The sequence below is a fragment of the Episyrphus balteatus genome, chromosome 1 (genome assembly GCF_945859705.1).
Source record: "Episyrphus balteatus chromosome 1, idEpiBalt1.1, whole genome shotgun sequence".
Taxonomy (NCBI): domain Eukaryota; kingdom Metazoa; phylum Arthropoda; class Insecta; order Diptera; family Syrphidae; genus Episyrphus; species Episyrphus balteatus.
This window is the reverse complement of record NC_079134.1, coordinates 52,457,979-52,585,400: the sequence shown is the minus strand read 5'-3', so window position 1 is coordinate 52,585,400 and position 127,422 is coordinate 52,457,979. Positions and strand designations below refer to the sequence as shown.

Sequence of the window (127,422 nt, the reverse complement as noted above, 5' to 3'; positions counted from 1 at the left end):
ATAAAATATTTATCAATTCGCGCCCTCCAGGAAAAGCAGGTTTAGAGGACAACATCAAAGAATCGATCGGAAACCTGGTGCAGGGGAGGAGTGAGGCGAAAAATGTTACCGAAGCTTAATTAGATAATTATTGCAAATAAAATAAATACTAATCTAAACAGCTACCGGCGAAGAATTGAAAGAGTAAGATGATGAGAGGATTCCCCTAAAAAAAGTAAGAAGTTATTTTATTTTATTTTATTTTATTTTATTTTATTTTATTTTATTTTATTTTATTTTATTTTATTTTATTTTATTTTATTTTATTTTATTTTATTTTATTTTATTTTATTTTATTTTATTTTATTTTATTTTATTTTATTTTATTTTATTTTATTTTATTTTATTTTATTTTATTTTATTTTATTTTATTTTATTTTATTTTATTTTATTTTATTTTATTTTATTTTATTTTATTTTATTTTATTTTATTTTATTTTATTTTATTTTATTTTATTTTATTTTATTTTATTTTATTTTATTTTATTTTATTTTATTTTATTTTATTTTATTTTATTTTATTTTATTTTATTTTATTTTATTTTATTTTATTTTATTTATTTTATTATATTTTATTTTATTTTATTTTATTTTATTTTATTTTATTTTATTTTATTTTATTTTATTTTATTTTATTTTATTTTATTTTATTTTATTTTATTTTAATTTATTTTAGTTATATTTTATTTTTTGAGTCTAAAGAACATTCGGCCGCAACTTCTCCGATAGAAATTGCTTTCAAGCTAGACCTCAGAAATTTTTCTTATGTTTGGTCCGGCATTTTTCAAGCTGGCTTATATTTTAATTGTATTTATTTTATTTTATTCACTGTTTGTTTTTTTCCCTAGAAAGACCATTGTGTCGTAACTTTTTCGGTACAAATTTCGGGCATTTTGTCGAACAGGCTTGTACGTCCGATCATTGTATAATGATTAATTTTGTTCTATGTTATTGTTGTTTGCATAGTCAGGTTTTTTGTGAGCATGAAATGATCCAATAACAAACACTTTTTTTCACCAATAATATTGAAAAGAACTGGCCACAGTTGGCTATTGGAGCTGTTAGCAACTGGTACACCATCTATTCCAACATCCATTGTTATGAATGGGTAATCTGGTTGAAAATGCTCTATGTATTTAACAACATTTTTTCCATTCCTAAATGGCAATACTCTCCACTATCGATTTGGACAACTTTCTTTTGATTTTTAACACCCTTAACTGACCTTATATCGACAGGAAGGTTTGGATGGTACCTACATTATTTTATTTTAAGTTTTTTAAGGGAAGTGGAAGCTTCATTTGTTATATTGGGCTCCACTGACCACTTTCCTATTTCACTTCCCATTATGAAAGATACATCTTTGCAAACAAGTTCGTTTAGGTTATTTCCACTATTTTCAACGTCAACAAAAGAAACATCTTTTGGTTCAAGACCAAAACAAGAAGTTAAGTCATCACTTGAAGAGACTTCAACCTCTGTTTCTCATCTTTCAAATCCGGAAAGAGAAGCAAACTCGTGCTTAACTTCGTAGTATCCTCTTGAATCCATGTTTATTTACCTTTGCTCTTTTAAAAGAATAAATTGAGAACAAAAACATGAAGTTTTCCAATAACAAACACTTTTTTTTCACCAATAATATTGCCAAGAATGAGCCACAGTTGGCGTTTGGAACTTTTAGCAACTGGAACTCCATCTATTTGAACATCCATTGTTATTAATGGGTAATCTGGTTGAAAGTCCATTCCTTCACTGCAATACACTCCACTATCCATTTGAACGACTTTTTTTTATTTTTAACACCCTTAACTGATTGTATATCAACAGGAAGGTTTGGATGGTATTATAAGGGTATTGGAGCTTCATATTTAGATCCACTGACCACTTTCCTGTTTCACTTCCCGGTATCGAAGATACATCTTTGCAAACAAGAACATTTTTTGAACAACTATGTAGGTTCACAAACTAAAGGTTCGTTTTGGTTATTTCCACTATTGTCAACGTCAACAAAAGAAACATCTTTTGGTTCAAGACCAAAGCAAGATGTTGAGTCATCACTTGAAGAGACTTAAACTCCTGTTTCTCTTCTTTCAAATTCGGAAAGAGAAGTAAATTCGCGCTATTGTGACACCATCCCAGTGTTATTTTTTTCTTAAATATCATCCCCGGTCTTCCCTCCCTTTAAAAGTTCTGTCCGTGCGTAAGTCAAACAGTCTTTGTGGAGCTGATATACGCTTTTATAATGCATTTATTCGAACTATTGTAACCAGAATGAGATTTACTTCTGCACTGAAGGAAAATAAAAAATTTAATTTTTAACTATTCCAAATTGAAAAACAAAATGGCTGATTGCAGAAAATCATATCTTGCATTAAAAAATTTTAAATTTTTAACGTTTGTCCTTTTAAAAGAGTAAATTGATACAAAAAATAGCCCATACCAAGGCTCGAGCTGGTGCACCACACATAAATGAGCGTATTTTCAGCTCGTACTTCGGATCATTGTGTTGTGTTGTTCGCATAGTCAGGTTTTTTGTGCGTATGCAATCCTCCAATAACAAACACTTTCTTATCATCAATAATATTTCCAAGAATTGGCCACAGTTGGCTATTTGAACTCTTATCAACTGGTACACCATCTATTCCAACATCCATTGCTATTAATGGGCGATATGGTTGAAAGTGCTCTATGTATTTAACCACATTTTTTTCCATTCCTAAATGGCAATACTCTCCACTATCGATTTGGACAAATTTCTTTTGATTTTTAACACCCTTAACTGACCTTATATCGACAGGAAGGTTTGGATGGTACCTACATTATTTTACTTTAAGTTTTATAAGGATAATGGAAGCTTCATTTGTTATACGAGTATTGGGCTTGACTGACCACTTTCCTATTTCACTTCCCATTATCAAAGATACATCTTTGCAAACAGGTTCGTCAACAAAAGAAACATCTTCTGGTTCAAGACCAAAGCAAGAAGTTGATTCATCACTTGAAGAGACTTCAAACTCTGTTTCTCTTTTTTCAAATTCGGAATGAGAAGAAAATTCGTGCTTGACTTCGTAGTATCCTCTTGAATCCATGTTTATTTACCTTTGCCCTTTTAAAAGAATAAATTGAGAACAAAAACATACACAATATAAGGTCTTGAGTTGGTGCATTTTGTTGTATGTTGTTGTTGTTTGCACAGTCAGTTTTTGTGGGCGCATGAAATACAAATACTTTTTTCACCAATAATATTCCCAAGAATTTGCCACAGTTGGCTATTGGAACTGTTAGCAACTGGTACACCATCTATTCCAACATCTATTGTTATTTATTGGTAATCTAGTTAAAAGTGCTCTATGTATTTAACTACGTTTTTTTCACTCTCCACTATCCATTTGGACGACTTTATTTTGATTTTTAAGACCCTAAACTGACCTTATATCAACAGGAAGGTTTGGATGATATTTTTAATTTAAGTTTTATAGTCTTATGTATGTCTCATACATACAAAAAACGCACAAAAAACGGATAAACCACGCACACAAGTAGGAATAGGTGTACTTGAGACCAACCGACCGTTAAACGTTTGAATACATGCTAACTTACTTATTTGAGCTGATGTTATAGATAACGTAAAATCATCCGTGCTTAGGCCATCAGAATCCACTACGTCACTCATGAGCAAAACTTTTCCAAGAAAACGTTATCCCCACCTTGTCGGATTCATTCAGACCTTTCACAGCCAATCGTACCATATCTTCAATCGCCTTTCTTATCCATGAAGTTGGTTCTTCATGATTTGGAATAGGGTTGATTTTAAAAGAAATTTTCCGCCCATTTAGATTAACCGCTTAATTTTGGTACTAAAATCAGTCAAAATTTGAATTCGTTGAAATCAAAAATAAAAACACAGGAAAAAATTATTTTTTTTTAAATTTTTATTTTATTTAAAAAAGTTTATTTGCGAATTAAGTAATTCGTTTTGTGAATTTAAGAAGAGTGTAAGCAAAATATGTTCCACCTCTTCAATAATAACATCATTCTTTTGTTTCCTCGCTGTTTCTGTGGGTGTTGTTGCTGTTCTTGTTGATGTTGTTATTCCTGCTGTTGGTGTTGCTCCTGCTCCTGCTGTTGGTGTTGTTGGTGTTGTTGTTGTTGATGTAACTGATGTTGTTGTTGTTGATAAGCTGATGATTTTGCAACTGTCCTGAGTGCTCTTTATCGTGGAAATCAATCACGAAGGAGCGATCTAAAGGCTCCACGACCTCCAGGCAGAGCGTGTGTAGCTCCGCGATGTCCTCCTCATCCATTTGGTTATTACACGTTGTTGGTAGAAATACCTAAAAATAAAAAGTTTATTATAATTTTTTAATTGAAAATGCGGAATATAGTAAAAAATTTAGACATACCACATAGTCGTCAAGCTCTACTAAAATTTGCTGGCCGTATTTGGTAGGTATCCTTTTCGCTGAAGTTATTGGAAACTTCCTCTTCTGGACCATTTTTGATAAGCTCAGGAGTGGTTTCCGGGTTGAAACTGACGGCTCCTCCCTGCGTACACTCACTGCAGACTTCATTTTCTTTAAAAAATTTGACATGTTGTAGGTATTCACTGAAGAACTAAAACTGAATCAAAAACTCAGGCACCTAATGCTTTTATAGTATGGACTAACGAATATTTTGGTCATTTCCCCTAATATGAATTTAAAATAAAATGCACGACTGGGTCGCACGAACTTGCTCTTAGAGTTCAAGTTGCTTAAATTTTTAAGACTTTTGATATAGAAATTTAGAAAATGTAGGTACCTTCTATATGGGTACAGAAAAAAAAATAAAAAAAAAAATTAAATTGGTTTTTAAAAAAAATAATATAAAATCTGAAATCAAATTGCCCCCCAAAACAAGTATGCAGTTTTGATTGATATATTAAGATGCATTTTTAGAAAAAAAATTTTCAAAATCGTTAGAGCCGTTTTTTAAAAAACTAATTTTTTATAAATAATTTTTTGGAAAAAAAGTTTTAAAATAAAACTGGTATGCCATTTTGTAGAAATCACTGATCAACATCTTAATACAAAATTTAAAAAAAATTCAATGTCCCGTTTTCGAAAATTTGATTTTTCAAAAAAAAATTTTCAAAATTTTTTTAAAAATCCAAAAATTATTTTTTTCAAAATTTTATTTTTGGCTTATATTTAAATTATATAAATGCTTCTTAACAAAAAGTTTCGTTGAAATCGAATAAGAGGTTTCGAAGATAATCGGATTTGAAAAAAACGGTTCTATGGCAGGTACCGTTAATAATGATTCTCAAAAAAAAATTTTTTCATTGAAAGATAGAACTTAGCTTTAAACTAACATTTGAATTTTTTAAACAAAATCGTTGGAGCCGTTTTCGAGATATTTCAATTTTACTAAAATCGGTATATGACAAGTACAGTTATTTTTGGTCCAAAAAAATTAATTCCAAAAACCCCTCTGGAGAGTCGCCAAATAACGCTACATACCAAGTTTGACATTAATCGGTCCATCCGTTTAGGCCGTAGCTCCTTATACAGACAGACAGACAGACAGACAGACAGACAGACGGATTTCCGGGACCCACTTTTTTGGCATTGTCTACCATCGTAATGTCATGGAAAAATGTTATCTCAACTTTTTTTTTTTGTACGAATGCATAACTTGATATATAGTACCTATATCGCAAGTAAAAAATCGAAGAATTACCACTCCTGACATTTAGTGCATTATTTGACCTGTCTTTCCTCTTACCAGTTTTATATTCAGAATTCCCTGTTGATTTATACATCAGTAAGAATATTCTTATTTCAGTACATAAATTCAATACCTATCAAAAGACGACACCATGTGTCGCATCGATCCTTTACAAACAACCATAAACAACATCGTACGCTGAGTTTTGTGACTTACTAATAAAAAATCATTTACATTGACCTTTTTTTAAATTTCAAATATTCAAATATGTATTCAACCGTTTAACTAAAATTATGAACCGTTTAACGGTCGGTTGATCCATAGAGCAGAGTCATAAACAACATCGTACATTAAGTACTTTTGTACTCACCCCGAACGTTTCGCATGAAATTTCATTGAGCGTGGTCACCGGGAAACTGCCATAAAATGTTAAAGTTGGTTAGATCGGCTCCGCAAGTTGTATTTGTGCGTAGGCCGTTCTAACTCTGGTTGTTGTTGTTGTTGTTGTTGGGGTTCTTCTTGAATTTGAATTTGTTGGGAGCAAACAATGCTCACTACATCACAGGGTGTTATCACTTCAACTTGGGATGACCGTGAGGTGTTGATGACGGTATCCCATGAACGCGAAAGTTTAAAACTATCGTCACGATTGAAGTTTTTGTGGTGTTTTATTTCAATCGCCTCGCGTACCAGCCGTGGAATGTAGTGCGACTCTTGAGCTAACACCTTCGCTTGGTCGAAGTGTATCCAGTGGTGTTCGTCTGGATCAGGCATGTCAAACTTGCGGCCCGCGGGCCGCATGCGTCCCACAACAAATAACTTTGCGGCCCTGTCCACATTTTTATTAATTTTGAGTTTTATATTATAATTTAGATTTTATGTTAACAGCTTTCGACACACATGCATCATTTTTTTCCTAATCAACAAAAAAATATGGGACAAAACCAAACAAAATAAGATCTCATGGTTTAAATCAGGGTAAGTTATGTGATTCTGAGTTAACCTACCAACGATTCTGGGGCTTGGGAGTTAGTTTTGGTTTTTAATAATAAAATTCTTTAAACCAACATGTTTTGCTATCTAAAATGGTTGCAGAGTTTATAATTCATGATACCTACCTAAATGTAGGTTAAACTTAAAACTTTGAGGAAAATTCATAATATAACGAACATGTGAACGTATGCAACATTCAAATGCAACCTAGCTCTTTTGTAACATCAGAAGATAAACCAGGATTTGACTCACTTTCCTACTTGCAATATATCAAACTTAGTTAAACTAGCATCATCAGTCGGCCGTATCAAAAATACTGCGCTAAAAATCTAAACTTAATTGAATACGAAAAAGGCGTGCAGAATATTTCTTAAAAGACAAGTTCTCTTGATTTTCTTCGATTCATAAACATAGATTTAATGCCTAATCAAGTGAAAATGGAGGAAAACGATTTCTAGTGTGACTCCGAAGTAAGTTCCAAATTCGTTGAAATGCCCGATTTTATAAGTATTTTTGTGCACTTGAAAACTGCCATATAAAATCGTTTGCAAATTTCAAAGTAGGTACCTGTCGATGCGAGCAGTTATTTCAGCCATTAAGAGGAATGAGTTATTTATAAAATCCTGAATAACGAACTTTGGGGTGAGAAAAAAATGGTAAATGAAACAAAATAGTTTTATCATTCCTGCTGTTTTTTTTTACAAAATTGTTTTACCTATAAAAATTTTACAATTTTAAAGTTCAAGTGACCTCAATTTTTATAATTTTTATAATTATAATATATTATAAAAATTGTAGCTTTACATGTTGTGCGGCCCACAAAAATTTGTATCTCGCTGTTTTGGCCCTTTGTAATCATTGAGTTTGACATGCCTGGTCTGGATTGTCCAATAAGTGCTCATTGCCGATTTTTCCCGTTGGCTTTTGCTAACCGCACTTACATATGTGCTCTTTTAAGCGAGTGGCAATGCTTCTTTGTGTTTGTCCAACGTAACACGACCAACAGCTACAAGGAACAGCATACACGCCTGGTGTTTGCAAAGGAAATTGGTCACGGTCATCCCAAGTTGAAAAAAAAACGCGGCTAATCCGAGAATTTAAAAATTATGTCTGTAAGAAACCGTGAAAGCCTTAAAAGTTATATATAATATTTGACCATTTTCCGATATTTTCCAATTTTCCTATAATTTTTTTAAACTTGATTTTATAAATTTAAACAAAAACAAATTTCTTGTTTACTGGGATTCAAATATAAAAATTAAAGGCTGACCTGACAGACAGGTCTCCGTTTTTGACAACATTTTGACAACGTTCGGAAGATATGACCTTATTATGTGTACTGTGGATTTCTCCAAACTTCAAAACATCACCCGGTTTGGAGCAAAGTATGAACATTCGAACCATATTATCTACAAATAAGTTTTAGGAATGAATTGGAAGCTTCGTTTGTTATATCGTGCTCTACTGGCCAATTTGCTGTTTGAGTAATCGAGATTAATCTTTCCCAACAAGAATATTCTGTGAACAATGTTTATTAATTTAGTTTATGTATTTCCATTTCCACTATCGTCAAAAACAGTTATCTTCTAGTTCTGGTTCAAAACCAAAGGAAGAAGTTGAGTCATCGCTTGAAGACATTTCAACCTCTGTTGCTCTTGCTTATTTGCAAATAGAAGCAAATTCACGCTTAACTTCATAATATCCTTTTGCATCCATGTGTCTTTACAAATTTTTAGAAAATTCGGTCGACCTTTGAGAAATTACTTCAAAGTCAGATAAAACACTAGCTCCAACGGATATTAAAGAGTGTCTCACAACTCCAGTAAAGCTTTTTCCATTTTCCACGATTTCCACTCAAACAATTTTTCCTCCAAAAACACAATATAATTGTTTGGGTATGGGTTTGATAATATATGTAACTATATAAATAATTTTGAACGAAAAACGTTTTGCTTGTGAAATACTTTTTTCCCGACTCATCCTCACAAACTTCAAAGTATTTCTTATAGTTTTCAGATAGTTGCCTCAATTTTAATTTATATTTTTTTTTTTTCACTAAAACTGATTAACTTGTTTTTAAAGGCACAGAGTTTACTGATTGTCAACATTTTTTTTAAATCTTATTTACCTGTAGGATAAGTTGTAAAAACATACATACTAATAGGTTGAAATACAAAGCGTAATAATTTTTTTTTTTTGCAATTGTAAAATAATATACGCATCCATTCCGAAATCAGGTAGCTTGGAAACGCTTTTCAATAATCCAATTATCTACCGCACAATTAAAAACTACCTGTTTTCAGAAACCACAAAATCTATTTGTTTATGATATAATAAATAAGATAATTTTTTATGATTTCAACCCCTATAAAAATGAGCTGAGCTATGGATAGTACGCATTGGATTGACTGTGGTTCGAGATATATGAAAAAAAATTAAGGCTATTGTGGAGCATTTCCACAGAAGTTCTGTAGCGACTAAGAAACTATTTAAAATACAAGAGCAATTAAGGCCTGGTCAAAAGCCACTAAAATCTATATTAGATGCAATAACGCGTTGGAACAGCACGTTGGATATGATAGCGAGGGTAAATATCCTTCAAGAAGCTCTCGGAGCTGCAATTGGGCTACTCCACAATTCAGTCCCCAATCCACAGTGGGTCCCGCCATAGGTCAAAAATAAAAAAAGTAAATGTCAGTTTTTTTAAATCCAATGATTAAACAACGTTCTACAATCTCCCATCGAACCAAAACCAAAAAAAGTTTGACGGTTACCCCTTTTTTCATTTCTTAATAGCCATTCAAAGTCGGTATATAAAAAAAGGTACAGTTTTCTTATCGCTGCAGTTATAAGGTGTGAACTTGCGATAGTGATAGCGGGTGTTAAAAAATTGTGAACAGTATTAAATTGTTATGGATATTAAACGAGAAGGTTAATACTTCCTAAAAACATAGATTATATTGTTAAATAACATTAAGGCTAATTGTAATGGGGCTCGTTAACGAAGCAATTTTAATCATTTTTATTTAGCTTAGTTTTCATTAAATTGGAGATTTAGTTGGTTTGCCTTCGAGTGCGCTCTAAAATTTTAGTTCTCAAATGAAGAATACTGTCCTACCTTTCGAAATAATAGCTCCGTTTTTTCCCCTTTTTTCCCCTTTTCGAGTAATACAAGTTTAAATGACGTTACACGGAGAAAAAAAAATTTCAACGTAAAACTTAAAAAATTCCTTTTGCACTATTATTTTTATAAAAGACTGAACTAGAGGGTAAGGGTAAGGTGCTCGACTGACAGTCAGGTTCCTTTTCCGGCATTAACAATTTTATTTTTAATTTAAAAAAAAAAAAAAAATTTTTAATTTTTTTTATTTTTCTTCAAAATAACGAAAAAATTTAAAAACTGACTTGATGCATTTTTTTGCAATAATAAATCATATAAAACGATAATACAGGCGTTTCATTATAAAAAAAAAGTTCATTATATTTTTGACCGCACTTTGTATGGGAGGGTTCCCACTGTGCAATCTTACGGAGGAAGAATGGATTTTGCTTCCAGAACTAATACAAATTTTAAAGCCCTTTAAGGAGTTAACGGAAGAAGTTTCGTCGCAGAAAGAAATTTGTATTTCTAAAATTTTGGTGGCTACAAAAAATAGTGTCAAAAGAATTTTGAATGCCTTGGACCAAACACCAATGGAAAATTTGTCAAAGGATTTGGTAGAAACCTTGATACGAGAGTACAATAAACGCTTTCAAAATTCTTCCTTTCACCCAATACTTTCAAAAGCTGCACTTTTGGATCCAAGATTAAAAAAAGCATCGTTCGAGTGTGATTTGTCATATGAGTCTGGAGAACAAGCGTTGCAGCTGGAACTTGAACAAAACCCAACAGTCGCCTCCATAGAATTAAATACAGAAGTCAGCTCTAATCCACCAACATTTCTCACAGATGAACCCGATTCACTTTGGGCCGACTTTGACACAATGACAGCAGCATGTTCGTCAAATACAGCAGTGTTGTGTCAATTCGTCAGTATATGGATGAAAAAAAAAAATTAATAGGAAGGAAAATCTTCTTCTATGGTGGAAGAACAGGAAATTCTTGTATCCAGAACTGTCGGATTTGGCACTCAAATATTTTTGTTTCCCGGCATCATCAGTGCCCTCAGAAAGATTTTTTTTTCTAAATCCGGACAGATATTGTCGAAGAAGCGGGCGTCATTAAAACCCAAGAGGATGGAAAAGATTTTATTTTTAAATGTTAATCAGCATCTTATGAATTAAATTTTTAGTTGTTTATGTCAAATTCATTATTTTTATTAACATTGTTTTTTTACATAAGTTCGTTTTGTAGTTCAAAACACTTAAGTTCCACTTTTTATTATAATTGCATTTAAAAATGCAGTTTGCAAAGCAACAAGACCCTTAAAAAAACTACTCTGTCAAATTTTTTTTTTTATTATTGAAAACCACTTTCTCAAAAATAAAATTCCACTTTTATTCAAAACTTCTTAATCTGGTTTTCATATCATTAAGTTTTCATCCAATTTAATTCTTCTCAAATCAACCTTCAGTTGGCCATGGTAAGGTCATAATATTGTCTTCTTCGACACCCTCCCCCACTTCCTGAAATTTCATGCATGCTCAGCTGATTCCGTTGGAATTTGACGCTCAAAATGATCCATCTGGTTGTGCAGAAAATCAACTTTTAAAGACATGTTGACCCCAATATTTTCAAAAGATTTTAACATTTGTTTTTTTTTCTCACTTACTTTTAGAAATATTATTTTCAAATATTTATAACCATAGCAGTCCGATCTAAGACATTGATAAAGTTTTTGACAGTTTGATATGAAGTGATGGCAAGAATATTTTTGGCAATCCCGTTTTTGGTACTAGTTTGAAATAGCATGTCTGTAGGCCAGAAAATAATGCCCTTCAAATCTGCACAAATTTTCCATAAATGTTTAACGCTTTATCTATGTATGTATAGTATTATCTAGACTCTAGAGTAAAACCGCTTTCAAACTGCTTTTTTTTATGAATCAATAATCAACCGCCATTCACAACATGTACAATTTCTCATTTTAAAAAAATATTTAGCACTGAAATCAAATGAACACTGTTTGGAATACAAATTGAATTTTCATTTGACACAGTACCAATTTAAAAAAAACAGTATTGTAGGTTGCGTACTTCATGCGGCTCTGGATTTAAACTCCCTTTTTGGAGCCAGTCCCGCTGATCAATGCAGTTAGAGCTAGGATTGCCATTTGCTAAAAGAGCAAAAAAACTCAAAAAATCGATTTTTCCATATTTTTTTATGATTGTTTCGACTATTTTGGTATAGAAATTTTTTTTTTAATTTTTAAAAAACATTATTCCAATAGGAAATTTAATTCTCTACAAAAAGTGTTGAGTGCAATATATCAAAATTTTGCTTGGTTTAAGAGGTATATTGAAAAAACCAAAAAGGGGGCTTTTGCACCTTTTTTCTAAATTTTTTGTGACTAAGTATCGAGCTACAAAATTAACACTGAAAGAAAACGATTGTAATGGTTCTGGAATTTATAAAATAGGTATTTAAACATGTGATTCGGGTCTTTGTCCGACAGCCACATTATCCTAACCTAACCTAACATATTAAATATCATATAGTCATATATATATTTTTCTTTGTTTGTGCTGACTTATTTAAATCAAATGAACATTTCGCTATAAAAATACTGAGCAGATGAACAAATTTATACGACAATTGAAATATCATCAAATAAATCAAAAACTGAACCACCGACCGTGATATATATTATTTTGTAAAAATAAAAGAAATTTCCCTCAAAAAAAAAAAAAAAAAATAAATTAAATAGTTGTCTATTTATATTTTCATTAAACTGGCATTGTTTCATAAAACAATTGCGTTTTTGTTATGAACAATCAAATTGAGTTGAGGAATCTATTTTGACATGCAAAAATACATAGTGTGAAATTAAGATAAAAACGGAAATCGATCTTGAACTACATTTGAAATGAACACGCTAATGTCTTAAGGTATGCGTTTTGTTAATGAAGATGGCTTTGCATATTTTGGTTATAACAGACATCATGCATCTATGTTTTCTTTTACCAGTTGCAGCTTTGCACTGTCCACTTCCAGACATAGTTGTTTATATTTACATACAAGTATGTCTTTGGCATTGGACGACAAAACTCGTAATGAGATTTGCATTTGTCCCCAGCTTGGCGTATGGAGGAATGCTCAAGTTTTCGTCTATGTTTTTATGCTTTTCCTACTGATTTTAAATGTAAGGCATCATCTCTGATACTCGTAACATTGTAATTTTTTGTTATTCTCAATCAGGAAAGGAAACGCTTATCTCATCTGCTTTATCGATTATTTTCCGCCATTAGATCCTACGATTTAAAAAAAGTCAAGATACAAAATTGTGAAGAAGGGATAATTTCAAATAAAAAAATACGCTAAATTAAATTATTTAAAACAGACCTTCTACAAAAACTATATGTTCTTAAAATTTTTTTTACCCACCAAATCTTTTTATAAACTGCTGATATCTTTCACACAATCAAGTGACTAGTGGCATTACATAGTTGTAGTTCTTCCTTTGTCAATCATTTCAATAAAATCAACCCCAGAAATTTCAATTCGGATTCAACGGATTCAAGGGAGAACTTATGAGTAGTGTCAACAGCCGAATTGACTAGGTTTATGCTTGATGCGCTTTTGGTGCAATTTTAAATCTGCATATGAAGGATATTAATAGAATGAAAAAATACCATCTTTTTTTTCTCTCAAAATAATGCTATACAATTCGAAATCACACTCAAAATGAAAAACTCAGCCAAACTATTGTTGTCGACTCCCCCAGCTATAGTAGATGGCAGCTGGTGATGATGCATCTCCGAAATTTTGCATTTTCATTCATTTTTATTTTATATAAATTTATGTATGATTTGTATTTGGGAATGGGAATAGAAGTTCTAGGATTTTAAGTTTGATCGGTTTCAGTGTCAACCCAAAGAAATAGATGGTCACAATTTATAACAAAACAATATGAATGTGAATGTTTAGTTTGGGTTACACTTGCACAGTATGTGTTGTGTACGTACAACAATTTTATTGTTTTTTTATTGTTTAGAACAGAATAAAATATTTTTGTACCAGTACCTACAGAGAAAACACAAACGTATACCTTCGAATATCCCAAGTTTTGGGGTTGGGAGTTGATTCCTGATATAAGAATAACTTTCACTCTATATTATCTTTCCTTTCTTCAAAAAAAATGTTCTATTTTTTTATATTATCTTTCTTTTCTTCAAAAAAAAATGTTCTATGTTTTCGAATCACTTACAACGACCTTTTAATTATAATTTTTGTTTTTTACTATTTGTCTTTCAAGGATCGTGTAGGGTTGCCTTATATAACCCAGTGATTCCACGAGTAGGGGCGCTCCAGTGGATGGAATATGAAATTCGATTTCACAATTGGAATAAAGTAAAAATAAAAAAGACGATATGCTTTACTTTTCAAAAAATAGCCCAAAATGACAAATAAAAATAAAAGCTCCCAATAACTCAACAATAATAATTAACTATATAAGAAAATCGCTAACTGCTGAGGTAGGATAGTGAAAATTTCACTTTGACAGTTAAAATACCAATGTTGACTAGATTTTACGTCTTAGTTTATTATAATGAAACCTATTTCTTTCTTTTTCTTTTTTATTATTTTTAGTATTTTAAGTATTTTCTTTCTTTTTCCAAAACATTACTGAAAGTGAATATTCTTTGCAAAATAGTGGTGATATTATTTTTTCTATTATAGGTGACATAATTGTTTTTTTATTTTCTCCCAAACAATGTGAGGTAAAATCTTATTGCCAATCAAATTTTCTCAGTAAGTCATGCATTTTACTTCGAAAAAACACAAAGCCCTTTTAAATTAGTACACATCAAGAATTTTTTATTTATTATTTTTCAATAATTTGGAATGAGGAATTTATATGAAAAAATGATAACAAAATATCAAAAAAAAATTTCCAAAATGTGACATTCAAATATCATCCTGATAATAAAAAATGTTGTTTTAACATTTTAAATATCATAAAACACATTTTATAGATATTTAAAAAATGTTAATTTGATATTTAAAAAATAGCCCAGGGTCGATAATTTTTGAAACCAAAAAAAATCATAGTAGGATGAAACCCATTGGAAAAGGAGGTAAATATGATATAAATGAAGGGAAAAATAAATTACTTGCGAGCCGAGGTCGGGAAGTGGTAGGGTTGAGTTTTTAATGGTAAAAAATGGTATATCTCGATTTCCGGCAAAACAACAAGTCCTATGGAAAAAAGTTGTATGGCAAGGTTGTAAATAGTAAAAAGATCTACAGCTTAAGTATCAACAATTTTTCGACATAACCTCAAAATTTATGTGAAAAATTCAAAAAACCGAGTTTTTGGTTTTTTATTTTTATCTTTTTAAAAAAAATGTTTTTTTACTATGAAATTTGGTGAAAACTTACCTTATTATGTCCCGAATACACAGTAATTTATTTGATTTAAAATTTATATTTTTTAACCATTTTTTGACTTAATACCAAAAAAACACCCTAATTTTCAATCGAAAATTCACGTGTCAAAATATCAGCTTTTAACAAAAAATCGGTGGGAATTTTGGTCGTTAAAATCTCTACTGTCCAATAGCGTAAACAAAAATTTACATTTGTAGGTATACCATAGAACATGTTCTCGGTAAATGCAAAAAGCTTGAATCGAAAATGTTTGTATCAGTATTTAAAATTTTGGCCTATTTATTAAAATTGACACTTTAATTACTCAAAAACCGTAACATTAATCAATGTAACATAAAATCTTACGGTTTTTGAGTAATTAAAGTGTAAATTTTAATAAAAAGCGGTCTGGTTTTATCCAACTATGATTTTTTCTTACTTTTCAATGTATTGGAGGCTTCGGCACTGATCTAAAATGTTAAATTGATATTGGTTTATTTTTCGGTGTACTTTGAACAAAATAAGACAAGTAGCTGGATTAAATGTCAGCAGAATGACCATACAACATGTTATTAAAAAGACCGAACATTTGAGGCGTCTAAAATTGCAAAAAAAACCGCCACTTAGCAGTGTGCATAACAGAGATACCCAAAGGAGATGGGAAACTTTCGAACGTTTTACCCCCCAAAACTCATTTGTTTATTTCGTGTTGTTGTAATCTCTTTTTTATTAGTGAATAAATGTGAAAAACACACATAGGTAGCCACGGTGTTTTTACGCACACCTAGCCAAAAATTTAAAATTTTTCATGCATACTTAGCCAAAAATGTCCGAATGAGCTTCAGTTTTCTGAATGCCACATGGCATGGAATACCGAAGGAAGCAACCCATTAAACGACTGGAGAAAAATGACATTTGTGTGATTTGCGGCGAAAAATATAAGAAGGATGCATTTCTTCTTCAGAAAAATGCTTTACGAATTTTGGTTGCCTCAAGTTAACTGCGATTTGACACAAAAACACAAGAACTGGGAAAAACTGACATCAACATTTCTGCAAAACTATTGTAGAAAATTATACAAAAGACGAATTTCTATCGAAACGGCTCGTCAAAAAAAAGTAAGAAATGTGAAGGCTTAAACTTTTAATAAATAAAGCAAAAGTTTTTTGTTTTTCGCATATGTTGTTTTTTCTGTGGTATTGTTTACTCTCATAAAACAAATGCAACACAAGAACAAAATTTACTAGTCTAAGCAAAGAAAAGAAAATATCGAATTCGTATGCAAAAACAATTTTGACACCATTGAATAAATCAGGATAAATTTAGATATCCGTTTGAAAATGTATGATAAGAAAAATTATGAATTAGCTGCTCTTAATTAAAACCTTTACAAGGATGTACTTCGAAAACTTTTCTTGATACTGAAGTAAAATCTTATAATATCAATATTACTGTCATTTATTATTTAGAACTGGCCAAAGCCATTTTGTTATTTACGGAAAAATCGATCTTGAAAAATAATTTTTTTGAAGTTATATTTTGCGGCGTTGGGGTATGAAAATTGACTTTTGAAAAGAAATGTCAGAGTGATAAGCAAGTAGCACCATCTAGTGCTCATAATTGAAAAACATTTTTGTTATGGTGGTCCTAGATGAATTTCTATCTACATCTTCAATCGCGTGTATATTAGACTGGGCCAAAAAAATAAAATATTTTTTTTTTTGAAAGTTACTTCGAAAATCTTGTTCAGGATGATGAAAAAAAAATTTGGTGAAAATTTGAGCCGTTAAAAAAAATTTTAAGAGGTCTATCATCGGTGGTTTTTATTTTTATACATGATATGATGTTTTACAACAGAACTGCTAGACGATCAAAGTAAAAAAAATTTCTGTTCATTTTTTCTTATATAGAATTAAATTTCCTACAAAAAAGATCTAATTGAAAATTTTCGTCAGACGAGCCGTATTCGAGTAATTAAGCTTTTTAAATCGAAGTGTTTTTTCAATTTGCCTGTTTCACTTTGGAATTTTGTGATGAGCAAATAAGTGAATAGAAAAATAAAATCTCGACAGATTCTTATAGGAAATTTAATTCTCTACAAAAAAGGTCTCATAGTAATTTTCCCTAAATTGAGTTTTGATGAAGTTATTCACGATTTAAATCGAGAAAAAAATTAAAAAATCAATTTTCAATTTCAAAATTTTCTAATTCACTGAAAATTCAATATTTTCAAATTAGCAAGATGTTTTCTTGTAGGGAATTAAACGTTCTATAAAAAGTTCCTTGGCAGCAAATTAATTGCTTTAACCGTTAAGAAGATATTCGTATCAAAACCAATGCCCACTGATTTCAATAATTTTCTTATGACAAGTATGCATTTGCGATTTGAATACGATTATCTTCTAAACGGTTAAAGCAATTAATTTGCTGCGAAGGAACTTTTTATAGAACGTTTAATTCCCTACAAGAAAACATCTTGCTAATTTGAAAATATTGAATTTTCAGTGAATTAGAAAATTTTGAAATTGAAAATTGATTTTTTAATTTTTTTCTCGATTTAAATCGTGAATAACTTCTTCAAAACTCAATTTAGGGAAAATTACTATGAGACCTTTTTTGTAGAGAATTAAATTTCCTATAAGAATCTGTCGAGGTTTTATTTTTCTATTCACTTATTTGCTCATCACAAAATTCCAAAGTGAAACAGGCAAATTGAAAAAACACTTCGATTTAAAAAGCTTAATTACTCGAATACGGCTCGTCTGACGAAAATTTTCAATTAGATCTTTTTTGTAGGAAATTTAATTCTATATAAGAAAAAATGAACAGAAATTTTTTTTACTTTGATCGTCTAGCAGTTCTGTTGTAAAACATCATATCATGTATAAAAATAAAAAACACCGATGATAGACCTCTTAAAATTTTTTTTAACGGCTCAAATTTTCACCAAATTTTTTTTCTTCATCCTGAACAAGATTTTCGAAGTAACTTTCAAAAAAAAAAATATTTTATTTTTTTGGCCCAGTCTAGTGTATATATTAACACACTTTTTTTGTTTTTTTTTTTTCAATTTTTTCCTAATATTTGAAGTTCGGCATCAAATTGTTTTATTCGTTTTGTAGTCAAATATGTGCGTATAGCATTCTTTTCAAGTTTCAAAATAGTCCTTTTTGTCGGCCGCTACTGTTTTAAAAATACAAAACAAACCAACACTAAACCACGCATATACCTCAGCAATAAGTTCACTGTGACGTATACTTGTTCATTTTTCCTAAAATGAATACACCAACCGTACACACAAATCCATCTGTTGGATTTCTGTTGACAACAAGACAATAACAAAATAGAGAACAGAACACATTATGTTTGGGCCAAGGTAAGACCAAAGTAATAGAGACACAAAAGTTGCTTGCACGAATATAATGCGTTTGCGCTGTTCTTCACCAACAAGTGTACAAGTAAATTTTTTGCTCTGCTACCGGTTCGACATCTTTGTATCCCTGGCACATTTTGTTTCTATCTTTCAGATAATCCAGCCACCGAAAAAGACATTTAAGTTGTATCTAACAGAATAAAATTGTTTAGATACTTTTCAGGCTCTGTTGTTTATCGTCTAGAATTCAGTTTGCCAGTAGTGTATGAATCCTCAGGTAGTTTGCGGCCCAGATACCATTTTTGTCCTTAGTATAGTTTCAGTTTTCAAACTGGTGTCGTCCGTTAACCGTCGAATGCTCTTTAATATTTTGTATTAAAATTATCTGTAATTTAAACTCTTATGCATTTTAAAGAACAAAATTCCGAAGTGAATACAGTGTTACTATAGTGAAAAAGAAAAATTTACAGTTTTATTAATATAAAAAAGTTTATTTAAAAAAAATATATTTAAGTGATTTTATAGAATAAAATTAAAAATAAAAACTAAAAATGGCTTACACTTGGGAAAATCGTGTTGACTTTGTTGTTCGATACATGTATGGTAAGTCAAATTAAATGTAATTGAGACCTGATAAAAACTATTAAAAGACTTTTAGCAATTTTTTTTTTTAATAATATTAAAACGGAATATTTTCGTTCAATTAAATTTGAATTAAAACTATATGTATTTATATATAAAAAAACGTACAATTGAAGAGAATTATTTACAAGCCTTAATTGAAATTTGAATTTAACTGGCTCTGATGCATACAAAAATATATAAATAAAATATTTATGCTACGGAGCACCAAACATTTGCGAAATTCTTTTTCAACACAATTCAACAATAATAATTTTTTGCTGACTCTGGCAGGGTTCCGCTTATGGCCTTTTAGACTTTTAAAGTCAAATAAGTTTGTGAATTTGTAATTTTTTTGTTTGCATACATATATGAGTTCCTATAAATTTATTGTATATGTATGCATATTTCTACCTTCATACATATTATCGAACACGCAACACAAAAATAAGGTGAATTCTTTGACATATTTTATTCTATATTTTTTTTTGTATTACAATAACAATGCAGTGCTTGTTTGTGACAGATTAGGATAAAAGTTTTTTGACTAAGGAAATTTAAAAACAATTTTCAAAGTTGGGGGAATTTAAAAATTAAATTTTTTTCAAGTATAATTGGAAATTTTGTAACAATAGGGGGCCAGAAACATAATTTTCATTTTTTTGTAAATTTAAAAAGAAAACTTTTCCCTTTAGAAATTTTGTATAAGGTTATGATTGGCACTTGATGTACATAACATAAGTGAGTTTATAAAATATAAATCTTTACCAACATTTCTTTTGATACAAAAATTAGCTTTAACTTAAAATTTTCAAGTAGTATTAGATAGAATAATACGCAACAAGATCTCAATATCTTTTGTAAAAATCTTACACAAGTAATTTGAATTTTATATTTAATTTGAATTTTATATTTAAGTAAAACCCGGATAAATACCTCACCTTAAATGTCCCGTTCTGATAGGCACTAAAGCGAGTTAGGTACTTACAAGAACCCGCTTAAGTGCTCATAGGCATAGGCACTTATCTCTCTATTCAATAATACAAAATAACATGTTTGATAACTAAAAAAATAATCTTCACAAAAAATATTTACTTTGAAAGTTTAAAATAGCTAACAAGTTAGTTTCTACCTTAAGTAAATTTTTTGAATTTTAAAGCGCTATAGCAAACGAAGTTTTTCTTATAGTTGAAACTTGTTTCAAATGTGAACTTAAAAGAAATTTCTGCAAGTAAATTCAATTATAAGTATTTGAAATAGCAGGTAATTAAGCGGGGAAAGTAGTTAAGCGAAAGGTACTTAAGAGATGAGTTGCATATGAAAAAGAAACTTAAAATTTTTGTTCTGCGAGAGGCACTTATCCGGGTTTTACTGTACATATTTATAAAAGTTATAATATGATCTATACATGCTTTTATTTGTGAAAAGTTTTCAACATGTAAAATGTTCAAAATGTAAGATATATTTTTGGACTAAAATTATTTAGGGTGGTGGATTACTAACGCTGTATTAAAAAACTCAAATTCCTTTTTTTATAGATCATATTCAATACTTTATACTTTATTTAGAAGATAATTCAGTTTTATTATTAATTTAATAATTAATAATAATAATTAATTTCTTTAATGATTTTTTTAATTTATGGAGTTTAAATACTCTGCACGGCACGCTGACGCTAATGCATATGCACTATGCAGTATCTGAACAAAATAATACTAAAGACTATAGAAAAATTTAAATAGGAATCAATTCAATTATATTGGTTGAATGGATTGTCTTAAACCATTCAAATTTGTTGGCCAAGTTTGATAAGAATCAGATGGTAAGGGTTGGATTCTGGAAACCTGCGAGCCAGCGAAAAAAATGTGATATGGGTTAAAACGCATACTGTTACGTTACATTCAAACGCATCTTTCAATACAAATTTATCTGAAAATGTATGAAACTGTAAACTTTTTCAAAATATGATTGTTAACTAACGTTTCATATTAATGAAAAAATCTATGAGGCCTATCATTCAAAAAATAAAATTGTTTCTAATAGACCAGGGATGCAAACCTTTTTAAAGCTTCGTGCCATTTAAAAAAAATATTTATTTGTGGTGCCTTTGGCGTGCCATACAGTTTTGATCTAGTTTTTTTTTGTGACCACTAGAAACAAAAATATAATTAATTTTAAACTACGCAGCGTTTTATTTGTAAGCACATCTATATTGAAAATAACAGATTTATTCGTGTAGTTCGTTTTAATAAAAAAAAATTCAGATTAAAGGTATAACTAAAAGGCCACTTTTTTGGGAGATTTACAAAATTATTATTTCCTTATATCGCTATTTGTTTTTGAAAAAAAAAAACTACAAAAATTGTTTTTGGAACAAAAAAATAAGCTTTCTGCATCATTGTTTCAAATTTTACGTTCGGAAAAACTAAGTTTGAACAAAATGAACTTGAAATTTTTCACTTTTCAATTTTTAGATGTACCTCAACAAAATAAAACAAAGAAACAAAAAATAAAAAGTGAAAGAAAGATTGTAGTATGACTTCTCTTGTTGTGAACTCAATGCCAAGTAGTTTATATCAGGGCTACGTTTCGTCACTTTAAGCAAAATGCAGGCTGAACTAAAAGATAAATTTGGAATCATCTAACAATCTGCTTCTAAGCGAATCTTTAATGTTATTCATTTGGACAAATTATGACTCACAGGCGTAAGTAGGTGAAAATATTAGGGGTATTCACGATCTGGTGCAACAGGTCTAGTAAAAGTGTAAAATTTTATTTTTTTACAATAGATCCTGAACGCACCTCTTCTTATCTATAGTAAATATTGAATGGAATCCATGATATGAATTATATCAGCTTCACGGAGCTTTTACGGAGTTGTCTTTCCACCGATGCTTCTTCTTTTTTTTCAGTTTTTTTATAATTTCATTCTTTGTTGTGTTCAGGTTAATTTATTTTCACAAATTACATCAAAAGAAACAAAATAAAAAAGAATAAGAATAAAAAAGATAAACTGTTCATCATGGGCGACACGCGACGGCGAGCTGCCATCTGTCAAAAAAATTTTACACCATTGTATTTTTATTTTGCAATAGGGTTAGGGTATAGCAAAAGTCAAGACCATTGTAAAATTTCAATCCATATATTTTGTTGTTGTAGTGTTGCAAGATTTTACACTTTTGCACTTTTGCAATGATACAAGACCAGTTGCATCGGATCGTGAATACCCCTATTGTCAAGATCTCCAACTTTTCCAATTTCATGTTTCCATTGATTTGGAATTGTTCGTCGTATTGCCCTCCACCCTCTCTAGTTCGATTGATTCCAACTCTTTCCTCGTTTCGACTAATTTTTGACTCGATATCGGACAAGCTTGAAATTCGTTCAGCTACATTTCAATTTCTTTAATTTCCAACCAGTAAAATGTAGACATGTTAAGTTTATCAAAGGATGTCGTATCAGGATCCATAATAGACCTAGCATTTCCGATAATTCTTTAATTTGTGAAAACCTAATTACCTACCGATAAAAACTGTTAATTTTATTCCGTCTGGTTTTTCATGTAAAGAGATTTTTACAGTTTTACAAAATCTCAAGAAAAATTTTACAGGAGAAATCGTTGAATGTCGCTCAAATGGCAATTCGATTACTTCATTGGTGGCGTGCCGGAAATATTTTATGGCGTGTCACCAATGGCACGCGTGCCATTGGTTCGCCATCCCTGTAATAGACTGTTACATGGATTTGGAAGTAGATTTTGGGGCTGCTTTACATCATGGGTAAGCCTGTTCTTTTAGGGTAATATTTTAAACATGATGTACCCGGTCTCTGAAATTAATAAAGGATGTACACGGAGAAAACATAACGCCAGGGATAACTTTACTTCTAGTATATTTAATCAGAATAAAGTTGAATATACCAGAAATAAAGTTAAATATACCTGAAGCATAGTCATCCCTGCCTTATTTTTTCTCTGTGTAGAAAATAGGTGTGTTTTTATGGCATTGCTATATCCGTATCCGCAGTTGGCGCTTACATGCACTACAAAAACAACACGCAGCTGCCAATAGGAATACAAGGTAAACCAAGCTGCGGATAGAATTTTGACGAAGTGTATAAGTTTATGTTTTCCTTTCTCTTGGTTGTTGCATATACATTTTTCATCAATGTTGATATTTGGGAAATCCTACTGCGGATAGCTTTGCCAAAAAAACACGCATAATGAAATATTAATTAGGTACACTAAATACAGTATTTTTTATATTCCATGGATAAAAAAATGTTCTGACTGTTACGTTTCCTGAAAAGACTGTTAAGTTACGCATGCGAGGTGCGATCTTGGTACTTTTCAGTAGTGAGCCATTATTGATGCTAACTTTAAAACTGTAAAGTGCGGATGTGTTCAGAATAGAGTTTATATAGTTAAAATCATCGTCAACAACTTTCTTGATCCCAATTTTGGATTCACTTCAAATACCTAAGTATTTCAGAAATGTCTCAAGTACTTACGACATAAAAAATGCCTTCTGAAGATCATATTGGCTTGGCAGTTGCGCCAATGCTATCGACACATCCCTCCCCGTGAGAAGTTGCAAAATAATTTCAATATATTCTTTTAACGAATTTATTTTCAAATACTGGAATTATTGAAGCTTTAAACTTATTTTTGAATTGAGATGCAGACCCGTCGTCGGTAGTCGCTCCATACCATATTTTCAAAACTTTTACCGATTTTGACAGTCATGTTCCTGTCAGCAGTACCTATATACAAATACGGAATAAATTTTCCTTTGTATGCTTTAGGTTGTTGGACACGATGTTTGGTTATCGTAAAGCAAACAAGATTTGCTGTTTTTGATTTCAGTGAGCATCTGCACTTCAACTTTTACTTCAAAGACGAAATGTAACGCAAAATCAATTTGTTGCATACCTTCCCTATAAAACTGATTTGAAACTCTAGGTCGATCGTATTTGTTGAAAGTATCTATGTCTCGAAAATAGTGGTGATAACTCTTTTCTGTTAAGAAGTAAGCTTTGCGATGTTCCAGATTCTTTAAACTGTATTCGATTCATTTTGAAAACTTCACTTTTACGTAAAAAAGTTCATGTCACGGGATTATTAAGTGCTACTCCACCAATTGTTTCTTTAAGTCGTTTAATGGGTTTTTGATCACATTTATCGAAATTAAGAAACCAACAATCTTTGTTGGTAGTCTTACACAAAAATTGTTTAGCTAATGTTGACGGCACAAATTTATAAAGAGTAGGTACGACACACCTTCAATGAAATTAGCATGATAAGAACACATGCAAATTTGCGAACTCCCTAAAAAAAATAAAACTTATTTTGTAATTAAAAAAAACACCATTTTGTTTCTATTTTGTATTTGTACCTTTTATTTAATTAAGAGGTATCAAAGAAAAATGTGGAGGAAATAATGAAATTTTTGTGATCCGTTACTTCGAGATATTTAAAAAATTAAAAATGGTGAAAAGCCCGCCAAATTTGAAATACAATTTTGTTTCTTCATGGTTTCGTTTTTCTGTTCCAATTCATAGATAATAGGCATAGTGAATTTGCCTTATCTTCTTGAAACCACATTGAGTTGGTAGAATTCTCATCCCGTGTAATTTTGGGGAAAATTTGCTGGCAAATTGCCTTCTTGGCAAAAGTAATCATTCCTTTGATTTTAGCGCTGGTCTCTTTGTTTGTATTTATAGCGGAGTCTAGGTAGACGGAGTCCTTTTCTACCTTGAACTTATAACTGCCCATGGTGACTTTTTGTCCAGTACGTTGTTTTTGGGTGTCTTTTTGGAGTTAATTAAGTACTTCTGAAAAGGTATTTCAGTTCTTTTTTGTAGCTTTTGCATTCGTTAAATTTGCCACTCACTGTCAACCTGCTACGAGCCAAAAATTTCAAAGTTAACTTTATAAAAGTCGACGTTTGTAACAATCGTCTTTTCGAAACATAAGGATAAAAAACTCAGCATCAGGGAAGCTGCAGACAAGTATGGTATGAGCTATGTCAATCAACTTTACGAGATTGATTAAGAGGGAAAATATTGATCGGAGAAAAAAGAGCAAAGATAGGTCCAGAAAAATAAATGGTGCGCCGACCTATGCAAATTTGAATAAGGTTCAAAAAATTATAAAGAACACTAACAAAAAAACAGCTTTCAAAAATGAACGAACAGGCAAAACATGGATAAGAGCATTTATAAAAAGAAATCCATTTTTGACATTGCAAAAACCAGAGACCCTTAGCAAAGGAAGAGCAGTAGTAGGGTGGGTCAAAAAAATCGAAATTCGTTTTTTTCAATTTTGTACTCCGAAAAACCGATTGCTAGTCACCTCTGGAATATACACACCAAATATGAGCTCTTTATATTAATAAAAAATCTGCCCACTGATTTCAATAGTTTTCTTATGACCCATATGCATTGCGATTTGGATACGAATATCTTCTAAACGGTTAAAGCAATCAATTTGATGCCAGAGAATTTTTTGTAGAACGTTTAAGCCCCTACAAGAATACATCTTGACTGTAAACTCCGCCGCGAATGAAGAGATCCGTGAAAGATTGGGGCAGTGGGACCCTAGAAAACGAAGTTCTACAGGTAAATATAGACTAGAAAAAGCGGAATTATACCCATTTTCCAGGAATTTGAAATCAAATTCTTTAATCTGATCTGTATCTGAGTATGAGTAGGTAAGGCAATAAATTTGCTTCTGACCAAACATTTCTTTTTTAACAATTTTTGTTTGTACTATGTAGAAAACAAAATAAATACAAACAGCTATTAGTTGAACCGAATATAAACTGAATTAATGTTTTGCAGATTGTTTTGGTCGTATTTCTTTCTCAACTTACACCATTGATATCTAAACAAACTAAAAAACAAATAGACCTGCTACATACGTACATTTCCGATCGAAAATTAAATTTAAAATAAAACAGCAATCTATACCAGTATACCGTTGGTACATTTATCTGTCATACCATATCGTTCAACATACTTTTCAGTTTGTGTATCTTTGCTCCAAACAAAATATATACAATTATTTGCTTTGGCAAACTTTATGCTTTAGATGCTTTGCACATATTTATAAAACCATTAGTTTTTGTTTTAATTGAAATTGAACTTTTAATTCCCTGTTGATGTTGCAAACTTTTTTTTTTTTTACTTCGGAGAACTATGATGTCCATCATGATGGTGAATCCAATTTTTCCCTTGTTAAAAGTATATTGGTTTCGTGTTGAAAAGTTAAAGGTTTAATTGAACATCTATCACTATCTCACTGAGATGTGGTAGAATGAAGAAGCCAAACAAATAATTTAATAAACGAAAGCTAAACAGCCCTGGGGATTGTAGTAGTGTACAGTGTACAAGAATTCATTGATTCAACATTCATAGTCAAAATATTTGAATATTAAAGAATTCGCATACGAGCTCAATGCATTCATTGAAGTTATATCTGTGCTTTTGTTTTATATTTGTGGTTTTATTTTTATCGAATTGTTTAAGTAACAACAATTGATCTGTGATAAGAAGTGATATTAGGCTTAAGTTTTGTTGTCCAATGAATGTTAAATTATTAATGTGTTGTTTATTAAATGTTAATTTATTTAAAATAATGTAAATCTCAAAATTCATTAAAAAAAATAATAAATATTAACCCCTGAAGAAGCTGGAAATTACTAGCGAAACGTTGGGTAAAATATGAATTAATTTTTTTATTTAATTAATTGCATCTATAAAACGGATCATTTAAGCCCAAACATCAATAAATTTTTGATTTCATTGAAAGTTGAAAATGCAAAATGTTCCAGATAAGGCATGTCTATCCAAATTAGGAAGAATGATTTAAATTTGAAAATTATAATTTCTTGAGGCAAAGTAAAAAATAAAACTTGTTATAAAAAAAGGTTGCACAAAATTTAGAGCTGAAAGTTATATTTTTCTCTAAAGGTTAATTAATATTAAAAAAGTAACAGAATATAATCTTAGCTGCTAGTCCAGTCAAAATATCCAAAAAGTGTATTAACATAGAAAAAAACTCGTATAAAGCTCGAGATAAGTACAGATGTTTCACAGTGGTGCGTTTTGCTCGAGACATACATATATTTTTTAGTTTTCACTACAAATCTTCCTAAAATTGTTCCTATTTCACGACAAATATACTTATTTAGTTTATAAATTTAACAATTAATTTAATTTTACAAAATTTACAAACGAATCGAGATGAAATTCACAAATGGAACTGTTAACAAGATTGTTTACCAATTGAATTTGTAGAATGGCAGAAAAGTGACGGTTCCTCCCTTTTGAGCTGAGATTGTGTAGTTGTGGTGGTGATAGTCATGGTGGTGCAACAACAGGAAGATGGCCATACAACCCATTTGTCCAACCTTCCACTTCTTCTATCTGAAAGATTTTAAAATCATCATAACTTTATCACTGGCGATAAACGTTTTTCAACGTCTCTAAAATCTATTTTCTTCCATAAAAAAAGCAAATTTGTTTCCAGGTTCCAGGATTTGAATCTGTCCTTTTTTCTTTTTCGAGTGCCTGAATTTTAAGACGAACGCCATCTTTTCAGACACTTATTACACTTGCATAGTTTCGGGCTTTTGCACCAGTTGTCGTTTTGTCAAAGTAAACTTTATGGTTCATATGTCTTGGCACCGTCCGTCGGCGTCGATACCAACCTGGAAACAAGATTTCCACTAACACCTAAATCTAGAAAATCGTCCTGAATAACGTTGCTCTGCTCTCCTGAGAATATGTCCAAATCATAGCACTTAAAACAAGGTTTTTGTAACCCCACTTATGAGATTTTTTAATGTTATACTGCTTTAGGTGATGTCGACACTTAGTAGGGATTATTTGTTCGTCCACAACTGCAGGGTGTTCTTCATGTTTTTTAGTATGAGGAGAAGTCATTCCCTAATACTATTTAGGAGTGGTCGATTTTTGAAAAGCTTGTCTCACAAATTTATCGTTATCAACGAAATGGAGACATCGTTTTATTTCTTCCCACCACCACCGCATACATGCCATGGTCCCATACACAAAAGGCTGTCCTAATTGAGAGTTCCAATAGTGTCTAGTAGAAGGTAACGTGATGAGCAGCGATGCCAACTGAGGCATAATTATGCCTTTTAGGCATAATTTTATTAGCTTAGCCATTGAGACTTATTTTTTGACAAAAAGGCATAATTTTTTCATTCCACTCTTGATTTGAGTTTTAAAAATTTCTTATAATTTTTTGAATATTTTGATAAAAAAAAAACTTAAAATTAATATATAACATATATATTTTAAATACAAGTTGTTGGAAATTTTATTTACAGAATTCGTTTTTACCATTTAACTCTTGGTAGTGTTTAATTTTTCGAAGAATTTTGCGCACACTTATCAATTTTACTAGAAAAGAATATGGAAAAAGCGATTTTGTTGCTATTAAAAGTTCTAAAACGCTTGCAAATATGCTATTATTTCTTATTGGTGAAAAAAAACTGGTCGCTTAATTCTAAATTCTAAGAAAATTTTTAAGAAATCTAAATTGAGGCATAATTTATTTGAAAAGGCATAATTTTTTTTCAAGTGAGGCATAATTTTGAGTGAATAGGTTGGCAACGCTGGTGATGAGGGATGAAATAAGCATATATACCGACAATAAGTTCTATTTTACTTCGAGTAATGTTGGCTGGTTTATTTATATTATCTTGCAATGCTTTTCTATTGGATTCCTCAACATGTCAATCAGTTCTTCCGTGAAAGAAAGGAACAAAAGTCAGCTGGGATTTCTTGGTAGGACATTTCATCTGGGAGGATAATCGATATCCACGAATGATGCACGAGACTTGCTCCTACTTCTCCTTTTTATCTCAGAGTGGACAATGGTTTTTCATCATCCGAATCATACTCACTTTCATCGGTTTCAGGGTCCAGATACCAGATGTTCTTTAGAGACCATCTCAACATCCTGCTAATACTCCGATTCGAGAATTTCATCCTCACCAGGAACAGCACAAAATCTTTTTCCGTAAAAAGAGTTAGACGAGATCATTGTTTTCTGAAATACACAATTAACATATAAACAAAGAACTTTTCTAAATTTAGGAAACGGTACCTTTTCAGTAACAAATGCGCAATCAGAGTAGTCGGCGTTAGACGATCAAGAGGACGAGGCAGTCGATCGGCTGGAAGCTGTAGAAGCATCATGCATCACATTGACACTGCCAGTTGGAACTAGATTTCCAGCCAAACGCAAAGCCAAGTACTTAGGAATCAACTTTAACGAGCTCCTCAGATTCAACAATCACTGCTCAAAAAAGACAACTTTGCCTTCCATCGCTTTCACCCTCTGGTGAAAAGAAGGATTAAGTCAACTAACGAAAGTTTTGATCTAGAAGCAGCTTCTGCTACCAGTCATTGCCTACAGCTTTCCGGTATGGTACACCATCTCCAAGACAGCCATGAAGGAACTACAAATGTTCGAGAGAAAATTACTCAGGATGTGCACCGGACTTATCTTCGACCGACCGACAGCGGCAGAAATACTATAGCAACAAGCGACTCTAGGAGGAAGCAAAAATCATACCACTGGACAAGTATCTTCGCCGATTGCCAATCACTAATCACCCCAATCAGCTGATGAGAAGAATGACAGCCCAACAACGACATCCCGAACCTAGGTACCTTTGCGCTTTGGATATACCGGATGAGCACATAATTTCAATGGACAACGAAGAAGCAGTTAACTTTCACGCCGACCGACACCCAGTCGGCATATAGTCCAGTCATTATATACATTTGGAAATCCAAAATGACCGAGAGAGCTAAATTTTGGATATGTTGTAAGGGATGTTTTCGACCAAGGTTTCCTATGATTTTACAATAACTCGGCTAACCGTCGAGATACGAAATTTTACAACAAGCTTTTACCATGTTCTACAACTCATGAATACACATTGTTTGCGTATCATGAACCGTTTACGAGATATCGATAAAAAAAAGTCAAAAATTTAGGACATGCCATTTGTTTTTTGAAATTATCTATTTTTTGGTGATGAATATCGAAAAAATTTCGTATTATTTATTTATTTGGACAAAAATGACGACCTTATTCAAGACTTCTATTATTGGGTTTTAAGATATTTTAAAATAAAAAAAAAGACAAGCTGATTCAATGATTGTTAAGAGACTTTAAGAGGTTAAGAAATTTTATTTATAGAGTCCTGTGAAGATGTTAGTAAACATTTTTGAAAAGTTTTCTTAATTTTAAAATTAGGTTTAGATACTATCACGTTTGCGTACAAAATTTTCGTTGAAACCGTTCTATGGCAGATACAGTAGTTTATAACAGTTTCAAATATTTTTTTATTTAAAAATTAGGACATGATTTGCCTAACTACACATATCATTTTTCCATTTTGTTCACATGGCAAGTACCATTAGCTTTGGTCCTAAAATAAATCAAAACAAAAATTCTGCAAAAAGATATAACATTTCTTTTGTAGTAGTAGCCTGTAGTACGATTCATCAGCCACTTGTAGAATGTAAAATCTCATGAAGAAAGCCGTGGCCATCTATCAGTGACCCAGAATAGTCCTACAAAATAATTTAATTCATAAGAAAAGCGTCGCCAATGCCACCTAGTAGAGTGGTAACTCAGGGTCAGGATCTTAAAAAACCACCATGATTATACTATTAATTCTATATACAATGCTTAAAAACTACAATCCAGGGTGGAAGTTATAGGTACACCTACTTTAAAAAGAATATTGCCAAAGCGAAAATAATTTTGTTTTTTTTTTCTAAAAAACAAGGAAACATTTTTAATTGAAGGTCAAACATCTACCTTTAATATTGTAAATAATATAAAAATAAAATTAATTGACCGCCGCCAGGGGTTAAAAATGTATTTCAGGTAATTAAGGGTTTTATTTTTTCATAGATTTTTTTTTTTACAATATTATAGGTAGATGGTAGATAGCTATAGGTATTTCAACGAAAAAAACAAAAAAGAAAAAAGTTATTTCATTCTTCAGTTCACAGATACAAAAAAAATACATAAGTATCTTGAAGGAAAAACAGAGCACCCAGCGAAATATAAAAGAAATAATCGACCTGATTTGTGAAGATATTTTATTTGACAGTATCCATCACCGTTTGTCAGTCAGATAAATGTGTTGTATATAGATACGATATGGATCTTCGATACGAAAGTAACAAAAAAAATAAATGCAAGTGATTTGATGGAACATGATTTTTGTGATAGGAATTCCTTGCACAAGTTCGCATATAAAGGCATGTTGTACCTAACTCACGTAATGTTAGATATCCAGGTATACAAATGGTTTATTGTGTAACGAAGCATAAGAGTTGTGGATGGAATGGGGTAGTGGGCGGTATGGGATTTGTTGATAGAATTCGTGTCTGATGGCGTGGTTTTGCGGCTTATTACCTACCTATAGTAAAAAAAAAAAGAAGATGTGCTTACTGATTTAAAAGGATAACAGAAAGAAAACTAAAAACTCAACATCTGGCTGATATTGTTTGCCCGTGCTCCTTGCTCCATCTAACTTCTAAGACCTAGGATATATATTTTTTTAAGTTTCGATTTTTATCTTGGAAACTTTGAAAATATATACTGACAAAAGTTATTTAAAATAAAGGGCAAATCTATAAGAAAAAAACAAAACGTGTAAAACTATGAAGAAATTCGTAGCAACTTTTATTTAAGAGAAAAGGTAAAAAAAAGTTGAAAGGAGAATGCCTTGCTTACCTTTTTATTATATTAAGTTGACAACCCTTTACATTTGAAATACACATTTATTCATTAGTGACTTTGATGATTTGTCCCTTTTACAAACTTCTGTCAAATGCCATAATATTTAAATATAGGTAGGTACAAATAAGGAAAACAGAAAGGTGGATAACGTATGAAAAGGGTTAAATTTTGTATCTTTAATATATTATATTTATATGTAGTTTTAAATGAAAGAAAAACTTTTTTTTTATCTTAAACTAGCCTATAATGTCATTCAATTAAATGAAAACGAACAGGTATGTACTTTTATAAGTACATTTATTCATGAAGTTAATTCATTAAAAATTTCTGATGTTGTTTACTATTAGTATATTTGTTTTTTTCAAAATTTAGTTTATCCTTTTGGACATTGAATCCACTTAAGTTACATTTTTCTTGCGTGTCGGACAAAAGACTTTTTGGACTATTTTCGATAGGTTTCAAGTCCGGCAACATCGACTTTACTACGCACAAACCAAAAATTAGTTAGTTCCGCCGAATGTTTTGGGTCATTGTCGTGCTGGAAACGCAATTTTAAAGGCATATTTTCTTCGACCCACCGTAGCATAATATCTCTTACTCTTATCATAATATCGTCAATTAAGAAAATTGAGCTCATATCCAACTAACAAAAACTTGACTCTTAGGACGCCGAACAAGCCATTTTCCATCCATTCCAAATTAATTTATCTTTGTTTCGTCGCAACATATTTGATTTGATGGAACTTGGCAAAATAAATCCGCTTTTGCCCAAGTACTTTTTTGAGCAGCTTTACTTTTCTTGCTGATCGCGAAGGTAGATTTGCATTAGAAATGGATATCCGGTTTAGATTTCCCAATTAAAGATAATCTGTCTCTTGTAGTGTCATTTGATGTTTTTTTTTTGTGCTTGATGCATTAAAAATCATTCTATTAGAGCGTCCGACAGGTTTCTCGACTTTATGACTTACTTCGTAAAGTTTTGAAAAAGTTGAAGAATTTTCTCGATATTTTGACTTGAAGAAAGAGACGTTTGAAAGACTGGAGGAAAATCTATATTTGGTAATGATTCCTCGGAATTTCTGAGATTTATTACTTTCTTTTTAATTAATTGTTTTAATCTCCAAATATTGACAGATACTCTCTAAAAACTTCTATTTTAAAAGACAATATAGCCTTACCAACCCCAAAGTTAAGTACGTTAAGTTTTTAATCTCTTCTTAAAAGAAAACACAAAATTCGACAACAAAACAAGTAAAAAAAAATTACATTACAGACATGACAGATTTCATTTGAACAAACAGACCAATTAAAAAAACTCACATCCTTAACAATCTAATCGCCAACATACATTGATGGTTGCTATCAAAATGAATAGTATTGAAACAGCCAACTAACATAAAAATATAAAAAAACAGCCGACTACTCACTCTGAATAATTTGTTTTTGCAAAACGAAAACAAACAGGACATACTGCAACTCATTTTAATTTCCTAAAACTTATCTATCAACTGACCCAAGCTATCCTATAGAGTTAGCCAAATATGTATAATCAACCATCAAAACATATCTATCACGATTCGTACTTTTGGCTTTAGCCAATTAGAGGTATTATTTGGACTTCCAAATAATTATCACAAATTGGTAACATTAAACCTATCTAATGGTGACTTCATTTATAGTGAATGAAATAAAATGGACGATTGGGTCAAACGAACATGCTCTCATAAATTAAAGAGGCTTATAAAGTACTGTTAAATTGGATGAACAATCAGAAAAACTTTTAAAAAATAAATAAGAAAAAGAATTTTCCTTACATTTCATTGTTCGCTGTCGCTTAATATAAAATAAAAATTTAAGTTGGTTAAGGTAGTTTAATTCCTTTTGATCGAAAAGAAAAGTTTTTGAGTGTCTATATTAGGGTGGTCCATTTTTTTAATTTTTATATTTTCGCTGTTCCCCACCTGAATATTTGTTGCATATGTTTTTTGTATTAAGCATGTGAAATTTCAGCTTATTAGCTCAATTGCAACTGGGCGCTCAACGAGCTTAAAGATTATGCCTTGCCTTGATACCCTTCTTACTAGACAGGAAACTAACATCTCTAACGGCTCGCGTACACCAAATCCGTCATCGGCCGAATTATGCTCGGGCGTTGTCGGCCGAACTCGGCCGATAGAACCAAACACATAGAAAGAAAAGAGAGTGCGTACACCACTGAAAGTGACATCGTCCGTTGTAGTACGTTGACGCACGATAATAACCGATCAAACGGCATAATCCCAACTTGTTTGGATTTTTCGTCCGTTGTCGGGTTGATTTATACATAGATATTGCTAAAAGCCTTTTCTTTCCTAAAATTGGCGGTATGAACTTTCAAAAATATAAATTTCTTCAAAATATTCAATTGAAAACAATTATTATATGCACTTCAAGTTTCACAAAGTCTGACTACAGACCGGCAGCGACGTTCTAGATCAGAAACAGTGTATGCACACGATCGTCCGAGTAGTTCCGACCCGATGTCGGGCGATAATTCGCTTTTAGTGTACGCGAACGGTAAATGTTTTTTTTTTTTGCAATATATCAAGTGAAGTTGGGTATGATATATTATTTTTTTATACCTACATAATATGCTTTTGCATATATGCCTTTCTCTTTTTATAACATTTTATGAACAACCGTTACTTATGTAAGTTTAATTTTTGGTTAAATTCGTGTGCCAGTGATTTTTGCTAAGTTGTTGTTTATTTCAAATAAAAAGTAAAGTATAATATAAATCAGTGAAAATGAGCTATATAACAAGAAAAAATATGCCATTTTTTTAATAGGGCATCGAGATGTTGAGCCTTTATCACGGATTAATCAGCTTCTAACTATAAGGCAAGTCCTATTAAGATTTCATCAAAAGTTGAGCGAAACAAAATGTATGAGAAATGCTGCCCTTCTAACTATCGACGAAATAACAGAGGTATGGAACAAATCTTGCATTTCATAACTAGAAAACCCCAACATTGCCAAAGATTCCTTGAAAAAATCCATAAAAAATGGATTCTTTTAACCAAAAATAAATTAAGGGATTCTCTGGTACAAAGGCTAGACAAACTTTTTGATATTTCGCTTGAGAATGCTTTAAAACTTATGAAACGTGCTGAAGATAGGGACTTCCTTATTGACCAAAGAGGCGCACGCCAAATTATGCTGGGTGCCGTGTTAGGTGAAATGAGATTTCAAAAAAATAGAGCACGCCTACAAAAACAAAATAAAAGATTGAAAGAATTAAGACAGGAGGAAGCCGAGAATATAGCTTTATCTTCAGCAGTAGAATTACATAACTCTAGTGTCCAGATGCAGATAAAAATTATGTTCCATAATTACAAAAAGAAAAATAAAAAATTTAAAGGTTACTGATGTGATGTTGCAAATGACGACAGTTTACCATCAACTATAGTAGTAGGTGTGGTATATTTATAAAGCACGTAACCGGTCTCACAAAAGGGACATGTGCTCTACTAGAAGCAAATATAGGGCGTGATATGGCTAGCTTGTCGTCATCACATATTTGAAATTATGTTATCAAATGTTTTTTCATTGTGTTTTGGCCCATCAAGTTCTCCAGAGATTCCGATTTTTAAAAGATTCCGAGATGTCTGCGACAAATATTCTTGGGAAAACTATGAATGCCTGGATGCAATTTCTTGCACGGGACCATTAGCAAAGGAAACTCTAGACAGCCTTGTCAAAAGCTTAGAAAGAGATAAAAAAAATCCGGGACGACTACAAAGAGCTCATAGAACTCACTATGATTGTTTTGAATAAAACACCATCGACAATAGACAATACACTGGCGTTCTCCGGGATCTATTCATCACGCTCGATGGATGGTTTTAGTTTTTATTTTTAATTTTACTATATAAAATCACTTAAATATATTTTTTTTTAAATAAACTTTCTTCTTTATAATAAAAATCTTTTCAAGAAGTGTTCAATATATCGAAAATAGAAGAACTCCAAATTAGTCGATTTGTTACTTTTGGTGCTCTAATTTATGTAAAATATTGGATTGAAGCTCCTTTGGCAGCAGAGGCACCAGACGGAGATTTGAAATTGTGGATGAATCTTAAGGCTTACCAAGCCATAGATCAAGATATAGGTAAAACTGCAAGGCAAGTTTTAGAGCGACATTTGTGGTATCTATCGGACGAGCTCGTAGGACTTGCCTTGTTTTCAGATAAAACAAGTTTCACCGAAAAATGGGCCATCGTCGAAGGCATGATGAATGAAGAAAGTTCTCTTTTGGTACGAAAGACTACTATTGTCAAAGGAGGTATCTTTAGGAGCCTTTGCTTCAAAAAGAACCTTAAAAACCATTGAAAGATTAAATATAAAAGCTTCTTCATTCTTACATCTATCTCCTGAAATTTGGAACGATAATATTGATTACCAAGAAGGAAAAAATCGAGTGACAAAGAGAAGCAATTTATTCTTTCTTCATGTCGTGGAACAAAATAGGAAAGTTGTATACACTCATCCAACCAAGAAATCTCTTACAAATATAGTATTAAACAAGTAAATTTAGCCTTCAATGGTGAAATATTATTATTTTTTTTTAAACAATTTTGGATTCTGTTGTACCTATTTATTTCGCTGATCGGTTAGATCTCTAGAATCCCGGTAAGGCGTTTGATAGAGATAACTTCATCGATAACTCCAAGTTTAAAAAAGTTAAAATCCAAAGTTTCTCCAAGTTTTAATTTAACAGCGAAAATATTTAAAGTTTCCACAGTTCAAATACAAACCTGCATATTGAAATGTCGTCAAGTTGATGAGATTCTCAAGAGAAGAAAAACTAAAGTGAATTCACTTCTGCTCTACATAACCTTAAAAAATACATAAATCACTCAGAAGGCAACCTTGCACATTCAGCTTTTTCTGAAATGACTAATTAAGGAAGGTAATCTGGGTAGTATCTACCATTGGCAGGCAGTGAAGCAGTGACTGTAATTTAAAACTAAACACTAATTCCTTAAAAATAACCACCACGTTGTATCTACGCCAACTCTCGACGAATAGCTTTCGCTAACTATGTTGTATTGTAACTGTTTCTCTGGAAGCCTGTTTGCCAAAGTGATTTATTTTAATTAAAAGTGAAAGCTTTCCATTGTGACTCTAGTCTCGGGTTTTAACCCTTAATTCAGATTGCAGTTTATGTACACAATAATTTGAAAAATCCCGTTTGTGTTTTACTATACCTATCTTCCATATCAGTGTATTTAAATTTGTAGCTCGTCAGTTGAATGAAAAACCTTCTGTCTACCTTGAAACGTTTTATTTTTCTTACCAGCAATTTAGTCGTCACTTTTTATTTTCTCTTTATTTTGCGAAACATATTGGAGATTTTAATGCAAGCCTTCCTGCTTCCTGTTAGATAAGATTTAAGGACAGAAACAGGGAAGAGATAATATGCACGATTGGTTAAGTGAGTGTGTTTAACGTTCCAAGTGAGAAAGGTATTCTGTTTTTAACGGACTTGGAGGAAATACCTTACCCCAACGAATAGATGAAAAGTGTATAATGTATATGTGTCCTTTGTTTAATGTTTGGAATAAAAAGGTTTCTCCTTTGGGATAGGAATGCGACACGACATGAATTGAGACATCAGTTTCAGATCGGGGATCTAAGTTCACATTGTTTGCTTTAAAATTTATAGATTATTTGAATTTTTATATAAAGGAAGGGTTCACATACTGGGTAGATAATATTATTGCACCATTGAGATCTTAAAAAAAGAAATGTAAAAGTACTAAATTCTTCTTACTTAAATTTTAACAAAAACCTTAAGAAGCGAATGGATTTTAGCCATGGAGAAGAAGATTCAACATCGAACTGTACAACCCAGAGGGACGGCGAAGGTGCAGTAGAGGAAGACCTCTTCTTAGTGGCGCAAGCAATTGGAAAGAAACCTCAATCAACTTGGCATGTTAAACTGGAAGCAGCTGGCTGAGGATAGAGCTGGCTTGAAAAGCTTGTTGGTTGAGGCCCGAATCCACAATGGTTTGTAACTCTGCATTTAGGTTTTGGTCATTGATCACCCTCAGTAAGTGAGTTAATTCATTTTTCTAGGGAAAGATAAAAATAAATTCTTCTAATAAATAGGCTAACTAAAAAGCCGGTGAACACATCAAAAAGCTGACTTTGTTATTATTGTCAACTTGGTGAATTTAATGCGAGTCCATGGTAAAATCGTAACTATGAACCTTCTCCCAATAAATTATACAAAATGCAAAATGGTTTACATTTACATCACATATTATTGCAATGACGAACTAGTTTTGCGTTTCATTCAAAACGTCCATCGTCAAAATTGCATACCGAAATTATTATTCGTGCATTGTATATCACACCTATTATACAAAAAATAAACCTGCCACTTTCCTGATTGGTCTAAGAAATAACTCTTCTTTCACAGAATCTTGAACAACTCATGTACCAATAAACTTATGGATACAGTAGGTACTCTATTCGTGTTCTTTATACGAGTATTCTCTGAAAACAACCTCATTTATTATTGAAATTCATAATAAAAGAAACTCCTGTAAGTAGCTATGTACCTTTTTCAGTTGTACTTTGTGGACTGATAAAGTACTTATATAATGCATGTCTATCATTTGGATATGAACTTACATGTCTGGACAACTTATATCAAATTCACCATCTTCATTCAGTTTTTATTCATGTTTATTAATTTTTTGTTGAGAAAATTGATATCAACCAACATCCCAGCATCTTTTGTCAGCAGACATTCCTCCCAAAATAAAAAGGACCAAAACTAAACAATTAACTGTCAAAAGTTACATCTTATCAAATTCCATAGGTTCTTGGCGATGACAGACCGAATTTTTACTATATGTAAGATTTGTTAGAAAATAATGTAGGGACATTGATACTTTTTTAACCTTTGTCCTTTAAAAAATAAACAAGAGTCATGTACAGGTTTTACATTGCTGCTTTTGAAAGGACCTAAAATTAGCATAAAGAACTTTATCTTAAAGTCACTGGGTTGTTTTAAGATAGAACTATTTAATAAATCCTTTATGTCTGCATTACTTGGTCTTTAAAGTATTTTTGTCACAAGTAACAACAAAAGTGGAAAATTATCCAAACCAACTCACCCATCAGCATCAACAAGCATTGTCAGTTTCAGGGATACCTACATTAAACTTGCTCCACACAACTTGTTGCTTCTTCATCTTGAAAACTTCTAAACGAAAATAAAAACGTAGCGCAGCACCACCGGATTCAACGAGTATATTGGTTGTGGTCGAGGATGTTGTTTAAATATTCATGTAACCTGTCTCATTTTGATGGGTATGGCGGGGCATGTTATTTTTTCCCGCCCTAGAACTTTATGAACTTGTGAGGATAATTGTAATGCCAAAGGTAGGTACAATGGATTTAATATACAACTCTTGCATTTTGTTTTTGTTCTGTTGTTTTTCCCCAATGAATGACGAGGCATTTTACTTGTCAGTCGGTGTATTTTATATCCACGTGTCCTGTTCTCCTGTTGTCTGTCTGTTAACAATAACTTTTTTTGTTGATATAGCTGGGTCGTATTATGATGAATATGTAGAACTAAGGCGCCTCGTGGAATTTATTGAAGTGTAATAGAAACATTTCAACACTTGAGTAAGGGCTTTCCACAATTGTGGGTGTGACGCCTATCATTCTAAGTTCAGCCATTATTCAACATTTACAGAATTCAACTTTAGTAAAGAGTTGAATAAATTAATGCTGTTCTTTACAATAACATACACCTTATTAATTTCGAATGTTATACAAACTTGATTTAATTTCAGTATCTAATCAAGTTGCGTTACGGGTGTGACGTTAAAACCTTAAATATTTTCCATATCCATATTCCGTATCCTCTTCACAATGAACTCATGAAAAACTAATAAAATATTTGTCTAACCCATGTGCATATTTCCAAGGACTTTAAGTCAAAGGAACGTTTGCTCATGTTTGCTTCTAAGATAATGGGTGAATAAAAATGTAGTACTTACTTAAAGTAAAAGTGAAAGTAAATACTATAAATTCTAGTAAAAGGTGATATTCATAGTATTTACTTAATTTCGTATGCATAAAAAAAGTACCTGCTAACATTCAAATACTTTTAGTAGATACTTAATTCGTCCAAGTAAATATTGGAATTCACCCAAAATTGAAAATTTTTTTCAGCTTGGCCAACGAAATTCTTACCTATGGCCGATCATTTAGATAAAATTAAAATCATTCATCACTAGCATTTAATTGTCCAGGTCATTTTACATACTAAAAAAGAGTTTTTTTTGACTTTGGAGAGCTAGACAAATTTTCGTTTAGCTTTAGTATCGTACTAGGCCTTACAAATAAATTGTTTTGAAAGTTTTACCGTGTAATCTAATACAAATTTTTTCTTTTTCTTAAAGTTGAGTTTGTGATATCTGTTCGTGCTATTAAGTGAGTCAAAAGTAAACTTTACAGCAGCTTAAAAAAAATCGAACTCGAGACAAATTGGAAAATTTGAACCGTAATTAACTGTATTTTTCTTAGAACCGTTTTCTTGTAAACGACACCACCAATTTCAATAAAAAAAATTTGAACAAAAACGTTTTAGTGGCTTTAATATTAATATAAAGCAAAAATTTCATTAAAATCATTTTTGGATTAAAAAAAAAGTTTGAAATTTTGTATGAAAAATCTATTCAAAACGGCTAAGTGAATTTTATTGAAACCTTGTCTTTATTTATCAATTAATATCTTCTTTTTAATGCTATACCATTTTTTTTTTTTTTTTTTGAAAAAGTTGTGAACATTTTTATAAAAAAAAATTCTTTTTAAAAAGGCGGCTCTAGATTTCCAATTTTTTTTTCTAAATATTCTTTGTGATGCATTTAAAGAAAACGTTTTTAATTTTTAAACCAAATTTTATAGGTATTATTTTTAAGTTTTTTTTTTTTAATTTTTTAAAAATAATCTTTTATGAGTTTTAAAAAGCTTTAATATTTTAAGCAACTTTTGACAAAAGGGCAAGTACGTGAACGTGCGACCCAGTTTTGCATTTCTTTTTTCATTTCGAATTCCTTAAAATATAATTCATGGCTAATAAAGTTAATATACTGTTGGACATTCAAATATGATTCAAAATTGAAATTATCTCAACTGTTTTGAAACTGGACATTACTTAAAAACAAACTTATTGTACAAAATTTACTATTCATTTACAATAATGTCCTACCAATAAATTGTTTACCCAACCAATCCGCATTTTCCATTTCCCTTTATTGATTAAGTTGTTTAAAATTTAACTCTGAGCCCAATAATCGATCTTAATAAACTTTTTGGTAATTGATACATACAAATTCTGCCATTTCGACAAATATTAACAACCACCCATTTTTAAGAAATACCATGAACCGATTGCGTCAATATATTACTAAAGACTGCTATTCATAAGTTTCATGGCTTCAAAGTTGCGGTTTTAAAACAAAAAAACTTCTTTTAGAATCGCCAGCGCAGCACCACAATCTATTATGGATTTGAGCCTCAATCAACAAGCTTCTCCAGTCAGGTTTATCCTAGTTCTGCACCCCAAGTTGATAATTAGATTTATTCTTAGCTAGCTTCAAACTTATCTTATCTAAAACATTTTTTGACGGAGCAGCGTGCATTCTCCATCGTTTTCCGTACGTTTTAATATCTCAATTAATGTTTTCTGCTTTTATAGACCGAGAGCCCACAGCAAATTTTGGGAGTGGAGGTATAACCAAAATATGAGTATGCAGTTTTATACCCTTATGCGTTCTAATAACGAATTCGAACGTCTGGCAGCCTTAAATCACGGCTTTATATGGTTTTCGGGGGGTTAAAAAACGCGAGTTTTCCAATTGATGTGAGTAGGCTAAGTAAGCAAAAATTCACATTCTGATAATAAGGAATGATGCTCTGTCATTTCCCCTAAGTCTCAATACTTCAATCTCGGTGATACGACAAATAGTAATCAAGATATAAGCTTTTTTAACTAATTATGTCAGCTCTCTTCTTGGAGAGTTTTGAATTCAAAATTACAAACAAAATATTTAACAGAAAAGTCTCCAAAGCAAAGCCGCTTAAAAAGCTTACATCTTGAGTTCTATTAATCGCATCGCCAAGATCGATGACTTCAGGCTTAGGGGAAATGACAAAGCATCAGTTGCTGTATAAAGAATATGAAATAGTTTAAATTTAGCCTACTAATATGAATTGGAAAACTCACATTTTTCAACCCCCTAAAAAAAATATAAAGCCGCGATTTAAAGCTGCCAGACTTTTGAATTCGTTATTAGAACGCATAAGGCTATAAAACTGCATACTGGCATTTTGGTTATACCCAAACTCCCAAAATTTGCTGTGGGCTCTTAGACTATTACCCACACTCTCGCAAATCGGTTTAAGTTTTTTTAAGTTTTTATAAAAATGTCGAACGGCTTTACTTTGTTCTTTGTTTGCAATAGTAATTTTGGTTGAAATAAACCTGGATATACCAAAAGTAATTAAGAGCCACCAGTGATAAAATGCTAAAAGATAATGCATGAAATTAGAATGTCACATTTATAACCCCGAACATTTTCGCGCTTGAGGCAATTGAATATAATGCAGCCCTGTTTTTCATCACCATGATATATCGAAGTTTAATTTCGGTTAACGCTCTTATGTTTTATAATGTCAAATTCCGTGTTTTACAAGGTATAATATAGTAACATATATGTATATTCCGTATAAGCTTGGAATAATTTAACAGTGGAGGTATTTTGTCTGTAAGCATCGACCCCTGGAGTCTTTGACCATAATAATAAACCCCTGTAATGCGCTAATGAGAGGTTCTCTTTAGCTTAGCTTAGGGACATGTAAATGTTAAAACATGCCAACATTTTTGAATTTTAGTGAGCTCATTTTTGTTAGTGGATACAAAGAAAGGTATTTTGTACCTGTTCGCTCAATGGAAGAAAACAATGGCATACATTTATTCATGCTCTTTACTGCGGCGGGCGGAGGGGTAAAAAGGTTAGATATAAACTTTATGCACTTGGACTTTGTGCGCAGTTGTGAAACAACATGTATTTCTTTTGGGGATAAAATTTAGAATTATCAGGTATTCAGATAAAAGTATAAGAAGAATGCATTGGCATTTGGCATAAATAATTGATAAATAAAAAAAAAATAAACTAAGTTAGTTATTCAAGGAACTGTATTCATTCAGTTTGTTATCAGTTGTATCAAAAAATCAACTCAATGTTTCCGGCATCCTCTGCAGCATCGTAAACCTGGAGCACTCTGGAAAATTTTTATAATCTTATGAGCTCAAGTTTTAAAATTGTGTACCACTAACCACTGCCGAGAGATACCAAGCTGTTGTTGTTGCAACTGAGGCAACAGATCTTTAAAAAACAAAGAATAAGATAATAACTAAATCCGAGACGTCTAAGCTGATCCTAGCTCAAAAATGCAGTTCTGTAAATTTGACGTAAGTGGAGGTTTAGTAAAAATATGCATCAAATAAATATATGCTTCGTTGAAAATTCTCGCTAGCGACAATACCATTGAAAAGATGTCTATGTCTATTTCTGATTTTGTCTTTCTATTGTTTGACAGGTTATAAGAATATCAGATTAACCGACTTCAACTTTCAAAAACATGACATTATAATAATTTCTTAAGTACTTTGCCTTCATACACAGAGAAAAATAGACCACATAAAATAGAACTAAAACAATAAGATTTCTTTATGGTTTTCATCCAAGAAGAAAACCTTATTAAAACAATCGGGTTTTCCTTGTTGTTTTAAAATCTGCACTTGTAGGGTTTTGAAAAGAAAAAAAAAAAAAAACGACGACCAGACCGGGATTCGAACTGGAGACTTCAAATCATTAGTCGCCCACCTTACCACCTGAACCAACCTGCCATGAAAATAATGATCGCGATTTTTGTTCTAGTGCTAAGTTGCAACTTTTCAGTAAAATTTTAATAAGATTTTCTCTATAAAAATAATAAGAAATCTCCTTAAAAAAACCTTATTAATCGTTGATTTTAATAAGATTTCCTTATGAAATATATGGACGGTAAAACAATATGGCAACATATTTTTTTCTGTGTACATGATACATATGCCTGAATGTTTTATTAAACTTACTATGTCTACTCTAACAAAGTATATCAGATGTATTTGTTCTGTTAAATTTAATGAGTTCAACATAGCAGAAACATACATTTATAATAAGAATACCCGCATCCTTTTGTGTACATAACATGAATGGTTTATCATTTTATCTCATACCTACTTATCATTAATGGTCAACAAACAAGCAAAATACTGTGCGTTGTTTTCAAATCAAGCTGACCATAATAATCACTGTCAAAAGCATATTAACTTAAAGTCTTATAGAATTAAAGAAAACGTAACTATTCAGTTTAATCTTCAAGTTGTGATACTGTTAATAAAAATGAAAACAAAAAATTGATTTAATTACGCAATAATTTGTCGCATGTCTAAATGAGGCATCCAGCGTATATAGCCCGAGTCCCGAAAGGCAGCGTTAGTTCTTAGAAGCATCTTTGGAAAATTATGACGTAAACCTTGTTCAACAACAAACACTCACTCCAACTTTAGAAATACTTTGAAAACACCGATGGAATAAATTGTAAAACTTATGAATATTATTCCTGATAAGTTTTAAAACCCTTATTCAAAAAAAAAAAAAATTATTGTACAAAATTTTACTCCTAGCCTCAAGTCTGTCTAATATAAAAGCCTCTAGAAACCAAACAGATAGAATTCAACACGTTTGTTATCCTTAATCAGTTAGAAAATAATGGAAATTTGGGAGGTAGAGCTTATCCAAAAAGAAACCACAATTCTAACTTAAGAATGGTAAAAAGAAACTGGAGACATAGAACGTGTTTACTTAATTCTTGACAAGGTACATACACAAAACTTAATTATTTTTCTTAAACCATCTCAAGTAATACAAATATTTAAATTCGGTAGCCAATAAAGTCGCTTCAGAAAAATATCTTCGGTATTTGGATCCAAGTCTATAAACTTTTTTTGGTTTAAAGATATGAGTCCAATAGCAGAGCTATCCATTAAGTAAAAAAAAGCCTTAAAAAAGGCATTTTATAAAATTTCCTCCCAACCTATGGAGTGAGGCATCAGAAGAAAGTCTCTTTTATAAAACCCAAAAGTTCATTCCTGATCTGGTTGCTGAGTTATTGCAATTGAAATTATGTATTTTTTCTAACAAAGAAAAATTGTTTAAAAAGCATCTAGTTGAATGAGAATCAGAAATTTCTTGCAATTCTGTAGTATTTCTTTTAGTTTTACAAAGAGTAGGAAATTGTCGTTAGAATAATAACATTTAACGAACGCGACTGGCACCAGGAAAAAGAAACTCATTTACAAATTCATGAAAATGAAAAATTATAAATCGATTTGAAGCAAGATTTTGAACTCTTCTCATGTTAATCTTTCACGTAAGTTTAAAAAATCCAATAAATAAATAAAAACAAAAAAGAGCACGTATACGCCACAGTGCACGCGGAGAAAGTGCAAATAATATGAATTACAACATTGGCCTGGGTGTCAACACACCTAAATTGATATTAGAAATTATTTACACTTATTAAATTAACAAAATCTTCATCCCCTTTGTAGTTAGTGTAAATAAATAAACCGGAAAACAAAATCCTTTCAAATAAGAATCAAAAAAATCAAAACAAAACATATACCGACAAACAATAATCATTTTTATTAAAAAACAAAACCGACTTCCATGGATCAAAATTGGGTTTTATGGTTTTTCTAATAGTTCCTATGGCTAGAACTGAACGAAGTTGAAGTAGCATCACATTATGCAGCCAACAGCTTTCCAATACAAAAAGAATTATCAAAATTAGTTCACTCAGTCTAAAGTTATGAGGTAACAAACACAAAATTTCCCGAAGGTCTTTTAAACATTTAACAGGCTTTTAAACCATAAAATGGAATTTTTTGGCTTCACCAAGCCAAAAAGCTTTTCAACACCCTTGTAAACATTAATGTCCATTTTTGGCTCATTAAATTTTAAAAGTTTCATTGGAAGGAAGTGATTATGATACTCTCGTTTTGTAACATTTTGATTTTTAATTTTTGAAGATAAAAAATAAAACAAACAAATTTCGATTTTGCGTCACATGATTTTAATAATATTTTAATGGTTTGCTTTTAATTTAAAATACGACAAAGTAAGTTGCCGTGAAAGTGTATTCCGACTTTATATGAATCCATTCTGCTTATGTGAAGATGTTGCTACAAAAAATTATGTTCCGACTTTCCAAAAGCATGTGTGGATCAGTTGTTGAGTTTTTGTTTGGCCATTTAATTTCTTTTTTTTTTTTGTTTTGACAATTCATTATTAAATTAAGGAAATGAAAAACCTACTATGTTAAATTTTTTTTGTTTTGTTTTCTTGTTATTTGCATTTCTTGTCATTTTTTAATTACATAATGCTTTCTGTTTTTTTCTCACACATTTGGCTTATAAGAAAGAAAAAAACAATTTATTTTTCAAGGGATATGAGGAGAACTCAATTTTAACAAAAATTTCCCTAAAATTTCCCCTTTAAAGATTGGTGAAACCAAAAAGATTTCGATAAAATTAAAAGAGGTTTTAGATAAAAATGCTTTGTGTTTGTTTATGAAATTGGACATTAGTGGATTCTTTTTTCGGGAATGACTACTACATATTTATATACATACCTAATATTTCAATGCAATAACTATAAACTTTTATCAATGATAATAATATGCATAACTCGTTTTGCTCACAAAATCTTAAGCTTGTTTTTATTAAGTGCTTATAATGTACCAATCTCAAATAAAGAAGAACACAATACATGACTGATAGGTTTATATAAATTAATTTTTAAAGCTGTTCATTTGATTCCATGAAAAGAGCTATTGTTTGCTTTAATAATAGACAATTTGTATTCAAATTCAAACTCCAGTGCTTTCAATAGGTATCGTATACATATGTATGCATGTACATTATGTAGGTATCAATGTTATTATTATTGTATCAATTATTAAGAACTAAAGGATTCTGAATTCTGTCTTTTATTTTCGTTTTATTTTTTTTTCTTGTCCTTTTTTACTTTTTCATTCTATTTATCCTTAACATGAGCTAGAAAATACCTTTGAAATTTAAAGGTCTTCTTTTGAGGAAGAATCCTAAAAGGTGCCATTTCGCTCCTATTGTTACTAATAAAACACAATATTCATTTAAAATAGATTCAAACATATTATGGGTTACTTTTGCAGATGACCTTTTTTATGTTGTATTTTTTTTTTTTAGTGTGCCACGTGCTTCCGTCGGTACGGTACTACAAACATGAAGTTTTTTTTTTTTAATATTTTAAATATTTTTTTAAACCTTTCCCCAATAATCGATTTTCAAACAAAATGTTGTTTCTAGCTACAATGAAGAAAATTAAAATAAAATCATATCAAGTGAATAAAATAGGCACTTTCAAAATAAAGACAAGAATCTATACCTACAAAAAAAAAAAAGTGTGTGTACAAATGTACACGCGATTGAAGTTATACTTCTCACTCATGGGGTTTTTGTTTGGTAGCCATCAATTTCTTTTATATAGTTCCGTCAAAAAACTGACTTTGACTCCGATTGGCAAAAAAAAAATGAGAGAATTTTTTTGCATACATTTTGTTTTAAGTTTTTTTAAGTTATTCTTCCGGAAAAACTTTACAAAAATGCTTTAGAAAATTTTCACTCTTGTCCTTTTTCACTTTTTGAGCCAATGTAGTATTCAAAACAGCAAGATTTTTACTGGGGAATATCACTGATAGCTAACTGAGCCTTACTTTAGTCAATGTGAATCCTCTAATCCCTTGGCTAGAAATTCTCTTTCATCAAAACTTTTTTCGTCCTAGTGTGAACATGCCTCAACATGTCGGTAAGGAAGTGTAGCTTCATAAAAAGCTCTGTTCGTAAGTCAGCTGATCAGTGCTGACGTCTATGACAAACGTCAGTTTAGTGAAAACAAAGAAATGTGGCTGCGGTTTGCTACATTCGGGAAAAATATTTTTAATCGTCTGTGAACTGTGAAATAAGATTTATAGTAGTTTTAATCTTCAGTGATTTTTTATTTCTTATTATATTTTTATTGTTTTCTTAATTATTACGAATTATAAAGTGTTTTTTCATCCAAAACTATTTTCAGCGAAGTGATATTTTCTTGGTTTCCCTGAGATCTAGCCTAAAAAAAGCCAACAACGCATCGGTAAAAAAAAAAACAATGTAATCTTATGACACATGATCTTAGGGAATTTCTCAAAGCTGGATTTCATGGAGTTTAAATCAAAATAACCGCATTTCTCGGTTTTGTTCGCATTTTTAGTTTTGCATGAAAAAACACTTAATTCTTTTTAATCAAGAAAAACATAAAAAGAAAAACAACAAACAGTCACTAAAATTAAAAAAAAAATATTTCACAAACGATTTCAATTATTTTTTTTTTAATGTAGCAAACCGCAACCATATTTTTTTTTTTTTCCAAAACTGAGGTGCCTTCTTTTTGATGCTATACTTCCTTACCGGCGCTGGGTTAAAAACAAACAGAAATGTTTCGATAGGGGGCGCTACTTGCTAATCCCTTTGACAGTTCTTGTCAAAACTTAAATTTTTACCCCAACGCCGCAAAAGAAGTATAACTTCAAAAAATATAGCAAATTTTTATTAAGGCGTAGTGACTAAACCGTCATCATTAGAACTACAGATGATGTTACCAAAATTAAGGAAAATAAATACGAAAAAAAGCATTATTTGTATTGTTGACACAACATTTAATGAAATTTCTCTTCTTTAGGATGGAGGAATAAGTCAACTTAACGACACGAAAACAAATGCAAACACTTTAATGGGTGACCAGTAAGCCAATGAAGAAAAATCCTAATTACAAAGGGAATATTTACCATTTCGCCATCAAAGGCGACAAGGGACATAGGTTGAAGAGAACAAGCTTCTTAGTACTCTTTCCGCTTGGAAATATGGACGGTGGATCAGATATTTGCGCTCACAAATTTAGTCAGAATATTCAAGGAAAAAGGAAAAATTGGAGTGTTTTATATCGATTTTAGAGATGCATTTGACACTGTCAACAGGGCCTATCTATCGATCGACAAAGTTTCTTAACTAGCATAAGCTCCTTATTACTGATATAACATTTGCTGTTGTATGGAATAGAGCCTCAATACCAGATTTTTTGAAATTATACTTTTTTCCGGTGTTAGGGTATCAAAATTTACGTTTTGAAACTAAATGTCAAAGGGATTAGCAAGCAATAAGGATTAGTAGTTGTTTTATAAAAATTAGGATTTGTATGCTCCCAAAGGCTTATATGTTTACAAATAAACACAAAAAATACTTTTCCCGAAATTTTAAGTATTAAGCTTAATTCTAACCCGTCCTTCCAAGAGGTTGAAGTTTCTTATCGGAATCACATGGGGTCTCGGACCTTGTCCGCTCAATTTTAAATTGCAACCAAACCAAAAATGTACTAACTTAAGCCTTGGAGTTGTAGTATCATCTGTGTTTTTTTTTTCAGATTTTTAACTGTTATAGTTTCGGAGATTCAGCAATTTTTTAAACTTTTCAAAATTTCGCTTTTAAAAAGGCTATTGAAAAATTTAAAAATAAACATTAAATTCATAAATAAGCATAATATTTATATTTGAAACAATAAAGAATTTACATTTAAATCGTAGATTTATGATTAATTAATTCTGTATTTATTAACTATTGTACTTTTTCATCCATCGTCGATATTTCTCGCTTATAACTTATAAAGCAAAACGGACTTTTGTGATCCTGCTGTTTTCATAGTAATATATTTGTATATACCGCACCCTCAGTGGAAAAGAGCAAGAACTCAAAAAACTCCATTTCGAGAAAACGCTTCTGCAAAATACTGATTTTTAACTTTCTCCTATAACTTTCCATGTGACAGCAATTTTTAAAGTTCAAATAATAAATCTTTTTTTCAATTATTTATCGCTCTTTTGCATGGAAACATTCAGGAAAGAATGATTTTTTTTGTTTTCTATTTGTTTTGCATTGGAACCAAGAATTGTTTGAAGTGGAATTTTTTGGAGTGTCTCTGTCTTGCATAAATTTTTTTTTTTCAAAATAAAAAAATCAGTGACTGTTTTGGATAAACTCTTTCTTCATTGATATTGCTAAAGAACGTCAGGTTAGGTTAACGTGGCTATCAGCAGGAGAGCTGATACACTTAGACCATGATTGGTCCGTTGTGATAATTACTAAAGAAAAAAGGTGAGCATTTTGTGTTAGCTCTGTTTTGCACTGAACAAATTTTTTGTTCATGTAAACAACAAGCCCTTCAAAAGAAAGATGATTTAAAAAGCAACATTTCCTCATCATTATCTCAAAAATTTCATTTTTTGACTTATCGCTCTTATTAGTGATGGGAACTATTGAATAAAACTATCAAACTATCGATAGTTGTAAAATATTCATTCATTCGATAGCTTTAAATCATTCATTCATTTAGTTACTATTTTTATACGAATATTTTTTTTTATACAATAGTTTTTTCATTCCAATAGTTTTTTTATACGATAGTTTTTTCATTCAAATAGTTTTCTAAACGTTAGTTTTTTCATTCAAATAGTTTTCTTAAACGATAGTTTTTTCATTTGAATAGTTTTTTTATACGATAGTTTTTATTCGATAGTTTTCATTCGATAGTTTTTATTCGAATGAATAAATGAATGAATGAACTATTCGATAGTTCAAATCATTCAGTTACTAACTATCGATAGTTCCCATCACTAGCTCTCATGCACTGAGGGTGCGATATGTATTTAAAAAAGTTTTGACCATTTATTAGGATTTAGTTCAAACATTAAAGTTATGATACATTTTTTGTGGGAACATTAGGAAAGTAAGAAAACTACAGATATTAAGCGGTCAGCCATCTTCCCTGTAAATAAAAAAGTCGACCCAGAAATTACTTCGAATTTTGCATAATCGTTATAAAAATTTTATTATAGTAAACATTAATTAATTAATAACAATACCCTTGCTCTACAGAGCAACAAAATACATATAACGCATTAAAAATATACGATGGCAAAGTATTTTATGTTTTTGTTCAAACACATAATTATGTATTTTTATGATATCTAATAATGTGTTTTTCGCTAAATATTATTTCATATTCAAAGCAGATATTTGATGATGATATACATAATTTATTATATAGTTTGAAAAGAAAAAAACCTATGCCATCATAATATTATTGAGACTGAGGACTTGCTATCACCGATTGAGTCATTCCACAATAACTATTTATTAGGACAAAACAGTCATCCGTGCCTTCAGATATGATGTTACAAAAATGTATATGCTTGAATTATTTCCTCATAGTTTCCTTACGTCAGATCAACATTTTATTTTATAGCCAGATTCTAGATATTCAAATGAGACCCCAGAGAAATTAATCAACTTAATATAACGAACAGAATGAAAAGTTCTGTTGAACGCATTTTTTCATAGACACGACTTATGCAATGCATTAAACTATCCCTTAAACTAAGATAATGCGGAGACTTAAAGTTAAAACGGTGGGTGGTGGAGGAAATAATATCTATTCAAATTTTATTCATCTATGTGGTCTAGCTCGTTATTTTTTTTATTTCTTGCCATAAATTAACTGCCTCAGGACTGTCTCTGAGAAATCACTGGACATTTTATGCATCCCTCCGCGGAGGGACCGGAGCTCCGGTTGCATTACATTAAATTGTGCAAAATTATTGTCAATTAGTAAGATAGTCACTAAGTTTTATTTGACAGTTTGGTTAAATTTGTTGGCGATGTAATAGATAACATCCGCACTGCTGCCGTCTAAATTTCTTCCTTTTCTTTGATGAGAAAAAGAGGTAAAATCCTGTCTTTCATTCCCAGAAGGCGAATCAAAGAGAGTATTAAAAATGCAAGGCAATTTGTTGCTGATAAAGAAGATTATGCACAGACAACAGATATTGCTTTGTTTTATTAATGGACAAGTTGGTTCGGTCGGTGGTGTAGTTGGTTTGATCTCGGGAATCCTTTGACTTTGGTTATAGTTATTGGAATTTCGAATACATTTTTTTTAAAAGATGATGCTTGAGATTTGATAAGGAAAATTGATAGTAAATTGTTATACTCTTGCATAGGTATATGTGTATAACCGAAGTCAACTTTGAGCTACTTTTTCACAGAATTAAGGATTGAGTTTGGTCTTGGTATCGATTTTTTATTTTCTGGTTGTTTTATAATTATGAAGTGAAGTAATGCTAGATTTCTATTTGACTTGGTTTATAGTTTATACCTAAAGTTTGAGATTTTAATAATTAAATTTAGTAAATATAATTGTACCAAATAATTGATGCACATTTAGGGTGTATCAATAAAATGTTGATTGTTTACTTGTAAAATTTTTCTTTTAATAACCAATTTTTAAAGTTGTTAGATTTTAATAGCATGGCATTTGAAGAATTTCATGAAATTGTTAATTTTGCAAAAAGTTTTTTTTATATCCCACAAAAGAAATGGTAACGGAGTTATGAATACCAGAGTAATGCGCGACAGAGTTATGCGCGTCAAAGTTATGGAAAACCGAAGTTATGAAAGACCGAAGTTATGAAGAACCAGAGCTATCAATACCAAAGCTATGAAACAATGGGGTGTCTATTCCCCCACGTTTGGCCGGAAGGGGCAATTTTATAAAAAAAATGACTTAATTTAAAAAAAAAAATTATAAAAAATCAATGGTTTTATCAACAATAACGTACTGTAGCTTTTTGTAGGGCCAAAGACTAGTTCTTGTACTTTGTTTTTAAATAAAGCTGTTTAATATACCAGTTTAAGAAAAATTAATTTAAAAAAAAAATTGTTTTTTTTATTTCATTTATTTTTTTTTATTCATCGAAAAGAACAAGACATTTTTGGAAATAAATAAATAAATATGAGTATTGAATCATAGCCGTATTTAGGGGGGGGGGTTTTGGGTGTTTAACCCCCCCCGAAATTTTTTTTCAGAAAATCAAAAGATACCTATATTATAAACATATACAAGTCTAATATGTGCAGCACTAAATGATTTGTTTTTGTATTTTAGTGATTTGATTACCTATATGAAAATCTCCCTTAAAATCACTACCAATTTTGCATCGTTGCAAAAGCTGTCGATGAAGTTTGTATAAAGGAAAACAAAAAATGTTTGGTTCATTACAAAGAGTTTTTATCTATTTGACCATTTCCTTAAGCACTATGTTAACACCTTAAAATGCTCTTTTAAGAACCCTTTAAATACCACAAGTACTTATGCAGGGTTTTTGGTGCCGAGGCTAAACTATGCTTTTTCAAAGGGTTTCGGTGGCCGAACTCGAATCCAAAGACGGACTTATTCGATCACATCTCGTTCTTGAAATATTACCCTTAAATCTATTTAAATCTTTCAGACATCTTTTCTACTGTCCGAGATATCTTCAGTTGCTTATTATCCACTTTTGTTCTATATGTTAACCTTAAATCCAGTATGTAAGCGAAAATAAATGTATCGATTTATTCAGAGACTGTAGTACCTACAACGCTAGGAAATAACCTCGAAAACTGGTAAAAAGCGGGATTTTCGATTTTCTAACTTCGGATTCGAGCTCAGCCTATAGAAAAGTATACCCTGGTTTCTGTAACAAAAACCTTGTTGACCAGTGTAATTAGCTCATGTCAAACAACTTGGATTATTTAAAATTTTGGTTTTTTAGTATTGCTAATTTCATTTAGAACTCAATAGATAGAATGTACCTGTCAATTTTCTGCTACAAAATTTCAGTGCAAGATTTTTCAATGTTTTATATACGAAATAATTTTTTTATAAAGCCTTAGAATGGTTAAAATTTGTTTCTTAAAAAAAAATTTCTTGCTCGCTAACGCTCGCAATTTATATTCCTCTCCTAAAAAATACTTTAAAAGGATATTGGCAAATTTTTCGCTTCTACACAATTCAAATGACTATTTGATTTAGCGGGATTTAGAATCGACTGCAGTTACATATAGTTGATACAAAGTATTGTGATTTCTAAAAAAAATTTTGTTTGGTCTGAGCTAACCCCCCCCGAAATGAAATCCTAGCTACGGCTATGTATTGAATTTCGAAAACTAAAGTAGTACTTAATTTCATAAAATTTTGAAAAAAATTAGCTCGAAATATTTTTTTTTCACTTTTTAAAAACATATTTTGGCTTTACAATAAAATACAGCACGTTATTGTTGTGCTGATTTTATATAATTTGTTTTCCAAATTAAGTCTTTTGTTTAGAAAATTGCCCCTCCCGGTTGAATGGGGGGAATAGACACCCCCGTCCCATACAATTTATTTTTTTTTTGTCTTGACTCAACCTACATGGTCTAGTTTTTTGGTATACTCCTCCCGTTTATCGTTCCATTCAATGTTTGCCAACCCAAAAACCTCGTTTCATAGCTCTGGTTTTTCATAACTTCGGTTTTTCATAACTTTGACACGTATAATTCTCATAACTCCGTCGTGCGTCGGTTTCCCCCCACAAAGCTATAAATTTGGACTTGCTTCCCTTTTGATAAAAGGTCCTAAATATGCATATTTATTTAAATAAATGCCTTAACTATCTTATACTTGACCAATGCAATTATGAGCAAATGCGAGTTAGTCGTACATTTTCCTTTAGTAAAATCTCTTCAACATCTAACTGCTAATAGGTATAGAATTATAATAAAAGCTTTATTGTCTTTAATTTCCTCGTATTTAATTTATATCTATAAACTAACTTGAATGAATATATGTAAGTTATCTTTGAATAAGTTCTCAATCGATAAATATATCTAAAATTCATATACATATTTCCATATACATGTTCATTAAATGAGATAAGTTGAAAGTTTTCTGTGATAATTGGTAAGGTAGAACACTTATAAGTAGGTACCTACCTTTATAACTACCTAAAGGATTTTGCTGGCCGATAAATCCTTAATAACTCTTTTTAATTGATTCGAACGCATTATTAACAAGAATTTTGAATACGTGTTTTTCTATAATAACATATTGATTTTCTAATAAATAGTAGAGTCGTTCGTGGTAAGTGTGCGCAGCCGGTAAGTGTGCGCATTACTATTTTCTCGAAACTAGTGTAAAAATTTAAATATCTGCTGATGCACAATTAATTAGATATCTGATCTTTGTCGAAGTCCATTATATTTATGCTTCTGTTGTTTTTAATGTTTCGAGAAAAAGCAAAAGAAAAAAAGCTAACTTTCCTTAAAATTTTTCACACTTTTCAAACTCTGACAGTGACCTGTCTTTGACTTAAAGTGAAATCAATTGATTTTTTTTATTGAGCTTACTATTTAAACTTTATGTTCCAATAAAAATGTTATTGTTTTTAGTATATATTTATTAATATTTTATCAAAAACAATAAAAAACTGCATTTGGGGTAAGTGTACGCAAAAATTTGGGGGCAAGTGTGCGCATCCAAATGCATGGGATTCCACTGAAAATATATATATTTGCATAAAATGCTTCAAAATGCATCAAAATTTCACAGTGTACAGAATGGATCAAAATAATGAGAAAATCGTATGGGAGCGGGAGTCTTAGACCCATCGTTTGGTTTTTATATGTCTTTAAAAAATGAAAAAAAGAACAATAGATAGGTATTCATTTAGATAACTAAGCAAAAGTACCTGCGCACACTGGTTTTGGTTTTCTTAGAAAAACATAAATAATCTTATAAATATTAGTTATATTTTAATTGAATTTAAGAAGTCAAAACATGTATCTGTAATAATCAATTTACTTTTTTTATGTACATACATCCTATATTATGCTTGTAATACTTATTCAAAGTCAAAAGTGCGCACACTTACCACAAACGACTCTAATTACAAAATACTACTATAAAATTCCAGTTGAATTTTTGAAGTATATGATGAATTTAATTTTTTAGAGCTTTTGTGGTTGTTTTTGTTAAAATATAATAATGGATAATAATTTCGGATTAGGCGCGTTCAAAATTGAAGGGGAGAGTGTAGATGTTCTTGTTACCTATCACTCTAGTTCAGGTCAACTTAAGCTGATCAGCTCTCTTGACAGGGCGTACATACCATTGGGGTAGCCGAAGCAATGCTCCAGGGCGCCAATGGAGGTTGAACAGACCTTTTTTTCATATTTAATTGGATGAATTTGGAGGAAATTTTTTAAAATGCATTGAAATGAATGTAAAAAATAAATGTTTGGATGCAAATAACCCAACAACCTTCAAGAAACTTTTGTTTTTCAGTTATAACTAGACCTTAAAGAGAACTTTTGCTTGATGTCTCACTTGATTAAGAGACAAAAATTGCTTGACTCGGGGCCCCGTTAGCTCAACGACATAAACCTATCCGGACACCTTTGGATTGGTCACCGAACGCAACCGATCATATCATGCATCTTTTGATGTTGGAGTCTAGGAAAAGGCAGAAGTCTAGGTGAATTTTTGTCCCCTTTGAATGAATTTATTCGATTTATTCATTATTCAATACGAAAAATTGTATCAATGAACAGTGTTCAATTTTTCCAAATTTAAAAGAAATATCAATTTGTAACTTGTCATACATAAATAGCACATCAGCCTTGAAATGATTTCTCAATTTTCATAACAAGGATTTAAGATAAATATTCAACATATGTAGAATATTATGTGCTTTATGTGTTCCTTTTTCAGTTTCCCTCATTCAAACATTTTTATTTTTTAACTTTATCAAAATATGAGAAATTTGAAATTCACCTTTCAAAAATACCATAATTTGAATTCTTCATACATCATACCTCAACGATATCCCATCAACATTCATGTGTGCAGGTGCGGTCATACATTGAACTAGCACAACATAAACTTCAAGGGCTCTAATTTGATACTTTCAAAACCATGCGTTACACATATGTAAATGTTTGTTTTTGAAAACCACTTTATACTCTTGTGATGTGTTCACAAATTTATTCAAGTACTTTCTCAGGTGTCTCAATTTAAGAATTATTCTCAAAATATAGGGAAAAAAATGTAACAAAATTCATTTGTTTTTCCGGCGTTGTGCCAATGTCTGATTCATGGGCGTATATGCGGGAAGGTAGTGGAGAGGGAGGCAAAGCATTGTTCGGATTCTTTGGCAACCGAATAAGGATTAAGTGCAGACAAGCGAAACGACAACACGACCAACTAGAATGTGGCATATTATTTGAAAACTTCAACGTTGACATATCATTTCTGAGGTTTGTATGTTGAGCTCATAGACTTGCATAGTAATTGTATTTTTTTGTAAAAAAAAAAAAATAGAAAACAAAAAAATTACCAACAAACGTTTTGTCTTTCGTGCCAGACACTGATTAATGCTTGCATTTTGTTAGATAAAGTAAAATTAATTATAGTGTTGGGCTAATAATAGCATTCACTGGGGCTATTCACGGTTTCTTCTATTTTTTTTTACATTTCTGGTGGAATTTTAAATTGAAAATGTATCAGGGGTTGAATCTGGGGTGAATTACAATATATCTATCAAATACAAGGCTAGGGTAATGCATACAAAATTGTTTAATTCAATAAAAAGGGAATTGCATAACATAGGAAATGGGGACTTTAATAGGCCTGATAAGTAAATTATATGACAGGGAGAAATAATGTTGGGAACCTTGTCCCCCTGGGGGCTTTTTTTGTGTTCTGTGAAAAAAGCGACTCGATTAAAAGATTTTTATATTCGCTGGCAAAAATTGCTTTCACTCTTTCGATTCATTTGGTCTTAAACAAGCGATTCTCGTTCTGTTAAGAATTTTTGTTTTTAAATTTTTCATCGATCGAAACCGCCTTACCAATTATCATTCAATTGCTGAGCAAACACTGACACTATCGGTACAATTAATTTCAAGTATATTTTTTTTTACGTATTTTTAAACAAATATCGGCATAAAATCAAACTATTCAGAATAAACGTTTTAGACTTTTTTTTCGAAAAACGGGAATCGTATTAAAGCGGAAGAGTGGAAATCGTTTGGACTCACTTATTCACAGAAAAGAAGTACGTACGTACATTTACATAGATAATGGCGTTCAAAGCTCGGTCGAAGTACTCCTCTAATGATACAGACCAAAAGTCACACCTCGACGTTGAATATAGAATATACCCAAATTCAAACAAAGAATACGGGAGACCTGTACTGAGAGCTGGATGAAAATTTATCGCGACTGCTGGTGCTATTCAGGAGTTACAACAACGCAAGAATAAGGGTGCTGAAAGAAGATGAAGTGCTCAGGAGATTTAATCGCCAATGCTTAAGGCCAACTACTTGTAGACGATGACGCACGACAACGACGATATTCTTCACATGTAGCGAGCGACAGTATACTGACGGATTTCTTTATGAACAATTTCGAAGGCTGTACTTTAACAAAGCTCCACCTTGCATAGTCGAAGAATTTATAGAGGCGGTAAAATACTCCAAAATAGGAAAAGTTGTTGGGCCAAATGGAATACCCTCAGAGCTTTTTGGAAAAAGATGGGAGACATCGAGCTTAAATGGCCCATGACACGCCAATGTACACAAGGGATGGGTGATACGTGAAGTTATGATCAATTACAGTTCGATGTAGCTGATCTCACACACCATGAAAATCGTTTGTCGAGTATTGGGTTAGCCAACTGCGAAAAATAGTTAGGCTATCTATCTGATGACCAATGCGGGTTTTTCGCGGGTTAGTGAACCACAGATACAATCCGATTATCAGAATCACGGATCCAGTAGAAACTTAAGTCAGATATGCAGCTGGAATCAATATCATAACACCAAACAGCACCAAATAAATGGAAAAATAAGAAGAAAAGGACACAGTTTAAGGTCAGACAATGACCAAGCCCTAGATTCTGATTCTCTTATGAGAAAATATTAATTATTTTTTTAAAACAACTGTTTTACTTCTCAACAAACTTTCTGGGGTATAGGTACATATCGATATCGAACTACTGACTTTAAGAATGACAAGATATTTAAAATTTCGTTGTCTCATCATTACTTGCTTATTAATCAGCATAGAGTCGTTTGTGGTCAGTGTGCGCACTTTTGACTTTGAAGAAGTATTACAAGAAAAATATAGGATGTACATAAAAAAAGTAAATTGATTATTAGAGATACATGTTTTGACTTCTTAAATTCAATTAAAATATAACTAATATTTATAAAATTAATTATGTTTTTCTAAGAAAACCAAAACTGGCCATATTGAGCACACTTGCCCCTTCGAAGTTGTAAGTGTGCGCAGTTACTTTTGCTTAGTAATTAAGATGAATATCTATTGTTTTTTTTTTCAATTTTTAAAGACATTTAAAACCCAAACGAGGGGTGTAAGACCCCCGCTCCCATACGATTTTCTCATTATTTTGACCCATTTTGTACACTGTGAAATTTTGATGCATTTTGAAGCATATTATGCAAATATATATATTTTCAGTGGAACCCCATGCATTTGCATGCGCACACTTGCCCCCAAATTTTTGAGTACCCTTAACAATGCAGTTTTTTATTGTTTTTGATAAAATATTAATAAATTAATACTAAAAACAATAACATTTTAATTGGAACATAAAGTTTAAATAGTAAGCTCAAAAAAAAATCAATTGCCTTCACTTTAAGTCAAAGACAGATCACTGTCAGAGTTTGAAAATTGTGTAAAATTTTAAGGAAAAAAGAAAGAGTACCCGAATATTCGGTGTATTGGTTTTCGGTATCCATTTTCTCTAATTTCAAACCCTCCACTCTTTCTGAAAATGTGTTTAGTTCTTGCACGTTGCGAAATTAATTTAATTTTGTATGAAATTATTGCTTATTTTCACTCAAGGTGGTTAATAGGGTTCATAAGCTCAACAAAAACCCACAGAGTAAAAAGGATATTATGCCGGCTATAATTTTTTGTTGATGGAAATGCCATGGTCATTTTATTTTAATGAAGATCACAACTGACAGAATAATGGTGTCTGGTTTTTCTATCAGCGTATTGTCAAATTCGATTACCTATTATCTCAAGTTCGTTTTTGTACGAATGAATTATGTAGGTATACTTGACATAAAGTTTATTTTTTACTGCAAGTTCAAGCTACAAGGCAGTGTTTTTATCATTACAACACGCATGTGGAAAATGAAATAAAATATATTCTACATACATATAACAACTGGCTCCATAATAATATCGTGGCATACGAAATTAACCTCACTTCCAATCTGACAATGTATAAAAATAATTGATAGGTATGTATAGATTTACTTCTATGTTCAGGTATAAATATCTCAAATTTCCAACCTGAAATAAACAGTAATCGTATCGTTCCAATACGTTTCTATTTTTGTTATCCTTATTGCATTGATGAAAAATAATATTGAATGACAGAACATTATGATTTACGATTTAATTACACGAATATAACATTGGGAAGTCGAATAACCCTCAACATAATCACAGTCACATGCCTATAGAAAATTGCATGGCAACAGTTTATTTATTTTTTGGCAAATAGTTGGAAGTAAATTGAATTTGTTTTTGCATGTGAGTTTTTGAAAAACTATTGTTATCTTTTTCGATTTTGTTTTGTTAGTTTTATTATCATATAAAAGAAATAAATGCAAAATAGCATCTTGACATGTTTTTTACCCAAAACTATAGTTGCCGTAACTACCTATTGAGCAAATAAAAAGGAAATTCTTTGTTAATGTATTTAAATGCTTTTTAAGTTTATTCTTCGATTCAATATATAAATACAATAATTTAAAATTTTTATTCGTCGATGCACATAGGGGTATTTAGTCAATTTAAGCGAACAAAACACGAAATTTTACTGATCCAAACGTAAAAATTCAACATTCTACTGAAATAAGGGACAGTTGTACTAATATTCAATCCGTGGTTCAACAACTTTTATCTTCTGAATGCGGTTGTAAAATTGATTTTCAGCACCGGTTCTAGATCCATATAGGTTAAAATAGCCAAATCCATAATTGAACCAAAGTTGATCCACTGCTAATCCGCCGAAATCGGCGAGTTAAATTCCTGATCCGAGGCTGAACCGAGTTTGTGCAACTGGCCCTAAGATAACTTACTTAGCATTGCAATGCATTGTCTAAAAGTTTTTAAATTGATTTCCACTCCAGGTGACTAACAGCAGCGCTCTACAGTTCAGAGTTTTCAGCCCAAAGATTAAATTAAATTTTATTATAATTTAGCGATACTGCTTAAGTAAGTCCTTTTTTTGAAGTGGCTATAGAAAAAAGTTGTAGTGGAATATTGATATTGAGATACGAAACTTATAAATAAAAAAGTGTTTTGTTGAACCTAAATATAAATTAAATGTAAAAATAATTTTCTTTCTGTGTTGGTAAGGAGATAAGTTATACTATTTAACAGTATTTTGTGATAACATTAAATTTTTTCTAAATGTTAAACTAATTGAATCTGTAAAAAAAATTGCAACTAAGTGAAACTTCGACACATTTGCCCCTTTTTAACATGTTAGTGCTTACCTTGTTTAATGCATATTTTAAGTTTTTTTTTATTCAACTTCTTGAATTACAAAACGTTATAATTTTTAAACCTTTATCTTGGTTATGCCATTAATAAAACTCCATTTATAAGCGTTTTAACAAACCATTTGGGTCCATGATTGAGACTTTTTGTATGGCCAAAAATTGGGTTTGGAAGAAAAATGTTTTCATTGAAATTAACAGTTAAAATACTTAATTCCAGTATTAATTACCTTGTCAATGAAGGAAACTGAAAAAATAATTTTGTCCGCGTTAAACTGGCAAATAGGTACCAACCCATTTGTGCGATGGTTCTAAAAAGTCAAATAAATTTTTGCTAAGTACTCCTACTACGTCAGCTACCCCCAACGATCTATAAGTTCAAATGGATCTTTTTACCTCAATTCGATTGAGTTTTTGCATTGATAAAGTTTTATCTTAATTTGTTATTTGTATGAATGTCATCTTGCCGAATATTTGTAGTTCTATAACGACTGTTTGATTAGGTTAATCTTTCCAGGCTTGTGGAAGCTGACTAAATATCCTTTCAAAAGGTTTGCAAAAACTAATGTGTAATCAGTTAATTGCTAACCTTCAGTCCTTCAACTTACTATCTCAATTAAACTCAGGAATTCATAAGAAAAATGGCTTTGTGTCAGCAGTATTAAAGTTGCTGATGGTATTTTTTCGATAACATATCTATATTGATCAAGACATAGTAACAATTTTAAATTTACTAGATTTTTCAAATGGTTTTCGTTCAGTTGATCACATTATACATATCACTTTGATAAATTAAAATTGATTATTGATTATTTGATTTTTCGCAAGCTGTCTTTACAATCTAATCTTGTTGAACGCCACAATTGTCACTTTTGTACCAGTTTTTGTTCAGAATGTTCATAAATGGAATTATTGATTTAATTAAATTTAGTTCATGTCATCTTTACAAGACAAATTTATTTGCTTGGGACTGCTTGAAGATGGTGTTTGAAGTATTAATTTTTCAGTATTCAAATACAAAATTATTCACTCTTAAGAAAACAAACCTATTATTACATATCATGTTTTATGCCTACGCTTGAAATCGCTCTATTCCGAAAACGGTTGATTTCACAGAAAAATGCATTGGGCAAAATTTGTAGATAATTGTATGACGAACAATTTTTCTATAGACCCTTATTGACCTCCGAGCAACAGGTCGCGAGATATATGCGAAAAACTGATTTTCGTGACCTTTCGACCTCTATAACTTCTAACGCGGACGCGATATCAATGTCGATTTTTCACATCTTAATAACAACGCCATAACGAAGGTCTATACCAAAATCGAGCCCAGTAGGAATTTTTCCGCAGATGAAACCTAAAATTACTGGACTATTAATTAATTATAATTTATTTGCGATGTTTGTTTTCTTGGATTGAAACCAATGCGAAACTTTTTCATGGATCTTATGTAAGGAATACACTCTTTTCGTCGATGTGGCTTTCCTCGCCAATATTCGCCGAGTCATTACATATAGTTGTGTCAACAAGCATTTGCATTTCATCTTCTCCCTTCATGTTACCATTGTTTGAAATGATTAAACTAAAACGACTTTTAACGGTATTTAAATTCCCAGGCATCTTATAGGCACTAGGATGATGGTCGTATAGATCTCTTTTAGCACGAGTAATTCGCAAGAACATTTCAACAAATTTTGGTTCACGCGATAAGTAAGAAGTCTTATTTACAGATTCAACTACTTACTTTATAATTAAGAAAACAGTCATATTCGGCAACAAAAAAATAAATTTACGCTCATTTTCTCTCAGAGAAAATTGCTTCTAAATCCAGACCCATCACTTTTTCTATAAAAAACAGAGTTTGATGTTATGAACACTTATGTCGTTTTCGATTGGACGTCCAGAAGCGTCCGGAAGCGTTTGGAAGTCTTCTGAAACCGTTTTATTGAATTAAAAATGACAGCAAGAACGCTTCTCAGAAGAGAAATTCTCTTCTCGATTTAAAATCAGAATCAAGTCCAGAAGCACTAATACATGAATATTTAAAAGTCAAAATAATCACTCAATCACTATTTTTTTTGGTTTTTCATTCAAAATGTTATTTTTTTCTGTAATTAAACAAATAAACGCATTATATACTCACTTAAAATATTCTGCAAACCAACTGTCCCATTTATTAGCCGAATATTACCGTTTTTGAAAATTAATTTGTAATATTTCATTTGAAGGAAAAAAAATTAATTTATATTTGACATTCAAAATTTCACAGAATAACTAACACAAACACAAAAAAAAACAGAATTGAGTAGAAGTGATTCAAACTGTTTTATTGGATTTCAGAATGAGTGAATCCTTGAGTGATTCCAATCGAAAACGACATTAATTTAATTAAATTTTAATTGAAAATCAGACACTTTTGTAAAATGAGTCCTTTTTTCAAATTACTATAGTGGAATGAAAGGAAATTGTCTACTTTGAACAGAGTGAATTTAGAAATAAACTACTGTGATTCCTTGATTATCTACAATTTTGGGATACAAATTTTTACTTGAAATTATTTTTTTTCAATATTTCGAATCACTGTTGTCCTTTTTGCTTTTTCTAAACACAACCCTTATACACAATTCGCCAGCCAAATACCTTAATGTTTTCAATCATTGCCAAGTTGACCTCATACCGTCAATATGCGTGGTATAATTTCACTATATTTGATGACATCCCATTTCCCATAGCAAGAAGGTATTTACGGTTTTTGGTGGCCAAATAATAACACATTTCTGCTGCTTCATCAAGGGAGAAGGGTTAAAAGATTATACCCCTGTGTGAGTTTTCTTTGAAGGTTCATTAGATGAAAAGGAAATAATATTATTTGGTAGATAATAGAGTTCCGAAAGTAACAACTTTGTATATTGAATGCTTATACACATATCTCTTTTAATTCAGGTTGTGTACCTACTTAATTAATTTGTTTCATAAGCTCTCACAAAGGGAGAGTTATGCTATGGATGTTCCTTTTCTTGGACTTTGGACAATAACAAAAAGCATAACAAAAACCTAATTGATAAATTTTGCTCATCAAATTAATAATAATATTTCATAAGAGCTCAGGGGATTATCATATAATTGAAACTTGGATAAAAGTTCAATTACACAAGTAGTGGTAGTGGTATAGTGTACAAAATGAATACATTTATAATTGAATCCAAATATTGTTCATTCAACACCAGTGGAGAGTATATTCAATGGGTGTGTTCTTTCTACACTTTGAATCATTTAAATCGATGAATCCAATGAATTTAGGATTTAATTAAGGAGCAAAAATTTAAAAATAAGGTCGAGAAATTAAAAATAGACGCGAATGGTTATTTAAACCGCTAAATTGCACACGCGTTGTGCGACTGTGCGTGTCAACAATTATAATTGGATAGTTATTATTTAGAATAATAATAATTATTATTATTTAGAAGATACTTTTTCCTATGATTCTGAGTCTTTAACAAGCAACATTTCATCCTAAAATTTATCCATAACATATTTTTTCATTTAACATGCATGTTATTATGTTGTCCCACAAATATTTATTTTATCATAAGATACACCTTATCAACTAAAGTCTATAAGGAATATACATAGCAACTATTCATACGAACCCCAGGAATTGCCTGTATGTTTAAGTTTTCAAAGCAAAGTAGACTTGCCTTTGGGATATTATTTAGGCCTACCGACAAAAGTTTCCATAAAGAAACTTTGATTTCTAACCCAGAATAAAAGAAGTCTATGTTTGTGTTAATGAAAGGTCAGTGCCATGGGCAATATAATTTTGTGAATACCCATAGAATGATCTCTTCATGAAAAAGAAAGTTTTATAACGAAATACGAGTATATTTGATATCATTTCACATGGGAAACCTTCTTTTGGATTGGTTCATCCTGTTTCGTATATGTATTTGTATATCTTCCAGGATATCACAGATTTTAACCGATTTTATTTTTATTTGCTATTGCTTTCAAATGATATAGGCTTGCTATGAAGTGTATATCGTTAACATTTTTTTTTTAAGTATTAGAAATGGATGCTGACAAATGAAGAACAGGTTACCATTTGAAATGAAGGATGACACATAAACCAACCCTAAAATTCGGTTTATTTAATGAGTCTGTCACGTTTCGAATAAGACCTATGAAAAGTATGTTATAAAATGAAAAAGGTTAGATTTTCCTAAAAGGTTTATATGAATATGTTTTGAGGTCACATAGAATTCCAAATATTTATTGTTTCACATAGACATAACAATGTACCCTAAGGATAAAAATTATCGAAAAATTTAAGCCGAGCTAAAATGAATCCCATACAAATTATCGATAACTTGTATAGAAATTTTATCTTGGCTAAAATTTAGCGCGAGCAGCGTACCAGGCTTTAAGGGACAATCGCAGGCGCTTGTTAACTGAAAATTTTAAAAAACTCATGATTGTTCAAAATTACTGCAATTAATTTTTATATTTCATTCTTTTCTCAATAAATGCCTTTTTTGGGAGTTTTATTTTGCCTTTTTTTAAGTTTTTAGGTCCACAAGATCCTCTCCCTGGTCTTCCGTATTAAAGATAGGATAGTGTTCAGTTAATCGACAACGAGTATTTCACGCGATTTCAGGCACAAATCCGTTTTCTGTCAAGAATCAGGGACAGTATCGTATACAGATTTGATTTGTTTTAATTTTTTACTTTCCCAATGCGCGTGAGAGTTTCTCGGTCAAGGCGAACAAAAAAAATCATCGAAAAATCGAATTCGTTTTCAAGACATCATGAAAAATCCGTTCTACTTAAAATGTATGAGAAAATAAATAAATGGTTCATTCATTTTTCTGTTCATAAAAATCGGTCTAGCCGTTCTTGAGATATGAATGGTGTAATTTACCAGATATTGTTTCATATATCAAATTTTAACATTTATTTTGTTTATACTTTAGTTCATTTAAAATATTTATGTAAACGTAAACTGTATTACACAAATCATTATATTTGTCATATTAATCATACTGTAATGTAGTCTAATTCTTCTACTACGAGTATTTACCCAGTTCTGTTTGTTATTTTATTTACTACAATTGAATATTCTATTACATTATAAATAACTGTACTCTGTTCCTGAAATGACTTCAATTCTTTCTTATGAATTAAAATCATTTTTAAACAACAGAGAACATTTAACAATAAACTTAAACTATAATTTGTCAAATTCACGTACATAAAAATAATAATCATTTTGAATTCCCTCTGCATCTACATAATATCAGATCAACATTCTATTATACAAATATTTACACAACACAAATGCATCTTGGAAGCAAAAATGTATTCCCACAGACTAAATTTAAGATTAATTTTCCATTATTATTCGCATTAAAATATTTTCGTAGAATTAAATTCCATGCACACGAGCGAACGACTTTTTTTTTTTGTTACTCATACGCCCCGTATGACGACAAAAGGTAAATATTGTTCTCGTTTTCCTTGAACATCGTTTGTACAAGTCGAAAATTTATAACTCTACATGCTGGCAGTGCTTGGCATTGTGAACCAAAGTTCCAATATTAACTTACAATTCGTTTACATAATGGACTAAATAAACAGCAAAATGAATGAAAGGGGACGTTAAAACACCAGAAAACATAATAAAAAAGTGAAAACTTGCGTTTATTTCCGCTGCGTACTATTTTCCACCACCCCCACAACCCTACACCTCCTCCAACATCTTCTCAACTTTCGCTCTGATTAACTTATTGAAATTGTCGGTTGGACGGGGAATTAAAATTGTTGCTTCGAAAAACGTAAAACGACTAAAAGAATGAATCGCTTCGTTGGTGTGTGAAAAAAATTTATTGTTGCCAATAGTTGCTGTGTACAAAAATGTACTAGGGTGTCTGGTTATTGTCCTTTGAGATGGTCAGGTCGCTTCGACTTTGATCTGGGCGTTTGGTGTTTTGTTTTTTTTTTTTGTCTATTTATTTTTTTTTTATTTTTGTTTACACTCAGGCTACACCTTACTCAGTATAATATTTTATCAGAATAGTGAAATCGCAAAGTACACACTAAAAAATGAGTGTTTTTTCACCTTTATTGTTAGAGGCGAAAAAAAAAAATAATAAATGAAAGAATGAAACACTAACTAAGTACACACATTCATTGATATTTATCGTTTCCGCTTAAGTTCTGTTTTAAGTGTTTCCTTTGAAAAATTTGTTTGTTTAGGCTTCGTTTGTCATTTATGAGTAAATAAAAATTATTGGCTCCCATAATGACCGGTAAAATAAATTATTAATTGGTTTGGAGTGTATATAAGTCGTTAGTTATAATAATTTTTACCTCTGAAAAGATTCTTGTGTGCATATTTTTATAACAATTTTAATGAGTTTAGTACCATTCAAAAAATTATTCAAAGGCATAGTAATTAAGAGTTTTACTAAAGAGGCACATGGGTAATTTAATTGATCGGCTTTTCTCTATATGAGTATTGGCTAAGTATAAGTTTAATAATGCAGGAAACTTCATTACGTAAGGCCACTACAGTTTTAAAATATTTCTCATCACCCCGCGGCTCGGGGGTTATTAACATTCCGTAACTGAGGAAATAATGACACGAAAACGGATTATATTCTTAAACTGTGTGGGCCCAGATTATGGTGTTTGGATTTCTGTTGTCCCAATATAGAAATAGAATCTAAGGGGACAGTATTAATTCCATTGTTTTCATAGGAAAGTATTACTTCTTAAACGGATATGAAGAAAAGTACTTTTAACATCGAAATTTTTGTGGTTCATAATATGTACCTATATTTAAGATTTACATTTGAAATTAAAGCTTTTGGTTAAGTTATCAGAACAAAAACATAAAAAAAAAAAACAAAGATAGAAAAATCGTATTTTTGAAAAATTGAATATAATATCATCACCTCAATGGAAGGAGCAGCTAACTTGATTTTCGTTGTTTTGAGAAAACCTGCAAAAAACGTATTCACCTGATGGTCAAACTCTTATTTTCTCCCTCAAAATACTGTAAAAATAACACTTTAACAAATTTAGGTCCGAAAAATTAGTTATCTGCTTATTGCAGTTAAAACAAATCGATTCAACGAAGAAGAAAACCCAGATAACTCAAAGACGAAAATATAGAGTTACCTGGTTTTTGCATTCAGATGACAATATATTCCTTAAAAATGTTAAGAAATATCTGTCCGTAAATTGTGTATCAAGTTTGTTCAATCTATGTCGAATTATACGAGAACAACTTAAAATATATTAGAATTTTTTGATAAATAAAAAAAAAGGAATTCTTATAGTAGTGATCCGACTTCTTTGGACATCTACACTATCGTAATGTTGGTTTGGATCAATTTTTTGACCCAGTAAAAATTAATAATTAATTAATAGTGGTAGGTTGAAAATGGGTGAGATAGTGCAACGGGGCAAATGGCGTTCTTTAAATATTTTTTGTATATACATATACTACTCCAAAAATGAATACAGATTATTTTTATCTCTGTTTAAGCCCGAAAACATGAAAATGATTCTACAATAGGTAGGGTAAAAGCGGGTGAAATGGTATAGGTACCTGTTTTGTTTTTCCCAAATAAACCAAATTTCATATTTCTTACGACGCAACTACTGAATCTTAAAAAATATAAATTTTAAAAATTTGGTTTAAGGTCACAAAGGTTTTGACCTCTGAACGAAGTATGCAATTTAATTTTTTGTATCAAAAAGAATTCAAAAATTTTTTCAAAATCGTTGGAGCCGTTTTTTTAAATAGTTTTTTTGTTCATATAAAAATTTTCAAAAAAAGGAAATATATGTAAATAGACACATAAAAACAAAGTTTCCGAGCAATTTATCATCCTTTTTCAAAAAATTGTTTTTGAAAAAAAATTATGAACTCTTCTTTAATTCAAAATTTTTTTTTTTAATTTTCTCCTAATTTTAAGATAAGAGTTACTCAAACGTTTTGTACAAATATTTTCATTGGAAAAGTCAGATATCAAGAAAACGGTTCTATGGCAAGTAGGTACCTACCGTTAATTAATAACGACAATTTTAAAATCAGGTTCCTCTTTCAAAACGTAACATAAAAAAAAAAATATAATGCAAACAACCGTGATTTGAACCTTCATTATTTCACCCTTAACCATCATGCTAAGATACTGTGGAATACAGCAAGTTTAACTAAGCATAGTGTTTGAGGTTAGTTATCGCTCGCAGCTTACAATTAAATATGAGTGAAGATGCGTAAGTTTTGCATCAAGCATTTGATTGCTTGATACACAACTTGCGAATCTGCAATTTTGGGGTTTTCTCTCAGAGATTTTTTTCCTGGAGATTTTGCCTTTACCCAGGTCCGTCGTTGGGCTTTGGGGATTTTCTTTTTGGGATAACGGGTTTTGGTCATTCATCAGTCATCATCACCAACCCGTCAAAAGTAACAATGGAACCTGCCTTGCCATTAGCAGGCTCTCTTCTTGATAACAAAGAGTCAAATAGACTTTGAATTTTTCTTTTTAAATTTCCCAGATCAACTTTCAAGTGTCCTTATGCGTTTTTTTTTGTTTAAGAATGCTAGAAATACTTTTCATAAAATTAATGAAATGTAGGTAAGTATAATAACTACACTCATCAACTTTAACATCTTACCTTGAATAAAATCTGTCTACTGAGACTGACTATGAGGTTAAAATAAGCCTGAATATATTGAGATACCAAAATACTTTCGAAATCACTTTATTGAAATTCCTTGACAGAAAGTAAACTTTAACAAATTAAGAACAACACAAATTAAATCAAAACATTAAGAAACGAAACTTAAACACTTAAGAAGAACCTGGATGGTATTAAATCAACCCCAAAATACATAGATATCTACTTATGAATTCGCGGCAAGTTCCTTACATTGAAGATAAACTTTGTATTATTTAATTTTATTCCTAAATATTCTACTTCCTCCTTTAGTATAATATTGTTAATTAGGCTAGGTAAGGTATGCATACTTAACAATGTTTCTCATGCCTATTTAATACATAAAATGCCTACAGCTTCTCGATAGCTGATGATAGTATATAAATCGAAAGCAGATTCATTCCTTTTAAGTTGAACACAAAAAGGGAAGAATTTGAGTGTCAAGTATCTTTCGATTAATATCCAAATTTTATGTAGATTTTTGGTTACGCATTTGAATTGAAATCATAGATCCAATGTGAATGACTGCGGGACTGATTGAGTGTTTAACTTGATTTAAGTTCTTAAGTGGTAGGTAGTCTTTTTTCTTTGCGCTAAGAAGTAAAAGGTTCATTTTAAATGTATAATTCAACATGACGTTAAAATATATATTTAGCAGAAAAAGGAATTACACTGTGGAACAGTTCAATAAGTCCACTTTTAATTTTGTTAGGTAGCCTTCATTTTGAGTTCCATAAAATCTTGGATCTTAGGTACAAAAAAGCAAATTCTAAATTCCCGTTTCACAGTTAATGCCTGATGCGAAATGAAATTTTTCATGCAGTCCAAATTTGTATTCATAAGTCATAACACCAAATTGTAATCATCCTTTCACAAAAGCGAAGGTCTTTTTAAAATTCCATTTAAAATTCTTTACTAAATTAATCACCATAAAAAATTGAGGTTATGGTATTCTCTATTTATTCCTACGAGAAACAGCAATTCTCAAATGAGTTTTTATTTACAACGCACTGTTTAATAGAATATTTATATATTTTTAAATAATGATGCAAATCGATTATATCTATCGCTTTTTTTAATCCTAATCTTTCCCTACCAATCCACTTTCACTTGCCGTCATCAAAAGACATTCTTTATTTTGCCATCAAAATCAGATGCAGAGCTTTTTGGTTTGCCATTTATTGTAAATCAAATATTTTGCATATTTTTATGGGGTTTATTGGGTTTATTGAGAATCCTTTTTTAATTCGTTTGTATAATGCAGTACATTTATTTGTTTGCTCCTCGTGAAATTTGTTAAAGACCGAAACATCTTGATGGTTTAAGATTTGGATTTGCCTTTTCGATGCCCTGTTTATTATGTAGATTTAAAATTTGTTCAATATTTTGTTTATGGACTTTAATAAATTTTACCGAACTTGAAATCTGAAATTTAAATAAAGTTTAAATTTTTTGTTTGCATGTTTTTATACCTATGCCATTTTAAATAAAATACCCAAATTGAAAATATTACAGACTTCTAAAGCATAGCCGCTCATCAGTATATGAATAACCAACTTAATTTTTAATCGATTTTTTTTTTTAATTTGCTGCGGTTTAAACTCGAATATAAACCCTCCGATTGATTTGATTCTGTTTTCAGCTTTAACATCCAGTTTTCCAATTGAATGATAGATATAATTTTGGCAGGCAATTATTCATCAAACTAGCGCAGAAATTTCAAATTTTTTAAAATCCACGAGAAAAAAATGGTTTCAAAAATGTACCTATGTATAATAATATCAGACTATTCAAATTTGAAAGTTAATATACATAGCTTTTTACGGCCTTTAGTCCAAACAAATAAAATGCACGACTGGGTCGCACGAGCTTCCTCTTAGTGTTCAAGTTGCTTAAATTTTTAAGACTTTTTATTAATTTGGGAAATGTCAGGTACAAAAAAAAAAAAATAAAATAAAACATAGAATTCGTTTAAAAAAAAATACAAAAAAATCTGAAATCAAATTGCCCTCCCAAAAAAGTATGCAGTTTTGATTGATATATTGAGATACATTTTTAGAAAAAAAAATATTTCAAAATCGTTAGAGCCGTTTTAAAAAAAAAAACTAATTTTTTATAAATAATTTTTTGGAAAAAAAGTTTTGAAATAAAATAGGTATGCCATTTTGAAGAAATTACTAATCAACACCTTAAAACAAAATTTCAATAAAATTCAAAATCCCGTTTTCGAAAATTTGATTTAAAAAAAAAACTTTCAAATTTTTTTTTTTTAAATCCATTTTTTTCGAAATTTTATTTTTAGCTTATATTAAGACTATATAAATGCTTTTTCCAGAAAGAAGGAGGCTTACCAACGTGCTTTTTTGCGAACTTCATAGTTTTCAACATGCTTTCAAGAGGTTAACTAGTCCTTTTCTTGCCAAAATTGTATTTCCTAAGTCTCCTGGAAATCTTTGCTTTCTGATGAGGAATTCTTCCCTAGGGATTGCATTTCCAGCTCCATGATATTAGGGTTCAATCTGGGATTCAAAGTGAACTACGTAAAAAAAAAATTGTCTTTATTTTTTGTGTAATTTTTTGTTTTGTACAGATTCATGGCTGATTGTACTCGTACTCTTTTGTTTTTTTATTAGCTAAGACATAATTTGACGCAAACAAATTAATTCTCCATTGATTTGTTTAACAGGGAATGGGAATTTTAACTTGTAACAATAAATGCCCTAATTTCAATATTTATTTATTTAATGCGAAATGTTTCCAATTTTTTTTTTATGAATCTGAGCCTTAACATGTTGGATACATGCTTAAATTAAGCAAAATGCATTATTACTTTACCTTACCAAAATTGAAAAAGAATACTAGTCAAAATACTTTTGCCACTCAAAAAATAGCACTTCTAATACAAAAAAAGCGGCCTGAACGCCAAATTTCACTCATATGACTTACTTTGACCACCATGAGATTCATCATAACATTCTTAATAAATAACCATCAACTTTACCTATTTAAAGTTTAACCGTTAGAAATTATTCTTATCAGATCGAGAATTGAAAATTAGTCAAAATAATTATGCCGACGACTGTACATAAAATTTGTATTATAAAACCAATCAGACAAAAGTTTGGCAGCTATAAGAGATGCTCCCAGATAGCCATTTTAATTTTTAAAAAATCAACTTTTTGAATTTTTTTTTATGCCATTCGTTTGTGATTCGTTTGTGACTGTTTGTGACAGCAATAAAAAGTTTTGTGACTCGCTAGTTTTTTAGTTATTAACAAATTAAAAAAAAAGTACCAGTTAGCCATTTTTTTTTTCAAAACTGAAATAGTATGGACTTTTTTATACTCATTCGATCAGAAATCGTTTGTGACTCCCGAATATATCAATAAAATCGTTTGTGACAACTTAGTTTTCGAGAAAAATAAGAAAAACTAATTAAATTTCACCACACTTTCATTTTGTTTATCAATATGGGCGGAGCTATGTATAGGATTCATGATGCTGAGGTGAGTTTTTATACTTTGAGGTGAGCAACATGTTGCAAATGTATACAAGTATAGGAGATTGATTGTAAGCAAAAACGACTGTTGTTTCTACTTCAATGAAGGGAAATGGAGTTTGAATTTTTAATTATTAATCAAAATAAGTCAGCGACTACCATTTTCATCTAAACTCTTATGGCTTAACCTTATCTAATGTTTAACTTCATTCTATTGAAAATTGTTAACATATTTCGAATTTACTAACAAAATCGTTTGTGGTTTAACAAATTGTTTGTGATAGCCAATTTTCCAAAATCTTTCTGTGGCTGGTCTAAATTTTTACTCATTCCCTTTGAAATTGTTTAAACTATTAGAATTTACCAAAGAAATCGTTTGTGACAACCTAGTTTGTTTGTGATAGCCTATTTTCCAAAATCTTTCTGTGGCTGGTCTAAATTTTTACTCATTCCCTTTGAAATTGTTTAAACTAATAGAATTTTCTAAAGAAATCGTTTGTGACAACCTAGTTTGTTTGTGATAGCCTATTTTCCAAAATCTTTCTGTGGCTGGTCTAAATTTTTACTCATTCCATTAGAAATTGTTTAAACTAATAGAATTTTCTAAAGAAATCGTTTGTGACAACCTAGTTTGTTTGTGATAGCCTATTTTCCAAAATCTTTCTGTGGCTGGTCAAAATTTTTACTCATTCCATTAGAAATTGTTTAAACTAATAGAATTTTCTAAAGAAATCGTTTGTGACAACCTAGTTTGTTTGTGATAGCCTATTTTCCAAAATCTTTCTGTGGCTGGTCTAAATTTTTACTCATTCCATTAGAAATTGTTTAAACTAATAGAATTTTCTAAAGAAATCGTTTGTGACAACCTAGTTTGTTTGTGATAGCCTATTTTCCAAAATCTATTAGTTTAAACAATTTCAAAGGGAATGAGTAAAAATTTAGACCAGCCACAGAAAGATTTTGGAAAATAGGCTATCACAAACAAACTAGGTTGTCACAAACGATTTCTTTGGTAAATTCTAATAGTTTAAACAATTTCAAAGGGAATGAGTAAAAATTTAGACCAGCCACAGAAAGATTTTGGAAAATTGGCTATCACAAACAATTTGTTAAACCACAAACGATTTTGTTAGTAAATTCGAAATATGTTAACAATTTTCAATAGAATGAAGTTAAACATTAGATAAGGTTAAGCCATAAGAGTTTAGATGAAAATGGTAGTCGCTGACTTATTTTGATTAATAATTAAAAATTCAAACTCCATTTCCCTTCATTGAAGTAGAAACAACAGTCGTTTTTGCTTACAATCAATCTCCTATACTTGTATACATTTGCAACATGTTGCTCACCTCAAAGTATAAAAACTCACCTCAGCATCATGAATCCTATACATAGCTCCGCCCATATTGATAAACAAAATGAAAGTGTGGTGAAATTTAATTAGTTTTTCTTATTTTTCTCGAAAACTAAGTTGTCACAAACGATTTTATTGATATATTCGGGAGTCACAAACGATTTCTGATCGAATGAGTATAAAAAAGTCCATACTATTTCAGTTTTGAAATAAAAATGGCTAACTGGTACTTTTTTTTTAATTTGTTAATAACTAAAAAACTAGCGAGTCACAAAACTTTTTATTGCTGTCACAAACAGTCACAAACGAATCACAAACGAATGGCATAAAAAAAAATTCAAAAAGTTGATTTTTTAAAAATTAAAATGGCTATCTGGGAGCTATAAGACAACTACAAACATAGTTTTTGAACACATTTTCCAAATTTTAAGGTTTAAGTTTCAACAACGTTTATTAATAACAGCCAAAGTATTAAATTGTGTTTTTAAAAAATAAAAAAAAATAAACTTCTTTAATGCCATTAGATTTTTTAAACATAATTTTTCATTTAATTGTAGGTCTTTTAGAAAGATATTCAAAAAATTAAAAAAAAAAAAATGGTACTGCTATTTTATTCTGAAGAAATATATTGACAAATAAGAAACAAAGTTTCAAGAAAATTCATTCATCCGTTTTGAAAAAAATTAATTTTCCAGAAAAAATTAAATATTTTTTCAAAAAAACCAAACATTTTACTTTTGAATTTTTTGTCTTAGTTATTAATTTAAGACTACTAAAACATTTCGAACAAACATTTTCATTGAAATCGGTTGAGTCGTTTGCGAGAAAGTCAGAAATAAAAAAAAGGCAGATACCGTGAATAACTGTCCAAAATTTTTTTTTAATTTCAAAAGTTAGAACTTATTTGCCACAGTGTATGTATTTTTTGATTTAAAATCGTTAGAGCCGTGTTTTCGTTTAGGTCATATGACACATACCGATAGTATTCGTCTTAAAAAAGGATGTTTCATGTTAATTCTATCAACATGGAAACAAACACATTAAATTTTAGGTTGCATTTTTTCTCTCAGTGCATTTAGATAAACTGGGCAAACCGTATTTTCTTATTCTTTCTCATAATCAATACTTGCAGACTACTACTACTCCTTTTTTTTCAAATACTGTTGTTCTAGACAGAAATATCTTTGCGTAAGCTATTGAAACTCAATTTCATAGTATTTCAGAAAAAAGTATATTATTTTTTGATCTAAACTTGCGGTCACTTTGATTGACATAACACTTTAAGAAGTAAAACCCGATTGCAATCATCATGCATCCGGTTTCGTGTCCCTTGAAATAACATTCTCTTCACAAACTACATTTTTTTGTCTGTTACGAAAACGAATTCGATTTGAAATCATTTTTCTGTTTCTTTTTTTTTATATTTCCAGACATCGATAACAATGGTTATCTTGACCAGAAGGACTTCGAATGCATGGCTGTGCGGGCGTGTGTCATCGAGGGCAAAGGTGATTGCAATGCCAACCGCTTGGCCGAATACCAACATATCATGAAGAACCTGTGGGAGGAAATATCCGACCTGGCAGATTTTGACAAGGTACTTGGTTATGTACATCAAAATATTATTTATTAAATTATCCCATTAACACGATGTACAATGAAATTAATAATACTTAATGCTTAGATAAATAATGTTCTATACCACCATTTAATGGGTATAATTTAATGTTGTCGTGGTTGATTTGATTTCCGCTTTTCAACTTCCGGTTTTGTACTTCCCACAGGACACAACTGATTATGCATAAATGCATAGAAATGAAAAACCAACAAACTAATTGAATTGCAGGTAATGGACTCCCAGAGATTTTTACGATAAATTAAACGGGCGTGTCAAGCTGCTCGGAATTGTTATGAGATAATTTCGAGAGGACACAGCTTATTTTTTTTTATTTTAATGGGGTTAATGGATAAAATGAAAATAGGTTACTGCTTATTCGTTTATATTGAGTTTTCCAATATTGCGTTTACACAGGTTTAGGTAGTTATAGCGATAGCAGGATGAGGTATACAAGGAACGCGCCGTAACTGATTGATAGATTGATAGAGTTGCTTCCTAGAACTGAAGAATATGTACCTATATAGATGGTAAATTGATTTTAGAGGAAACCATTTATCTTTCGTGGATGTGGTGTCAACTGAAGAGCGGGTTTATAGGATTTATGTTTGTCTTCTGTCTAGGAAAATTGTATTATACTGATAAGTTCTCTTAAGTCCGGAAAAATTCCCAATTAATAGGTTTCCTTATTTAATATTAAACATTTACAGATATAAGAAAGTTGATGTTCAATGAAATTGCTTGAAGGCCTTGCATTTTTTATAATAATTAATCTTTGATAAATTAAGATACTTCGATGCTTAGGGCATTTTTGTAATCAGCGTTTTTTTGTTTTGGATTATTTTGATTAAAAGTCATATTTCGAGAGTTGTAAAACAATCAATCAAATAAAATGTGATTATACCCAATTAATAAATTGTTGGCCATTTAGGCTAGGCGCACACATGCGATTCAGTCGAAAATTAGATGACAAAAATTTTAATGACTGTAGACACAATTTTCAAATTTTTAATCGCGGAAGCATGTGTGTTCACCGGCATTGAAATCCGTGTGATCCATTTTTGCGACTTAATAATCGCGCGACTAAAATCGCATGTGTGCGCCTTGCCTTATGGAGGAATGTGAAGTCAAACCCTGTTAACTGAATGTAAAAGCTGCACTGTTTTTTTTATATACTTTTTTTTTTTTTTGAAAATTTAAGTTTCGTGTTTTGTGGATTTTGGATTGATTAACTTTTTCGATTGGAAATACTTCAAAGTGAAAACTAAAATTTTAAGGGACTAAATTAATTATTTCGCGGGTGCTAATACCATTGAATATTATGGTATAGAAGTGGCAAAGTTCCGCGCTATATGAATGAAATGCAGCTTTACAGTTGTTGCTTTGGGTGACGTGAAATAATGCCAAATGAAATAACACCAAATTTCAAATTTGGCCTTATTTCGTTCTTCAAAACGAAATTAGACCAATTTGGCTGTATTTCGATTTAAAAAAGAAATAAGACCAACAAAATAATGGAAATAACCCCGAATATGTTTGATTTGGGTTGTATGGTAAGTTCAGATCTAAAATCGCACTGGAAGGATAAGTTATAAACTAAGATTTCAATTTAACATAAGAATAAGTTGTACGAAGAAGGTAATAAAAGGATCATACAGAAATTAGTTTTATTACACGACATTTCATACATGCTAAATCCCATGAAAGAGGAAGGCCTAGTGTAATTAATTTGTAAGAATGGGAGGGACCTACAATTTACCGCCTAGTCCCTACAACTAAACAAAGATGCCCTTTTTCATGATAATGATACTCTTATAGGCTTTGTCAATTCCCCCCAAAATACAGTACCCCTGAAAATTTTGTTTAATTTAAGATGGTGGGAACTGGGAATCGAACCCAGACCTCTGGCGTCAAAGTCCCAAGCACTAACCATTGTCTGATGAGTTAGATATATTTATTATGTAAACTGAAACGAAATCCAAGTTGATCAGATACGGAGACTGAAAAAACTTTTTAAGGCATTACGAAGGGGTCAATTTGGGGAATCGAAAAATTCGCGCAAATTTTTCGCGAAAAAAAAATTTTAAGGCATTACGAAGGGGTCAATTTGGGAAATCGAAAAATTCGCGCAAATTTTTCGCGAAAAAAAAATTTTAAGGCATTACGAAGGGGTCAATTTGGGGAATCGAAAAATTCGCGCAAATTTTTCGATTCCCCAAATTGACCCCTTCGTAATGCCTTAAAATTTTTTTTCAGTCTCCATATCTGATCGTCAACTTGGATTTCGTTTCAGTTTACATAAATATCCTTTAATTACCGAATTTAAACTCTGAACTACCTTGCAACTAAAATTAAAGAATTGAGCATTCCTTAAATCAGAATTTAAATTATTGAAATAAATGCAAGCAAATAATAATGTAATGAACGAAACATTAATCATAGGAAACATCGACAACGATATCTATCCACAAAATGGAAGTTTGTGAACAAAGGGATTTCTTTTTAATTTCTCAATTGTCTTCTTGATAAATATCAGGTTTTATCCAGAGATTTTATTATTAATTTTTTTTTTTTCTAATTCGTAAAAATCCAAATCGAAAAAATGCCAAATTGGTATTATTTCGTTTTCTAAAACGAAATAAACCCAAATTGAGAATTTGGTCTTATTTCGTTCTCAAAAACGAAATAATGCCAAATTTTTGGAATTTGGCTTTATTTCATTTGGTGTTATTTCACGGCACCGTTGCTTTGCAGGATTATTTATTTGATAGCCAAAAAATCCCTGAAAAGGTGCTAAGTAACCAAAACTATATTAAAAATGCTATTTATATTTTGTTTATTTATATTGGTTTTGTTTTGTGTTAGGTTTGTATTTGTTTATTTTTTTTGTAATATTTAAAAAATAGGCATAGTATTTTTAAATTTTTAATATTTGGAAACTGTTGACAAAAATAATAAACATTTTGTTCAATTATTAGGTAATTTCCACAGTCAGTCTGAGACTACCGAATTTAGTAATATTTATTTTTTATTTTTGGTACAAAAATTGTGTAGAAAACAGCGCACACGAGAGAGTAAAAAATTTCTCCATCCTGACAAATTTAGTCCCAAGAATTTCTTTGGGAAGAAATATGAGTTTTGTCAAATGAAAAGTTGACGTATGCCAAAAAAATAAATACAAGAAAACAAATCTCCGTGTGGCCAAAGTATTTAATTTGCATTTTGCCCCCATGCACTGTGGCGTAAACGTGACCTTTTTTATTGGCGTTTATTTAACCGCATATGTAAGAGTAGGGTTCATGCAATCTTGCCATGTAACTCGTTATTTAAAAGTATTTCATAATGCTGAATGGAATGAGTCCCAAAGCGACCACTCTTAAAAAAGTTTATAATCCTTTTTATGTAAAGATGAATATTTTTTGAGAAGGGGTGAGCAAGAGTAGAAGTAACGGGTAAGAAGAAATATATACTTAAGAGCAAAAAAATGGAATCAAATTTTGCGTTCTGTAAAAACGATAATTGGTCGTGAAGTAATCGACATACATGAATGTTAATGGTACCATTGAAAAGCTTGAAACAAAAGCTTTAAGTCAATTCTAAGAGCTCAAAAATCCTTTCGTTGGTTCCATCCATCCAACATAAATGAAGTATGTAAGAAAAAAAAAAAACTGAAATTAAAACACAAATTATCTGGAAAATTTAACATTAAAAAAAAATTAAGTGCAATTCATTGACAGACCACGCTAATACTATCGTTGGAAAAAAAACACTCAAATTGAAACAGAGAGTATCTGGAAAATTTAACATTAAAGCAAAAATGAAGTGCAATTTATTGACAGATAGCGGTAACACTATCGTATGCATTGTTATGATTTTACCAACAATTCAAAGTAAAAATTACAAGCTTTAAAATGAGACCATGAAATTTTGAGTAAAAATATTTTATCCATGGCAATTTTTGTTTTTAATATAATATAATTTATTTGATTCCGTTTTTTTGCTCCTAAGTGTAGTTAAAACAAACACTGTAAATTTTAGAATTAAGAATCACATGAAAGATAAAAATGTTCGTCTTTTCTATAGTTGTCCCCTTCAGTTGCAAATTGAATGATAAGGAAGAAAATTCTTCTTGTCTTATCTCCGAAAAAAAAATTTCCGAAAAAATTAAATTTGAAAGAATTCAATGCTTAAACTAAATTTTATTCATCTTGTTTAAACAAAAAAGCTATAATTATATCATTAAATTGCAGGATGGAAAAATCTCAACTGCAGAATTCAAAGATGCTGTCCAGAAAACTTGCATGGGAAAGAAGTATGACGAATTTCCACAGGTGAGATTCAAATAGATTTAAAGCAAAATTATTTTGCACATTTTGACAATATTTCTATTAAAGGCAATGAAAGCATTTATTGAAGCCAACTTCAAGATGCTTGACATCAACAGTGATGGCATTATTGGTATTGAAGAATACCGTTACAACTGCATTACAAGAATAGCTGTTGATGATGTGGCACCAATTGATAAAGCATTCGAAAGCCTTTTAAGTGTAAGTATGAATACTTGGTAAATATATTTAACTAAATAAATTAAGCTAAATATATATTTTAAAATTTACTTTTCATAGTCCGAATTAAGTTCTACACACAAAACATATATATATATTTTATATACGTATGTAATTGACTTTTTATTTTTTTTTTTAAGGACGATGACCGTAAACGTGGAGGACTAACTATTGCCCGATACCAAGAACTTTATAGCCAGTTTTTGGGTAATCCCGGAGCTGATCATCCAGCTGTTTACCTATTCGGGCCTTTATAAAATGCTTAATTAAAATTATATAAAAAAAAAATTAAATGTCTTCACTGTTGGACAACAATTTATCATAAGAAATTTATGTAAAATTAATGAAATAAAAAAATCGATGAAAATAATAAAATATGACTGTTGTTAGGTTCCAAGTAATAAAATTATTTAAACAAAAAAAAAAATATTTATATTAAAAAAAAAGAAAAACAAATTTATATGCCTATGGTTTATTTAAAATCAACGAATAAGTTAACGAAATTACATTTTAATTAAATTATGTACCGCACTTTGTTTTATTTTTTGTTTGTTTTATTAATAAATAAATTAAAATTTTGAAAATAAAAAATTGTATTGTTTTTGTTTTAGTAGATTTTCATTTGTTAAAATTAAAATATAAAACAATAAATAATATTCGTATTGTCATGTCTGTGAAAATGTTGTATGGTATTCCAATAATCATAATGTAGGTAAACATAATACAATTCTTGCGTTACATTTTATTTAAAAATATCTAAGCTATTAAAGCACGTTACAATTTTTTTTTAATTAGTTATTAGTCAAATAACGAATTTTTTTTTTTTGCTAAAATGATAGTTCTACAAAAACTGTATGCAAAAGAAATAACGACCAAAAACATTTATTAAAAAAAAAAAAACAAAACAAATAAGTTTGATGTTCCTTTGTAAAGTTAGAATATAAAAATAAATTAGTTCATTTATTAATTAACCAAGCTTTAATTTCAATTTGCACCAAAACAAATATATAATGACCAGAAATATTAAAATGAAATGTATTGTAATATTTGATTGAAATGTTAATAACATTGACATTTATGTATTTGTGTAATGCTGAATAAATGAATTTAAAAACAAATTTGGTATTGAGAATTATTTTCAAGATTGAGTTCTTCGTGCTCACGATAAATAAAGCGACGGTTAAACTGCAAAACCTCGTTAGTCTAAAAATTCGAAAAAATATTATTAATGTAAACAATTCAAAAAATTCAGAGCTATCTTTTGGTATATTCAGCTTAACAATGTTGTTCTGAACATTTTTCAGAAATGACAAAATTCAAACACTCGTATTGATAGATCCCATACAAAAACAAGAAACACAAAATTTTGTTTTTTGATTTCTGAAAAACTTGCAAAAACGACTCACGAGGTTTTGCAGTTTAACCGTCGAAAGGTGTTTGACTTAATACATTTTAATATTTGAATTTTAAAATAGTATGCGGTTATTTTGAAAAGAAATAAAAATCTTTTTTCGGTTTTACTTCTTCCTCTTGTTACTTCTAGCCCCTCTCACCACTGCTCACAAGAAATGATTAAAAGCATGAAAAAATACAAAATTGAGTACGTATACGCCACAGTGCACTGAATCATCGGTTCTCAACCTGTGGTTCGCTTTAAATTTGTATCAATTAAATTTTGATTGCTTACTTGACAATTTTTCTTTTAATTCACGATAAGTAAAGCTATTTGAAAAATTGCCAGGTAAACAATCAAAATTTAATTGATACAAATTTAAAGCCAAGCTTTAGAACTTGGCACACTTTTACATTTCAGTACTTTTTGTGCATACATAATTTCAACATAAAAGAACTTGGCTCTTTTTTTAACAGTAATATTAATATTTTTAGCACATTTCTCAAGTTTTCGATATTTTTAAAGTAGTTGTGTGATTGTATCAGTCTTTTTGTTTCGAATATCCAAGGGTGGAGACCACGGCCTCTGCTTAGAGAATGCCTATTTTTGTTTATTATTTATTTTGCATAAGATTCTATCAAAAGCTTGATAAAAATTCAGAAAAAATGGGCGGTCACCACGCCTCATATCTAAAATTCTCAAATTTTAAATTTTTTCCTTTGTATAACCTGCCAGGCTTACAAATCTACTAAGTTTCAAATTCTACGGTAATCAGAAGTGCTCTAATATATTTGATGTAAATTCCGCGAAAATAGGCGGTTACCCTGCCCCCTGAATTGAAAATCTCAAATCACAAGTTTCTACGATAGCGGGAAGTTCTCCATAATTTTGATTATCTGTCAGTGAGTCAGTGAGTCAGTTACGGTTTTTGCGATTTTTGAAGCCCTATATCTCAGAAACTTCTCATCGTAAGAAGCTGAAATTTTGTGAGGAGTTTGGTTTTACCAGCTTAACAAATGAAGCTAGTTTGAAAATTCTGCCATATTTGGTATGGAAGTTAGAGGGGGGTTGAAAATGGCCTGAGTTGTAGTACCCCTTGATCTGAACCCCTTGATCTGAACTTAAATGCAATCGGGAGGGTAATTTTGGTTATTCTCTTGTGGAATAATTTTGTGGATCTATGATTTTAAACAACAGCTTATCTGGTTTTGAACATACTATACTCAGACTATGAAAGCTTCGAAGTATCCAAGCGGCAATAAAGTACATAAAGTAAAATTCCGGATTTGAAGATATTGCACTTTATTATGTTTGTCCTTTTATTTTTAAAAATATATCCAACTTTTATAATTTATTTATAATTTCAAACACAATAAAATCGTTGATCTCTAAAACAAAAAACTATCGCAGAGATCAGAAAATGTTTAATAATTAATTTTTTGGGGGCCCACCTATATTTCGGGGGATATACATGGATACCGCTTGAAACCTGATCCACCGGAAGCTACGTCCCTGAGTATCCTGTTAAATAGCGGACAAACCCTTATTTAATACCAAACCTTGGAACAATATTACAATAATATTTCAACTCAAATTAGAATTCTTTCTGAATCAGCGATTAACTGTTTATTTACGGTAACGATTTTTTGTTTGTGTCAGGGTTATTTATATAAAGGTGCAAGTACCTATAACACCTAAATGATGGTAATGTTGTACATTTAATATGCTCAAGTTTAAAAAAAAAACGAGAAAAAAATATATTTTTTTACGTTCTCGTCTATTCGCTTCAGACGCTCTCCTCTTGATGGATTTTCCTCCAATTTACAACTTTCTGAATATTGATTCTAAAAATTGTTTAAGTTTGAATGAACATTTTCTCTTGTCATTGGAGGGGAGGTATGTTTACTGTTTTGACAGATTTAATTTCTTTTTTTGGGTGTTTATTCATGTTGTTACGGTCTAAAACGGTAAAAAAAAAACATTTTTATGGGTGAAATATGAAAAACAACGAAATCCTTTTAAAATCTTTTTTTATTTAAAATTCACTTCCTTTTTGTTTGTGAAAACAAAATAAAGAGTGAGTGTCTGTGACGGCACGATATTTTGACAACTAAAATACGACATGCGCAGTTCCATATCTGCATTTACGTGCCATCTGCATCTTAAACTAAGCAGTAAAACTAGGGCAATGGGTTTTTGCGCCATCTACACCTTAAACTAAGCAGCTCCCATACAAATCGTCGCTGAAACCAGAAAAGTGTGTAACTCCATTTTAGCAAATTTTAAAGGAGAGCATTAAAACCTGATCGTTTTGAAGCCATTTGTATGAGATTCCATTCTCTAATTTGCTAATAAAATAAAAACTATGAACTTTAAGGGGATTCCCACTTTAAGGAACGGTAGATATTAGGTTTGACTAACAGATGGCATTCAAATCCAATTTTCGGAAAATTTGGAGTTACACACTTTTCTGGTTTCACCGACGAAATTACATTGTATATACAGTGACGAGCAAAAGTGGTCAAATGTTTTGCCTTTTTTGAAAAAGTTGTTTAAAACTTAGTGTTCTTTACATAAATTAAATCGTTTTTATTTTATTATTTTTCTATATTATGCCACCATTAATTTTCCTGATTAAAATTTTTAAAAATGCTTCATTGTCCAAAAATGGAGAGTGTCATATTGGTATTTGGACTTGACCAATTCTGCTCGTTTTGGAAAAAGGCTTTTGTTTCAATAAATTGAGTGTACTAGAATTAATTTTTACCACTTTTAACCACTTTTAACAATGCCTCGAGATAGGATCTATTAATCTGTGAAGAAATAATTTTAAAATTCGGTCGTATTTCAGCTTAATGGAAAGCTCAAAGCTCATCGCTTTTAGACTTGTGTTTTTTTACTGCGCTTACAATTTATTCAAAAATTTCAACAGATTTTCAGCCAAAATGGGTCAGGGCCTTATGCTGACTACGCAACTGTCTTAAATTTCTGATTTCCGAAGCAATATTTGACAATTTTAAAGGTTTTGGTGGGGTCTTCATGTAGTTGAAAAATGATATCACACGACACGGAGTCTTCTTTTGCCAAAAAAAACTTGTTAAATTATACCGTTTTATATCAAGATACATTTTCCTCTCCATCATATCTTCAAATTTTATCAAAGGTCGGGAACTCCCCCCAAAAACTCAAACAGAACATCACCAAACCTTTTTTTTAGTCAAAAATCGTTAGGTTAGATGAATTTTTACTAAAACTTTTACTAAAACCTTAACTATAACCACAAAAAAGAATCAATAACCAATGGGAAAAGTAGATTGGATTGTCGAGAACACAGAAGAAATAGAATGCAAATCAAGTTACTATCCAAAAATGGAAAAAACATTTCAGCACTATCAAGTTTATAGAACGGACATAAATTATTATGGACTCAAGAATATTTTCCGGTGTTATCTTGTAGATTGCTAGCTAATTTTGAAAAAACAATGTACAAGCGAACCTATCCTGATATAAAACGAAACAATTTACCAAGTTTTTTGGCAAAAGAAGACTCCGTGTTGTCTGATATAATTTTTCAACTAGATGAAAACCCCACCAAAACCTTTAAAATTGTCAAATATTGCTTCGGAAATCAGAAATTTAAGACAGTTGCGTAGTCAGCATAAGGCACTGACCCATTTTGGCTGAAAATCTGTTGAAATTTTTGAATAAATTGTAAGCGCAGTAAAAAAACACAAGTCTAAAAGCGATGAGCTTTGAGCTTTCCATTAAGCTGAAATACGACCGAATTTTAAAATTATTTCTTCACAGATTAATAGATCCTATCTCGAGGCATTGTTAAAAGTGGTTAAAAGTGGTAAAAATTAATTCTAGTACACTCAATTTATTGAAACAAAAGCCTTTTTCCAAAACGAGCAGAATTGGTCAAGTCCAAATACCAATATGACACTCTCCATTTTTGGACAATGAAGCATTTTTAAAAATTTTAATCAGGAAAATTAATGGTGGCATAATATAGAAAAATAATAAAATAAAAACGATTTAATTTATGTAAAGAACACTAAGTTTTAAACAACTTTTTCAATAAAGGCAAAACATTTGACCACTTTTGCTCGTCACTGTATGTTCCTATAGTACTCTCATGAAGTAGAATTTTCTGTTTTGCGTCGCCGCCGCTGGGATCGCTAGTTTATTTTTTATTTAAACCTTATGCAGAAAATTGAAATACAGATCTACCAAAAGATGTCGCTAAAGTATTTTCTTCGATTGATAGTAGAAATATATATACAATGCAAATTATCGAAAATGTTTAGCCGAAAAAAAAGGGTTCCATACAAATTATCGATAACTTGTATGGGAATTTTATCTCGACTAAAATTTAGCTCGATCTGCGTACCAGGCCGAAAGGTATAAAGCGTTTAATACCTTCCTTTCGACAGTAGATGCCCTCACAAACCAGTTTGTACTTTGAATTTAACTATGATTTTGGTTTCTGTATGAACTAGATTGAGCTATCTGAGCTTAAATAGCTCACTCTAGACAACCACCTTTATAAATATGTACAGAAATAAAAATAAAGGTTCGTGTTTTGAATTTAATGTATAAATTTTATGCATTTATTAAGGCTTAACTACATACACCACTTTTTGAAGAAGGACAAAAGTGAAAATATTTTTTTTCTGGCTAGCGCATTTTTTTTTGTGAAAAAGAGTAAATAGTTTTTTAAAGTCTGGTACGCAGATCGAGCTAAAATTTAGCCGAGATAAAATTCCCATACAAGTTATCGATAGTTTGTATGGGATCAATTTTAGCTCGGCTAAAATTTTTCGATAATTTGTATGGGAGCAAAAATTTATCTCGAACTGCGTACCAGGCTTGAACCAAAAACTAAGCTTTCTGCATCATTCGTTTTAATTTTCCAGCTCTAAAAACTATACAAAAATGCGTTTGAAAATTTTCACTTTTGTACTTTTTCACTTTTTGAGCCAATGTAGTTAAGGCTTTAGCCTAATTGAGCACTTAAATTCGTTTGAGCAAAACTCCACAGTTGAATGTGTTGGTGCCATTTAAAATGCACGGGAAAACTACCACATATAAGAACTCTCATAGCAGCTTGTAGGGTGACTGAAGTCGCGTCTCTAGGTATTCTTTTTTCACCGCCATCAACTTAGCGGTGAGAATTAGTGGGGAATTTCAAAAATTTTTATGCAAACAATTAGGTGACAATTAGGTGAAATTTAGTGAATCAATTTTACAATTTGGTGAATCATAGTTTAAAAGTTATTAAAAAATTACGTAAGGCGTAAAGTTAGCAGCATTTGGTCATGAATTTCAAAAAAAAAAATATCTTCATAATTCAGTGTCAATTTAGTGAATCGTATTGGATCAGTTTTATAATTTGGTGAATCATAGTTTATTAAATAATAACTTAAATTGAAAAATTAACAAACGTAACGTAACGTAAAAAAGCATTTGTTAATCATGGACACAAACCTCACGAATGAAAATGGTAGAGTTCAATCCACCAAAACTGAACCTAATTTCAGATTTTTTCACATTGAACGCACTTAATATACACATTATGCATAATATAATGACAATGTTCAGGTGACGTTTTTCATTTACAAGGTAGACTTTGAAAAAACAAAAAGGGTATTCATGTAATGATAGAATTTTCCACTTTGCAGAAAAATATAAATATCCGCAAACGGTTTACGTGAACACCCCACAAGAAATATTTGTGTAAACAGCTGTTTGTTAAACGTCAAATTGAACTTATAAAAAAGTCAAGCTAATTTTATAAATAGATACTATGCAAGAATAAAAAACTGTAATTTGTAGAGATGCCGCGAATATTCGGCCACTATTCGGTATTCGGCCTATTTTTTTGGTATTATCAAATGGAGAAGAAAAAATACGTAAATTTTTTATACCAAAATGTGTGTTTTATTAAAAAAATGTAATTTTAGTACTTAAAATCCACTAAAGGCAAGTTGTGGTGAATAAAAAATATTTGTTCGGCATTTGTTGGTATTAAACGATTACGTTTATCTTCGTAGACTATTTCTGCTTCGGAAAATAGTCTTTCGCTGTAAACACTTGTCCCAGGAGACGAAAGCGTGTTGAGCACCACTTGTATGGGTCTGTCCCTAGATCTTGGTGAGCAGTCCTCATATATAATTCGATTTCGTTTTCGATTCCAGTTTTAACTGCATCTTTATCAGTTTGTATGTATGGCAGAGGGCGTGGTTCAGCACACTTGTTTTTTTTTATTCCTCGGATATCGAATTTTAAATTATTGTTTATTGTTTCTATCTATTTCGGTAAAAAAAAATTTAATAAAGCATACACATACACACTGAAAATCTATATAAAATTTCCTATCGTTTTGTGTATGAATTTACGCCACTACGGTTTTTATGGGCCGCGTATTTTGTATTACAAAATAAGTGTTCGCCGTTTTATTACATGATGTTGTTGGGAATTTTTAACCCACATATATTCTTGGGACAAAGAATACAATTTTTGAAATTACCAACGTTTTTTCGGAGTGTCGTTGGGCGAATATTCGGTATTCGGCCAAATCAATGTTCGCGGCATCTCTACTTTTAACTTCAAAAATTTGCGAATAGGTTATAAAGGAGAGAAATATCTAAGCTTCATTGGGTATTGCAAAAGCAAAAAATGTGGAACCAATAGATTAGGCTCCACAGAAAATGAGCCATAGATAGGAGAAGATTTAAAATTATTAATAAGAACAACCAACACTCGAAAAGAAAATTACCATGAGAGGGTGTACAATAACATCAAAGGAGCTGAAAGGGAAAAAATTAGACAAGAGCTTATAGGACAGAGTGTCGGGAAATACTTAGAAACGTTGGTGTCAGAAAATGTAGAATTTGGGCAAGATTTGCCAACTAATATGTATAAGACCTGGAAATGTTTACAGGCAATTTAAAATGGAAGGTGCAAAAATAGTTCAAAATATGAAGCCAAAAGAAAAAAACCGATCCCATAAAGGCAATACAAAAAAGACCCCAAAAATCCACAATATGTCGAAGCAATAAGAGAAATTAGCTGCTTCAATTTGTATGTAATTTACTTTACTAATGACCAGCTCCACACTTATCGACAGTACTTACGTACAATGGGCGAAAAGTCGGAAACCGCAATCGATGCCACTGATAATTATTAAAAAATTTGATTTATTTGGAGGTAAAAGAACAGGCCACATTTTTTTATACACCGTTACCATCAATTTTGACAACAAAACTTTACCGGTAAGCCAGGTGATAACCGAGTGTCATGACACAGGTTTTATTACATTTTGGCTTGACCGATGGATGCGCATAGGGAAATTAAAAACTCCGCCCCAAGCCATATGTGACTACGGCTGAGCTATTTTGATGGACATGTGTCGGTCTTTTGATAACATGTCACTTAAAGCGTATGTAGATGCATGTTTTGCATGGCCAATTAATGAAGAGCTTCAATGGATTCACGTAAGACCATTTAAAACGTTAATTCGCGTGGATGTTGCCCATGTTATGGCGTAAGCATCACGCTGGGATTGTTGGCCTTACTAAAAAACTTTTAAGATCAGATTTAAGAAAATATATTAAACATGACATGATATTCCTTATTTTACTTTAATAAAACTTTTACTATAATAAAACTTTTATTAATAATCATTAACAATTAAAGCTGCTCCTGATAATAAAATTGTATCCACACTTTCGTTTGTTACAATATCAACATAACAAATAAGATTTTCCCTAGCGGCATTTGAATATAACGGTATTTGATTTTTTCCACTTCCCATTTTATACTTTTCAACATTGTTGTCAATCTTTCTAAAAGTCATGTAAAACTCCTCAGATTTATCACCATTTTGGGCCAAAGTTGACGAAACAATTAATTTTCCATTCAGAAATTGCGCACCATCGATCTAGAAATAAAAAAAATATTATAATCTAGTACAATTTAAAAAAAAATTGTTTTCTGGAAATGCACATCACTAGTAGAAAAATTTATCGAAAAATCGATTACTTTAAATGCACATCACTAAGAAATGTCAATTTTATTTGACAAGTAAAATTGAGAAATGTCAGCAAATTTTTGAGAAAAAATGTTGTGAATCTTAACAAAAATTCAATTTATTATAAATTAATAAAACTAATAAAAGCAAAAATGGATATAAAAAGAGAACCAGGTGTGCAACAAACAAGGCAAAAGGTAAAAACGTAAAGCAAGAAAACAAATTTCATGTCTAAAGTAAACGAAAAGAAAAACATGTATTCGTGGTTTGTTTACAACTTTTGTTTTGTTTATAAAGTGATCAATAGAAAAATGGCTAATTAGGCACATACAAAATAAATATAAACTCTTATTTACCTTAACAGAATCTATTTTAACAGCAATACTGTCACTGGACACTGATCCACTGGTCTGCAAAATTAGATTATTTGAAGACTGTTGAAGCTTCTTTGAGTTAGCAAGTTTCAAGCAGGCCAAAAATGTCTCACAACTAAAAACTGTGCTCAAGTTTATGCTCTCAATAAACTCTAAACTTAGTTCTGATTTAAAACGACGCTCCGCTTCATTTGATTTCATTATCAAGGCTTTTAAATAGTCAATTGTTGTTCGTGGACCGGACCAAATTTGTCTCCATGATAGTGGAACCTATGGGAAAAATAGTATAATAAGACTTGACTGAGAATATTTAAAAAAGTTGTTTAAGTAGGTACCTGATTTTCAGCTAAAGTTGTTAAGATATTCGAATCGAAATGAATTGATATGTTCTTTGAATCTCTGAGTATAATGTGGACATTTGATAAGGTATTGTGAACTTCCTGCAATTTAAGAAATCAACTCGTTAAAATTAAAAAGAGGTACTTTTACTACTCAAGGGCAAGGCTATTTGCAATCAATCTATCAGCAAATAGGCAATTTGTTGAATCTAAAATTAAATAATAATTTATGTTGTACATTAGACTGATTCAACAAAAAAATTATTCATTATTGTTCATACTTATATCCCATATGATTTTCATGGGAAATATTGTGTTTTTGAGTTTTGGAATCTTATAACTTATAATTAAATAATTTTAAAATAATTTTTAGTTGGAAAAATGGATAATTCGAATTTATTGAAAAATTTTAATTCAATAGTATTAGGAGTTTGACAGTTAAATAAAAGGATTTTTGAAACCAAAAAACAACATAGAATACGAAAAATTTGCCAAATTTTTTAAAAAACCTAATAATTTCGTCAAAAAATTGAAAAAAAAAAATGAAGAAAAAATTACGTTTTATAACGTTGAATAACTTCGAAACGGGGCGGTTTATCAAAAAAAAATATTAAGAGTGATTTTCGATAGGCTGCATCTCAGTTAAAAATGATCGTATCATGACAAAACAAGAAGTATGTATCTGAAAACTACATTCTTCTAGTCTTAGAATTTTTTCAATATTTTATTTCAAATGGTGAAAGAGCAAAATCATTGATAGCCCAGTAATTTTAGGCATTTTTTACCCCAATCTGCGGAAAAATTCCTACTGGGCTCGATTTTGGTATAGACCTTCGTTACGGCGCGGATTTACAGAAAAATGCATAAGGCAATATTTGTAGATAATTTTATGACGAACAGATTTTCCATAGACCCCTATTGACCTACGAGCAACAGGTCACGAGATATATGCGAAAAACTGATTTTCGTGACTTTTTGACCTCTATAACTTCTAACGCGGACGCGATATCAATGCCGATTTTTCACATCTTCATAACAACGCCGTAACGAAGGTCTATACCAAAATCGAGTCCAGTAGGAAATTTTCCGCAGATAAAACCTAAAATTAGTGGACTATGAAGACAATGCGAAAACTTGTTCTGATAAAATAATTATTAAATTTAGAAAGGCTTTAATTAAACTTGAAATTTCTTTTTCTTTCAAACTTGTACGATTTTTTTTTAGACTCTAATATTAGTCATCAAACCAAAAACCATAGTCTTGATTTTGACTTCACAAAAAAATCAAGGATTGATTTAAGAACTTCCTTTAATTTTCTACAAAGAAATAAAGTTAAAGAACGTTAATTGGAAAAAAGTCAAAAACGTAAGCAAAACTGACAATTCAACGTTGTCCAAACCCATAAAAAATTAACTCCAACACGATCAAATGATAAATTGGATTATTTAATAGTAAATTTTGGCCAGTTTGTATTATTTTTTTTTTTCAAGCAAACCTCAACAATTCCAAGAGTAACATCTTTGAACTTGGAAATGGTTTCGTTTATAAATGTTCATAAAATGTTTTCATAATTTTAAAGAAATATTGATATTTTATAAAATAATGTGGTTTAAAATGTGTATTTTCTATTTTTAAGAGCATAGTTTAAGCGCATATTTTTCGTTTTTAAGTGCATGAAAATCCTATCCCCAGGCGATTAAAATGAGGCTTCATCATTGAAGCTTAAGATACCCGAAATAAATTTGCAAAGTAACAGATTTCTTATGAAACAGTTTTTCTATTCTGAGGGATTGAACTTTTGAGATGAGATAAACCATAAGCCACTCTTTCGCAGTTGTGAATGACTTCTAATCACTTTTTTATAAGCAAAATCAAATTCTTTTGAGTTTATTTGTACATTTGATTAATAAAAATAACGTTTAAATTTTCAAAATAAGGAAAAGTAACCAAAATCGGTATGAAAAGTTTTTTTTACTTCTAATTTTCCCTTGGTTAATCTTAAATTTAAAATTTAACTACTAATTCAAAATTCAACAGTCGAAGAAGTTATAAGAACCTTGCATATCCTTAAAAAAATAGGAGATTACAAAAATATTAATTATATACAATACCGTTCAATTTTGCTGCCGAAACACCTTTTGCTGAATAAATATTTATACCACATAGTAATGCTTACCTGAAAGCATTGTCCACCTCGCTTCATTTCAGATACAACAAACGCTTCCCATGGCGTTGAAGCCTTGAATTCTTCTACTTCTTTTAATGTTTGAAGAACGGTAGATTTCTAAAAATAAACTTTTTGCTAAATAAAAATCTACTTTAACTGTTCAATAAACTTACCCCTGCTAGTTTTTTCCATACCATCAAAATAGGTCTTATACGTTTGTCCATTCTATTATGTTCCTCATTTTTAAAATAAGCAGTCCGCAAAGCTTTGATTATATTTCTAGAAAATATAATATCCCTCGAAATATTTGAATGTGGCGAAAGCTTAAATGTATCTGGCTCGTCCATATCAGGAAATTTCATGATCGCATTCATATACTCCTGTATATTAGAAGTTGTTGGTATGGTCGTTTTCGCATTTAATGGGCTCCATCGATTACTTGTCGAATCAGAGTTAAAAAACTCTTCCAAGTATTTTTGTAAAACTAACAAGTCTCGATTGTTGCTAATGCGGCCTCCATATGCAACATTCTCGCATAGTTTTTGTAATATTTTCCAATTTATGCGCCCACTTGAAATACTATTTTCAAGCCATTGAATAATTTCAATCGCCGAACGAAGATCTGAATCTCCAAACTCATACCATTTTGACCATCCTTGAGGAATATATTTTCGACGCTCTTGCAGCACCGAATTCAGAACAAACAGTACTATTCTCAATTTGGTAATTTTTGCATCCTTACTTTGATTGACAGCCATTCCAATCAAGTACTGCTGAATTAAACGTCGAACTTTGTTCTTCAATCCGTTTGGAAACTCAAAAAGTACTTTGACAAACTTATACATAACTGCTTCTGAAAAACCTTTCATCGATTCACAAATAATCCACAAACGAAAGTCTTCGGACTTCTTCATAGTCTCAAGTTCTCGATCAAGGTCTGTTAGCCAATTAGGAATCAAATGTACATTCTTTACACAAATCCATTGTCCAGACTCTGCTGATCTGCGAATTGATTCAAGAGTTTTTCTCTCCATTCCGCGGCCAATTGAAAGCTCTGTATATTTCCCAGCTCCTAGCCTCTTCAAAGCCAAGTTTCGAATTTCCACAGCTGGATCACTTTCTGGCTGAGTGATAACCAAAACTGGTTTATTCGACGAACTTTCTTCAGTAAGCTGTTCCATCGTAGGCTGCATTACCGAATCAATAGACAGTCCCAAAATTTGCGATGCTGTTGAGCTCAGAGTCTGAATGATGAGATCTGGTCGTAGAATTTGAGCGATCAATACCTTTTGGAATGCCTTAACATCTACCGGAATTTGATTAGTATTTTTTTCTTCTACAAACGGACGCCAGAGCCTATCATTATTAAGTTGAAGAGAGGTTTCAAGTTCTGGGCATTGTGTGAGAAGAATGGTCAGCTTTGTTTGTGCATCTCCATCAATCCAAGATGGCAAAGCGAAACGTGATGAACCATCACTGCTAGTCATGAAATTCGTAACGAATAATTCCCATTCCTTTTGAGTTATTCGGTCTGGGTATGCGTTTTTACAGACAAAGATCGCCAAAGTTATATGCGATTCTCTTGGAGTTGAACGGGCTAGATACTGAAAAGTAGTTCTCACCAAAGATGCATAGATTTTCGTTTCATCTGTGTCTTCGACAGACTCTACACTCTTTAAAAAGAGATTCATAAAAACTGCCGGTGATACCTCATAGAGCTTATTAAGTCCCATATAAAAATTAGCTGCGTTCGAGCACAATACCTGAAATTGGTTGTACTCCTCCAATAAACTGTCTCTTACAATAGCTGATTCTTTTAATGACTTGTCAATATGGCTACTGCTCTCTTTGACTTCATTTAAGGTTTTTAAAAGCTTTTCATTCTTAAGAATATCACCCTGCGCTTCAGACAATTCCTGTAAAAGTTTATCCTCCAAATCTATTCTTTGCTTTAAGAGAACTCCCTCGTTTCTGAGTAAGTCCACGCGTTTCTTTTCCAAATTGGGATTCTTCAAAATGATTGTTTTTGATATAAGTTGATCGGTTAATCCAACTGTTGTCACAGTAAATGGAATACAAGTACAATAAGTTTTGGTTTCCATTGCGATGCTTAGTTTATCGGTTTTTGAAAACATTACAAGCTTAAAGTTTTCATGTATATCCACTAACTTTCCCCCAACTTCCAACAATTTCTTACCAAATTTAATGAAAAAATTTGCTTTTACCAGTTGCAACAAGGGTGGTCGAAGGTCTTGGCACTCTTGAACGATAAGGATCTTTCCAAATCTCACCGCCAACTCAACGGTGTAGGGAAATCGGTCATTATTTTGTGTTGTAACTTCAAAGGATTTGTTCTTATTGCGTAGATATTCTTGAAGCCAGGTATAAGCCATTTGTGAGGGATCGATTACCAGAGGGATAGGACAAGTGGCAAACGGAAGGTCAATCATTTGGGCTAAAATAGCTGCGTTTTCGATGACTTGGGCATCACGAGCTAGACCCATACTCTCCCAAATAATTTGTTCCTGATCCGAAAGAAGATTTTTTGTAATGTTGAATTGCGGAATATGCATGTCAGTTGTTAAATAATCAATTACAGATCTAAAAGTAACATAAAATAAAACATTATAATAGCGTTATACAGAAAAACACTTACAATCTCTTTTCAAAGCTCAAATGAGAGCAATAATTGATAGCCAAAGATAAAAGCAATGACTTAGTGTCCAATGTCTTATAAGATTGATTATATTCTTCGAGTTGTACGCTCCACGTTTGAAACTCAGAACTCAATTTGTCCACTAATACTTCTGCTGAATTCAGTGTAGTCCTTGCTTCTTCCAATTTTAACTCCAACACAGCTGCTTCCTGTGTGTATGCATTCAAACGGCCAGATAATTCTTTTACTCGTGCATCAACATCATCCAATCCTGTCATCAATGACTTCATTTCACTGTCGGCAACATCAAGATTCCGTTGGAGCTCATTTTGTTCTCTCTCCAGTGGTTTTATGCTCTGTATGACTTTGGAATATCTGACACTGGCCTTGACCCAGGTAGCCAATGGTGCAGCCGCGACTGAAGCACGTTTGGCATTTCGTAATTCAAACGAATCAGCTTTAGATTGGAGTAATTTTTCAACTGCTTCACAGTTTTCTGGACTGATTCGACCTGGATCCAGCGATCGAATATCTTCTTTGACACCTCGTTTGGCCAAAAACGTCTTCATACTGTTCCAAGACGTATCTCTTATACCCATCAATCTCAAAACTCCTTCGAGAATGTCTCTTATAGCTTCCGGGGGAGCGCGCAATGATCGAATTTCAGAGAGAGCTTCGGATTTAATTTGACCAACAGCAGCACTAGCTTCTTTAAGTATTGGTTCTACCTCGCTTAGTTCGATTTGAATTGCACGTTGACGCTCCTTTAGCTTTTCATTATTCACCTGTGCCTGCTTCTTAAGTTCCAACATGCTTGATTTTTGCTCGTTTGCATTTCGCATTGTGACTGAAATCATTTCCAAAGCGTCATTTGCTAGTTTTCGTTTTTCAGCGAGCGCTTCTTCCTGCGATCCAGCATTTGACTTGAGAGTTGCAACTACTTTGTGAGCTGATGCAAGTTTACTAACACCCATCTTTAAATTGTAGGTTATAAGTTATTGCTTTCAAAGGAAATAAATCTTGAATTACCTGTAATTTATCTAAGCGTTTATCAATATCCTGAGAGAAATGACAATAAATTGAAAAATATGATCGAATCAACTGATAAAAACGCTTTGGAGATTGTTGTTGGATAAGGTCATTCAGGACATGCGAAAAGTATGAAGATACTGGAACTGCATCTTCCTTGCCTTCACATAGAGATTCAATGAATTTTTTTGGCAACATTCCTGCAGTTTCGGAGGACATTTCTCTAACACAAAGAAATTCCATGTTTCTATAAAGAGCTGGATAAATGTCAAAGTATTCGTTTGTCTTTTCGCTAGTTGGATCCAAGACAAGAACAAAATGAAGATTTCTTTTAGAGCCTAGAGTGAAAGCATATAAAAAACCTATGCTTATGCTTTATTGAGGACCACTTACGTTCAATGAAATATGAACCCATTGAGTCTTGATATCCTTCCAATTGTGCATAATGTTTTAACGAACTGGCCATTGAATCCAAATCATCTCCAAACAAATCCAAAATTTCGCTTCCTTCAAGAATTGCTTCGATTGGTTTCATTATATCTGGTAAATGAGTAATCCAGCAATGGTCGATAAGCAAACAGGTACATTGATCTTCTAGAGCAGCTGTTTGCATAGCCTTTAACAATTAGAAAAGCCAACAATTAAGAGAAAACTTAAAATAAATTCATACCAGTTTCAAATCATTGTAAAAATCTGCAAGATTATACTCCTTCACTCCTTGGGGAAGGAGAACTTTTGCTTGCAATTGTGTTGAGGCGATATATAAAGCGTCTATATGCCTGCCACTTGGTTGTGCTATAATCATTAAATGAGTATTTGGTCTGGAAATTGTTCGTGCAATTTTCGATGATTGCTCTAATAATTCTTTTGTAATAGGCTCATCTATGATGTATGTTTCCGAATCTGGAAAATATTGTAATTTAATATTTTTAAGATTTAATTTAATATAAACAAACTGCAAATAGCTATTAATCTCTGAACTTCTTCCATCCACTCATCGTGGGCAAGTGCCATTAGCAAAGAATCTTTCGGTGATTTCGGAATGAAAAATATTTTCTATAAATATAGAAAATCATTTAGCATTAATCATGTTTGGTTTGGTTGGTTGTTTATTAATTTGCTTTATTTAACCTCTTTTCCGTAAAACTTTCGCATTGTATCTCTTAAGATATCGTCGAATTTTTCGACGTCTTCATTGGTTGCAAGACGGTCTTTAAATATCGAAACCAGCTCACAAATGAGAGCCTAAAATAAAATTTTGAATTATCTTCTTTAAATAAATCTTTTTAAATAGGTTTTAATATATTGAATGTAGCGATTTAAAATAAAAATATAATTGGATTAACATTTGTTTTTGAGTCGTAGAATGTTTCAACGGCATGATGCTTCAAACATTTCTTTTGTGATAGGGAGAAATCAGTCACTCAACCTTTGTTAAGGTTCTCAATTAATATGTTGTCACGAAAACAGAAATAATTTGTAAAAATCTGTTTTTAATTTTTGTTGTTGATAACATACAACATCGTCGCCCTAGTATTGGAGTGCGGTATACCCATGTTTTCGAAGGTGCTCTTTTCAAATCTGTTATCCGTTTTTTTCTATCTTTTTTCGTTGCTGAGATATTCACCTATTAGTTGACGTAAACAACAAATTTTGACATTTACTTCGAATTTTTCATAAAAATTTTGAGAATTGTTTTGAAGTAGATACGTTATGTTTTTTTTTTGACGTACGTGTACATGAATAAAAGAAACTTCTGATTTACATGGCGTATACGGCAAACTCATTTTGGACAAAAATGTATATATTTTGAAAACTATGTATAAAAAAGATTCATTTTTACTATACATCATACTTAAAAATCAAAAAATGCCAGCGATTTCCCAAAAATGTAAAAAATGGCGTATACGGCACTTGAATACTAGAGCAACGATATGTATGTAGTTCAAAAACAAAATACTTTTCTTATGGTATTAAGTTTTTTCCAAGTTAATTAAAGAAAAAAATGGTAAAACTAAATGTTTAATAATCATTATTTAAAAAAAAAAGTGCTCGAGTGGATATAAAATATTATGGCATATTTACCTCATTAAATGAATCTTCTGGATAATTGTTCAATCCCACTATGAAATTCATTATAATCTTTGGCGTAAATTGATAATGAGCAAAACCTTGAATCACATTGAAAGTTTCTTGAATCTAGAAAAACAAAAAAACATTGGCCAATAAAGATTTTCAATACAATTTGCAAAGTTAACCTGTGTAAAAAAATCTAACAAACATCGGGCAAGGTCCATTGAATTTGGTGGATTTTTAAATCTCATCAAAATTGGTTCTAGGCGATTTTGAACAATTGATTCCATATCACTTGTCAAAGGGAAGCTAACCCTCAAAAAATTATTGCACGACAAAAATCGTGGCGATATTCTTTTCAACCGAGAATTTGAATCTGAAATTGATCCACAAATCTGTATTCCAGAAACATTTATCCATTCCAAGTTGTCGTCATAAAATCCATTTCTTTGAAGAAGTTGTAAAATAAATTCAACTACTTCACTTGTTCCCCATGCATCTATATGACAAAGATCCAAATTCTTGAAGAAAAGAATAACTCGAACTTGTTGCGGTTTATATTCTCTTCCTTTTAAACCCGTTACAGTAACACAACTCTAAAATTATAAATTAATTCAATGCTATATTTCTTGTATACGTAGGATAAAGCCTGTCTTACTTGTTTAAGAATATGAAGAATATAAGCTGGTGTCAGTTGTGTACTGCAATTTATGATTTTCAGCACATAACCACCATATTCACTTACTGCTTCTTGAATGAGCAGGGACTTGCCACATCCCGAAGGTCCAACTATAAGGAACGGTTTTGAGCAAGGTGTATCTAAGAAAACACGCAAAATCTCCAAATAAGACTTCACTTGGTCGGTTCTAATGAGTTGAATCTCAGTATTTTCAAGAGAAAAATCAGATTCAAATAATTCAATTGCATCACGATCTTGATTGTAATAGGTCAAATGGCTCTTAGAGGGGTTTGGTGTATACACATTTGATAGTTCGAAAATATAGTTTGCGAAATCGTTGTGTTTTTCCGGAGGTAAAAATCCGCTACAACTTCGCAGAAGGCAGATACAGAACTGTTCTTTGCTTTGGATATGAATCATGTTGGTAAGAAGTGACCAAGTTAGAGAGATTCTAGCCAGAGATGGTAAAGAGCTGCAAGTAAATTTAATGTAAGTCAGACTTTCTGCAATAACTACAGATTTTCTTCTCACTGGAGATATTCTTTTTCCACCCAATTAATAGCTGGTTCGAAGTAATCCTTGCAATACGATCGGATGAGGTCACTATATTCTTCTTTGGCCAAATGCGCATCCAAAATAATCTCTCTTGTTAAATCGTCGGAACTAGAAAATAAGTGTAACATTTTATATTTCGTCGTAATTTGATTGATCTTTTACCTTAAGTTAACAATTCCCATTCTTGATATTGTGGCTGGTGAAGCATGTGATAAGTCGTGTGTTTCAAAGATGAAATTAACATTATTTCCGAATTGTATACGCCAGCCTGATGGTAGGGTTAATAACCTTTGCAATAGAAAATAGTATTTTAATAAACAGGTTCAATAAGATTTATGAATTTTTGTATCTTTTTATTTTTTTACAGATGACAAAGGAAGAAAGAGCCGAAAAACGACGCAATGATCACATAGCACGTGAAAAGGATCGTGAACGAAAGCGAGCTAAAAGGAAGAATGTAGCTTACCGCCAGATCGAGCAAGAACGCGATCGTGAAAGGAAAAAAATGCTTCGCAGTGATACAACTTTTCGAACCTTGGAGAAAATTCGCGATCGAATGCGAAAAGAGAGGAAAAAATTTGGTCTTGAAATAGATAGCAGTGGAAATTTCACGACTGTGGGCGGAAGTTTGGTAGAACCTGAAATAATTGTGCCAGATGATAATGTTGCTGTTGTAGAAACTCTTCTTGAGCCTGAAGTTATATTATCTAGCGGGGAACCCCCTCTAGATGAAAATCTACTTGAACCCGAAGTTATCTTATCGACAAATGAATATAATCAACCACAAAATTCTTACAACCAGTTACCTCAACAGTATAATAATAATTTTATATACGAAAATCCCCCACAAAATCAATTTTAGCAAATTCATATTTATTTAAAATTCGATTTTTATGTTAAACTTAATCTTATCTACTTAAGTTCATTTTTGTGTACTTAAAAAAAAAAAATAAGCCCGACAAAGGCTAAACCTAGCTGTGTTCATATTAATTAAGTTGTTATTCATTTGGTCATTATAATTATATATAATATTGCTATGCATTTTTTACAGATTTTATTTGTTTATATTATATATGACTAGAATTATAAATAAAAAACTAGTAAATAAATAAATGCAACTGATTACGTCTTCAACTTTTGAGGTTTGACGAGCTTTTGAAATTTTGAAAAATGAAAATTAAAAGGCAATTGCAGAAAAATTCAGAGTACACCATTCAAACAATCAATCATCTCCCATCCATTATGGATTGGTCAGGGAAAGAGAAGAGTCAGCTCCTCTTTTCATTGTTGAAAACACCAAGAGGTAGGAGAAGTTATTGGTTTCACTATTTCGGGATTGGTTTCTCATAGCCGTAGCTTCCATTATGGTAAAAGAAAAAACTAATAACTAAAAATATGAGTTTTTTAAATAAATTTTTAACTAAATTATAGACTAATCTTTTGCGGATACCTACTTTTTTATAGCTTCCTACGTTTCAAAATTATATTTGAAAAACTAACATTTTCGACATTTAACCTTGAATAAATTTTTATGCACAGATGGGATTTTTGGGGACTTTTGAAAATTTACTTTAATCGATGTTTCAATGCTCTGTATGTACCAGTTTTCTGCTCAATGCGGATTGTTTCTGGGTTGAATGTCTATTTTGACCGGACTATAATGGGAGCAATTATAACACCGCAAATTATGTGTTTTTATATTTTTTTTTTAATTTTTTGTAAATATTGCGTCCTCCATTGCTCGTTTAAATTTTTTTAACATTAGAAAAAAAAACTAAAAATAAATACTTGCCAAGTTTTCAAACAATTTTGAAATTAAAAACTAACTATTCAATTTTAAAACCTAACCCTTTTTTATTCTAGCATTTTCATTTCAACAGGAGAACTCTTGGCTCGTTTTTTTAACAGTAATGTTTTTGTTGTGATAATATTCTACGTGAATCATATTAACTCGACTGAGAAGTAAAAGTTATACATCATTTTTAGAACTTTAAAAATTGCGGAAACTAATTTCGTTGTCGTTGGTCATATACCTACATTGACAAACATGAAGTATCTGAATAGCCATCACTCTAATATCCACTTAAATTCTGTGAAAACTGCCCGTTTGTATCTTTATAGTACTTTTTATAGCCAGGCAGGTATTGTTACAAATGATTACAAGACTTAAGTGGATTCATAATAGGTCTGTTTGGGTACCGCCGAAAACAGAAATATTTCTACTTTTTTCAAAAATATTGTATAAAAAACTACGTATGTATAGTTCCAGAGTACCCAAACAGGAATTGTTTTAAAAATGGTAAAAAAGTAACTAAATAAGTAAGTAAGTACCCAAACAGAACAAATCTTACATGGTATAAAACACCAGTCAAAAATATGGGTGCAAAATTATCTCATGGAAGTGAAACCAAAATAATCTGACCTCCAAAAAAATTAATATTTGTTATTCTCTTTTAAGCAATATAAGTATGTACATATGTGTGCAAATACAGGGTGATTCAGGAGTAATAAGCCAAAAAGCTAAAGCGTATAGGTTGAGTTGAGACAAGAAAAAAAACGTATGGAGAGGGGGGGGGGGTCTACGTCTATTCCCCTTCGTTTAGCGGGGAGGGGCAATTTAAAAATTGGCTTAATTTGGAAAAGAAATTGTTTAAAACCAACGGTTACACCTACAATTAAGTGCTTTACCTTTTTGTAAAGCCAAAACCATAGTAAATTTAAACAAAGCCATTTTATGGCACAGTTTTTGAAAAATTAATTTTTAAAATCAAAATTTTAAACATAAAAATTTCAAGCTAATTTTTTCAATATGTTATGTGTGATGCTCTTGTTTATTTTTAAACAAAAACAGAAAACCGGATTTAAAATATCTTGTCATTTTAGAGAAATTAACAAAAAACCAAAACTACTTTTTTCTAAAAAACCTCTATTCTTTATTTTTACGTGGCGGGACTACCCGAATTTTCGGGTATTACCCGGGTATACGGGTACCCGGTTGTTTAGTTACCAGAATAGCCGGGTACTCAGGAGGTACAAAAATGTATGCTAGCAAAACTAGATAAATACATTTTGTCATTCCAAACGTCAGTTTTCACTTTTGTAAACAGTGAAAAAAATAGTTTGGTAGCACAGATTTAAAACTTTTTAAAAAGTTAAGAACAGATAAATCTCCGGGCTAAACAACTAAGCCCAAGGGGCTAAGGTGTTGTTGTATTTAACATGGAAATTGCTTAACCCCGACTGCGTTTTTTTGTCCAGTTAAGAATGGTTGTAATAAAAAACACAATAATAACTCGTTTAGAAAATCTAAATACATGCAGTGACGCAGTTGCGCGAAGAACATGGATTCGAGCATATACAAGAAGCTTACGTACAAGATCTAAGACCTATAAGAGCATCTTGAGGAACTTAAGTAATAAAAAAATCAAAATATTTCATAAAATTGTCTGAATACACCAATAGAATCAATCTATACTGTATCAAGAAGCTTTAGTATATTTCGATACCTTCTCATAAGAATGTATTAAGCGACATTTTTTTTCGAAAACTACTTTGATGTGGAAATATACTATGAGTTGAGCGCCACATTTTGGTACCATTTTGGTTGTTCTATCATTTATACAAATGAAACTAGAGAGAAAATAAAATTGTGTAGCCCATACATTTCCTCACAGAATAATTTTGTTTTTTGCGTTTGCTGAACAATTTTAGAAATGTCGCTTAATACATTCTTACAGGAAGGTATTGATTTGTTGATTTGATTTGATTTTGTCAAATGTAGTTTAAGTTTTTGCAGTATCTAACATAACGATAACAGAAAATGGGCCTAAAGTTCAACCACCAAAATTACTAGATTATACTGTCACGTGTTAGTGTTACACGCATTTTAGAAATTGAATCAGTCTTTCAATCCCGGTTCTGCCATATCTGATGCTTAGTTAATAAAGCTTCACTTTTCCCAATTTCCTAATTAACGAGGGCACCAATGAAGTTTTATGGTCAAAGTGCAACTGATGATTGAAGAAAATCAGATTTTTAAACCAATTTTTATGGAGTTTTCAAAAGAAAGTCCTGAAAAAAAGCTGTAGTGAATGATATTGGACTGTCAGATCAAGCCACTTAAAACGACAGAGCTATATAAAAATAATGATATGTCCAAATAAAACATGAACTGTTTCGGACATTTGAGATAGTTTCAGTTAGGACTTGACCAACTTTTAAGCCTATCTTTGTCAGAAACAATTCATGTTTTATGTTTCCGAACCCGGCATTATTTTTGAAAATGGCGATTAAGCGTTACTTGCATTCGTAGAATGCAGTGTTAATTTTTTTTATTTCGGCATAGTTATAAATAAAATTATTTTTGAGAAAAAATTCATTTGCAACACTAGCTTCTGAGACTGTAAGATTTCGTACATCCCATATATTGTACCCTTTTATCACTATAAAAGCAAAACTTACTTGTTGTCATCCAAAACTGAATTCAATGCTTCAATCCACTCCGGATCAATACTGCCATCGCATATTATCCAAGAGTGAATGTTCGCTGGCTCTGAATTTACAGCCACAGCCGTTGTGGTTAGAACACCATCGGTCCATTGTCTTGTGTCGGCGTCAAGTTTACCCAGCAACTGCACACGACTCATAGATTTTGGACTAATAGTATGTGTCCGGATTGTGCGTCCATTTGCAGCTAAAGCCTGTCGCAACACATTGATGATGGACGTCTTTCCCGAACCTGGAGGGCCAACTAGCACCACCCCCATTCGTTTGACAAGCTGTTCATGAAGTTGAAGAGCCTTTTCAATTTGCCTGTCATTGGGACACATTCCGAGAGTGGCAAAGGATTCGGCAATGCGTTGCATCAGCGTTGAGCCCCGCTGAGTGGTGATTTCAATTTCGGGAAATACATTTTGCAATAACATATCGAATAGTTTGGTGTCTGGTTGAGTAAGCTTTGACATCGTGTTGGCGCGTAAGCACTGTACGACAATTTCCATTTCGTTGTTTTCACTGGATGCCAAAGAGGGGGATGTGGTAAACAGCTCACTACCGCAAGCAAGAAGGATAGTTTTTAGTTCGCGAAGGCCCCAATCGTAGTGACGTTGATTTGATAGCATCTTCTTGCACATATCAAAGAGTTCCACTATACGATCGCCGATTTCGTGTGCTGTTTTATAGCCCTCCACGAATAGCATGACTCGTGAAATCTCCTTGGGTTCTGGTTGTTGCATTACAATAGGTCTAAAAAGGGCTTGTATATTTCCCGGAAGCTTCTGACGACCACCATATTCCTCGCCAGCAGGATTTAGGGTGACAAAGATACCACAATGGTGATTGATTTTGACCTGAAATTGTTCAATGAAATTATTAGTTTGAAAACGAATATACTGTCAAATAAATGGAATTTACAGTTTTGTCTAAAATTTGTACTTGTTCCGATTTCTCTTTTAGTGCTATTTGAATGGGTTGAATCAACATGGAAATAGCGGATAGTGTTGCTTCTTGTAGGCGGTTGAACTCATCAAAACAGCCCCAGGCTCCACAACGTGCAAGGCCAGTGAGTATTAAACCCATTGCTTCCGAATCAATATTCTAAAGGGAAATATGAATTTAAGGAGTGTGTTAGTGTTATTGTTTGTACCTCGAACTCGTGTTTGGGTATTTTCATTATTTTGTCTTATAAAGAAAAAAGTACAATACAATTATTTGGATTCGAGGCGAGTTTTTGCAATTCAATTCCAATTATTTGCAATATGCTGTACAGGGAAAACTTTAATTTAAGTGTATTCATAGACACCCCACAGTTTGTGGGGGCAACCAACAACTCTTGGAAAATCATTTAAGAATCACCCCTTAATATCACTCCATAATAATTAAAATAAAGTTATTTCCTTTCAAATATTTTCCTATTCTCATTTCAAGCTAAGAAGATAAAAACCTATATAAATACAACTTTTTCTTCTGAAGTTTTATTCTTACCTCATCGCAATTAAACACCAGCACCAAACGTCCCATCTGAGCGCCCAATGCTTTTACACATTCAGTTTTTCCCGTTCCAGCTGGCCCAAATGGATTACCACCAAGTCCCATATGCATGGCTTGTGTTAAAATCAAGTAGCATTTGTGCGTTAAACTTGTACTAACCAATTGATTTGGATTTCCCAAAAACTCATATGAATATTCAAATTCGGCAAAAACCATCTTAATCACAATCCGCGAATTAGAATCCAAATAAAACTTCATCTGTTGCAACCAATGCCAATCTGAGACATTGGTAACATTGTACTGCACCAATTCCTCTACTATTGTCACATAATGCACCAAATCGAACAAAAGAGCTCTTAACTTCATTCGCATCAGCGAATCTTTGCTTTGATTTTTCATCTTTGAAAGTTTAGCAATTTCCTCATTTAGCGATTGTAGTAACTTTTGCAAAGACATCGAGCCAATCGCTCTTTCCGCTTGAACGGTAAAGTTAACCGCTTTTGCAATGCTCAACACCTGAACGGGATAAATCTCGATAATTTGCTCGTTGAAACTATTTACTTTTGCATAACACTGAACTATTTGGTCCTTGAGGGTGTCCTGAATCGATGTCACAAGCAAATTCAGCCAGTTCTAGAGAAAAAAGAAAGGTTTGGTTAGTGGTTGGGGGAGAAAGTATCTTTTGTAAAATATTATATCTTTGGATGAGAATATTCAAAGGTGAATTTCTTTATTGAATTGCAAAGGATAATTATCGATTAGCTGTGTATTTTTGACATTGCTTTCCTTATCTGCAGTTAGAGTTTACATTTATTACAAAAACAACATGCAGCTGCCGATAGAAATAGAAGCTAAATAGAGCTGCTGATAGAATTTTGACAAAGGATATTAATTTATTTTTACCTTTATCTTGGTGCTTGAATACTCTTGAATATTTGAATATTGAATAAATAAACTTTGAATTATTTTTTAAATTGTACATATTTATTTACTTTTTTTTTAAATAAATAATTTTTTTTTAATGAAGACGCAAGAACTAAAGGAAAATTAACTGAAAACACCGGCACACAAAAAAAAAGTTATGTACCAGGAACCAGACCTATCTTTCTATATGTTTTTGGGTCCGCTGAATTCGAATTTCAAGTCTGTTTTGCCTGAACACCCTTCAGTTTTGAGATAAATGCAAAAAACTCCAAAACAATCATAAAAATTCAAACAAAAAACAGCTCAAAACTGGAGGGTGACAGGGCCAAACGGACTTGAAATTCGGATTCGGCGTGCCCAAAAACATATAGAAAGATAGGTCTGGTTCCTGGTACATGACACTTTTTTTTTTGTGTGCCGGTGAAATTAAGTTTTTTTTTTTTCATTTCAACCGATTTTAATTTTGTGAACATTATGTAGGTATTCTTAAACATCAGACATTAATACAACTTTTGATTCAGCATTTTTACATTTAAAAATTAGAGTCTTTCTTACGGCCAAAACTGACGCGCCCTAGTATTCAATGTGTTTTTTTTTAATTTTTCTATCATACTTTGACTTTTCAATCAATTATTTCGAAAAATATTGATAGCCGTTTTTTTTGTATCCGCCTTAACGAGGGGAGATAGACCCTCAAAATTGTTCAAAGTCTTGTACCACTTTACACAAAACTGTTATTAATTTTTGGCTCCAAAAGTTATCGTAGTCTCCCCCGACCGTTTAAATGGCATTGGCAAAACGACACACCCTTTAAGCCAATGAGTGAACCAAAAATAATCTTTATAGGCGTAATATTCCCAAGCCCTAGCTTATTAAAAACTCTCAATAATTTTTTTTAACTCAATACTTTATTCAAAAACGCAGAAGAGTGACTTTTGGAGTTGAATCAGTTCTGTCCTAGTGGAATTGTAATACCTACTTTGGATTTGATCAATCCGATTTTGTGGTGAAATTCAACTTTAATTTCTTGTTTGCATTTTTACCTCGATAGGACCTCTCATCTGCACCGATTGTCCCAAAGTCAACACATCCCCTTCGGCACTATGCACTGCCTTAATGGTATTCACATCGCTCATTGTGGCTACACTGAGACTGTGGCATCCGGGAAAAAGCTTCCTGATATGCTTTTGAATAATCTCCTCCTTTGATGCCTGTCCAAGAATTTCCAATAAGTCATCGTCACCAAGAAAATAGAATCTTGGAAAGGAATTTCTTTTGTCCTGCAAACAAAAAAAAAAGTAAAGAAGACAAACGCCCAAATGACCATTTATGGATTATGGATAACATCCTTAATAGCTGAGTAGGTTGGTATATAAATGTTTGAGATCTATAATAGGAAAAAAAAAACTTTCAAGGCTTACCATGATATAAGACGTTAGATTGTTCTGACACCGGGACAATTGATTCTCCAAGGAATTTACAATTGTCGAGATGTTATTGATTTTTATGATGGATATAACCCTGGCGTCAGATTGAATTTCACGCATTACATAGCGAAAATCTTTGTCGATTCGTTTAAAGAGAGCTTCTTCGTTTTTAAGTGTGCCAGCACCAAATACTGGTTCTAGATAGACCCATCTATTTTAAAGAACGTGAATTTTATTGAATGATGAAATGGTCTTATTGCTTTAAAATAAGTTATTTAACTTAACTTCCTTGAATTTCAATGTAAGTTGACTTTACTCTTCCATTCATGCAATAAAATTACATATTTGACTTACCTTCTCTGTGATCTATTTAGTCCTGTCAGCAAATTATCCAAGGAATTAAGTCGACTTTCCCATAACTCAGCTTGATCTGAGAAAGCATCAAAAGCGCTAGAGTTCTTAGCCGACTGAAGTAACGATTGATTGTCTCCAATCTTGTTCAAAATGTCTTGATAATCTTTTATCAGTGAAACGCTATTTCCGGAGGAATCGGTGTGCATAGTCAATTTCAGTGTGGCCGTAACAGCCCATTGATCAAGTTCGTTTAAGGCTTGTCGAACTATTTGTTCTGCTGCTGCCTGTTTAGCTATATTCTGTAAATACATAATAACATTTTTTTTCAGTTCAAGACCATGGTTGTATTTCATATAAATAAATAATTCGTACCCCAATTTCTGATGAAGAAGTCACTAAGGCATTTGAATTTTCGAGAACATCTTTTAAAATGATGCTATGCGTCGGTTTGGGTTCCTTATTTAGAATCATAAAAATCTTAGCCCAATGTCTTTCGTTCAAGGCATCAGATTGAAGAATTTGTAAGATTGGTACAACAGTTTGAAGGCGATCCACAGTTTGCCTTATTCGTTTTGAAGGCAAATCAATTGATGAATGCACCGAACCTTCCCATTTAGTTATAAATTCTGTCAATGAATAAGGTCTACGACGGTAAATAGCCCATTCTTCTCCTTTTAGAGTTTCAAGTTCCGTTGAAAAGTCATCAAATACTTTCCATTGATTTGCCTGAGCTTGAACTTTAACATCGATTTCTTCGAATGGCTGAAGAAGTTCTTCCGGAAATTCCATATTAAATTTAGAACATTCAGAAATAAGTTGATCCTTTTTCTCTTTGATACCATTCCAATGATCATTTCTTTCTTTGAAAAGATCTAAAGTTGCTTCTTCGTTAGCTTCCAGTTCGGCTACAGTAGATTCCCAGCGAAGAATAAACTTTTCAGCTTCAGATTGAAGATTTTGAATTTGGGAGTTGGCTTGATCCTTAATAATGTCGACTTGTCTTTGAAGAATAACAGCATGGTTTTCAATGAGTGGTTGCAATTTTTCCCATTCTTGAAGTATATTCGCTAGGGCTGAGACACGTTCTTTGCACCAGCCTGCTAGGCAGGTATCTTTGCCCTTGACAATTTCTAAAGTTGTGCTTATCTTTAAAACAAAAATGTTAATACTAGGACAAAAAGTTTTAAGGTTTGTTATTACTTTTGGCAACTCAGAAGTCATCTTTTCATATTTCATGCCCGATTCAGTAATTGAGGCTTCATCCATTGGAACATTTTCTAAGAATTGCATAGATGATTGAAGAAATTCTTGAATAATATTGACATCGTTAAGGATTGATGTTCTCAAACTATTGGATAGAACTTCCCAATAACGTCGACTTATGAATTCGATATCAGAACGAAGGGGTAGTATATTTATAACGAAACAATCGATTTGTTCTTCAGCACTAAAATTTAATAAGAAATACATCAGTTTCCAAAGGACCATGGGCACTTTTGTATGGACTTTGGGCCCACTTACAACATTGCTCAACAGTGATGAAACGTATATCAAATGAAAGGTCTTGAAGAGTACCTTAATTTATTATATGGGGGTAAAGTCGAAATCGAGCGCAAAAGTGGTGTTTTTGACCATTTTATAAAATAGTACTTAAAATGAAAAAAAAATATATTAAAAAAAAGTGGCAACACTAACTATAAAGTGTTTCACCTTTTTCAAAAGCTAGACATCCCACCTTTAATCTAGTATTAAAATAAAGTTTTTTCTATTATTAGTTTTCGAAAAAAATGATTTATTAATAAAAAAAAATGTAAAAAATAAGGTAAAATCAAAATATTTAGTATTACTTTTTTTTCACTTTTTGTGAAATAAAGCTCTAAAATGACTTTTTTAATTTACTGCAATATCAATTAATCAAACACTGAAAACCAAATAGTTTTATCTCTTCTAGTTTTTGAGAAAATCGAAAATTACTAAGACTTCATTTTTTTCCATACGATTTTTTATGCTGAGTATTTACGCTTACTTATCTTGAAGTTAACGAAAGAAGAATATATTAAGTTTGAATAAGTGACACCGAAGTCTTCTATTTTGTTCAATTATTCAATCTGTGAAAATAGACCCAATCCTAATACTTACGGTGATAAAATCAATGGCATATGGTTTGTTCGTTACTCGTTACTTTTGTATGTTTCGTATTTTTAGTATATTTGGAGCTTTTAGTTTTGGTATGGTACGATGTACGTTTGGTAGGTACTTAAAATATTTTATTTTATTTTATTTAGTTATTTTTGCATAGTTTGGACTAGAATTATAATGGAATGAAAACAGTAAAACACAGCCCAGATTTCTTAAATATCTTTAGGACAACGAATAGGTATATCGACGGTTAAACTGCAAAACCTCGTGAGTCGTTTTTGACTCTTTGTTTAAAAATCGAAAAACAATTGAAAACATGAAGAAAATAAAATAATTGTTTATTTAATTACTCAAATCAACTATTTTTTTAATTCTTTAATTTTTTAAAAATTGTTTAAGAGGTTTTTTTCGATTTCTAAACAAAGAGACGAAACCCCTGGTTTGATGATGAATGCCGGCAAGCACATGCAGCTAAACAGAAAGCATACAAAGCGGCGCTGCACAGAAGGACCAGAGCTGCCAATGAGCTCTACAAGCGGAAAAGAACAGAGGAACATCGGCTTCTCAGGAGAAAAAAGAGGCAACACGAGAAAGAAGCGATCGTGGAAATAGAGGGATGCTATAACAGGAATGAAGTTCGTAAGTTTTACCAGAAGGTAAAAAGAACATCTCAGGGGTATAAACCTAGAACTGAAGCCTGCAAAGACCAACAGGGAAACATCGTAGTAGAGACGCAAGCGATGCTGAGAATATGGAAAGATCACTTCTGCAATCTCTACAATGGCGATGACGAAGCCAACCCCGCCCAAAGACAGATTGCACCATTCAATATCGACGATGAAGGCCAACATTTCCGTCCCCCCGACCTGGAAGAAGTGAAGGCAGTCATATCCAAGCTTAAGTCAAACAAAGCCGCTGGAGCTGACGGCCTTGCTGCCGAGCTATTTAAAGCAGCAGGAGATGACCTGGTCAGGAGTATGCACCAGCTCATCTGCCGAATATGGTCGGAGGAAAGCATGCCCACAGAATGGAACCTCAGCATCGTATGCCCGATCCTTAAAAAAGGAGACCCTCTAACCTGCGCCAACTACAGAGGAATCAGCCTCCTTAACATCGCCTATAAGATCCTCTCTGCCGTACTATGTGAGCGTCTGAAGCCGTTCGTCAACAATCTGATAGGTCCTTATCAGTGTGGCTTTAGACCAGGAAAGTCCACCATCGATCAAATATTCACATTACGGCAGATCTTGGAAAAAACCCAGGAACAACAAATCGATACCCATCGATTTTAAAGCCGCGTATGACAGTATCTACAGAGATGAATTGTATAGAGCTATGTCTAGTTTTGGCATCCCTGCAAAGCTCGTCCGGCTGTGCAGGATGACGATGGAGAATGCACGCTGCTCCGTCAGAGTCGGTAAAGACCTAACCGAAGTATTTGATGTCGAAAAAGGTTTTAGACAAGGCGACGCACTGTCATGCGATTTTTTTAACATCGTTCTTGAAAGAATTATACAGAACTCAAACGTCAACACCAGAGGCACCATCTTTCAAAAGTCCGTCCAGCTGCTTGCATATGCCGACGATATTGACATAATCGGAAGAACTCAGCGTGATGTCAATGGCGCTTTTGTAAGCATCGAAGCGGAAGCGGCAAAAATGGGTTTAAAGGTCAATGGGGGCAAAACCAAGTATATGCTGTCGTCAAAAAAGGACACTCAACATCGACGCATTGGACAAAACGTCACTATCGACAGCCATAACTTCGAGGTAGTAAAGGACTTCGTCTACCTGGGCTCCGCTATAAACACAGACAACAACATCAGCGCTGAAATCAAACGGAGAATTACTCTTGCCAACCGCTGCTACTTTGGTTTGAGAAGGCAACTGACCAGCAAAGCCCTCTCTCGAGCAACTAAGGTGTCCCTGTATAAGACCCTTATCATCCCAGTCCTGCTATATGGTGCAGAAGCATGGACTTTAACGAAGGCGGATGAAAACATCTTGGATTGCTTCGAGAGAAAAGTTCTTCGTGCGATTTTTGGTCCCGTATGTATTAATGGTGATTGGAGAAGAAGATACAACAACGAGCTTTACGGGTTGTACAAGGACGCTAACCTAGCCAAGAGAGTGAAGGTGCAGCGCCTGAGATGGCTAGGTCACGTGGAGCGCATGGACAACAATGCTCCGGCCCGGAAAGTTTTCGACTCCAACCCAGAGGGACGGCGCAGTAGAGGAAGACCTCGTCTGAGGTGGCGCAACCAAGTGGAAGGGGACCTCAATCAACTTGGCGTGCGCAACTGGAAGCAGCGAGCTAAGGATAGAGCTGGCTGGCGAAGCTTGTTGGTTGAGGCCCAAATCCACAGCGGATTGTAGCCGCCTTACGGCGCTGGTCACCCTAAGTAAGTAAGTAAACAAAGAGACAAAAACGATTTACGAGGTTTTGCAGTTTAACCGTCGATATACCTATTCGTTGTCCTCAAGATATTTAAGAAATCTGGGCTGTGTTTTACTGTTTTCATTCCATTATAATTCTAGTCCAAACTATGCAAAAATAACTAAATAAAATAAAATAAAATATTTTAAGTACCTACCAAACGTACATCGTACCATACCAAAACTAAAAGCTCCAAATATACTAAAAATACGAAACATACAAAAGTAACGAGTAACGAACAAACCATATGCCATTGATTTTATCACCGTAAGTATTAGGATTGGGTCTATTTTCACAGATTGAATAATTGAACAAAATAGAAGACTTCGGTGTCACTTATTCAAACTTAATATATTCTTCTTTCGTTAACTTCAAGATAAGTAAGCGTAAATACTCAGCATAAAAAATCGTATGGAAAAAAATGAAGTCTTAGTAATTTTCGATTTTCTCAAAAACTAGAAGAGATAAAACTATTTGGTTTTCAGTGTTTGATTAATTGATATTGCAGTGAATTAAAAAAGTCATTTTAGAGCTTTATTTCACAAAAAGTGAAAAAAAGGAGTACTAAATATTTTGATTTTACCTTATTTTTTACATTTTTTTATTAATAAATCATTTTTTTCGAAAACTAATAATAGAAAAACTTTATTTTAATACTAGATTAAAGGTGGGATGTCTAGCTTTTGAAAAAGGTGAAACACTTCATAGTTAGTGTTGCCACTTTTTTTTAATATATTTTTTTTTCATTTTAAGTGCTATTTTATAAAATGGTCAAAAACACCACTTTTGCGCTCGATTTCGACTTTACACCCATATAATAAATTAAAGTACTCTTCAAGACCTTTCATTTGATATGCGTTTCATCACTGTTGAGCAATGTTGTAAGTGGGCCCAAAATGCCCATGGTCCTTTAAAGATTATAAATTAAATGTAAGATGTCGCTGCCGAAATATAATAACAACAAATCCAAACTGACAGCTCTCATTAATTGGCATAACCCCTTATTTAACAAGTGGTGATTATAACGCTTGGCACGCCTCTCAAACAGCCCGACAAAGAAACCACTACCCAAAGAAGGTCGCCTTGTTAGCAACATTGGACGAACGAAATGTCTTCCACTCGAGCAGGTGCGCTCGAATGAAGGTTCCAGCATATCTCCTGTGGATGGTGAAGGACTATCTCGAGAGTTGTCTTACGAGACCACAGAAGGCCCCCTAATGAAGGAAGTCCCATCGACATCGTTTTTACCAAAACGTGTCGTAACCAGCCATCTTTGTAATAGCTTGAGTGACCCCAATGGATCTTGTAGCGCCGAAAAGAAATACGTCCACGGCAAAAAGGCAAAAATGGGAGTGGAAAAGAAAACCGAAGAGGAGAGGAGACTCCGGCACGGAGAGGGATACCTCCTTATGGTGCGTAACGCATTACCCAAAAGTAAAAAAAAAACTGCCTGTGATCAGCACAGTTAAGAACAGTTTCTTGAATTTTAGAACGTTTTTTAAGATATTTTATGCACAAATTTTTATTTTATATGCAATGAAATTTTATCGGTTTAGTAGTAGTTAGGGAGTAATATTGTAATTTACACTAAAAGTAAATCTTTAACTTGCTTTCGAGATACCGCAACTAATATTTTGACTAATTCGTGCTCTCTTTTCTTTTCTTTTCTTCGAAGTTCTCTTTTATTTTAACTGTTCGAGAGCAAAATGTTCTCTTTTGAAAAAGGTCCCAAATGGACACCCTATTGCTTTTGGTATGAAGAAAATAAATGAAAGTCATGAAGAATTTGGAACAAAGACTGAATTCAAACAAATTTGCTGAAGTATTTTAAGAGAGATGTCTTTTGTTAATAATGGAATATATTTTCTACATCTTGTATCGTAACTAAAATCAGCACATTCGATAGATAATTACAGATAGTACATAGCTTTACTAAACTAGCAAGACAAAGTACAGCAGTGTAAATTTCCATTATAACCAACCACTTCCTCATCAGCTGAATAGCATATTTATCGGGCGCATTATCAAATATAATCTTTGCTGGGAAAAGAAATTGATCCAGGACAAGAGGTTTGAGAGTTAAAGCCGAATACCGAAAGGCTTTACATGTCATTTGGAAGAAGTTTTTTTCATAATCAATCTTACTTTTGTAACTTGGCAACGTTTTGACTAAAATGCTTGCACGCCTTGAAATTTCTATCCCAATCTTCCCAGGTATTCAAATGAATACTGCATAGTTCTTCAATGTCAACACAGCCAAGTGCAATCCAAGGCTTCCAAATTGCCTTGAATTGCGTAAGCTTTGCAAAAAGGTCTTCAGCTTTTTTAAAAAGAGGCCCAAACTGATTTCGGTTTATTTCCACCATATTTTTGAAAAGATCAGTACTTTTTTCCGAAAGGCCACGAAATCCACATGGTCGTTCGAGAAATCGACGGAGTTGTGTGAAATACTTTTCTCGAATCTCTTCTTCTGTGGGTCGAAATAAGAGTTGACGTTGTCTGAAACAGAAGATATAGATTTTAATGTTATTTTACAAAAAAATAAAGCAGCTAATTTTTTAAACCTACCGAAACATGATATCGATATGTATGTCTGGCAATTTATTGTTCATATCAGTTACACCAATAAGGTATTGGTACTCCAAAACTTTATACAGCTGATGATCCCAATGTAACTTAAAAGCATCTAGATTTGTGTAGTTCTGACGTTCTAAACTAGCAACTAACTCTCGCAAGTGACGCATTTCATCTTTCCAAATCTGTCCTTGTGTAAAAAGATCAGTGTTCATAAGTTTCACAATCTGGAAAATACAAGATAAACAAAATCGTGTTTTCCTGAAGATGTATACTTCATGAGCTTCATTTACCGTTCTTTTAGCTTGTTCGTGATACCCAACTAGAAGGTTGTTATCAGCTGATAGTTTTGAAACAGCAGTTTGCAAAACAGATACATAACTTTGAACAGATTCTTCATCATTCCAAGCTGCAGGCTCACCCTGAACGAGTTTTGAAAGTTCCATTGCATTTTTCAACATAATTGGCCGTTGACAGGGTATCATTCTATCGCCAATTGTATTGTGAAATGTTGCAATTTGTTGAAGGCGACGTGCATACGACATAAACTTAGCGGCATGGGTTGCAGAAGAACGTAGTTCAATTGGTACTGTGTAGCCGAGGTTTTCAAACTCTCTAACATCTTGACAAAATGTTACAAGTTTTGGATTGAATGTAACCCGCATTAATTGACGGCCTTCCTTTTCAAATTTTACAACAGGTTGATCGTCACGAAGTCTGAAATTAAATTTTTTTAAATGTTATTTTTGCAATTAAGTTTACCATTGATTTATAATAAATTTTTGTCCGTGAACGCAATTCAAATGTCCCACTCTCATATTAAACATGTTTAAGTAAACCCTCACTTTAATCCTTTTCAAAACATTCTATTTGGAATACTTTAAAAGGGAGTAAAGTAAAAATATAAAGCTCGCTTTTTGAAAGTAACTTTTTCGTTGCTTCTTATTACACCTTACAGACAAAAATTTGTCAGCAAAATAATAAATAAAAACGAATAATGAAGTTTTTCGAAAAAATCGGTAGAGAAGGGCTAAAAAAGATTAGTTAGGTATGTTAAATGTAATATATGCAAGCAAGAGTACAAGCATTCAGGAAATACCAAAAATTTAAACGATAATTTAAAACAGAAGCAGCCATAGAAACTGCGATCAGCTTCAACAACAACAGCGGCCAACTTGGAGGATCAAACATGAACCATTATAGTGATGTAGAAGTCCACGGAGGCCAAACCAATCCACCGCCTTCAAAACAAAAAACAAATAGCAAAAACAGTTATTTTCAGCGTGACCAAATGTATTAAAAATACTCGAAAGAAGAGAAACACTAACGGCCGATTTCTTCACAGAGTCCTAGCACTACTACTAGTACCGGTCCTTGTCCTAAAGTTAGTACTCAAATCGGTATCAACTCATTTCTTCACTCAGGTACTAAGCATTAGAACTGTCAATTTAGGACTGAGTACTAGTAAGGACTCGGTACTAGCTAGCTCCTCAAAATCAGCTAGGACCTGGTTATTATACCAATCGTTTGGTACCAAATGATTTTTCACCCAAGTTCTAAGCCCTAGTACTGTCAATTTGGTACCGAGTTGTACTTAGGAGTTAGGACTTCGTAATTGTTAGAACCTAAAAATCGGCAGTCTAGCGTGGATAATATAGGTAAATTTTGGGTAAAATGATTTTGTTCTGATTTTGGTACTTTCTTTTTTGTCAGATTTATGCAGTCTAGAGGCGTTAATTCTTCATACCGTTTGATTTTTTGCATTTTTTAAAAGATTTATCCAGCAATTTTAAGATTTGGGGTATATTTAAATGTGTAAACTTTGACTACATTGATTTTTATGATTTTGGCATTTTCTTTTTTGTCAGATTTCTGCATTTTGTTATTTGGATTTCTTTTATGAAAAAAATGAATTTAATTTTTGATGGGGACAATTTGTTCCGCTACTTCGAAAACGATGAATTGTGTCAATCGGTACGTAGCATTTACCGTATGCCTCAACGCAATACTGCCGACAATTGGAATGATATTGATTTCATTCGACTGCCCTCTTAATTTCATTTGTAGTGCCATTCGGCAATTTAACACCGATTTCAAGCCAATCTCACGCACAAGATCTTACAACAAATCGGTGTTGAATTGATTACAATTGGCACTACGATTTTTTTTTCGCGTCAGATCTTACATCTAGCATTTCCCTACTTTTCTTTTTTCGAATTAGAAATATACCTACACAAAAATAACTTAATTAAAATACAATTTGCATGAAAATTTCTTATACAATATATCAATATTCGTGAAAATTTAAGAAAAAATAAAACAGAAAAAATACGGATTTAAATAAGCCGAGTGGTGGAAAGCCATGGCATGAAAACATTTTATTTTTATTGCAGGTTGTTCAGTGTGTATTTCGCTCCCACGCCCCATCGTCAATGTTGATAAATTCGTGAATATTTTGAAAATTCACAATATAATATTCAATAGCCAGGAAATCTCTATATTCGTCTTTTTGACTGTTGCCTTAAAACGAATATTGAAATAAGTTTTTAACGCGTTAACCCTTTGTTCCTGGAGTAACTTTTTTTTTAAATTTTTTTCACGAAAAATTACAAAAATCTTGAGAAAAAGTTTTGATATTTTCTAGTTACACACCAAAACGAAAAAATAATGATTGAACTAGTAATTACATTGTATAAGGAATGTTTTGAGCTGAGAGTACAAACGTTGAAGTCCATTTTTTAGTAAAAAGAACTGAAAGATAAAAATGCTCGTACAAACCAATGTGTTTTACCAAAAAGTCTTATTAAAATAGTATTTAGATTGGAAAAGCAAATTTTCTGATGAAAAACATGTTTACATATTCCATAGATTGAAGAACCATTATAATAATTCTCTTTCAGTGTTACCGTTATTTAATTTTATAGCTCTAAGCTTAAGGCTACTTCAAAAATTGAGAAATCCTGCATTTTTTTAACTAAATATTAACTTTTATACAGATATTAAATTTTTTCTTGGTCGTACTACTCATAATGCAATAGCTCATGCAAAAATTTTCAAATTTTGGTTATTGCAATAAAAAATAAAAAAAGGAAGCAAAGGGTTAAATAATAAATTAGTTCTTACCTTCATCCTTAACTTCATTAATTTTTGTTTTTTTTTTCAAATTTTCTATTTTAATTAATATTCTTTTTTCTTCACACTCAATTTGATGAAATATCAAAATAAATTATTTAAAATGTCAAAATATTGTCAAAATCAGGGTTAGACCAGTTTTAGAAGTATTAATTCTTAGTACTGCTTTGTGATTTTAGGTCGGGTCCTATAAATGTGAAGAAATGCTCAGGTACTAACTTTTCGTTAGGACCGAGTACTAGTGCTAGGACCTGGTCTAGCTAGACCGGGTACTAGGCTGACTAAGGACTTGTGTGAAGAAATTGGCCGTAATTGGCTCTACGTAAAAGTTTTGTTCACGGCCTAAATAGGAAATACGAAATTCCAGATAGGAATAATCTCAAATCCACACTTATCCTAGACTATTGTGAGAACTAAGAGGAGCAGCTGAAAGTATCCTTGGACAAAATTAGCTTCTGCTCTATTACAACAGATATGTGGTCAAGTGTGGCAAACGAAGGAGACTTGCCCTAGAGCCGTGACATCACTTTAGTCAACTTAAATCGCCGTTACTCATCAAAATCGTTAGTCATCCAAATTGAAGGTTGCCATACCTGCAGAAGCGATTGCAGAGGTAAAAAGCATATACCTACCTTAAATATCTAAACTTCATTACATTAGCCCAAAAAGTAAATACATTTTTTCTATTGACGACTCAAAATAGGGAATCAGATTTGTTCTCATAGACCACTAAGCATAAGTTATGAGCAGTACGTAGTTCATTGAAAAAGAAAAAGTTGATTTGGAAGGGTTCTACAAACTTACAAAATGTTCTTTTCCGTGAAAAACAAGCATTCTTCAGAAGCTTATTTATTTTTTTCCATTTTGGAATAAAAAAGTAGGTATCGGAATAAGTTCAGAAAACCATAAGGCATGAAGTATGAGTTGCACGCAGTGATCAGAAAGAAAAGTCCAAAAACGCTCCACTGTAGTGTATGTGTTCATTAAAATTTCTAAATAACTGAAAGAATTGCGTTTTTCTGGTTTTATTATTGACAAATTATTTATTAGTTCGGAAAAGTAAATTTTTCCGCAAATTCATTTTCGTTTGACAAAATGCTTAATTTGTGAGTCGTTTTTGGAAAATTATAGACCTAGAGTTAATAAAAAGCTTACATTGGGGCGCCTTTTTCTTCAAACATTGTAGGGTTTATAACAGTTAATAGTGAAGTTTGATAATATAGAAGTTTTTTTTTACCTTAATTCACCACTTTTAACAGCTGTTGTACACTGCCCGCACCAGATCTCAAAATTAGTTCGTAAAAGTGATTCTGTTTCTTCCTTTATTTCCTGAACGACTTTATTAATTTGTTCAAATCCCTCGCGGCCACTGATAAGATGGCTCACTTTTTCTATTTCCATGATCTGTTCAATTGAAAAATCAAAATCAACCTTACTCAAAATTTTGAATAAATTCTTACCTGATATTGTACCACTTTGAGCCATCGGCATTCATTGCAAATAACCGATAGGTGCCCTGTATCTGGTTCCATATTAGTATCATTCATTGCCTTTCGCAAGTCTTGTAAGAGAATATGCAATGATTGTACGAACTGTTCCCTTTCAATTGTAAGTAACTCCAAGACTGTTGGCCTTTGGATAAGCGTCTCATATTTTGAAAAAATAAAAATAATCTGTCTTGCATTGCTAAGATATTTATGAAGTTGTGCTTTTAGAGCAAATGCTATTCTTTCATCGATGGGTTGAAGTACGTGTTCGAATTGATTTAGTGCTTTATTCCAAAGACTTTTTCCCTTTTCTGTTGTGTCGAAAACATTGATTTCTGTTGGCGAAAAATTTTGTTTGTAATAATAGGCTATTGATTATGTCGAAAAAAACAGGGTAATAAGGAACTAAGACGTTCACGGGTTTTTATTGCAGGAATCGTTCAATGGGTTATAAAAGAAGATAAAACCGCGGAGTGCTATTAAATGAGAGGGTGGAAACTGAAGATAGGGGTGCAAAAGCCCCCTTTTTGGTTTTTTCAATATACCTCGTAAACCAAGCAAAATTTTGATATATTGCACATATAACTTTTTGTAGAGAATTAAATTTCCTATTGGAATAATGTTTTTTAAAAATTGAAAAAAAAAATTTCCATAAAAAAAATAGTCGAAACAATCATAAAAAAAATATCAAAAAAATCGATTTTTTGAGTTTTTTTCCTTTTTTAGTTGTACATTTTTTTTGGGTTGAGATAGACATAAACATTGCTCCAAAGAAAAAAAGAAGATTAAATTTCCTACAAAATGCTGTACTCACTAAATTTTTTCATTGAAAATTGACCGAAGTATGGCCATTTTAATCTATCTTTTTTTCGCATTTTTAGTTTTACTTAAGTAAAACAGAAACATTTGAGGGGAAAGTACAATTACTTAAGCACCAAGAACTGATAATGAGATTTTGTAGAGGGGTTAAATACAATCATTGTTTACTATGGGAGGGAGGGTCAATGTCCCCCCGTTTTGGAGGGAGGGGCAATTTTCTAAAAAAAATACTTAAAATTAAAAAAAAATTATTAAAAAACAACGGCAACACTTACAGTTTTGATTGATACATTTTTCAAAAGCTAGAATTATAATCTTAATATTAATTTTAAAAGGAAGTTATTTTAATCAATTCTTTTTGAAATAAACGAGTGATTCCGATAAAGAAAGTATTTTGTCTATTTTTCAATTTTCTCAAAAAGTAGAAGGCATAGGAACATTATGATTTTCATGATTTGATAAGAAATCAATTAAGGCAGTTTACTTTGTCGTATTGAAGTCCACAGTCTTTGTGAAAATTGTACTCAATGTGCTTTTTAAACATTTTTTATACAAGTTTTGACTTTGAAATCGGGTATTGCAAAAAGAATTGATTAAAATAACTTCATTTTAAAATTAATATTAAGATTATAATTCTAGCTTTTGAAAAAAGTATCAATCAAAACTGTAAGTGTTGCCGTTGTTTTTTAATAATTTTTTTTTAATTTTAAGTATTTTTTTTAGAAAATTGCCCCTCCCTCCAAAACGGGGGGACATTGACCCTCCCTCCCATAGTAAACAATGATTGTATTTAACCCCTCTACAAAATCTCATTATCAGTTCTTGGTGCTTAAGTAATTTTACTTTCCCCTCAAATGTTTCTGTTTTACTTAAGTAAAACTAAAAATGCGAAAAAAAGATAGATTAAAATGGCCATACTTCGGTCAATTTTCAATGAAAAAATTTAGTGAGTACAGCATTTTGTAGGAAATTTAATCTTCTTTTTTTCTTTGGAGCAATGTTTATGTCTATCTCAACCCAAAAAAAATGTACAACTAAAAAAGGAAAAAAACTCAAAAAATCGATTTTTTTGATATTTTTTTTATGATTGTTTCGACTATTTTTTTATGGAAATTTTTTTTTTCAATTTTTAAAAAACATTATTCCAATAGGAAATTTAATTCTCTACAAAAAGTTATATATGCAATATATCAAAATTTTGCTTGGTTTACGAGGTATATTGAAAAAACCAAAAAGGGGGCTTTTGCACCCCTATCTTCAGTTTCCACCCTCTCATTTAATAGCACTCCGCGGTTTTATCTTCTTTTATAACCCATTGAACGATTCCTGCAATAAAAACCCGTGAACGTCTTAGTTCCTTTCTAAACTACATAATCAATAGCCTATAATGATAAATGCGATTCATGAAACATTAAGATCATTGTATAATTGATACTGTTGCAGACTGCCTGCTATTTTAATTCACAAGAAGGAGTTACAGAACTGACAACCACATACACATTTTACAAAGAATTCACTCAATTTAGGGAAACTAGATTTCTTGGATATTCATAAATAAATTTAGTAGATACGTATTCTAGTTATACAAATTATAAATTATTTTGAAACTATCAGGGTCGGAGAGTATTACAAATTGCATACCTTTAAAAATTGAATTCTCAAGAAATATATTTCTTATAGAATCATCATCCAATAGAGTTATTATTTGTTTGAAAAGGTTCTTAATATTTTTGATCTCCACAAGACGTTCCTTAAAAAGCCGTCCACGTTTCGGTATATGAGGCTCACCAGTCCATGGATGTTGAACGTAGTTAGGCCAAAAAAGTCGTGTCAAGGAGTCACAAAGTTGTATCCAAGAATCTATAACATCATGGCACTGACTCATTGAATTACTTACATGATAAGAGCTTAAATTCCAAATGTTTTCAGTCCTTAAGTTTTCAATGCAAACTTCTAGAATTAAGTTTCCTAAAAAATTTAATGCAAATAAAATTGTTGTTATCAAATGTATATGTGCCCAGTCATAATGACTACCTAGTATATCAAGTAAATCGGCCATGCGATTCTGTGGAAACCGATAAGGCAAACGCCAAAGCTCGTCCAAATTGTTATGAGCTGCATCTAGAAATTCTTCAACTGTTCCCATCGAATTTGAGTCAATTTTTCTAAAATTGTTTAAAAATGTTTTCTTTAATAACTAAAAAATTTTCTCTGACGGCAAGTAGATTTGTTGAAAAATAATCTCACCTTATTTGTTTTTCAATATTGTCAAGAGCTCCAATAAAAACCTGTGCCATTTCTCTGTCCACTCTCGATTTAGAGCTATCCAATTTTTGCTTCCAAAATTTAATTTCATCATTTATTGAAGCTATGCCTTTGTGTCGAATACAACATCATTTTTAATTAAGCACACAACAATAATAAATGTTGAAACCCCTACCTGATTGTGGTAATCCCAATGTTGAACCCAATGAAACATGTAAACTCTCAAGTAGGCCACTCAACTCCGGACTATATTCAGTCTTCTGTAAAATCTCAAAATTGTCAAAATTAGCACTGCAAAACCCGAAATACCTACCTTAACCACCGCATGCGGCGAAAACACTCTGGACATGGAATTGTAAATCGATTTTACCATGCCACCCTCTAGGGTAAGCATTCCCAAGCTCTGGTTATCCATCACTTCGGGAGTTCTTGTTTGTGCTCCACCCCCTCTTCCAATTCCACCCGACGACGACGATGACGACGAGGACGGTGAACCAACTTTGGGAATCTTATAGAACAACAAACAGACATTGTCGTTCGGAATTTGGTGGTGAAACTTGAGTTTGCCATCGGTGGTGGTTGCGGCAAGTACTGTGATTTCGTCGGATTCCAGGAACTCAACAATGGGTTGGTGGTCCTCATGACCGGATATTGCATCAAAGTAATCAACTGGTTTTATCAGAGGTATAGGACAAAGAGGAAGGTGGTAGAGAATTTCCGAGGTGAAGATTATCTTATCTGGTTGTGAAGTTCAAACGTTTCCGTTTATAGAAGCTACTTACCAGAAGTGTTGATAATAAATTTTGTTTTATTGGACATCACTCTGGAGCCTGAATATATCTCCCTCTAGATATTTGGTTATATAGATGTTGTCTTGTAGAGAAAGTTTGAAAAACTGAAGATTTTCTTGCGGACTGGTTGTGTTATGGAAATTGCATGCCGTTATGGCAACCGTTGGCATGGTATATGAAGTTGTTTACAAATAAAGCATGCAAGACAAAGGGGTTGTTTATTTAAGGGGTTTGTTTTTGTTTACACCGAAGTGACAACGTAAGAATATTGTAATAAGGGAGGACAAAAAATAACTGTTTGTGGATAGTGGAATCAATTTAAGGGTGCGTTGTTTCTATTCGACGAATAGCTGTTAGATTCATTAAAGAGACGGAAAATAGATTTACTTTTTGTAACATACAAAAATCTATTACCTACATGGAAAAAAAAGACTGCCATAAATTAAGCGGATTGCTGCAGGGTTTTTTACGAAAATGACTTCCGTCTTGAATTAAACGGAAATCCACTAAATTTGAGATGAAAATCTTCTTGTTTTTATGATAATACAAATCGTCAAATTTGGGAAATCAATTTGCGAAGCATTATGTGACCAATAATTTGTTTGACATTTTGAAAACCATTTGTGTTTTTGTATTACTTGGATAGATTTCCTCAGAAAGCAACTTTAATTCGTAAAAATCCTTATAGTTTAATTCCTTTACCTTTTTGCCGCTCTAATGATAGATAAATATTGGTCGGGAAAGCTATTAGTTCCGATTTCTTGGCTCCTTCTTGGCTGACCTTTCAACTGCATTACGAACGTCATTAAATTCATTCTGTGTGTGGCCTCAAAGAATAAATTTATGTGTTATGGACTTATTGTGAAATTTTCTACAGCATGCATATACATTCCAATTAATAAATCTGAAATCAAAGTCTTAAAAAAATTAAAGGAATTGTTTCATTTATTCTTCTGTTGACCACCGCAGTTATGTGTGTAAATGATAACACGTCTTTACCGTGAATTTTCCTATGAATTTTGGAAGATACCAAAAACTCTAATACCTATTTAACTTTTTCACTGAGATGACCACTTTGCGTCTACATTGGGAAAATATAATTTACCCTACGATTTAATCAGCCATTTAGTTTTGTCCAAATCGACGAGATGTATCACATCCCCAATGGAAAGGTCTTGAGTCAATCGGGAGTTCTAAAAGTAGTGTTGTTGTCTTGGTCAGCATACACTCCGGCACGGAAATCTTGATCTCTTCGCTTTGGCGCATTAAGGTGTGGACAAACTGTAGCATTTGTTATTGGTGATCTATAGCCTTCAAATGTACACTTAATGCATCCTTCCTTTAGCTTCCTTTCACAAAAGCTTAAATGAGAAAAATAAATGTACAAAAAAATGTTCATTCGAATATCAAGTAAAGAAGTCGTTGCCAGCCATTTGATTTCAAATTGCTTTAAGTTTGCGTTATTATCATCTTAAACGTCTTCAATTTCATAATCTTCAATATCATTTCTCTTATCCAAATCAGAGAGCGTTAACAAAATGTTTTGAAAAATGCAACAGGTGATTGTCCATTTGTAACAAAACTTGTGGCTCTTTTTGTCGTGGATTCGCATCCTCAGTTTTTTAAGGCTATCAAATGTTTCTATAAGAAGACCGAACTCTAACCCGATATTTGCTGTGGCGTAAATTAATTGTTTTCCGTTTTGTGCTGTCCAGTTATTTTGAGTTGCTTCTGAATGGTGTTATTAATAAATCATATCGGGGATATGCAGTCTCCAGCTATTCATTGTTTGGCCGATACATAATTCCCTTTTTCTTTGAAGTTTGAACAGTTACTGAAGATTTTAGCATCATGGCTACTTCCAGGGTTTCCCACTTACATCAAGTATTCTCAGCTTATAGTCACATACTACTTGAGCTTAAATGGAGTGGATATGATTTCTTGAGAAATATGATTCATGGTCATGGTCTAAAACTGGTGCCTCTACAAGCTTAATCTCTGTAGCATCAATATAACCAATGCATAATGATTGCTCATGATACGTTTCCGCTACAATATGTTTTCTTTTTCAGCGTTTGCTCAAAACCTATTTTTCGGTAAGTTTTAAGATAAGCCGGAACATCCGATTGGTTATTTTGCTCAATGTTCCTCCACTTCCAACAACAAAAGTTGTTGCAATTTTTCTCATTGCAGCGATTTTACAAGATGACCTAAACGAGTCTCTTTCTCAAATGATAAACCATAGAGGA

At 31.8% G+C, this 127,422-nt stretch overlaps 3 protein-coding genes across 3 annotated transcripts; 2 read left to right on the top strand and 1 right to left on the bottom strand.

Annotated features, from left to right (window-relative positions):
* Positions 1-19,140: 19,140 nt before the first annotated feature.
* On the top strand, positions 19,141-82,586 carry LOC129921344 (sarcoplasmic calcium-binding protein, alpha chain). The gene is made up of 5 exons (XM_056003143.1): positions 19,141-19,247; positions 76,788-76,954; positions 81,223-81,303; positions 81,367-81,519; positions 81,678-82,586. The coding sequence occupies exons 1-5, from the start codon at positions 19,196-19,198 to the stop codon at positions 81,792-81,794; spliced, it is 570 nt and encodes a 189-aa protein (XP_055859118.1). The 5' UTR covers positions 19,141-19,195; the 3' UTR covers positions 81,795-82,586.
* Positions 82,587-90,592: 8,006 nt separating this feature from the next.
* Positions 90,593-125,573, bottom strand: LOC129905631 (cytoplasmic dynein 2 heavy chain 1). Its single transcript, XM_055981159.1, has 35 exons — positions 125,165-125,573; positions 124,696-125,051; positions 124,558-124,642; positions 124,365-124,491; positions 124,152-124,282; positions 123,759-124,085; positions 121,272-121,633; positions 121,049-121,215; positions 116,973-117,396; positions 116,674-116,906; positions 116,251-116,604; positions 110,730-110,976; positions 109,902-110,675; positions 109,530-109,828; positions 109,170-109,386; positions 108,792-109,028; positions 106,819-107,457; positions 106,249-106,431; positions 105,298-106,184; positions 100,999-101,124; positions 100,813-100,944; positions 100,261-100,753; positions 99,788-100,198; positions 99,615-99,728; positions 98,661-98,774; positions 98,486-98,585; positions 98,200-98,432; positions 97,923-98,145; positions 97,530-97,867; positions 96,501-97,474; positions 94,018-96,445; positions 93,854-93,961; positions 91,675-91,779; positions 91,322-91,609; positions 90,593-90,875 (listed from the first exon to the last, which is right to left on the bottom strand). The coding sequence occupies exons 1-35, from the start codon at positions 125,199-125,201 to the stop codon at positions 90,609-90,611; spliced, it is 12,540 nt and encodes a 4,179-aa protein (XP_055837134.1). The 5' UTR covers positions 125,202-125,573; the 3' UTR covers positions 90,593-90,608.
* LOC129905633 (uncharacterized) lies at positions 91,032-101,949 on the top strand. Its single transcript, XM_055981162.1, has 2 exons — positions 91,032-91,162; positions 101,204-101,949. Exons 1-2 carry the CDS (start codon positions 91,118-91,120, stop codon positions 101,696-101,698), a joined length of 540 nt encoding a protein of 179 aa, XP_055837137.1. The 5' UTR covers positions 91,032-91,117; the 3' UTR covers positions 101,699-101,949.
* Positions 125,574-127,422: the final 1,849 nt, after the last annotated feature.

Excerpts from the sequence above, each read along its gene's own strand:
- LOC129921344 (XM_056003143.1), top strand. The coding sequence starts at position 19,196 with ATGGCTTACACTTGGGAAAATCGTGTTGACTTTGTTGTTCGATACATG. Across the intron at positions 76,955-81,222 it reads ACCTGGCAGATTTTGACAAG|GATGGAAAAATCTCAACTGC; the intron begins GTACTTGGTTAT and ends ATTAAATTGCAG. Across the intron at positions 81,520-81,677 it reads CATTCGAAAGCCTTTTAAGT|GACGATGACCGTAAACGTGG; the intron begins GTAAGTATGAAT and ends TTTTTTTTTAAG.
- LOC129905633 (XM_055981162.1), top strand. The coding sequence starts at position 91,118 with ATGGATATAAAAAGAGAACCAGGTGTGCAACAAACAAGGCAAAAG. Across the intron at positions 91,163-101,203 it reads TGCAACAAACAAGGCAAAAG|ATGACAAAGGAAGAAAGAGC; the intron begins GTAAAAACGTAA and ends ATTTTTTTACAG.
- LOC129905631 (XM_055981159.1), bottom strand. The coding sequence starts at position 125,201 with ATGTCCAATAAAACAAAATTTATTATCAACACTTCTG. Across the intron at positions 116,605-116,673 it reads CATATCGATATCATGTTTCG|ACAACGTCAACTCTTATTTC; the intron begins GTAGGTTTAAAA and ends CTTCTGTTTCAG. Across the intron at positions 100,945-100,998 it reads ATGGGAATTGTTAACTTAAG|TTCCGACGATTTAACAAGAG; the intron begins GTAAAAGATCAA and ends CTTATTTTCTAG.